Consider the following 140,472-nt stretch of genomic DNA (forward strand, 5'->3'; position numbering starts at 1 on the left):
TAGTATGTTAACATGTTTGCATGATTACATGTTTCTGGAGACCGTGGATGATTGTGTCACGGTTAATGGCAATCAATTCTTTAAACATTCGTCTGGAACAAAGCAACGGAACAATAAAGGCCGACAAAAAAAAAAGCCAAAGCAGGTTTCCATGGAGACAGCAGATCTAGTTACGTCTCACAAGGCAATAAACAATGACTAATAAATAATAAAGTCAGCTGTTGGTGTTTAAAACCTGAAGTTGTGATGTTTTTCATCTATATTCTGAATTTCTAGTGGTGTTACAAATGTGATATCGAAAGTTTGAATTCTTCTTCTTCCACCTCCTCCTCCTCTTCTTCCTCTTTTGGCTTGTCCCGTCAGCGGTCGCCACAGTAAATCAACCTTCTAGTAGATTGCATGCTTAATTCTGGCAAGGTTGTACCCCCCCCCCCATTTGATATTGCCTTTCCAAAGTCAATGCCTCACAAGAACGAGCTTAAATCAAAACGCCAGAACCTTAATGATGTAATAATATATTGTAATATGAGAAGAACACAACGGACAAATGGATAAGTACACTTAAGTGTGCCTGAATCAATCTGGAAATGTGTTTCAAGTTTGTGTCATCTTCGAGTTTTAAAGGAGAGAATAACTTATAATCACATTCTTGTATTAATTCCACATTCCCAATGAATACCTCTCTGCCAACCACTAAAGGTCACCTTAAGCAGCACTTAACACTGCATTTTTTAATTAGTCCAGGTTGGCAGCTAGCTCAAATCTTAATTTCCATTTTTAATTACTGACAGGAAGTTGAAGCTCTACTAACCAAACTGTACTTTATTGGTCAGGTGATGTCTAGGGGAATGTAGAACAACACAAACACGTTCTTACCTCTCCCTCTGACTATTCATCCGTCCTTACCTCACCGCGTGCCCCCCCCACCACCCACCGAGCGTCTCCTTAATAGCAGCACACATGCTTCAAATACTCATCTGCATAATGAGAAGAAGCCTCTACTTGACAGACGCTTTCTAGGAACGAGCGAACAGCAGAGAATTAAAATGTGATCTCTGATCGGGTTTAATTTAACCACATAGAAACCCGTCCGAGTGGAGGTGAGGACAGAGCCGGAGACAGGTAAGCCACTATTCCTTCACTGTCTGTACTTGTGTAGCTAATAATTGCATACAACCTGGAAAATGAGAATTTAAAACAATAGCTACAACAATAAACCACCACATTTCTTGGTTTTGGCTTCTTTGGTTATTTTTTGCATTCATCTTTTGTGCGTTGTAAATACATGATTGCACTGAGAGCTTCTCATTCTGAGGATTTAACTTGGGGGAATGAATGCAGCAACAGTCGTGTGAAAACAGGCTTTATGGCACCATGCATAATTACTACAGGGTTAAATCCAAATATAGCTTAGGAGCTGTCTGCCATCAGTGTTTTCCTGCACTTTTTAAGACTCCCACTAATTGACAATGGTGCTGTTGTTTGAACACAATAACCTATAATTGCTTAATTAGTAAAAAGCATCAGTTTGTAATATTATAAGAGCACGCGCATATTTTGTTTGTCCGATAAAGCAGGAATGGCAGTTTTAGGACGAATGTAATTCATGAAGGATGCATAAAATGTTATTTGATTATATAATAAAGGTAAAAATTTGAACGTTGCATGATCAATATGTCAATTCGAGTACATGTAAAAATGAAGGAAACGTCATGTAACAATGCTATGTGCAAAATATGACCAACAAATCCAACTCTTATCTAAAAAAAATAAATACTGAAAACCAAAAGCAACACAACAATAAGCATAATACATCAATGTTCTGTCTCACGGTTTGTGATCATTATTATGCTGATATCCGATTCTCAGTTCAGAAAACTCTCGCCAACATGTGGAAAAGGACGAAGACCACAGGTCCTTCTGCCAACAGAAAAAGTATTGTAATCCCTCCTTCCTATTCAAATTCCTGCTTGCATTCCTTTCCCCTGTTTCACTCTGAGCATGCTGTGGAGTCCATCTTTTGCAAAAAAGTGGTGCAACTTCAGGTTGAAGCTAACAGACGAAGTTCATATACAACTACTGCCACTACTTCGATTTTCCGATGTGCTTAATTAAGATCCAGTTGTCTGCAGGTATTGACTTTCAGGCTGAGATTGAGAGACAAACATCCCTGAATTATGAGCACCTGCCTGCTGTCCTTACTGTGACCCTGACATTGCTATTAGAGTCTATATCATCTTTCCTATTCCACATTATCCCAGACTGGTAATTCAGTTCCAGGCTCTCTATTTTGGTCTCTCTCTCTCTCTCTCTCAAGTCTTCTAAAAACTTACAGTACATGTGGATGCTCGTGCAGCTGTGTCTTAACATTCATAAATGAACAGGAAATCTAACCTTGTTGTTTCTTCTCGCCCAGGTTTCTCCATCGTCCATCGGTACATTCAGCATTTTAATGAAGTGTCTGGCAACAAGTCAGGTGAAGTAAATCATCTTTATTTTCCTGTAAACAAACACAGAACACTCTGAGAACTGCAACTTGAGAAAAAAAAAAAAATACTGAATAAAACATGATGCATTATTTCATTACAGATATATGTTTGTGTCTGCTTGCTTCAGAGCTCGATAGGAAAGTGTTCAGTAACGGGTAGGCAGAGTGTAGATTTCATATGCAGGTGTCTGAAATGCTTAAATGAATTAAAGTTTTACTGTCCTCCTTGCGATATTGAAAATAAAAATTTGACAGCAAGCCAAACTCCATTTATCGATGATACTTGAGCCAGGGCGCGGCAAAGTGGCTTAAATGAGTTAAAGTTTCTAATTCATTATGAAAATAATCAAGGCAATCGACTACAATTAAGCGAATAAACACACGCAGGCACAAACCTATTGAAAAACACTAATCAACAAGGTGTCTAAATCTCATATCAAGGATAGAACACCGTGTTAGCAAAGAGTAAGTCTTTACACTACTAAAAGAAACATTACTTACAGGCGGTGGTTTCTCCAGGCACAAGCATGGCTGCCAAGGCCTACCTGTTTTAAAACTTCCTATCAACCCACTTCCTGTCCTCTCACTTCCTAGTACTGTAGAGCTGGACTACCTGCAGCACATCAACAGATAGTTGATTCAAAGAAAACCCTGCAACTATACTGAAATTCAGTTCTCCATTTTAAGACGCAGTCGAACTGTAAAAGGAAATCACTATTAGAAAAACAAAAACAATCTGACAATGTCACCTTCAAATTAAATGACATATTTAAGACTTGTGTTTTAAAAGACTTGAAAGACACCTATTGGTTTTGTCATCATAACTCTTATTATTAATTAATAAATTCACCTTATGAACCGCTTTGTCTGTTACCGGCTCGTGGGTCGTGCTGGAGCCTATACCAGCAGGCAACGGGCGAGAGGCGGGTCATGTCATGTCATGCAATGTCACCATCCTATGAAGTCATTGTTGAGTGTATGGAATCCATCAGGTCACCACCTAACTGATAAATGGAAAATAACAGACAAATGGCACACACCACTGGGAATACTTTTCTGACTGCTGGAGGCAAAACAAAACAAAAAAAACAAAAGGTTTTAAGCACATTCCAGATTTGCATTTGTTATTATTTAAATATTTATTTTAAAACAATTTCTTTATGTTCATAATTATAATTTGCTGGCTTACTTCAGCTGTCATCCGGAGGAGAACTGGGAACCAGGGAGCAATAACCACGCGGTATGAAGTCAACATTCCAGAGGGGAAAAGCATCCCTGAATTCAAATGTAAACCAACCCCAATGACTGTTAAGGAAGGTGGGTTTCAGGATAGCAAAATATTAAAACTGACATATTATGTGCTGCATAGTTCATTTCTAGAATAAATGGCAGTAGCCAATCAAAGCAAAGGAAGGATATTTAATTGGTTGGCTCTCCAAGGATTGTGTACACATGACCTGTGACAAAAAGTCTCAACGTAGATTAAGAAGAGATTTTTCATGCATCCCTCAGGAAAATATGCTGTTTTCAAGGCCGTGGTGAAAGGCGACCCAAAACCAGAGGTGTCCTGGAGAAGAGCCAAAGGTCCCATTTCAAAAAAGGACAAATTTAAGAGTAAATATGATGAATCGACAGGAGAGCACATATTAGAGGTGAGAAGCCAAACGCTTCCAGAAACAGTTTAAAGTAGTTCATTCAGAGAAGTGAATTCCATCGGTGCATCGTCAGCCAATTCTCATGTAAATTGTATTTATAGATTTACAATGTGTGTGCTTCAGAAGAGGACACATACAAATGCTGCGCTGTGAATGAATACGGCAAAGCTTTCTGTACGGTCGCATTGACTGTGAGTGATGGTAAGTAGTTCATGCAAACCTCTTAAACTGTGATTGTGTTTTATTTGTTTACCTCAAGTGTTTTAGAAATGTAAAACTAGCAGTGAAATTTCCTTCAATACATTTTTCATTTAATTCCAAGCTCTTTTTTATGTGTGGTATTTAATCACTTATATCTGATCTACAGTACAGCTTTATAATAAAAACAAACTTTAATCATCTTTCGACATCCATCGATGCTTTCAGCTCAGACAAATGTAGCGGATTTCAGGAAAATGCTCAGGCAAAGGTAAGCGATCAGATATTACAAATGATTGAAAAACCCTTCCATAGAAACAGAATTTTGCAAATTTGACAATGAATTTTTGTGCGTTTGATGAATATTGTTAGGAAAGCGGAAGAAAGCCACACAGAAGAAGTGGAAGGGGAAGCTGATAAAAGATTTTGGGATGCCTTGTTGAATGCTGAAAGGAAAGACTACCAGCGCATCTGTGCAGCGTTTGGTGTTACAGACTTAGATATGATTTTCAAGAAGCTGGATGACAAGAGAAGGGAAAAAGCTCAAAATATGCACAAGGTATATGGAGACTGTCAGCTCCCAATGTCCAATCATTCAAACAGCATTACTGGTCCATGATGCATTTCCTGTTTACTAAAGACATCTGGCACTGCTTTTATATTCAGAATATTATATTTTGTGTCAAATGCAGTTACGAAAACAGACGGCTGTGAATTTCTCTGTCATCAGGGGGCTAAACTAAAGCAAAAGATTTTCCATGTCCTCCTGTGCCACCCTCTGTCCAACATAAGACATTGCAGGATAGTATTTAGGGAGGAAAAGACGATAGAGACAGGCATCATTAGTTCTGACCTCTGGTAAAGGAACCAGTGGTAATTATGTTTTGGTCGTGTATTTTTTTTTAAATCACAATCATCATAATTACAATCTCGTTTTAAGCCGGGCACTTATGTTGGAGAGGGGATAGAGCCATAGCTTTCTACTACAGTAATAGGCTTCCCCTGAAAGCTCCCAATTTGACCTCTGAAAGTTAGGATATCAAAGAAGAGTGAGTTGATCAGATTTCATTTAGCACGTCTCATCTCTTTCTATCGCTCTATAAACCAGACGATGCTCAACAGCCACATATTCTCCACATCTTTAATGATAAAAAAAAAAAAGAGGTTAGATTTAATCTCTGAACAAACCCGGCAGGATGGTGTTTCTTCCTTGGATGAAGATGGAACAGACAAAAACAGCCTTAACGTTTCTGGGAGGATGAACGATGTCAAAGAGATCGACCTCCTGAACCAGACGGATGAAGAGGCCGACCTCCTCTTTACAGAGTTTAAATGTAGGTTCAAGAAAACATTAGTGGTCGTCCATGTGGGCTATGTGCAGGTTTTATTTGTGTCTTTACTATAAATAGTTGCTATAAATTTAAAAAATGTCTTCCTGACAAGTGTAAACTTTGAAGGTAATCCTTCTGAATCCAGACGCCCACATACACCCTTATTTCGTCACGTTGTGTGTAACAAACTAATGAAACTTACTTATTCCCTGTGTTTCTTTCACAGTATCCAGTTTGGACTTTTTGATTAGAATTCAGGAAGTAAAAGCTCACGAAAGAGACGATGTCCTCTTTGAGTGCGTCCTGACACACCCTCTTCCCAGGATCACTTGGATGGGCAAGGGCAACGTCCTTGAGGATGGAAGAAAATACACCATAACGGTGTCACACCACAAACTCATCCACAGGCTGCTGATCAAAGAGTGCATGCCGTTGGACAAAGGCATCTACTCGGCCGTGGCTGGCATTATATCCTGCAGTGCCAGGCTCCTCGTGGAAAGTAATAATTCACAATAACCAGGTGGTCAAAAAAATTCCAGCATTTTAGTTATGTCTGGCATCATGAATGTTTTATTTCATCCTTTAAGCTGAGTATGGCCCCGGATCTGCCGTTAAGAAGACGGCTCGAAAAACTACGTTGGCTGTCGGATCAAGGGCCGACCTCGAGAAAGTGGCCAGAGAACAACAAATGAAAAATCGAGAGGAGATGGAAGAGATTTTAGCATCTGTAAAAGCAAAGAAGTCTCATGAAGGAAGGCAGGGTCAACTGAGAGACAAAGCTATGTTGAGCACGACAGAGACCGACGGCGAAAGAACTGCAACAGGTAATACGAGCTGCAAATAAACACGAGTGCGAGGAGCTCCGTCAGAGCCAACAGCGAGCAAGGACTCAAAAGGAGAACATCTAACAAGGTTAACCTTGTTCCAGGATGTGCAGGGAAAACACGACTGACAGTACGAGAACCGAGAGCAAGGAACACACCTGATCTAGTCAAATGAATTTTTGACAAGGTTAAAAGCATTTGTGGATTTTGATTTAAAAGCACAAAGTCAAAAGTTTATTGACAAGAAAGAGAACAAAGACGGTCAACTTGAGACAGCTTGACCGTCTGTTCGTTTTTTGTCTGTTTACAAGGTGTTTTTAACGACGCACCGGAAAGCGAGCGAGCAAATCGACAGTTTCTGCGGTCTCACCGACGATGTCTACCGAGAGGAAATTGTCTTCTTTCTACTCCTCATTTACAGAATCAAGAATAAAAGCAGCATAAAATACTTCCGTTAATTTAGCATGGGCCGACTTACAACCAAGTCTGCTTTACGATACAATCTCTCGGAAACCAATTGCGGTCGTAAGTCGCCGACTACCTGTATGAACAGATGTTGCACAAAATCTTCTGAAGCCAATATAAGGTTATGATGCTCGTTCAAAGGTGTGTGTGTGCACACCCATCTTGTCCTTGTTCATACAGGACAAGGACAAGCATGTACCCGCAGAATTTAAATAAATTGCTTTGCGATCATTGCATTATATTAATTAGCACCATATACATTTTTTGACTAGTATGTGTTGTTTTACCTGTGAACGGTGTCTGTTCAGAATCCCGAGGCGGACGTGTTGATGTAGAGTTAAACCAGACTGAAGTGCTTGAAACAAGTCAAGACGAAGGGAGTGATTCTACTGGAAATAAAGACTCGACTGGGTCCGTCAGACGCCACAAACGCACAAAAAAGGTGCAGTGGAAACAACAAGCATCTGGTAAGAAAAAAATAAACCTACTATTCTTTTGTCTGAATGATGTGTCTAGTCCTTGTTACCCTGCTTTAAGTTCATTTTTGGATGATGGAAAGCCTTCATTGCCTATTCTAAACCATTATCTACTGCATAAAGCTGAGTGTAGTGTGTCTGGAGTCTGCGGCTCGGATTCAGACGAACTAGTAAGTGATGAAGAAACGACTGAGAGTGATGAGAATGAAGACTCTACAGGAAATGTCAAGCAGTCAAGTCGAAGACGAAGTCAAAAGCTACAGAAAGCAGGCAAAGGTAAGAGACCCAGTAGCTATACTACTGCATTATGTGTCAACGCTAAGACAATTGCAACCACTATTAAATATTATGATTCATTTTTGGTGAAAGGTGAAAGCAAAGGCCCAAAAGACTGCAATGGGTGTGACGAGAGTAAAGATGCAACCAGCTCTGTCACACATTCGAGGCGTAAAAGACAAGGACCGCTGTTGGAAGATGTGGTGATTGGTAAGTAGCCATGCTGTTCTTGATTGGGTACCAATTTATTCACAATAACCCAGGCAGAACAATAAATAAATAAAAACCTAGAAAAGCACTCGGTGAGCGCGGACCTCCGCCAAGCACCTCAGTCCTCCTATATTGTGATTGACACCAAAAATAATGGTCCTGCATTTATTTTATCTATATTTTTAGATTATTTAACCATGAAAAAGAAAACTTAAAAAAAATTGGCATCACATTGAGGTAAATAAATAAGAACAGGAAGGCATGTTTTGTTACAAACGAAACTATTTTTTCTCAGCATTAGAGAGAGGCGTATTTCTGGATGCGAGTCAAATCCCTCATCGCGCCCATGACTGTTCTCTGTTGTGTGCATTAGATCCAGGGGTCCATTTTATCTGTGGTTTGTCTGATGTCAGCACTACTGTCAACGAGACTGCTGAGTTATCATGTAAGCTCAGCAGTGAAGACTGCGAGGGAACCTGGTTCAGAGACGGGAAAATGGTCAGTTGTAAAGGTGTCAGTCCTTATGAGTTCTGTGTGAGTGTCATGGCAACGCATTACAGTCATCTCTCGCTATGTCGCGGTTCATTTTCGGCTCTTGTGGAACATATGTATTCATGTATCGCGGCCTTTCTATCTCGCGGGATTCTGCGGTATGTATAAATGTTGGAATTTCTACTATTTTCATTAGTTTGTTGATAAAATAAGCATTTTCTAGCTTCAGAAAAAAAAAACAGCAAAAAGAATGAATGAATGAAATGAATAAATGCATGCAGGGCGAAGCTGCAGCTGAGGACTATGTGAACCGTAAACAACTCATCGATGATGGCGGTTATGTTCCAGAGCAAGTTTTAATGATAAATATGGAAGAGACGGGGTTATTCTGGAAGAGAATGGCATCTCACATTTTTCTGTTGAAGGAAGAAGCTAAAGCCTCTGGATTCAGAGAGCATGTTACGCTCGCCGTGTGGGAATGCTGAAGGCTTTGTGTTTAAGAGCAGAATAAATATATACTACTAATATCCCCCCCAAAAAAATGCACTGATACATTCTTGATGAGGAATCTATTACTGACTAATGGTGACTGGAAATTGTCACAGATTTCTCACGGGCCATATTCACGTGGCAGCAATTTTTGTTGGCATGAGCCAACAAAAATGTGCTGCGATGTCAGTGCTCAGGGTGGTGGATGAGCAGTCAGGAAGCGATTTGCCAGATTACCTCTGAACGCAGCATTACGGTGTTTTATGTTTTTATCATGGTAAATGTTTTTCTACTCTACTTCAGAACATTTTGGGCACAAAGGCCATGCATTTTTATGGATTTTAATAATTTATTAATTCATAATTGTGGTTGCCTGTTGGTGAATCTTCCCCTGTGCACTTCTTCCCGTCAGATTTCTTCAGATGACAATTTCACTATCACTAATGACGGAGCAATCCATAAATTAGTCATAAATAAATGCAAAGAAGAGTACTCTGGAAAATACCGTTTCGAGGCAGATGGTCGTAAAACAGAAGCGATGATCATCATCAAAGGTTTGACAATTTGCCACGATAACAAATACTATTATTATAGATACTCTTGTCGGAAAAGCAAAATTCACAGCTGCATAAAAATATCACAACTTATACTTATCCACACAAGCAATGAAATGACCCTGGTGAATTTTTTTTTAGATCCCCCGAGGTTTGACTCTGAAATCCTCCATGCTTTCACTGAGCCTGTGGCGGTCAAAGTGGGACATAATGCCATCTTCAAAGTGCATTTTGTTGGTTATGAACCCATAAAGATTCAATGGTACAAGGAGGGAGAAGAGCTCCAAGATGGGACTAATACAAAGATAGAGAAAAGTGGAAGTCATAGCCGCTTGCTCCTGATCAGGTGCCAGAGGAAGGATACAGGAGAGATCAAGATTAAGCTCAAGAATGAAGACGGTTTCGCTGAGGCAACATCACATTTAATTGTGCTGGGTGAGTGGCTGGAAAAGGTCAAGGACCCCAAAGCTGCTGACAGAAAAGAAATCCAGATTGTTTTGTGCCTAACATTTTGTTTTTGCTCAGCATGATTACTTCTATTTCCTTGTACAAATGTAGTCTTCACCCGCCCACTTGGGAGGAGTCTGGAAGGGTTTTCAAACTAGAAATAACACTTTCTCAACTTTTCAGATAAACCAACTTCACCCTTGGGTCCTGCAGAGGTGACACAGAGCTCAGCGATGTGCATTGAGTTTAGGTGGAGGCCTCCAAAAGACGATGGAGGCTCGCCAGTGATTAGTTACATGCTGGAAAGACGGCAAGTGGGACGGAACACGTGGAAAAAAATAGCGGAAACTCCCGGAGTGCCAAATTACATGGATTCAGATGTGGACCATGGCCGGAAATACTGTTACCGCATCAGGGCTGCGACTGCAGAGGGTTCAAGTGAAGTGATGGAGACGGATGAGATGCAAGCTGGCACGCTGGGTAAGCCAAACGGTTGCCGATATGATATTTGCCCCGTCTTCCCAAATTGAAATCTTCTTTTAGCTGTGGGATTAAATCCTACCACAGCAGAGTGCTTCTGCTACTTTGGTATAGCCGCAGAACAGTTGCTGTAAATAAAAAGAATGTCCATTTAGGACATGTGTGCTAATTAAAAAAATATTCAAAGAAACTAGTTGATATGGGTTTTTTTACATAGTTTGACAGTTCAAATGGGAAAGGTAGTGTGGTATTGTACTTGTGTACTTCTTGCACTGTTACATTTGATGCATAACACCAAAATTATTACATGGAGCTCTGGCATTAATCAAAAACGTATGTCTCCCTGACTTCCTCTTTCAAATTTAGAGGTTTGTTTCTATATCCTTCAGCTTTTCCTGGCCCCCCAGCACCTCCAGAAGTAGTCAGCGCCCATGACACCTGCATCAACCTCTCCTGGGATGCACCGGGCAATCGAGGAGGCTCACATATCCTGGGATATATTTTAGAGAAACGCAAGAAGGGGAGTAATCTCTGGACAGTTGTCAACAATATGAACGAACTCATAAAAGGTCAGCTTGTTTGTTGTTTTTTTGCCCTGCAGCTTAAGCTCAATGGCATTGAAGTCTACAAGGCTGATGTTTTGATGCGACTGCTTTTTCTGACTTTACTTTCAGAGAAGAATTATGCAGTGACAGATGTCGTGTCGGGTATGGAATACGAATTCAGAGTTACTGCCATAAATCTCTCAGGAGTTGGTGAATTCAGCAGCCCGTCAGAGTTTGTCTTTGCACGTGATCCAAAGAGTAAGTGTCGCAACTGCTTTTCATGTTAGACACTTAAAAATTAGACATGATTATTGCCATTTTGCATTGTCTGACCTTTTTGTGTACCGAAGCGCCTCCTGGTAAAGTCACAGGCCTGAAGGTGACAGAATCGTCTTACTCACACCTGGTCCTGATTTGGACCAAACCGGAGGATAAACCAGGAATACAGGATGAAGCAAAGGGATATTTTGTTGAGATCCGGCAGGCCGAGTGCATCGAATGGTCCCGGTGTAACACCACCCCCATCATCACGACGTCCTTCAGTGTGAAAGGCTTGAAGTCCATGGGCATGTACTGGGTGAGAGTGATTGCGACCAATGATGGAGGAGCGAGTTCTCCTGAGGAGCTGGCCAATTATGTCCATGCAATGCCGTCACCGGGTAAGTGAGCCGTTCAGAAATTTACCAAATTTTTTTCAATCAAATGCCATTTATCGCTTATTATCATTAATATTTTCTCATTGCTGCCACTCGAAAATGTATGATTCTAGTGAGGCCAAAGTTCACAGACAAGAAGATGAAGAGTTTCGTAGTGGTGAGGGCAGGAATCTCCGTCAGGATCACAGTGAACTTTGAGGTAAGGTTGACTTTTAAACTTTATTATTGATGCTGATGAGGTCAAATCTGGTTTCCTCGGAGATAGATTTACAATAATGAGGCCTTAAATACTCAAAATGTGAATCAAACCGCCCACAGGCATCCCCACGACCAGACATCACGTGGCTAAAGGACAACGTTCCAGTGGCGAAGCGTGTTACGATCAGTAACTCCGACGGCTCATCCCAGCTACTGATCCCTTCCTCCGAGCGCTCTGATTCTGGCATCTACTCCATTTTTGTGAAAAATCTTGCAGGACAGGAGACATTCAGCACAGAGGTTCGGGTGACAGGTAAAACTAAAGCCACACACACACAAAAAAAGCTTTGTTTTTTTTTGTTCCATCACAGCCCAGGCTGTGATCGGCCAGTAAAAGCCCATTGTGGTGACAGATGATCCGAAGCCTCCAGGGCCGGTAGAACTGGAAGGAAACGTGCCCGGCACAGTGACCGTTACCTGGGAGCCGTCTCCTGATGAGAAGCGTGACGACCGCCTCCACTACACGGTTTCCAAACTGGATTTTGCCAAACGCTCATGGAGCACGGTGGCTGACAGGCTCTTCAATAATAAGTTCACAGTCTGCAATATCATGCTCGGGAGGCAATACAGCTTCAGGGTGTACGCCAAAAATGACATGGGTATATCGGCACATTCAGAGTCTCCGACCTGGGGGACGGAGAAGAAGAAAGGTGGGTCTGTGCATTTCAAACCCACGTGAAAAGACAAACTGTACTTTGATATTTAAAGACGCATCCCAAATGATTCGCTGTCCTCTCTTGCAGAAAGGTTTGTGGTCAGCCAGCCGACCAGAAAGGACTGTGATTTGCGATGTGCTCCGGCCTTCATTGTACCTTTGAAGCGTCACACTGCACCCAAAGGCTACGGATGCTACATGAGCTGTGCGGTGAAGGGAAACCCCACGCCCCGTGTCACCTGGTATCGGAATCACATCAGTCTAAACACCAACACCAACTATTGCATCTCCAACACCTGTGGAGTTTGCTCCATGCTCATCGTCAACGTCGGCCCCAGAGATACGGGCGAGTATGCCGTCACTGCGGAGAACGCCTTGGGACGGGCTGAGTGTTCCACCAGCCTCAGCGTCAGAGGTGAGAGAAATCGATGCAAGCGTTCTGATTTAACTGAAGAAGAAGTACTGAAAAACTCTGGCTTCTTCCCTGCAGATTGAAGACATGAAGGCCAGCACAACAGAAGCAGCTGAAGATTTAAATGCATAATGCATGTGAAACTACTGTCAATAATTAAAAGATAATAAGACATAATATTGTTAGCCTCATATCATAATTGCTCATCATCAAGAGGCATTGCCTAAGACTTAGGCAACTATGCTGTTAGGCTAACGACATGTGCATCGATATTTTCAGTCGAGTGTATCAGTTAAGTGCAGAATGTAGGGATGAAATATCTGGAATAAAGTAATAAAAGAGTATCCATTCTTTATATCGTGGGTGGGTGTGATGATTTGACAGCTACTACTACTGGACTTCCGGATTGTCCCGTCAAGGGACGCCACATCAAATCAACCTTCTCCACTTCACCCTGTCCTTTGCATCGTCCTCCCCAACACCAGCCACTCTCATGTCCTCCCTCACGATGTCCATGTATCTTCTCCTGGGTCAACCTCTAGCCCTGTTCCATCAGTTGGCGGCTCCATCCTCAACATCCTTCTACCGATATAGTCCATGTCTCTCCTCAGGACATGTCCAAACCATCGAAGTCTGGTCTCTCTGAGGAAAGATTGGGAAACTAAATGCATAAAAGTATCAGGTCCAAGCACTCAAGGTGTGACCGTCCTGTAAAGCACTAGGTTAAAGTATTAATGAGGTCACTGCACGTTAACTTTGGGTTGTCTGTATTGCCACGTCATCGTAACCCACTGTGTCCAATAATGTAACTGCTGCGGCTCACATGCAGCTCTGGTTTCAGCAGCAGTAAAAATAGCGTCCAGCCTGCACACAGCAGCACACGTGGTGGTGGTGGAGATCCAGTGCCTGTCGATCCCCCCCCCCCCCCAACACCCTTCACTCTCCCTGGTGGGAGGAACACTCCACCTTACGGTCCACACACCCCGCCTCATCTGCAGTTTATCGGTTCAACATTGCGCGGTGATTTTAATTGGGTCACTTCGAAAGAGGTTGCCGCTTTGCGCTTCGGCTCGTGCGTCTCCGGTTCCTTCAGCTGTCTCCTCTCTCTGCGTCATCGGGACATTGTGTCCTCTTGTTGTGGAAAATGACTGCCAAGCATCGAAAAGGGAAAAGCAACCACAGAAATGAGGATAACTTTGTGACAAGCGAAGTCATGGACTCTGAAGTGAGCGCCGGAGCGACGAGTCGCACCGTCCACTTGGCTTTATTTCTCATGGTTGTCGTTGGCGGCGCGACCGGCGCGTGCTTCTGTTTCCAGCAGCACCAAACTTTGGAGTATTTAACGGACGATCTGACGGGCATGCGGATGAAAATGGTGAAACTCCAGGCCTCTCATGAAGCAACGCGACAGTTAAGTAGTAAGGTAAGTTACTAGAATAAAATAGCCTCTGGCTGGGAGGAGATGTTTGCAGCGCACGGCCGTTGCCTCTGTCTTATTTTAAACTTATACTAAAAATATTTCCTAGTGCGTATAATTTAGAAAAAAGGCCAGTCTGCATGTCAACAGCACAATCTGCAACTTAAAAGTAAAGAAAAGTTAAGACCTGGAAACCTTGAGCAGATTTCAAAATGTCAACAGCCTCATTGTACAAAATTCTGTGTCTGACATCCACACATGGCGCAGATGTTTTTGAGGAGTTCTCCTCTTCCCCAACAGTTACACTGTCTTCATTGCTGACTTTAAAGCAGTGCTTGATTTCAGGATCGATCTCTTCAGAAAACCATTCCAGAGCTGTGCAGAGAATCCTTCCACAAGGAGACTGTGTGCCAGGCTTAAATTTAGAGTTTGATATTTAGCACCAGCTCAGAAGTTGTTTACAGGCCTTCGGAAAGATCCGTATTCCCAGCAGAACTCAAAATACTCAATGAGTCTTTCCATATAATACGCAAAAGAAGATCCAAGATGGGGAGAGAGAAGTTAATTGTATATACTACAGGTGATGTGTTCTAATTAGTCTGTCAGACTTGGAACTCTTCGTAAAGACGAAGTTGAAGTCCTGTGTCGTAAGAAACATCAAGTTAAAATCACCCCAATTGAATCCGGACGCAAGTGGTGGTGGTGGTGGTGGTGGCGGCGGCTAATGACTCTGATGAGACTGTGGCTGAAATAAAAATGGTGACTCGGTCAAGACTGGAAGTCATGAATGAACTAAAGGTACAGAGGGAAATAAAAAAATTAAAAAAAAGGACAGCATTTGAATAGGCTAACAAGGAGGGTGTGTCACTGTGCTATTGGATGGATGGAATCAGATGATGTTGTCTACACTTTCCAGATGACGGCACGGAATGAACACAGCATGTGTGAGAGTTAGGGTGCGTGTGCGGAGGACTTTCATTAGTTTATATCCGTACAGTTTTAAGAATTGGCAGGAATGAACTTTCCCTTTTGTGTTCCTGCACGCTAAACTTCAGGGCTGTGTTGGGCCATAATTATCTGCCTTAAGTTGCTGCAGGCAAATGGGGCGTGATCTTTAGACACATATGCTAAATGCCCTCCTTTTCCTTTGCCCTGCAACTTCCACCTTTTGGTTCAGGAACGACTCTGCAAGAGCAAGTCTTGTTGCAGAATTGCTTCCTCTACCAGCAATAATTCCCACTTAGGGTGGGAATTATAGGTTATACTGGACTGTCCATGTATTATCAGATCTTTTCTGATTGGTTATTTAGGTTCTGGTAGCGGTATTATCCGTTTTTATGCGAAGTGTATTTGGTATCTCTAAAGTTAGCTTTAGCTTTGTAGTCCATTTAAAGGCTATGGGAACCTGCTTGTTCAGAATGAAAGTCATGTTCTGTCACTTTCATAGAAAGTGGCTATACCTCCACTTCACTGGTGTTTTTCTTTGCAGCAGCACATTTCAGAGAGCATGGAGGCCCGCCTGAATAGCCTGGAGGACTCTTACGCACTGGCGCAGGAACAAGTGGGCATGGCCCTGGCCACAGCTGAACAGCTCAGGACGTCTGACCTTCCGGCTCAGGTGCTTTCACTCCACACGGAGATGAAATCCCGTCTGGAAGAGATGCGGCAAGCCACCGTGTCCCTGGAACAGCTGGGCAACCTGCAGACCATGATAAAGGGGAAAAGTGAGGAGTTTGAGGGCGTCAGGATTCAGGTGAAGGGCCTCACGGTGCTCGGTGCCGACCTGTCACGGAAGATTGAGGTGTTGTCTGGGAGCTTGGGAGAAGCGGAATCAAAGTTGGACGAGAGCGTCGGACAGGTTGCCATGCTGACCACCACCGTGGATGGACAGGCCGCCGAGGTGCTCCGACTGAAGGAGCAGCTGGATGGCTACCAGGCTCGACTTGAGGCCAGCGCACAGGAGATTGCCGCTGTCAGGTAGGTTGAGGAAAAAGCCGCAGGTTATAGAGGTATGACTTTGTCAAAACCCTGTTTGCTGCATCTGCTCTGGCTGTGTCTGCGTTACTTCAGTCGAGGGTGTCGAGGCCTTATATGCACAATGTTTTTTTTTGAAGCATAAAGGCACTACTCTTTGAAGCTTATTCAGGCCTAAGTGAAATGTAGTTCACAAGATGAAGTTGCACATCGATTCAGAGAAAGGAACATAACAAATGCATTGGAGGCTTTACAGATAAAAAATGAAAATTAAAACCACAGAAACCCCCACCGCGCCTGTCTTGTCTTTCAGAGAACTGATTGAGGGTGAACAGTCTCAGCAGCAGCTGCAGCAGGACGGCGTGGAGGAGCGGTTAAATAAGGTACGTAGGCTGAGCTGGAGAACTCATCTAAAAATGATTTTAAAATGTTATTTTATTTTACTAATTTAATTGTTCTTTGACAGAACCCCTCTGCAATAACACACCTGCTCATGTTCTCTTTGCTATTTCTGGTTCTCCCTATAGACATTTGTAATAAAGGCTTTCATCTCATTAATTTGAAAGACTTAATTGCCTGACATTAAGTCTCTATAGTGTGTTCATGTCTTCACTCTGAAGCCCTGTGTTGTTACAAGCATATTACTAACAGTCCTGTGAACGATTTTTCTGTCCAGACACACTCGACTGTGTGAACTAATAAAAATGCTTTCCTCATTAGTTGGTGGGAGGAACTAAATTGCCTCCTGAGCGTGAAGAGACTTCAGAGGCAGAGATGGCCAGCGATGTTGAAGAGGCAGGTGCAGTGACTGACGATGAGGAGCTACCTCTTACTAATGTAAAAACGGAGGCTGAAGAGGCACGGGCAGATGCAGGAGAGGAAGATGAAGATGTAGAAGAGTCATCCATTCCAGAAGAAGAGGCAGAGGGAACTGAAGATGTAGAAGAAGAAGCAGAGGCCGCTGAAGTTGTAGAAGAAGAAGCAGAGGCCGCTGAAGTTGTAGAAGAAGAGGCAGAAGTGGCTGGAGTTTTAGAAGAAGCAGGTGATGGAGTTGTAGAAGAAGAAGAGGCAGCTGGAGTTGCGGAAGAAGAGGCAGAGGTGGCTGGAGTTGTAGAAGAAGAAGCAGAGGCCGCTGAAGTTGTAGAAGAAGAGGCAGAAGTGGCTGGAGTTTTAGAAGAAGCAGGTGATGGAGTTGTAGAAGAAGAAGAGGCAGCTGGAGTTGCAGAAGAAGAGGCAGAGGTGGCTGGAGTTGCAGAAGAAGAGAAAGAGGCGGCTGGAGTTGCAGAAGAAGAGGAAGAGGCGGCTGGAGTTGCAGAAGAAGAGAAAGAGGCGGCTGGAGTTGCAGAAGAAGAGGAAGAGGCGGCTGGAGTTGCAGAAGAAGAGGCAGATGCAGCTGGAGCTGCAGAAGAAGACGAAGAGGCGGCTGGAGTTGCAGAAGACGAGGCAGAGGTGGCTGGAGTTGCAGAAGAAGAAGCAGCGGCGGCTGGAGTTGCAGAAGAAGAAGCAGCGGCGGCTATTGTTGCCGAAGAAGAGGAAGAGGTGGCTGGAGTTGCAGAAGAAGCAGCGGCGGCTGGAGTTGCAGAAGAAGAGGCAGATGATGGCGTCGAGGAGGACTCATATGAAAGAGCTCCTGCAGAGGAGGTTGAGACCGTAAAGGAGGATCAGCAAGAGCCATTTGACCTATCAGAAATCGAAGAAGAGGATTGGATGCAGACAGCAGAGGGAGCACAAAGCGAAGAAGGCGACATGCCTGAAGAGGAGGAATCTGAAAGTCCTGCCGTTCAGGGAAAGTCTGTGATTGAGGAAGAAGTGCCAGAAGGGGACAAAGAGCAGCAGGATATTTCAGAGGAAGATTCTTTAATAGAGGATGAATGTAAGAGAAAGTATCAAGCAATTATTGATCAGTATTTATTCTCAGCGTTGCTGCAGTTGAAACAAATTGGAATCTAAAAATGTGTCTAATGTCTTATTTTATATTTTACAGAGTTCATGGATTTTTCTCGAGGTCGGACATGTCCTCCAAGGAGAACAAGAACTTTCTCAGCCTGCAATATGAAAAATACTATAGAGGGAGGGGTTATTGATTGCTGTTAAGGTGCAGTATTCATTATGTGGCTGTTTGAAAGGCAGACCTCGTCCAAAGAAGTCACAATCCTGGAAGCGGCGCTGAATCCTGAAACCTCAAAGTATCCGACGACTGTTTAGTCAGGAAACGAGCACCAGGGTCGAACCTCAAAAGCCTTAATCCAGCTAAATATTGAGTGTCTTTCTACAGAGTTAGAACGTAGTTTTTTTAAATCACGGTTTCTGTATTAAACTGGTGGTGCGAGAGGAATGCTGTTCATCAGTGCGTTTCAAGCCGGAAGCGATTACTGCGTAGGTGACATTTAAAATGCTCCTTTATGTCGCTGTGTGAGATCAATTATGAGACGAGATGTTGAAGGAAAGAAAAGGTTCTGCGGTAACTTCCTATTAATATTGTTTACATGTTGAGTTACAAACAGGAGAAATGGTGGGTAAAAAAAAAAAAGATAATTCCTTAGTTTATAAATATAAGACGGACTTTAGTTGATTGTTGTTACTTTTTGAAGAATGTTATTCAGCACTTAAACCAACTGGAGGTTCGTTAAAGTTAGTTTGGCTTAATGGGCTTTTTTTTTACTGATTGCAGCGACAGATTTTTTTAAATCAACAAAACTATGATGGTTAAAGTGAGGACCACCCATGTGGATATGAAGGACTGCTTCATGCTGCTCTTGCTTTAGACCCCACAGAGAGCACTTGTCCTGCAGGATGCTGGCTCTAACCGTGTGTTTGAAGTCATAGCATGTCTGTGAAACCTGAAATCTTAAATAATGCACAGTGATAAGAGTGCAATCTGTGATTAAAGCCAAAAAAACCAGCCCATTTTCTGTTATACAATTGCCTCTTTTGAGATGCGCCATTAATGCGGGTGAGATTTTAAGATATATCTTTTTACTAAACCTTTAAAAGAACAAAGTGCCAGGATCCTGCTGTCAATATGAAAATAAATAAATCCTTGTTATTTTTCCGTGTTTTGGTTCTGTGCTGCTGTTTTATACGATCCACATCGACCATGCTGGACTGCTTTGAACTTCATTTCCTCCCCAGCAGGACACGATTGATTGATTGCATGTGCAGATAAGCAGGAAGTCTCTCTCTCTCTCTCTCTCTCACTCTCTCTCACCCCTATCCTCTGTACTGAATCCCACTCATTGCTGCAGCGTCCCACCGCCTCCGTTACTAACCTTCCACAGGGACCATGCAAGCGTTTGTTCCCAGGTAAGTTTCAGGAAGTCTGATTCCTTCCTGAATTCTTGAATCTCATTTTCAGTCTGGAGCGTCGTCATGGTGTCAGTGCTCCAGTCCTCATATCCATCAGCTTGATGTAGAGTGTTGCAGCAGCGGCCGGCCTCGGGACTGATATAAATATGAGCTTGCAGTTTGTTTCTTCCGGGACTGAAAATAAATTCTTTGATGCACTCATTTAGCTGCTGTATGTATTAGTAATTCTTACCTTCGGGATATTTTCTCAGCAACTCGCTGATAAATTATTAAACATTTTATTATGCTGTGTAAAATAAGTATTTTGGTGTTTATGGGCTGCAGACTTTTTTATTTCAGCGTGGGTAGATAAAGTCTCAACTCCTGATTGCAGTTATCCCACTCTCAGGAAGTAGCCAGAGTGACTTCACAAATGAGAGATCAATACCATTAACATGGGCCACTCCACAGATGCTTGCTCAGCACTTTCAATGTGTCTGTTAAGCCACTCGCACAAACTCTGCTCACGTCATGGAATCATTCACTGTCCCAGGTTGTATTTGGCCCCCGTCAGGGATGATGAAGTAGAGTCTCGGAGAAAAGCAAAGTCTCGTCAGGCCAGACAGACCCGCAGGTCGACGCAGGTAACTCAACTCAACTTTATTTATGAAGCACTTTAAACAAGCAAGAGCTGGGTGGGTCGTCTACTCATTACCTTCAGCTGTTATTATTTTGATCCATTGAGCCATGATCAATTTGTTACCGGGCCGCACAGGAAGAATAACTTCTTCTTCTTCCTCTTTGGGCTTGTCCCTTCAGCGGTCGCCAAAGCAAGTCAACCTTCTAGTAGCAGGGAGTCGTCCTTAAAACACGGGCTTATCAACAGGTGACCAAGGCCTTCTAGTACACATGTGTCAAACTCAGGGCCCGGGGGCCAAATGTGGCCCTCCAAGTAATTTTTTGTGGCCCACGGGAACTGTGTGCAGACATTTGTTTTTGTAAAATGCTGCATCTGTCACACATGTTCCTAACAGCCCACATTTGTTGGTTGTACTGCAGTTCTGACAAAAGAGTTTTGAACAAAGTTAATGCCATAACTTGTGTCGGATGATATTTTTGCTGAGCGCCATATGTAGCCAGCTACATATGGTGCTCAGGATCAGCACTGACAGGTAGTCAGCTATATATGACGCTGTACAGTGCTGATCCTGAAAGTGACGTCTTTTCTGCGGCATTGACTCTTTATCTTGCCCACTTTGGTTGTTTTTTTTGGTTTGACAAGACAAGGTAATGGCATTTTGGTTTTGTTTTGATTTTGTATCGATTATCTTCCTGCATGATGATTGCATTTGAATGGAACTTACTTAATTTATTCCCATCACAAACTTTGGTTCATACTTATGATTTTTCTCATTTACAGGATAGCTTTGTCTCTAACAATTTTTAAGTTACAACCTTTTCAAAAAGGAATATTTTTATTGTAATTAAATAAAAAAAAATGTTATTTAACAGCATGTTAAGGAGTAGTTACATTTATTTTACCTTAAATTACATTACATTTAGTTACTTTTTTTGTGTGTTACGGTTTACATTTGGCCTTTGGAGGGCAAAAATAATGCTAATGTGGCCCTTGGAGAAAATTAGTTTAACACCCATGTTCTAGTAGTAGTGAGTCGTCCTTAGAACACGGGTTTATCAACAGGTCACCAAGCCCGCTCTGCAGAAGATGTGGAGGCAAGCTAGAAAAAGAAGACGAGGCAATGAAGCCTTCAGAACTGTTTTGACACATAGAGACCAAGAACAAGAACCCTGGTTTAAAGACAAGGACTTGGAATTTAATGAAAGAAAACAATACCTGAAAATGAACGACAGAAGCAACACCTTAGTAGAGTAGGTCGTCACTGGTCATATTGTTCCCCTCTGTTGCCGCTAGATGGCGCCATATGACTTTATGCTTTATTCAATCAAACTGAATATTTACAGACTTCAAATGACACTCAATTATATTCAGATCCCTTGAGAATATGTTTCTAAACTCTTGACATACTTGGTTATGATGAACAATGTGGAGATGATGTATGTCAATATATTGAGTAAAAACTAAATACTTTCACAGCTGAAAATATTCAGGCTGCCACCATCATCAGTAATCAGCATCATTGCTTCCCCCCGCACCCAATCTGAAAGCTAAGTAGGCTTCAAAGGCAGATAAGCCCCTGATGCAATATTTTTGAGATATGCCGCAACTGCAGATGTGAACCGTGTGTTCAGAGGTTCTTTTAAGTGGAAGAGCTGCTTCACGTCTCAGAAAAAGACAGTCCAGGACCTCCCCACCACCACCTCGCTCCCTGTAAGTCGCTTTGCTTCTCCACATCACATGGTTGAGTTGTCTCAGCATTCCATACCATATTGGGCAAAACTGAGATGCTGCTTTAGTCTTTGCCTTGAATGCAGAGAAAACTATTTCCTTTTGCTTTTACCCTCTAAACTCTTTTGCTCCCGCCAACCTTTTGCTCATGTAAACAACCCTGAATCACTGATTCCATCCACCGGGGGGGGGGGGGGGGGGGGCAATTCCCCCCTGAGTTACAAAGAGGATGTTAAAAAATGTTTTGTGTGTGTGTTTCTGGAAAGAAGATAAAAATAGAGGAGAGGAGAGGAGATAAGGCAGAAAAAAGGAGAGGGGGGGGGGGGGGGGCTTGTGCAAGATTATATAGTATCTATTGAAAGCGGCTTCCTCGTGAGCTGACTCCAGGTCAGAAGTTCAGCTGGTGGAATATGTAACAGAGATCTGTTGGTAAGATGAGAGTCTTTTTGCATTACCGAGAGGACTATATCTGTCTCTGATAATCGCACTGAGCAGCCAGGTTTCATCAGAAGCATGACAGGCGGCCCATCAGCAGAGCTGACCGCTGCGTGACTCCGTGATGATCCGGGCAGATTTTCCACATTGATTTTCAGAGAGAGAGAGAGACAGGTGTCAGCAGAGACATTCCCCTCCTTTTAGGATATTCCTCCCTTTCAATGTGTGCAGTTATGATCAATGGAACGAACGGAGACGGAGGAAGCAAGAGTACATTTGCAGATGCGTTATTTTCTCGAGCACCACTTAGTTATTAGATCCTAGCATATGCTGTTCACATTTACTCCGCTAGATCAAAAACATTCTAGCGGCTTCCCCGTACATCTGCGAGAAATGCATGAAAATAACATAAGAAAAGGTGGAAACTATTTCTATCCGTGTGAATGTACGTCTATCAGTTATGTCTCAATCCATCGTCGAGATAAGGTCGTTGGGGTATGAACTTCTGCTGCTATTTGCAGGCTGTGGGAATGAATAGTCATGGATGACATCATAACCTTGTCACCTGTTTCTGTTTATTTCTCTTTCTATTACTTTTTCCACCTTTCGTGCTTTTGCATAATTTTGTTCACTCACATGTCGTCGTCTTTCACCTTCAATAGAATAGTCTCTGACAAAAAGAAGGAATAGTTGAACTGGAGCTTTTCTTTTTCTTTTTTTTTTTTGCCTCCCTTGCCAAGATTGAGATTAAAATTCATTTCTAAATGTGAAACTGCAGCCGGTTTACAAAATGTGCACGAAGGAAAATAAGTGCATTCCCAAAAGCTAGTTGGTGAATAAGATGGTGACTTTGGGAAAAAAAAGATTTCAGGAAGCATTGCTGTATTAACAAACTTCTTGAGGCGACAGGGTGAGCCAATCAGAAAGCAGAGCCTGAGGAGAACGTATAACATGAAAACAAGACAATTCTGCAGGACATTGAGAAGAAATCACTCGTCTCCATCAGGCTGGGTGGGTTAACGAGTGACGTGACACCTCAAGGTTGCTGGTGTGACCTTCCACACATAGGGGCGGGGGGCGGGGGTGTCCCTGTGCCCTGCCTCGCCTTATTCCCGTTCACATCAGTGGACAATTTTAGCCCTCAGTCGCTGGTCCTGTCATAGCAGAGCCTGTGGCAGGCGGCCAAAGGGGTGAGATGGAGGTGGGGGGCTGGGGGCTGGGAGGACGACTAAGCAGTGAGAGAGAGAGTGCATAAAGGAGGGAGGGAGATGAAGAGAGTGTTTAACTTTTGGAAGCATCAGAAGAAGCAGCATTTGCGGACAAACCTTTCCCTCCCTCCGTTTTGGACTTTTTAACATTTCAGGAACACCGAGGAGACAAAGGGATGATCGTCCGTCGTGTCTTTAGTGGCATTCAAGACATTTAACCGTCCTTTCAATGTCTGAGCTTTGAAGAAAGGAGCATAAACGCATCTGCAATCCTTCCATACTTACTTGCAGCTCTTGTGAGCGTCGAAGCCGGACTGATTTACACAAATTATTCACACACACACCTGTTGTTGCTGCGGATTCCCCGCCATCGCCGTCATGGGCAGATGCGTCACCGCTGCTTGAGGCAGTCTGTGTAGCTGCTATATCTGGTTGCGGCCCTTGTGCGCGTTGTAGTAGAAGCTGAGGTGCCAGACCAAGGGAGACGAAAGGACATGTCATCTTACTACCCACGCACCAAGGACCTGACTCGCACCAGGAAGTCCGTGACGGATTCTCCGCCGTCCTCTCCATCTCCTACCGACAAAAACTACAGAGTAAGAGCAAAAGTTTTTGTTTCCTTTCCAAATGTTCTGATCATGTGTGATCTTAAAATCAGTAATAAAAGCAAACAATAAGTGATCAGCGGATTATTTGATGACCTGCAATAGGGAGGCGACAAGTCGCAGGCTACACTTTCTGGGAAATAACTTTGGATGGAATCATTCCTTCTGTAACTTCCTGTATATGTCTTGTCTAAGCGTTTTATTCTCCTGGGCGTTGTTGGACTGCTTTGTTTATGTCGGCGCGCCGTACCGAGCGGTGCCACATTTAAAGGGGCAGAAAGAAAAGCAGGGGACATGAATGGAAATCTTTCAGCAGTTTCTGGTACCAGCGGATGCTGCCGTCTTTCTGTTCTCTCCCCTGAAGAAGCACCAAACTCTTTCTGCTGTATCCGCGGTGATGAATCAGGTTGGGTCTTTCATTGCAGAGGGCGGTGGATTCAGGTTGATGCAGCATTTTTCGCTCTCGCCACCATTTTCTTTGGAGGATCTAGTCCTCATTATTGGATGCCGTTCATCATGACTGGTGTAATAAAGTGTATTTGCATCAGTGCAATTTCCAGTTTATTATTCCATTAACAGCAATTGAGATTCCAATTGTCTTATTTGCTCTTCTCATTAACATTTTTTTATGATGGAAAGTGCTTAATAATTATGAATACATTTTCAAAGTGTTAAAAAAGTCTCAATCACATCGGCCACAGCGTGATTAGTCAAATGAGGAATCTCTCGCAGGGGAGGATGGGAACGAGTGAGCGCTCCTGTTCACTCCATCCTTGGCCCTTTTCCATTTGAGGTCCGCGGAAGGTCTGCTGTTTTTGTTTTCTTTTTTTCCTGGATGGCTCCAGTGAAGCACATGACCACATAAGGACAGGCTGCACCGGCGAAGTTATGCAAACACTAACGGAGGTACAGCCTCCTTTCAGCTCGGTAAAATATTCCCGACCATCCACATGTGAGCAGAGGGATCACCAAGCTCTCTGTTCTTTTTGGAATAAAGCCGAGTTGTAAAGCACCTGCTGTCCAGCGTAGATACTGGTGCCTCACAGAGTTTGGATCCCCACATGAGGTGTTTATTACAAAGAATTCCTAAATAATGGTGCTTAAATCTCTTTCCCTGGTGAGTGAGCAGCTGTAAATCTTTGTGTTTATGACAAAAGTTTTGCAAGGCCACGTCGGATTATTGCAAACAGTCCTCTTTCTCCATCCTTTTCTCTTTTTCTGCAATAACTGTTCGTAAACAATGGCTGCTATCCTCCTCCTCCGCTCATGGCAGCGAGTTATCTATTTGTTCAGGTTGTTGCTGAAACGGGTCTGCAACTTCTTGATATGGGCGGCCGAGCATGCAAAGGGTGCGCCTCATACGGCAAGGAGGGAGGCAGCAGGTGCTTTAAACTACTCCAAACAATTCTATGACGGTTGTTAAAAGACAGACGTCTGAGGAGAGGAAGGGAGAAAAATCTGACAAATGCATTTCAGGATGTGATCACAAGAAGCATGGACTGTACTGCAGACCAGCCCGAGCAGAAAGTAACATGGTTTATTGTTTGTCTTTCAGCATGAAAGATTGTCCAGGTAAGGATTCAGCATCGCTTTTGAAGTCATCTAAGACAGAACTGTCAAAAAAAGCAAAACCCCCCAAAAAACAAATTCAACCTGATTTCAGTGGCTCTGCGTTGCTTTTAGATACGACTCCAGTGGAGAGAGCGCGACGGACAAACCGTTGGGTCGAACGAGCTCCTATACGAGAAGAGAGACGAGGCTCGCTGCTCTGGGAAGGCAGGAGCAGGACTCCACCGCCAAAGACTACAAAAAGGTGTCCATCTATCTAAACGGTCCCCGCCTGTCCTTCCCTCCTCCCTCCTGTCTTCCAGTGCTACTGTAGATGAAAGTATAGCCTTACTGTCTCACAACACGTGCCGCCGTGAATGACTTCGCTGTCGGTTTCTCCTTCTATCATTGAATTAAACCATTAAAGACTCGACACGTCGCCAAAGCAACACACAATCAATGAATGACCTTGAAGGCTTCTCTACGCCTCTGCACAGTTTAATAAGTGAAGCCCAAGGGGCGCTGCGGAGGTGCAGCAAAATGTCCGTGTGAGTCTTTAAATCAGATGCTCAGGTGGGCTGCAGACGGAAGATTTAGGCGTAGGCCTTGGATAAATGAGGTGACGGCAGAATTGAGGGCCGCATCCCTCCAACATTTTTTATATGTTTGCCGCCGCAGCAGAGTTTTGATTTATCTGGCTATAATTAGATCTGGAGTCCTTCTATGTGCACGAATGAAATATGCTAGCAGTTGTTGAGCCTTGATTGCTTAGGGCCAAGGAGGGGGGGGGTGAGATCATGCAATAAAAATACAGTTTTGGAGAAGCACATTTAAAATAATCCTAATCTAACCTCTGTATATATTATTTTTATTTCCACGTCCACATGATTTTTCTTGTTCTGCTTTTCCTCACAGTAAAATGTTTATACAATTTTGAATTATCAATAGGCTAGGATGCAAATCAGGAAAATAATCTCTGGTGTAAAACTTTTCCTTTATCTTCATTTCTTGATTATTATTGTTGTTTTTTTTCAGTTGTACACGGAAGCTTTGCGTGAAAACGAGAAGCTCAAGTCAAGATTGCAGGACAGCAAACAAGAACTGGCTAAAATACGTTCCCAGCTGGAGAAAGTCTCTCAGGTAAAGAAAATGCAATTCATCCCCCTCGCAGCCGCCTTCTGAACAAATGTCACCGATGCTTACGTCACATAATCACGTCCAAAAAATACAACAACAGCAACGTTCTGCCTTCCAGAGGCACGACAGAATGTCAGAGAGATCCACGGTGCTTGAATCGGAGAAAAGGGTAAGAGTCTTCAACTTTCCGGCCTTTTGGCATTTTATTTGATCTCCTGCACCATAAAGATGAATGTTCACATCTCGTCTTGGTCTTTGCTCCTCTAATTTTCCTGTCTGCTCCAAATGACAGGCTACTGGCTTTTCATTGTGTTATCAAGAGACCGAATGTTTTCCAGCTGGTTTTTTTTTCTCTCCCCCCCCCCCTTTTATTTACAGGAAAAACAAGCTCTGGAGAAAAGAGTGTCAAACATGGAGGATGATTTAAAGGTTAGTGCATGGAGGAAAAAAACCTCACCTAGAGATTCAATGGCACTTTGTTGTGGGTTATTTAGCTCAGTCTTACCGACACCGTTTGAGGGCATGCCCATGTATAACACACACACGCAGCACGCTAGCCAGGTGGGTTCGGAATCGAGGAGAGGGAAGGTTATTGCTTCTGGCTCATTACCCGGAGCGCTCCGCTGGGCCACTTCCTGCGCAGGCCAAGGAGGAGCCTGTGCTGCCGCGCCCCTGCTCCACTTATCACACTGTCGGGGTGAACATTGTGACCTAGATCCAGACGAACACCAAAAGACCTGCTGTTGTGAGACATCCGGCTTCACAAAGCAACACGAGGCAGAACGAATGTCGTCGGGGATTTTTGTTTGCAGTTTGTACAAGCAGTCACAAATTACACTTAGATTTAGAATCTCCATTTTTCACATGAATATTGAAACGTCCCTGAAATGCAAAAAAAAAAAAAAAAAAAAGCAGCTTTGTCGGCTGAACAGCTGGTGAACCGTTAAAATGAAAAGTGCAACGGAAACGACTTGGCAAATGAATCACAACTTTAAATTAAACGTCAGGTTCCATTACTGGATCAAACGTGCATTTGCATAATATTGTTTTGCATTGATTTTCAATGTGAGCTAATTTAAAGACGCCGTCTTCCTCTGAAATATTCCTCTTGCTCCCTTCAGCTGTTTATCTCAATGCTTCAATTACTAATAATCACATTAAAGACAAAGCTGCACTCATTTGCATTTATTTTCTGGGTTTAAATTCATGCTGTATTTGATAGAAAACATTCAAACCGGAGTGCGATGAGACAATTAGCTCGGACATACCGGCAGCGGATATTTGACCCCCGTGTTGTCCTGGTTCCCCCCCCAGCAGGACGCCCCACTGCGGTTTCGCTGTGGGTACCAGCCCTGAGAGGGGGCTGTCTCAGGGGGAGGGGGGGACGGTGAGTGATACAGAGAAGTGATTGACACCTGTCTGTCACCTCACGTTCTACTCTTATCAGAGACTCGGGCATGTTTACACGTGTGGATACTTTTCTGTAAATGCCACTGGGGGCTCAGGGAAACACGATCACGGTCGTCCCTCGCTATATCGCGGGATTCTGCGGTATGTAAAAATGTTTACATTTCCTTTATTTCCATTATTTTATTGATAAAATATGCATTTTCTAGCCTAAGAAAAATTAAACCGTAAAAGATAGTTTAAAAAAATGCATGTACAGTACTGCAACATATAAAATATATGTTAGTATATAATATGCAGTATGGGTTGATAACAGTGCAGGGACGGTTCATAAATAAATATGGAGTTGCTTGGTGGATTTTCACCTCTCGCCGAGGGTCCTGGAACATTAAACCCGCGATGAACGAGGGACGAATGTAGATGCAAGGCGCACCGTGAGGCTGCTTTTTGTCACTCTCTCACAAAGTCACTTGTTTCCATTTTGAAAATCAGAGATTGTCCAAAAGGAGAAAAATTGCAAAACCTATTGCACTCCTGGCCTCTAGATGGTGAGCATTAGCATTTTGGCTTCCTGGCATTCTTTTTTTTTTTTTCATTTCTCATGAAGCCATGATGGTCCAATCGAGACTCTCGGTCTCTCCTGTTGTGGTTTCACATCAATAAATACTGTCCTCGTCTTCTCTTTTGAAAGGCCGTATCAATTATAAAGTGTGATTACCTCATTTCTCACAGAGAAGATGAATTACCCACAACTGCCTCTGAAAATTAATTAATGCAGTCTGATCTAATTTAATATCAGAGCTCTGTATTAAGAGCATCTAATAAAAGACTAGTCTTTATGATTCGTCTTTTCCTCTCATCTGTCGCAGAGGGCTCTATTACCTGTTTTATATAATTATTAATATTATCAATATTATTATTAACCCTTTATGGGGCGAGTGATTATTTTTTATCATTTGAGTTTCTACGTGCATTTCAATGAGTGGCCCTATAAAGGGTTAAGAGATGCTACATGCATAAGGTGTGATGGACCAAACAGAGACTGGTTTAGAAGAAGTTTTTACCTCATCTGTGGCAACCCCCCCCCCCCCCCCCCCCAGAAAAAAACGAGAAACTTGAACTCTTTGAACTTGTGTTTGGATAGAATGAAACACTCCATGTGAGTGTGCGTCTGTGTGTAAAAGTGTGTTTGTATGTTATGCGGTTTACCCTCAGGAATTGCATCAAGCCACAGATGTTTCTGTCAAACCACACTGAAGTTTAAAAAGTCAGACTGAGGGGGAAAAAAAACAAAAAGGGCGAAACAAATCATTTCTTTTCCTTTGACTCGTTGACAGTTGGCAATTTAGGCAATGTGAATTCTCATGAATTTTGATTTCCTCTACTCTGCAATACTTTGTCCCCAAATGGTTTGACGGGGACAAACCCAAGGAGAACCGGCTTCAGAATGATTCTGCTCGTTGGAGCTTTTACCTTTTCCTCCTGTCCTTGTTCTGCCTCGTCTGAATGGATGGATATGTATGACTCTCTCTTTTGCACACGACCTGCCTCCCTGCATGCTCTCTCTCTCTGTCTTCCTGTCCCTCTTTCCGTCTGTCTCCTCCTCTGTGCAGGCTTTCTCTGCCCTGGCTCAGGTCCAGAGCTTGCGGAGGGTGAACGAGAGTCTCCTGGCAGAGAACAAAGCCATGCTGCGTGTCCTCGCCCGCCTCTCTGAGACAGTCTCCATGCCGGAGACTGAAGACCTCTGACCCTCTGATATCATATGCTCCCCTTTCTCCCCCCCTCTCCCCTTCTACACTCCTCTCTCCTCCCAGTGCCTCCACAGCCCCCCCTCATCCCTCATCCTCTTCTGTGTTCTTCGCAGGCAGGTCACGCACCCTCCCGATGCACCCCCCCCCCACCCTCCCGCACTGCATTTTAACTTCCTTTAAGAGTCCCCCCCCCCCAAACAAGATTTCCCATAAGCCTCCTTTGACCTGCCTTTATTATACATATATATTTATACAGTCATGTTGCATCATCAAACACGGTCACGCCTGTTATGTCTTTGTGTTGGGGTATATAAGACAGCATTTTAAATCAATACATTTATAGATATTATTGATCTGTAATCAATGGAATTTGATTTCCTAAGTAAATAAGGCAAGCCTTTTGTCATTGTTCGAGACACAAGCAGAGATGCGTGAACGTCTTACTTAGCATCATATTTTAGAAAGTTATGTTTTACTGAAGCTTGGCTGATTTTGTTAACTTTCGTCTTTTACATTTTACTATTTAGCATATAGATACGACATTGGTATCGATGGTCACATCAAGATACAGAACCTCAAGGAGTTTGCTCCCCGGTGCCATCATGGCGCCTCGCAGGTCCTCGGGGACGTGTCAAATGTAGAGAAAAAAAATCTGTATGCAATTAATAGTTATACAAAACATGAAAATAAAATAATTCCCAGCTTGTTCATTGTTTATCTCGAGTGAAGGAGAGACACTTTGGCAAAGGGGTTGACATTGGAATCCATTGGTCCTGGAAAATTGACCATCTCTACAATGGTTTTTTTATTTTTATTTCACACAGCCTTCTTCACGCTTCACAGACAGAACACGTTGCCAAAGTTACTCCGCACTTGCATGATGAAGAACCATAAAGCACGTCCTCGCAGATTGGGATTGAAGGCAGCTCGTAGTCCGCTCATTGAGGATTGTGTATCGTTACAGCGGCGTCTTGGTGAAATGCTTCATCATCAGAAACTTGATAAGACTTCACAATAGCCATCAACCATGTTGCGTGATAATTGGTGTATAAATGGGATGATAATGGAATTTTCTGTTGCTCCAGATCTTAGCAGAGCTCAAATCGGACAACCAGAGGCTAAAGGATGAGAACGGCGCCCTGATTCGAGTCATCAGCAAACTGTCCAAATGAGAAGATGTCTGGACTCCCTGCCCTGAGCCTGACGAGGCTGCAAACCTGATCCGACAGAAGATCATCCACCAGATCCCAAGTTGTGGCTCCACATTCAGTTATGGTGAAGATCCGAAAAGAAGTTTCAGTCATTTTGATTTTCGGAGACGGTTCCTGCTGCATTTTATAACAAACCAAAAGGGGCCAGTTGTTCCGTTCGAACGGCATTATAAATCCAGGGGTTTGCATGAAGGTGCGTTATATTGTTTAATCAGACCGAGACACGTTTGTTGCTATGATGTGCACTGCAAAAATCATATCTTAACTTTGCCTTAGTTGTGAAAGAAGAGAGTAGGCACTTCTGGAATATTAGACGGATCCAGGTCGCGATGAAATTGGATTTTAATCTGATTCTAATTGGATGTTTGTTCCAGATGAAAAGTGAAATATGGGAGGACTTCGGGCTTCTCTGCATGTCTTTATATAAAACCACCTATTATCAAACCCCTTTACCTCCTTAGATTTCAACTTCAGAAATCACAAGCTTTCAAGAGATCTTTGAACCAAGAAAAATTCACTCGCGTAATTGAATTAATGTCTCCTAACATTTCAGTGAATCGGTCAATTTGAATAATTGCTTTGGATAACGGTGCCGATCTTTTCCCACCAGATCAGATTATGAATGATGCCTTCTCCGTTTTTGGTTTTGCTTGTCCACCATAGAGGAGTTTTTGTTTTATTTTTATACACTGGCTTCAGAACAGCACAATGACTACACAAAGGAAAATGTGTGTGTTTGTGTGAAAAACCGCCCAGTGACGTGTTTCATAATTGAGTTATATTTATTTATTTATGTGTTTCTCAAGGAGTACACTGATCATTTTGGGAGACCGCTTTGCCTTAGGTAATGAAAAACATAAATATCAATATCACATAAAACCATACAGTACACACTATCCATTTCAACGAATGGGCTTTTGCTAGCACCTCATCATAAGTGGTGTAATTCCAGCCGTTTTAGCATCATGTTCCGCCACAATAAAGTATTAAATTGAATATTAATGCACCCTGAGTTCACCAGTTTTTTCAGATTCACATCTAATGTAATCAAAGTTCTAACTTCGAGAAGCTCATCAGCTTTTGTTTGTCAGTTTTGAATTCCATGTTTACCGGTGTTACTGCGCCTAGTTAAAATACCATGGGGATGAAATATCAACCAATTAGTCTGGCATAGCAAATAAAACCTCCAGAGAGCCTTGCAGTGATTTTCTTAAGGAGCTCATTTCGTCCTATCGCCTTCTCCGGAGGTGGAATCGGAGATAATGTGTTATTTATGCTCTTTATCTGATATTGAAACCTTTGCATTAAAATCCCTGCTGCAGGGATTTCTCTCCACCTGAAGGTCGAGTCGACTGTTTCTGCATTTCTGGCGTCAAGCTGCAGCAACAGCGTTTTGTTGTTGCATTAGAAAGGCTTTATACAAGACGCTGTATGAGCTACGGTATATTTCTACAGTACATGTGCTCTGCATGGATACCTGAATATACACACACACATTGGTTGGATTATTATGCATCAGAGGCACAGAGATTATTAAGAAGCAGCTGTTCTGATTATAAAACACAAGGCAGTCATGGTAATTAAAAGGCCTTTATTTCCTATTTGTTTTTTTTTACAGAACTGGTAACACATATGATAAATTTGTCATAAGTTATTTGCTTCCCTTGATGACCTTATAAGGACTCCCAACGTTTGTCCACATCAGGGTCGAGAGGAGTTTGTGAGCAACGTTTGTGTCCAGTCGAGGGCTAAAGCATGCGATCCACAGTAGGCACAAGTACTGACATGAACACGCGCACCACGACACTAGACACGAAGAAACACAGCTGGAGGACACGAACCTGACGTCCTCGACGCTTCAAAGGATGAAGAAGAGAAAAAACGGTTTAAAAAAATGAGTAGCGCTCAAGGGGCGGGGGGGGGAGTTTGATACGGTCCAGCATGTTTGGCAGAATACAGTCCATGTTGTAAACATGAAGGCCGGCGCTCTTTCCTCTCAGCTAAAAGCAGATTCAGAGCAGACACGAGCCAGCCTGCTTCCTACGCAGCCGATATGATGCTGATGGTGCACAGCTGGGGGCACGTAAGCAGAACAAAGACACGGACGGAAAGCAAATGTGGGCCTGTCGTCGATTAAAATACAGTCCTGCACTCTACGGTAGAAGCACACATCACGACAAAACAGAAAGGACAGGAGGAGTGATTACACGTGCACAGGAATACAAAGTAGAAGCACAGCGAGCGGCAGAGGAGACAAAATACAACATGGTTCAAAGTGTTTTCTGGACCCGCTGAGAGGCATCCCAACACATTCTGACAGGGGTGGAGAGTGATCTATCGAGCTTTGGATCGTTTCCCTTTTTAAATCCCAACCAAAAAAAAAAAAAAAAGCACACACACACAACTTTAATCGCATGAAAGACGCCCAGGAACTGCTGAAACGGCAAATATGTTCAGATGCGGATGTTCAGAAGAATAACCCCTAAAATAGATCTACGATTATTTGAGTATCACACAGAGATGTACATTTAAGGATGAGGAATGAAGACCCTCCCTGTAACATTGTTGTTATATCCTACAACGTCTGCAGCTTATGTCCACGCACACAAGCACACACACACACACACACAGCTCCCGGTTTCTGCCCTCCGTAGAACCTAGGTGGTCATGTGACCCAATCGGTAAGGAAAAGAATCCATCGGTGATGGTCTGTTCTGTTCGGATGCGGCAGTGTTTCTGCAACGCTCTGAAATAATGTGTCTCATTGATTCTCAGTGCATCATTTGGAGGGTCGGCAAATATAATATTGCATTAGATAGTTGGCAGTTTAAGGTTTAAGAAGTATATTCACCTTCCCGCCAAGCGTTAGAGGAGAGGACCATTCCTGCTCCGACCCGCCTATAAAGTATAAGCGGGAGCCACGAGGTGTTCGTTAAGCAAATCAAACATCTACCCAAACGTTTTCTCATCATATCTCTATACGTTTATTTGATCCTTCTCGGTAACTGAAAAAAAGACAAGGTGCTTGTCACCGTTGTGGAGCCTCGCCCAGAAACCAGAGCGAGAAGCTGGGCGTTGTCTAAAAACATTGGTCTCCACCCTCCATCCCGGCCTTGATGCTAAGTTTAGCTAACCCCTCCTAGCTCCCGCTTTATATTCAGTGCACAGAGATCAAAAGCGAATAAATAATACATTTCAGCAAATTCATGTCACGCTCGGGGCCAATGTATTTTCACATTTCCACGCGACTGTTAAAATCATAACTTAGATCGGCGAGGGATTCTGGATGCCGCCGCGTCACATTAATAAGAACTATCATGTTTTATCGATTAAGCAAGCTGCGAAATGAACCCACAAGTACCAACCAATCAGAGTGAGCTATAGATCACCAGCAGTGCATCATTGATTGTGGGCTACTAGTGCATTCTGCCGCCAGGCTGGAAGGAGAGGAACGTGAAGAGTGATCCAGTTCGGTTCATAAATTGCACTCAGCCCAAAAAGAGAGAAGACTCTGTTGTATATATATATATATATATATATATATATGTATATAATTCTAGCAGTATTATTGAGAACCCAATGTGATATTATATCTAGGATTATACAATACTAATCACAATATTGTAAAATCGGCTACTCTGAAAGTAGAAAAGGACGCACTCACTAAAATCACAACTGGTCTCAACGCTCATATACACAGTAAAATGGATTTTGTCCTCTTGATGAACAAAAGACCAAAAAGAAAAGGAGAAACAGCAGCTGAGGAAAAAGAAGATGACTTTTTTTTTTACTTCATAAATGAACTCGAGCTACTCAGCCGAGCTCTAAAGAGTTAGTGCTTGAGTTTTATGGCTTTAGTTGTATGGTATTAATTTGTCTCGTATACACATACACATACTGTTGAATAAACACAGTAAAAGAGACACAGCCATGAAGGGTTTTGTGTCATTTAAGTCCAAGTGGAAAATCAAAAAAAAACTTCCAAGTAAAGAGAAGAAGGGATTCCAAGCCGTTTGTGTCCGGGGGTGGGGAGGGATTCAGCCCCTGAAAATATTTTTTTTCGTACAAAGATGCGCTGAGACAGATTTGGTCTTCGTTCTGGCCTACAAATGGCAGAAACCATTGATCGAAATGGGTTAGTTCAGAGAACAATCTGCTATAAATAATGTATAGACTTGGAGTCCCCTCCATCCCAAATAAAAATAAAAAAAATTATATATATACAGTGTATTGAAAAAATAATAACAACACAATTCAGAAACCAATCAAACATTGACCTTCAGATAAGCGCTGACAACAAACATATGGCAGATAAAATGGCATCAAATGAAAACCCGGATTACGAGGAATTAGACAGCTAACATGCGGCTACATGAACGCACACACAGCACTGGACGACACACTTAAGTTCAGGCGTGGGAAGGATCTTATCCGTAACAGCTCTCTAATATTTGCATGACATTCGCTCCAGTGACCCTCGTGGAAAATAAATAGACATTTTGTTTCATTTAGAAAATATACAGTGCATCTTTTCTTCCCCTTCTTTGTGTTGTTAAAATGACAAATGACACCCATTTACATACACAAGATATTTTTGCTTTGTCTCTAAAACATGCTCTTATGTACAGTATTTTTGTATAAACATGCAGTGTCAGCGCGTATGAGCTATGTATATAGGCAAAACTACACACCGATGGGTTGCTTGATTGCTTCCACGTTGCCGTTTCTTTAGTGTTGCTTCGTCAACCGAAGGGAAAGATGATGAGATTATGAGATAAAGTAATGCGTACATGTGTGTATGTTGCTTTTTTAAAAAATAATAAGGAGAAACAGAGATAGAATACCCAACATTCATTAAAGTATGATCATTTTAGCCTTTTAAATTAAGTTGATTTTGCATCTTTTTGCACAGTCGACTGGTAGTTTTTTTGCTCAAAGCCAGCACAGATTGAATAAATAGACCTGCAATCAGGCGCCTCAGTGCATATTTTAAGAAACTATAACCAATCAATTAACGGTTCTTTGGAAGAACATTAATTTACACATAGAGAACCGAGTTTTGTATGGGTTTTTTTTTCGCAAAGGAGCCAGGAAGCAATGTCAGATTAGGTAGGAAGTCCATTTATAACTCCATGTAAGACCTTGTCTGCGCCACAGAAAAATTCATTCGACATTTTACCACTGAAGAAGACACAGATCATAGAACAGCAAAACAGAATAATATCCAGTAGTGCAATTAAATTCAACAGTTTGGTAAGCTGTGTATAAAATACACCTCGATCAGAGTCTGCCTCCGGACAGGATCCTTGTGATGAAGTGTGAAACGATCAAAATACACAAAACAGTTGAGTTGAAAAAAACAAACAAACAATAACAAAAAAAAGATTACATCATTTGCTATTTTTCTTTTTTTTCCTAACATAGATCATTAAAGCTGTGGTTTCTGAGGGTAATTTAATCGGAGCGTTTGGCTTTAAAGTGCTTGAGGAATAAAAGCTGAAGATAAATGAAATTATACAACTGGACAAATAAAATAAAAAAGACGTGAAGAAATGAAGAGAACAACACTGCTAACTGGAAGGCGTCCCTGGTAAGTTGAAAATTGCTTATTTTGTTTCTTTGAAGGCTTGTCTCCTTTATGACTGTAAGACGGTTATAGGGATCCCTTTGGGTCAAACCCTTTGTGTCAAGTCCATGACTAATGGCAGTAGCACTGAACAATTGAGATACGGAATCAGAGGCGGTGGCAGGGAAGGTGGCAGACTGCAGGCAGTAATCGATACCGTGTAAATATGTCGATGGTGGTTTGGTTCAGTCTCCGTGGTGCCTACTCCAACATTTCCTCACTTTGTGCCATTTGGATGACGGAAACAGCCTCTTTTTTTTGCACAGTTAAATAAAAGCACGTAAATAACTTTTGTACAGAAAATCCATCACCCGCCTGTTCCCTGACGTACCGTTTCATTTCATGGATCAAATACCAGCAGATGTGAGCCTTACATCACAAAAAAAGAGGGAAAAATAACTATTGAAGCTATTGAATTCAGCATTTCGTCCTCGTCATAATGTAATATGAGAATAATAACCCGTTTGGGGGTGGGAGGGGGGGGGGGGCATGGAATTTCAGTTTCCTCTCAGTTTTCCTGAGATGATGAGCGGAAGATTAACGAATGTAAAAAGGCAGTGTGTCTTTGGGTAACTGGATATGTGCTTACCCCTACTGGCTACCCGACTAGGAATGTACTTCAAACTAACAGAATCCTTTAGTATGACAACTGGCAGGTGTAGAACATGGTGCACGACACACCTAAGGAATGGACCTGCTTGTGTTATTTCTCTATTATATGGCAGTATAAAGCATTTTATTATTAAGCACTACTCTAAGCAAACCGTGTCACTAAAGGGACGGGGGTGAGAAGTACAACATGAGCGAGTGTGTGTTTCATGCCCTCTATCACCGGACTCCCGTATCACACGCTTACTGTCCTTCATGTCTACTCTGCATTCTTATTTATGGAACCACGACCCCAATACAAAAATAGATCTAAAGGAAATCAACGGAGTATCTGTCCATTCGGTTACTTGTCTTCTTTTTTCGGTGACATGAATTCATATAACATGATATTTGTTTGTTTTTTAACTATATTTCCCATCATGTCGGTCGCTATTTATGGATCTTTTGAACGGCGGTGGAAGAAGGGTGGTGGTGGTGGTGGGGGGGGGGGGATTGTATTTTTTAGAGTGTTTTTTTTTTTAAATATACAATGATATATGGGACCTGGAGGGATGATGGGAAATGCATGGGTAGGTAAGGGGCGGTAAGGTCGATGTGTTCTGGTGGCAGTTTACTTCTTGGCATTTATGGCTGCGACGGCAGCATCCACCTCCTCCTCTGGCTGCAGTGGATGCCACTGGGCGATGGGGCGACGGGGGTTGGCCAGCATGTCAGACCAGTGTTTCAGCCCGGCCGCCGTGGCCTTGCTTCCCACCAAGATCTTCCCAATGGCATCGTTCTTGCCAATCTTGTCGTAATCCAGCACTGTGATCACGGCTAGGATTTTCTGAGGAGAATGGAGGGAAAGTATTACAACAAGGTTCAGAATGATGTTTGCATGGAAACGAGGAGTGGGAAGTTGTTGAGTGCGTTCCAAAATCAGATCTTTTATTTTTTTTGCTAGCACTGAAGCGTTACCCGATGTTTGCAGCCGGTGTTAGCGCCCGCAGGCGGCGTGGGAGGTGGAAATTGCTACCATTTAGGCGGAATCCAAAAATGTTATTTTTATGAATATTAAACACTTGATTTGTTGGTGTTTCAAATTTCGAAGTGCACAATTGACCTTTTTTTGTTATACTTGATGCTGATAAAATATAATAATAATAAAATAAAATAGCAAAATAATCATAAAAGCATTTGTTATCTGCACTATACTTTGTGCATGGGCACGAGCAGCATCACCTATTGGATACTGTTACAGCTATTTGGGATGTTCGATAATGAACTTTTCTGGCTCGGTTTTGCTGATTGCTGAAGCTTTGCAGAAAACATTAAGCAAAAAATTATCATGACTAGTCTTACTGGGATGGACCCGATGCAGACATGTGACGCTTACAAATGTGCGCACATTCAATGAGTAAAATAACTAAAGCACCGTAATGATCTCTCATATCAGCAGGAATGTTTGTGACATGTCGCTCTCATCCCGGTCTGGCTGTCTTGTCTTTTTACGTGTAGACACAACAAGTAGTGGCTAATAGAGGGTTATGTGCTGGATTATTCATTCGCCAGTAGCAGTGACTTACTGGAGCCTCTGCTGGTTGCTTAGCAACCTTGCAGTGCAGTCAAGATTTAAAGACTTAATGGTAAGATGAGCTAACGTGCTGCTTGAGAAGTCCTTGTATTTATTTATTCATATGAGGCTGCAGCCACTGAAAGTTGAATTAAATGCGAGATGTTGACAGGAGTTTGGTATCGATCTTCTCAGCCGGCAACCAACGTGGGAACAAGTACTTCCAGAAGCATCGAACTTTTCCTTTAAGCACTGACTTACTAATCACGTTTTTCAACACATGTACTTCTTGCAGCACTTACACTTCTATAGGATGCGTCTCACCTGCATCTGCTCGAGAGGAATCTCAAAACTGAACGACTCATTGTAGTACGGATTCAAAGTGTTCTTCTTCACCGTCGTCTTCTTCTTCTTCAGCCTCTTCCCATTCTGCAGCAGGTTGATTTTCACGTAGGGATCTGAGAATGCAACGATAGCGGTCGGGATGAAGTTGATGCTTTAAAAAGAAAAAAGAAAATGCTGTGTGCATGCATGTTTGCAGTGTTATAACGGGCCGACAGATGGGGCCAATGCAGAGGCCAGGAGGGATTAAGGGCTGGTGCATTGGGGGCACTGCAGCGTCAGCACCTTGTGTTCTCGCAGTCCCACTGCAAGCATCCAGATTAGGCTGACCGACATAATTTTTTGGGGGGTCTAATTGTGAACATTGAAATGATAAATAATATACCTGACAGTCCACCCACGTCCATTTTCTTCAGGTTCTTGGCTTCCAGAATGCAAATGGTGAGTTTTCCAGCAGTGGGAACGTAACGCAGAGAGATGCAAATGTCGCCCAGCTTCTCCGGCTGAGAGGAAAAGAGCCGAAGAGGCAAAGTTAAAAGATGTCTGATGCATTGCTTCCATCTCCTCTCTGACGTGCAGCACACTACTGAAATATTCCCTGTTGGAATCACATCTCGCATATGCCATGTAAATGCAAATAACTGCTGCTGCTATTACGTTTAGCACCAGGGATGACGGATGATCTAAAGTGCATTAAGTCGGTCTTCTAAAAATGAATCAAATATCTGACACTCTAACCAACTGCTTCCTGAAAGGTGTTTTTCACATTCTGGTGCTGCATTTTAATGAAAACGTCACATCAGAGCCTGCAAGGCGATCAGGCAAGCAGGAGCTCAGCCTCTTTAATTCATCGGATTCATTTTTGAAGATGCATCAACGCACAGATAGAACAGAATCAGCACTAATGTATGTAGGTCTGCAAACACTCCTCAGAAGTAAGACGAAAACGATGCGCTGAAGGTCGTGCAGGGTTTCCATCCCATCGCTTGTTGGCTTGCGTCCCAACACATGCTGTATAATGGCCACAGTTAGCCGTTTGCTCATTTTAAGCCTGCAATAACTGCCTTGTTTGGCTGCTCGGGGCAGAAGAAGAAGCAGGTTGGGAACACAGCACTGGCACATCATCACCATTTTCAATTGCTACGCTGTTATTGAAACACCTGACGGTTACACAGCAACAGCGTCATGAATTTGGAGTCATATTTAACTTCAGCATTTAGTCTCTTTCATCTTTTTCTTTTGTGTCTACCGACTCCTGGAGGAAATATCTGGCTCTTCGGGTGCTAAACGTTTCAGCGTGTCCAACAGGGAGCGCCCGACTTTAGCTTGAGGGCTTTTCCGCAGAAATAAAAAATTAAATAAAAAAAGAACTCCCTGCCAGCTCCAGTGAGCGGTGAACCAGAACATTGAAGTCACCGTCAGACCGACTGAGCAGAATGAACAATGAGGTGAAAGTCGTTCTGAAGCTCGGTGAAGCCGAGGAGAGCGCCATAGATTTATTATAAAAATAGCCAATGCAGACTTTTTAGTCATTTTGCTCTAAAATGCACACAGATACTAAAAAAATGTCTTGCATCAGTCACGGCCATAAAGACTCCAGTACAACATACTCTTACCTCTTCTTGGTCTGCGCTGTCCAGGTCTCTCCACTCCTCTATCGGCTTCGCCAGGTCAAGGGTGTTGATTGGTATTTTAATCTCTCCGATGACATCATGCTTCGAGAAGCGATCAAAGTCGTAGACTGACATCACGAGAGTCTTCCCACCCATCTCCTGGAATGGAATCTAGGAAAGAAAGAACTTGCTTAATTTCAGGAGTTCTTTGACGGATCGCAGACTGGGAACGCGAATCTGATCGGAACTCGACAACGACATGCGTTGTGACTTTGGCCCGGAGCTCGATTTTGCCTCACTTAATAGAGTGTAGCCTCAGCAGAAACAGCCTGACTTTGACGAGGAAAAGCAGTTTGACTTGTTTTTAGAGCGCTGTGTCAGCAGGCGAGGCGCACCGGAGGTGGCCCTCCCTTTTAATTTGATTCTCTGCGACATTCTCCTTGTCAGACGCCTTTAATGCATCGACCGTTTCGCATTGCTGCTGGGCGGACACGTGTGGAAAAGAACACAGGCCCTGTCTGGCCGGTTAACATCTCCGTCTACATGTTGTGTTAATAAGTAATAAGTGACCAGTTACCTTGAAAGTAAAGGTCTCATTAAAGACCGGATTAAGCGTTTTCTTGTGGACCTTCGTGTCAAACTTCTTCTTCTTGTCGGGGAGGACGAAGACTTTGACGTAGGGGTCGGAGGTGCCGCCGCTGTCCATGGAGAGGAGATCAGCTGCTTGCAGGATTCCCACAGTCAGCTAAGATAAGAGGAAGGAAGTATGACCAACAGAACTACTGTGAGTCACAGAGAGAGCGGAAGGACTTCATTTCAACTAGAAACTGCCGAATTGGCTACATTTTCTTGCCTTGTTCTCCTGGAAGTCGTAGTCGATGGAATACTGCAGCTTTCCCAGCTTTTCTTTCTCCTTCACTTCCTCTTCTTTCTCGTCTCCAGTCAGCCCTGGTTCGACATCATCTTCTTCTTCATCGTCGTCGTCCTGTTGTTTCTGCAAAGACGGAAGGGGATGAGGAAGAGGGGGGGGGGGGGGGGCAAGTGGCAGAAAGAGGAGTAAGAAGCCAATTCTGAGGTGGCAGCTCTGTTGAACAAAATACCTCGGCCACCAGCAGTTGGGTTAGTCACAGCACCTACCTGCTGCCACTTACCCCCGCTCACCCCGGTGCTACTAGTGCAATCTGTTCATCGATGGCCACGGTTGCAACCTGACTTGATTTCACTATTTCTTGGGTGACACCATTTGCTGTTTTCTTTTTCTTTTCTTTTTTGTTCATGGGCATTACAGGTATGTTCATATCCGCTACGATCAAACCGCAGCGCGTTGTGGAAAAGCCGTTTCAACAGAAATGTAAGATACTGTGCAAAGAGTGGAGAGAGATAGAGATGAAGAAGAAGAAGAAGAGGAAGAGGGAAACAACAGCATAAAACAGTCAATATGCAGGGGTGGACAGAAGAACAGGATGGCCTCACGATAGAGTAGAATCTAGCATAACAGCAGGCACGCAGATGCAATGTTTCACGAATAAAAACGCCGACTGTTGTTCGTTTTTCAAACCAAATGATTAGCTGCCAGGTTTGTGAAAGGAGAGGCTGCAGATAAGATAGCAGAAACGGGACGTTAAATAGAACATCAAGCCTAAAGGGACTGAACTGCAGCTAAACAGGCAGCTAAGCAAATCCGAAAGATTACTCATCCCATGTGAGTCATCGGGATGGCATCGGCCACACAGAGGATAGCAGCATCAGCAAAAGATGAGGCGTAAAGTCACGACCACAATGAGGCATATTATGGGATGTTCCCCGAAAACTTTCCATCTTTCTGACACAAAACTACCTTTTATTGCAGCGCGGTTGCACTAAAGGTCCAGTGTTCTTGTTATTTTGTCCACCCTGCCTGCAGTATTTGAAATACAAGCTGTCACAAGAAACAGAGAACCCTCGGTGAGCGGAAACGAGGGTACAGAGCTATACGCCTTAGAGGTACGACTTGGCCAATCTCAGGACACCTCTCTTGAAAAGCTCCCAAACGTTCTAAAAGTGAAGGCGGATAGTTTCCTCCAGCGCCATCTGTTTGACACACAGGTTTATTTTAATGACAGATATAAATATATCCGAAGCCGGATTTGTGCGACTGTTAATGCTGATTGGATTTTGGCGCCGTTATTACGCCGGTCTGATTATTGTTAGATATATTACAAACAGAGTCCACATTTTCCAATTATTTTGATGCTATTATATGCTGGAATAAAATTATCTGACAGGTAACTGCTCTTGAGATGGTGGGGGGGCTTGATGAACAAGATGATTCATGTTATTCTTGCCTTTAAATCACACTCAGTGGCTCTAGGAGTGATAATAAAGTCCACTTTGACTACAGGTATTGAATGAAGGCAGATAATATGGCTGTCTTCTTGAAAAATGACTGATGTCTTCATAAGACTGGAGGATATCAGCTGCTCACTGATGAGCTGGAAGAGGCAAGCACACATATAATGCACACACTATCACGCCCACTGCAGTCCACACTACATCTGCATGTACACACACACACACACACACATATTTGCTTGCATGCAGCCCGGCGTGCATGCTTAAAAATTTCACATTTGCTCTCTCTTGCACACACACACGCACACATTCTGAAACAGCATCCCTACATGTGGCATTCTCTATCTTTATAATTGTAAATGCTTTTCATTCAAGCATGCCAGGCCACACAATGCAGGATCCGAGTTTCTTTCTGATGGCATGAGTTACCTTAGAGGTCGTGAAGACGGATTAAATCAATAAATAAATAAATCCTGTTTGAGTGTGTGGTCTTTTTTTTAAACCTTTGTGAAATGTAAAGATTTCAGTGCACGTGTTCTGAGCGACGTGTGCACACGCATGGAAGGATCGTGCTATATCCCAGATGTTCTCTAGCGGGTGTTCAGCGATGAAGACATGGTACGTCTGAATGGGTGCCCTTGGGTCAACTCCGTCGGGTGAACTGTGAGTTCAAGGCTAAGGAATAATACCAACTATGATTCACAGAGCGTCAGCTTTTTATCGGCAGAAAACAGCCTTCCACATTTGACCGCGACCATGGGCAAACATTCCGGCCCACCATTTCTCCTCAGCAAAACCCGAGGGCTTCAGGGAGAGACGGTGCGTCCCCTAGTAAATCAGCAGCATGGGTCATCCAGGAAAGTTACTCTCAAGTCAAGTTGTGGCCATTCAATGGTACCTACTGCAAGGGCGTATGCTGGGGTTTGTCAAGAGATACAAACAGCTTGATCTGCAGCGGAGCTCGGAGCGTGTTTGCACATGTAGGGCGCGGAGGGCAAATTTCAGACCCGAGTGACCGCGTCTCTGGAGATTGACTGTTTGGAGGGAGTCGGTTGTTTTGGTTGCGCCTCACAGTCGAGGTCAGTACGGTGGAAACACGCTCAAGGCTCACGGTTAGGCAAAAGATTCAGCTATTGTTTGACAAACGTCCGGCTTACCCCTTTGCACATGCATGTTAGTGATCTCTAGTGACTTGCTCAGTGCGCTCGTCATTCAAAGGCTCAACCCTAGGATGAGCTTCAGAGTCGCTGCAAACCAAAGACACTTAAACACATCTCTGTTCTGTCGATATTGCCAAAATATTTGCAAATGCTTAATATTCAAGACATAGCAGTCGGAGTGTCGTGTTCAGGCATGTCAGGTCAGTGGAGGTTTGCAAAGCAGCTTCATCGCTCCCATAGATTCCTCAAGCACCCGCAGCACCTAAGCTTGCAAAGAACTAAGGAAGCCATAGCACTCATTGTCATCACCACTGCAATCCAACCCTTTATAGCCCAGCCCATCCCCACAAACTCAACCCCCCCCAACCCCAGACCCTTTGCCCTGCCCTGGTCTGCGCTTACACAGAGCGGCCAGAGAGGGGCGCCGCGTGCTGTCAGACCTACCGTAGGCAGAGGAGTCCACCACAGTCAAGATACACGGAGCACACATGAGACACAAAGCAGGAAGGAGGAGAGCAGAGACAGAGGCAGAGATTGAACTCACAGCAGACACCAATGAAGGGTAATCACAGAACATGTTGTCGGCTACACCGTAGGAGCCAAGAAGATGACAGGGAGAAGCCTCCTTATTAGTAAAATCATATCCTGTGCAGCAGCACGCGAGAATAACTCGATTTCCAGATGATTCTTAGTGTATTAATCACCATCAAATGCTAGGGGAAAATAGCAATTATAAGGCCAAAAAAAAATAGCAGGATGGCACCGACAGCTATTTTCCATAATTAATCACAATCGTAATTAATGTCGGGTGGGGGAAACAGTGATTAGGCTGAAGAGGTAAGAATCCTGTCATTTTCCATGCTCGTATACCAAAGCACTAGTGAGAGAGAAGAGCAACGTTCATGACGAATGCGTTATGTAAAAGAAGAGAATAATGAAACATAACCACGGTGGATGTAAAATGTGATTAAAACCTGCGAAGAGCACACACTGACTGGGTTAGAAAGTCAAATCCAAAAACGAAATCAGACCAATGGTTTGTAATTTAATAGTTTCAAAGAGGCAGGCTTAATTAAAATGTCTTTAATAAGGGCTTCTGTTCTGAATTATTGCTTGTTATGTAATAAACTGGGTGAGTCTCATCACTACATGCATAATTTATCTCTATTTCAATGTAAAGACATTAAACTTCTTATGCAACACTGCATGTAAAGCAGCCGTGATGCGACCCCTCTGCGGTCGGACATACCTCTCCCCCTTTCAGGTTCTTCATCCCCATTTCACCCTTCCCCTTTTTGCCCTTCTTGTTCTTCTTTTTCTTGCAGCAGCATTTCTTGACAATGCAGAAGCAGCACGTCAGAATGAGTAGAGCGGCGACCACGGCAATGGCGATGATGGCCCAGGACGGCACTGCGAAGAACAGAAACAGACCCGCGTTCAGATGTCAAATCTGCATGCAGAGAGAGAAGGGCAATGTAAATACTTTGACATTTGATTAACCGATCATTCAGCCTACTCTGTGTCATGTCCTGGGCCAAATATATTTAGTGAGAGGTGCTAGGTTAGCAATTAGATTGGGTGAAAATTAGATTTCTCTTCCATTAGGAAGGGCAGCTATAGTGATCAATACTGAATAAAGACATTATGAGGCTGCCAACGCCTGTGGCAGGAAAAGAAAATCGAATACAAAACCGTATCTCAGAGTCACACCGAACAACAAGTTGGTTGTTCGGAACAGGTTTGAGGGTTTTGTTTCCAGTTGCTCACATGGGATCTTGTCGATTTCGTTCAAGAACTTGTTTTTGATCTCGTCAAAGGCATCGTTCTTGTTGACCGGCTCGGTGGAGTTGTCAGCTGAGACCAAGGCGACGGGGGCTGGGGTCACAGTCAAGGCACTGGCCCCCGTTGGCTTAGCAGCGACCATGGGCGTTGTCTGATGCCTGAACAAGTTCCACTTCGGCATTTAGGCTGCACACACGGTCCCTGTGAAACAGAGGTTGTTGTTGTTGTTTTAAAAGGAAGACATTTTGACAGCCAAAAGCTCAGATATTAATAAACGCTAATAGAAGTAGGATATAAATTAATAATGACCATTTATAATAGATAATAGAGAGGGTCATGTGTGACGAGTTCATTGGCTGGATCCCTGAGCCCTTTCTAAACGTGAAGTAACTGAGCTAAATTAAGGTGTGCAGACAAGGGGGGGGGGGGGGGGGGGGGGACACACACAGTCGATAAATTAGATATAATGCAATAAACAGACGATAACTGCTTCATGAAGCTGCTGATGAAAAAGACAAAGCAACATAAGCAGATGTTGGTTGATTTGGTTCAGGTTCCTCCACAGGAAGGAGTATCTTCAAGTTCAGTCCGCAGTCCGTCAAAGTAGGGGTGGCAGTAAAGGAAACAAGACGGCAATCAGAGCGCAAAAACATCCACCAAGGCAGCCCAGTTTACTTTGCCGTATATTTCAAGTAAAAAAAGAATTTATCGTGAAAATTCTCTTGAATAATTACACTACTAATGAAAGAGCATTTCATTTAATATTTCCAGACAAAGTCATGGAAATTAAAATGGAATTGAGTAGTTTTTAACTAAACTTTATCCACCACCCGATCCATAACCGTCAGCCACACAGACGTTTTGAAACCTAATCGGCTTTGAGCCCACATATACTGCTCGATAGTCTCCAGTAGAGCGTTGAGTTAGGTCTGATAAAATTGCAGAGAATATATCTGAGAAACAAATGCCAGACATTCAAACGGTTCTCTGTATGACTCAGCCGAGGTCTGAAAAGGGTTCCGATGGAAGCCCAGACCAGACTCCATCATTTCAAAGTGAGCCGGTCAGCTGCAATGAGTTGAAATCGCCTGCTGACCATGCATCTTTCTATCAATCCTCAGCCTTTAGTGCATTTGTTTTGGCCGCCCTCCACTCAAACCAGCGGTGCCTGACTGGAGAAAAATGTTTCACTGCGGAGAGAAACAACATGAACCAACTACAAGCTAGACAAATGTTCAATCAGAGCTCTTATCGGTTCCAGGAATCACAGTGTGACAAGTGTGAACAGCCTGCCAACAGAGTGACGAGTGATTGGATCTCGCTTCAGAAAGAAGCGAGGTGGCAAGCCTAGCAAGAGGAGACTTCTACTGTTGATTTCATTAAAGTCGTGGTGATATTGGAGGAAATAAATCCGTTTCTCAAGTGGCGATTCTCCGAGTTCGTACCAGAGATTCGTCCTCTGTTTACTGCTGCATGTGCATTAATCAAACTGAGGCAGGTGCAGCTATATTTACACCGATATTTGTCAAAGCGAATCGTTTTATTCAAAATTCAAAACTATATTGAGAATATAATTCAAAACAGCTCCAAAACAGCAACTTGACGCCCCGCTGCCTGGGATCGGTATATGAAGCATTGCTGCTACTATCACGGTTTCATCTAAGGTTTATAAGAATCTTATTTTATTTGTCCCTCAAGTCAGACCAAAGCAGACCAATTAACTTAACATTCATGGAAATGTGCCCATGCATTTTATCTCTTCCTCTCTCAGGGCGACGGTGAGGTCGGACAGAGAGGACACAGCCTCACAATGTTGTTTTATGGCAGCCGTTAGTCCTGCTTCACAGTCAACTTTCAGAACTCGCTACACATAAATCAACTGTATGTGTAGAAAGCACTTTTCTTTCCAGAGGAGAATGAAAAGTAGGACACAGGCGCTTGAGTCTGAATTTCTATATAGCAAATGCTTCCTAACAATATAATCAAATGTTGAATCTAACAGACTTCATTTACTTGGTACTGTTCAAACATTTTGCATGCAGATCAATGTAATTTGCAATGATAGATTAATCAAAATGAGTGCAAATGAACGTGGTGACCCAATATTTAGAGCAGATCTGGGCATTGTACGGCCCCAGGGCCACATACGGCCCTTTGGTTGACTCTGACCGGCCAGTGTAAGGTTAATTAGAAAGTACTATATAAACACATATTCAAATTTTACCTGATGCATGGACTAAAACTGCATTCAGTGACAATTCAATATGATGTAAAAAAAGAGAATAATAATTGCCCACCCCTGATTTAGAGTCTAAAACAACAACGGTAATAGATAGGAAGGCGGAGAAACCATGGCACTTTACATGCTTCAGGTTAACAACATGCTGGCCACAAAAGGTTTCCTCGCATATCTGTTTGCAAGGGGTAGATAAATGAGATTGGACGACAGGTACACAGCAATAACAAGATAGATCCAACAGTTTCACTCATATAAGGTTGTATTACACACTATTTGTTTGCCTAAAAAAAAAGATTGAAATTCTGAGAAGAAGGTCAGGGTTTCAATCTGTGAGGCAGCAGATTAAATATCGGCGAGGATGTTAGAGAGCTTTGCTTTCCTCTCAACACCACCCCTCATTACCGCCTGAGAGGCCCTCCAGCTAGACTCTTAACCTTCATCTGCTTCTAGAGGAGCCGATCAGCTTCCAGGTGTAAATATTTGCAACTGTACAAACTGAAACAAGGACTCACAGGACACACAGGAAAAAAGGTTTTAAAAAAAAGCCCCTTTAATACATAATACTCATTTACCAACGTGTGTGGGAGTCTTTGCTCCACCTCCCGATGCGCATCTCAGATCTTTAGCACGTTGGCCATCAGGATTTGCTGAAATAAAATGATTTGTCTCCACATTCCAGAGCAGTGAAGCTATGGGCCGGATGTGGCCCTTATCACTTAACACGCTGCTCTGAACTGGATGCGGATCAAACGCTTTAGCGCATAAATAAGAAGGGTGAAATCCGGGCAACAAACACAGCAATTTAAGAGAAAAATGTATCTTAAAAGTTTCTCAAAACGTGTTATACCAGCTGGGAGTGGGATACATGATGGTGAAGGCAGATGGCTTCAATACTTGTGTAGAACAAAGCTATTGAAGACATTGTGAATGAAACACTTGTGTTGAAACAAACACTTTCCTTTTAGTTTCTCCCTTGGAGAAAACCAACACATTACCAGAATCATCACCGGGAAATTTGTGGGTTGATTCTTGCAGTGCATTTAATGGGCTCGACTGAATTTGTTAATTATGTTGTGAACACGAGACAAAATAAAAGTCACTGAGAAATGTTCAGACATACAGGCTAAATATTCACAATGGCTTCCCACCTGTCAAACTCTGAGGCAGTAACGACATCTCTGTGCGCTCACATTATAAAACACTGCGTCTGTATTTTACATTTAGCATATGATGACCCAGTGTGGAACTCTCTCTCCCTGCAAACAGGACGTTTGGAGGATCTTGTGTGTTGGGAGGGCTCTTTAGCATCCAGCTCGGATGCAAGAGAAAGCAACCTTAGGAGGTTGAGCTAAAGTCACGCAGCTGTTTCATTACACAAAAACTACCCCGAAAAGCTTTTAATTAACAACGTACAGCCCGACGGCAAAGTCCTTTGTTTTCCCTCTGGCCGTAACAATTTGCCTCTTAATTTAAACAGCTGTCTGCCGGTGGCTAATCTATGTCTGAGCGTGTTCAATTGGGAGGTGGTGGTGGTGGTGGTGGATTTGTAGACGAGTTTGTGTGTGTGTGTTTAAGGTCTTACATTTTCATCCATACTAATTTAACGCAGCACGTACTTCAAAAGGAACAGACACGCTGTGCTCTTTTGGTGACGGGGTCAATGTGCTTGCGGCTCAGGGCAACAATTAGGAGCTGTGGGGCAGAAAATTAAGAATTGAATCTTAGGCATTGTAAAAAAAAAATGCCCGTTCCAAAGGGAAAAAGTGCTGCTCAGTTGTTAAAGGCCACCAGATGACCGGAGTCCAAAATACAGAGTAAATCATGAGGCTGCTGCCATCTGTGACTTCATGTGTGTGAGTGGGCGGAACGGTTCGCCTTTAGCTGAACTAGACTCAGTGGCTTGATTGGTGATTGACAGTGAGGTTGGCCCGACAATTTCAAAATGTAGAAGAAGTTAGTCATTTGGTCATTTTAGATTTTGTCCAATGCAAAATGATCTCTGATAAATTGCTGTGTGACCTGACGTGTGTGATCTTTTATACGCTCTGCGTTTCATCGGAATCTCACCAAGCTATTTTAGTTGTGAGACAAGTTGCATGAGACTTTGAGGATATCAATCAAAGCACAATTGTTCACATCTTAAATTCATGACTAAGGCTTGAAGACAGACAACCATTGATTCAGAGCTGACCCCTGATCTGTCCAGACTTGGCTTCAGTTTGAAAACTTGTACTGGAAACAGGAGGAAAAACAAGGGGAAGCGGAAGTTATCAGCTCCGTCAGACGGAGCATTGTGCTGTCAGAGAGCTGAGCTACGATGGTGGAATTCTTTCAATTAGAGATAATGTGCAGCTTTGTTCCTGAACCTTTGCTGCTCGGCGGTAATTCAACCCTGCTGAAATGCACTTGGGTTTCCTGCTGTCATAATGGTCTCATTTTGGCCAAGTTTTAATAAGATTACTGAAGCGACACTGGTGGCTGCCTTGCTTCTTATTTACCAGAGAAGAACGGGATTCTCCAAGGGAGTTGGCCTGAGCTGAGACAAAGGCTGTATTTAGTAGTATTCGGAGCAAAGTTCATTATGAAGGCTAATTTATGCATCTTATATATATGTAAATAGAATGCGTTCATCGATCAACAGTCTGTCCATCGACATCTTTACGGCAACATGGAAATGACTGCAAGACAATGAAAGTTTAAAAGTTTGGACAGCAGATAACTAAATAAAGATCTCTGAGATGTAACGAGTTTAATAGCATTTGTCTCTTTGTTATCATGACCTGATGATTCCCAGCTGGTCTCAGCTGATTCATGAAGTCCTGAGTTCAGCAGTGTGGTTAATGGGCTGAACCGCTTTTCTTTAACCGAACGACCACAAAGTATTGAAGAGAGAGAACGTACCAATGCACATCAAAAGATGTTTTCATCATCATTAGAGGAAAAAGTCACTCAGAAATGTCCAAATATTCTTGAAGGCAAAATGATCAATCTTAATTACCCCGCCTGTCTGAACATGAAGATGGCATTTTTAACCAGACTGCGTAGCTGTGCTTTGCCACTTGTCCACTTCATGCTAAGTCAGATAAGCACACAAGTGCATGACTGAGGTTCCTTCAAGGTAGCCTTCGCTCCTTTGTGTTTTCCTGGTAGCGAGCCAAGAGCGTGACGGAGGCTCTGGCAAATCCCAAAAACACAGCACATGGTGCAAAACATTCGCCGGAGCCAGATTCTGAAAGTCTCGACCAAGCCTTCAAGTTTGACTGCCAAATTAAGCGGCCATGTGCCAAGCATCTGTCACCATGCAGTAATATGCCTTAACAGTAATTAGGCAATTTAATTCAACCAGCGAGGCCCTGACTTTATGGATGAGCAGCATCACTGCTGACTATCTCTCTTCCTGTAGGTGTGTAAAACTATAATATATAGGATAAAATCGGTCCACTCCCAATGATGTCATGACTGTTGTCTTATTTCACCAGAAAACCACATTCTCATTCAAAAATGAACCAGCTAACATTAAACGGTTGATGATCCCCGAGCAAATAGCCAAGTGGATGGCATTTACACGTTCATTCGTCAGCTGATCAACCGCACAGACGGCGGTGGCGTTCTCTCGCAATCATCCGGGATATTTATCAGCCTCCTGTGTTCGCCCCCTCTGAGCTGCACAGATGCTTTGCAAACATATGCGATACAAGCATTCACGCGAAAAGATCTCGGCTGTCAATTTAGAGATATCAATTAAGCCGCTGTCAACAAAATACAAGGGCGTCAGGAAATCCTTCTTGTGCCACTGATGATGAGACCGGCGACTGAGATAAGGATGACAGAAACCCGTGCAATGCACATTATGTCACCAAAGAGAGGAGAGAAAGGGGCGGTCCGGCCCATTTACAGCCCTGCCAGTGCAGATAAAACAATGCCCGGTCTCACCTGCAGCTGAATGTGACTCAGCTATTATCAGGAGGAATCCTTGTAAAGGAGGTGGGAGGAGCCCGGGCTTTGACTGCTGAGTGAGGAGCTGCAGTCATCATTTACAGTCAGTTGCCATACATCCTCGCTCGCAGCGCGGCACATTTCCCCGTCCCGCGATAGGCCGATTAATCACTCTGTCACAGAGATGGTGACCCAATCTGAGCGTAAGAGGAGAGGGCCGCTGCAGGACTGCAGATAGGCCACATCAACTGGCGTTCCACGTTATGAGAAGGAGAATATGTAGAGATCACCACTGTGCAAAGTCTCTCTTCAAGTCAGGGAGCAGTTCGTTATTTGGGTTATTTTCTTAACTGCATGTCCGTATCATGAAACCTTGGCATGGCCATGGTGTTCTGCCACCCCCCCTAAACCGTGGTCTCCAGGATGTCTCCTTTGTTATGCATGATTAGCCTCAGCCGGGCAGCACTTAACTTAGTTCTGGAGGGGACAGCTCGCCTGACTTTGACCAAAGCTGAAAATAAAAAGAACATTATCGCCTCTAAAGCTAACTAATAAACACATTCCATCTAGTTTGTAGGACTCTGTGCAAAAACTGATGTACAAAATCAAAGATTCATCACGTTAGAGGGGGTTGTGCTCGAGGCAACTGGCAGAAGCTTGAGCCAGGAAGTTCATTTGCATGTAAAACATTATATATCGTCTATATATATATATATATATACCAGGCTGCTGGTTGAACAGATATGAAAGTGTTATTGATTTTCTCATCTAACTCTCAGCCAGAAAGCCGATGAGCGTATTTCTTGAAGATATCAAAGTCTATCTGTGTCATTTTCTACCCAGCAAATCTCAGAGTGGATTCAAGGTTTTCGCTGTCAGATTGGAAGCGTTCTGAAAAATCACTGCAAACCTGATGAAAGACACTAAAAATAATCCCGCTCCTTCTTCCATTCCTCTGCACCCTGCTCTCCGCAACCATCACGCATCCTGCCTTCTCCTCTTAGAGGCTTGTGTGTTGAGGGGGGGGGGGATGCTGTTTGCTTTCTCATCCCATGTTTTTCTCCCCAGGAAGATGAAAGAGCGGTAAAAACAAAAATGCCCCGTCACCGCAGTGGGATGTTTAACGGATATGATGCACACGTGGTATGAAATGGACCAGGAAGGCTCAGTGCTCACCTGGAGTTCTACGCTAATCGTGCCTGTGTATCCGGGGGGGGGGGGGGGGGGGGGGGTCACAAGTCCAAGGCTTTTTTTAAGATACTTCAATCAGAGATTCTTTGAGACACAAACAGAAAAGAAATATGATTCAATGAAGCTGCAAGAAGCAAGAAAGAAAGGGCGGTGTGGGTGCAGGAGGGCACACCCACTCACGCAACAAAACTCCAGGCAGCTTCGCTGTCAGAAAAAAGCCTTTTAATTCCTCCTCTTCTCCCTGTGAGCCGTTCCAGCTTACAGGCCCAGGCAGAAAGAAAGAGAAATGTGATTGGTGAACTTCAAAGCCATCCTCTCATTTTTCTAGTTATGTATGAGAGACTCAAAGAGTGTTTCTCAGTGTGAGAGCCAATGGGAGCGGCCGCCTGAGGTAAGGACTAAATGAGCCTGCCTGATGTTTCACAGTCTGAGAAGAAGCAAAGAAAAAATAATCATCAGAGTCTCCTGCGATCAGGTTAGCGTAAAAGCTAACGTGCATTTAGTTGCAGGCAGCTGTACATACATGTAACACGATGCCGCTCATTCTCAGTCGCGTCTGTTTGCTATTACTTCTGATATTGATCATGTGACCGCTTTCAATGTAAGCTGTTTGCTCTCAGAAACTCAGCGTAATCAATGAACGGAGACAAATTAAACAATTGTCTTTGTGGATGACGTGAAGATTTTGTCATATTTTAATTAGTTCTCAAGCACTCAAGCACTGCATGTTACAACCCCCCCCCCCCCCATTCAATCCTAGTCAGTCTGTTGGAAGATATTTGAACTGAAATGGATCTAATAGGAACTCTGTTGTGCTAATGATGAGCCCGATGAAGGGTCAGCATTGAGTAATAAGAGGAATTAGCCCATGATGCATTTTGTCCTTGGTGCTGCCACATCAGTGCTGTCTGTCCCATGAGAGACAGGAAAAAAAAAAAAAAAGAGCATCTTGCAGCACTTTATAAAATGTCCACCTCCAAATAGTCAGATCTGACAGGCTTCTCACCCTCTGGAGACAAAGAGCAATGTGGCACGTGTGCATCTTGTTACATTGCAGGCGGAACACAGAAGACTTGAGATGTTTTAGTGTATCGTGCAGCAATTATTTGACTCCACTTTGTCGTCGTTCAGGGGAGATTTGGGGAAATGACAGTAGAGGTTAAAAAAAATAAAAAGGAACTTCAATATCATCATTGAGTAAAGTTTTCCAGACCACATGCATCGGGATGCAACATGCACACAGCAGCAGCAGTAAGAAATAAATAAAAACGGAAACGAGACACAGCCTGTAAAATCCTGAAACTCCACATTACTCAAAGGATGTGTTCGAAGTGATGCTGAGAGGAGAGTGGAAATTCGCCCTTACCAGCACTACCGTAATTCCGTAATCCTGTTCTCCACAACAGGGTAACCCATTCACCAAAGAGGCACTTAGGGTTAATCTTACAATGCCTTAATGACGTCCCTCGACTGCTCTCCCATCAGCACCTGAAACTGCAGTCCTCTTCTCACTGTTTCCACTGCAGCACTACTTGTTCTCTCTCACTCTCACACACACACACACACACACAACACACACACACTCACTTGTTCTCTGTGGCTACCCCCACCTCTGTTACTCTCAATCCCCTCCTCCTCGCCCTCTTTCTCTCTCTGTCACTGAAAGGATCCCCCCCCCCTCCCCTTTGCCGTCTCCCTTCCCCTTTGTCGTCTCTCCATCTCCCATCTCTCCCATCCACGCCGGCTTTCGCTCGGCGGTCTGATTTGCGACGCTGCTCGCAATGTGCTGCATGCAGCAATATGTGCAATGGGAGCGACGCAAGAGGGAAATCCGAAAGCGTCCTTATCCTCTTATCCTCGACTGTCCTGCCTGGCATCCACACCCTCGTTTACACAGCACTGCTGGTGAAGGTCTCCAAGATCATAAGGCTGCACCCGCATGGAAAAAAAAGACAGGATGTGAATAAGTAAAGAGAAACAAATGGCATACTGTAGATGAGACCTCTAGATAAAAGGACGAAGCTCTGCAGAAGCTCTGCCGTCTCTTTGCATTTATCTGAGATGTGTCCTTGGATGAGCACCGCTCCCTCTCTAATGAAGGAAGATTTCACCCTGACAGAAGCACAAAGACTATCAGGGTATTGCATACGTGGGCATATACACTTATGCCCAAGCCATAATAATAGCAGGTTTTAGCATAAAAAACACTCAAAGGTCTTACTAAATATAAATAACTACTACGTCATCGGTAATGGCGCTCAGATCCTTGAACTCGCCGCGCCTTTTTCATTACATTCGGCACATTATAGCGTAAATCAGCTACTTTAATGACAAAATATGACACACTCTTTTGTTTAATACAAAAACCGAACCAGACAGCTTGGAGCCTTTTGGGTATTAGTGTGTGTCACAGGGAATTATGAATGTCCCCTAAGTGAATCACCCTCCTTATTGGCCAGCAATGAGCACTTGAACAAGAAATCAATAAAGTCTCAATAAGTGAAAATGGAAGGGATAGAGAGAGAGAGAGAGGAGAGAGAGAGAGAAAGAAATATGGCTTTTTGGAATCTCAAAATATACAGTTTCTCCCTGTCTGGGTGATCTCGTGTTACAGAGGAGGTGAAGATACTCCAATACAACCCGCATTAAGAAACAAACAGTTGTGTTCATTTAGTAAAAGCAGCACAAAGACATGAAGTACAGGCGATGCAGCAACTTCACACACTTCACAAAGAAACAAACCAATATTAGAAATATTAGGCAAAGCAAAACTTCCCCAAAAAAACACACACATATTTCTTTCAACTTTAGGGTGATTTGGACTTTTGTAAAGTTTTATGTCAGACATCAGGATATATAATGAGAGCGAGAGCGCTCGGGGGCTGCGCCGCCCAGACCTCGCTTTGGAATTCTCGTTAGGAGGACAACTTCACTGTGGATCATCTGATTGGATTTAAAAGCAGCGACTCCAAGAGGTCCAAATGAAACTAAAAGGCATTTGCTCGGCTCTGGGAGTCTCCACCTCGCGATACTATGTGTAAGGTGAAAGGAAAATGTCAGCCTTTCACCGTGATGCGGACAAAATGAGACCCGAAAGTTTTTATCCCCCCCCCCGTCATAGACGATGTGGTGTGACATTTACACCTTGCTATTGAGTCTGCAGTATGAAAGCCTGTCAGGCCTCTTCTCCAGAGCTATCTCTCCGCCCAGTGCCCTGAGATGCAGAAGGTCTGATTCTACGCCTGAGTGGGAATAGGATATTGATTCCAAACAAGATTCTTGGCCTGATGGGCTAACCCACGGTAACCGGAAACTGTCTCACGTGACGTGCACTGTACCACAGAATCAAGCATCGGATGACGAGTGTGAATGATCTCATCGTATAGCTACGTATAGGGATGTTACAGCAGACGACGCTGATAATCCAGTGATCACCTGCGTCAGTTCATTCAGCAGAAAGAAAAGAAAACTCCACCAGATCACCACCACGTGTTTCCACCATGTGTTTGAATGTAAGTCACATGTCTGTGTTTTAATCGGCTGATTCTGCATCGGAGATAGAAAGAGATGTTTGACGGAAGCAGAGCAGAAGAAGATGAGAAGTGCTGCAAAGATAAAGGCATGGACGTGTTTGTTTCTGCTGCAAAGACAGCAGAATAGAAAACATGGCATTTGCAAAAGATATAAAAGAAAGTTGCACATGGTTTATTTTTAACTTCTGTCATGAAAAGCTCTTTAAACCGGCAGAACTCGGCCAGAGCGTCAATGAGCTTCCGTGAGGCCGCTGAGCACAGAATATGTTGCAGTGGTCAAAAGGGGAAACATTTAGAGCCATTTCAAAGCCAGACACGGACGACCGGGGTAAAGATGTGGAAAATGAATTAGCTCAAAGTCGGGCACGCGAGTGTTCGCTGAGAATACAGAGGATCTTAGGAAAAGCCCTCTACTGCTGGGGGGGGAAATTAAAGGAGGGCATGGCTGCTATGTTTGGAACGCATCTTGATCTGAATCCCTCTTTTTAACATTGATGTATTTACACAGAATATCACAATGCATTTAATAAAGCTGCAACCTCCGCTGATGCTCCACATTCAAACAACTCTTTCTGCAACATCAGTCTGCAGGGGAACAAATTCTCCTTCAACAGAAGCTGAGCTGATCAATGTTAATAACGATGAGGCCGACGCAGGGCGTCGACAAGATGACTGATGGGTGTAGCAGCAGGGCTGATCTAAAGGCGGCGGCGGCGGCCGGTCGCCTTCCTTCCAGGCTTGGATATTGTCCGCTGGGGTTTATTAGCTTTCTGTATGTGCTGGGACTTCAATCACTCCTGGCAATGTCTCTGATTAATCAGCTGAGTGCTGGAGTAGGCACGGGTGTGATGGAGCCTTGACACATGCACAATGAGCCAATCCTACAGTAAATCCTGTTTGCTCTTCCTCCTCGCCACGCCTTTCCTGCTCGCCACACTGCAGTGGGCTCCCTCCTCCCTGGCACATGCAAAGCTTTTTTTAAGAACAGATGGGAGAGCGGGGACAACCCAATGAACAGCGCTTCATGGTGACATCTAGTGGAGCTTATTTACCTACACTGTGGTGATGCATCTTATTTTTGGTGTTTAGTTGGTAACAAAAAAAAACATCCGGAACAATTTGGCATGAAATATAAATGGCTCCTTTATTTACAAAGCAATAGGCAATTAATGACAAATTGAAAAACAACAACTTTCCTTTCAGGTCAGTGAGCGCTTCGCCCCACAGATTATCAGAGTGTTATATTACTGGAGAGTTTCAGAGGGGCATCCAGCCATATGGCCGGTGCCTTCACTAGACAGCGTGGGAGTGGAGCCAAGCTGGATCCTTCAACTTAAGAGAAACAGATGATGATACCACTGAGGAGAAGATGGAGGCGTCTACAAATGTGCAGCAATCTGCCTCTTTAAAAGGACAAAGGATTGCCCCGTTAGAGAGGAGCCTATACGCTTCTCTCTCTGCGGCATAAGCCTTAAGTCCACAAAACGGTCTCAGAGACATAACTCGTGCATTTTAAATCTTCTGCCGGTTGGATACTCACAGCCAAATCTTGAATCTTGAAAAGTGGCTGGAGGTTATCACTGTGAGAATCGTGTCGGAACCTGAGGGAGACAGAACATATATGAGAACTCCGGGAGGCACAGATATACCGTAGAATTTATGGATAGTCGGTTTGGACACTGCACAAGTCAGTTTTGATTCATAACCTGCACGGATGACTGAATAATCACGAGGCATTTATTTATTCTCTCCTTTAGGTCTCTTGGCTGTAAATTGATGTGCGATTTCTTACACAGTTTTCTAAGCCACCACACACATTTCACAGGGCAGATTCCTAAAATGTGATTTTAAACCTTTCTATTGCCAGCGGCAGCGTATCCCTGCAACGATCCTTCCAGTGTTGACCTCTGAGGATGAATACTTCAGCCAATCGTCCTCCCTATCCCACCGCCTCCTTCCCTGATCACCTACAAACCATCGACTTATCACCGGCTCCCCACAGGAGAAAAAAAACATGCACAGATACAGTAAGACTGAGAGACTGGAGATAAACTGTCAGCATGTAGCCTCGGCTTCCAATCTGAATTCTGCACACTAACCCCTTCAGGAATAGCTGCCTCTTTTATTTGAGAGTCAGTAGTGGAACTGGGGAAACCCACAACTGGGCACAAAAATAATGCCTTTAAATTTCACATAACTTTATAAATTCATAACCATTTCATCCAAGCAGTGATCATGTATAAACCTGGAAAAAAATATCTTGAATATTTAATTAACCATCCCAAGAACAGGCTACTCCAACAAAGACTTCAAGCCTTATCCCTATGCCCTCTCACATAATACAAGATCTGACATACTTCAGAATGCTCAACTAATATACATAAAAATTGTGATCACTTTTATTAAGTTAACAAAAAGACATTCAATTTAAGACATTTATTACGTGATGTATGTTATATATGTAAGAGAACATTAGCAGAGTTAGAACGTTCAGCAAAGGAATATTCCCACTGTTGATGTGTAAACCTTTCCAGCTCACATACAGGAACAAATAAACAGTTACAGTGTTACATTAAATATACTCGTTTGTTCTTGATCTAAGTGAAAAAAAGCCTCAACGTAAGCAGATCTCATCCTCTTCAAAGACAGTGAGCCCATTAAAACAGCAGTCAGCTGTCATGTTGCAACAGTGAAACTGTTTCCTGCATTTCCGTGTATGAAGCCTGAGCTGGATTTGCAAAAAACTTTTAAATCAAATTGCAGCACTGTTCAACACTGTCTTTTCCTCAGAGCCTCTGTCTCTAAGCCGTCCATCATGTCTGGCCTCACCGCTGTCTTGTAGACCTTTCCCTTCATCCTTGCTGACACTCTCCTATCACATAGCAATATGGAATCTGTGAACCATCTTTTGTGTGTGAGTGTGTGTGTGTGTTTTTTCCTAGCCTGGTTGTGAGGCAATGAGGAGATATTAACTTGTGATGTGCTTGCAGCTAGACTTTATTTCCCCTTTGGAGCAAGCCGGGCAACCTGATTTCCCCTGCTAAGCTAAGCTAAATCTCCCCTAGTGTATAGCTTCATAATGAGCGTACAGATATAAGCATCTCATTTTAAATCTCAAGCAGGAAAGTCAGTGAATCTTTTCGTCCTACACAGTGTCCAGGTCCAGTGACTTTCTTTGCAGGACAACATGACCACTGATGAGCTACGTTTCTTTGGCGGACCGTTGAGGATATTCTGTTTGTGGCCCAATTTACTTCTCCTATTTAAAGAAAAAAAAAAACAATCAATTTCATGACTCAGTGGACTTAATTGCTTTATTGTAATCGTAACATGAAAGACGTCCACGGGGAGAGATAACCAACTCCAATTTGTGAACTTCAGTGAAGAAGTTGCTCACACAATTGAAGCCTAGCCTGCCATCACCAGAACAGCTTTTCCTCATTGAGCTCTTGCATTATTGAATTCGCTTCTCTAAACATCTAAGCAGTTCATTCTCCCCATTCAGGTTGCTATTTAGGTAACACCCCATCACTTAAGACCTGCTGATAGAATGCTTGATTGTAGCGGTTTCCCATACCTTTTAATTCTAGCACATATGACTGGGAACATTTCTACCCAGTAAGATGACTGATAACAAATACAAGTAACTGAAAAATGTGTTCATGGTACATGCACAAGAACGGGCTGAGGACCATTTAGCTCCCTGCACGGTGAAATAGCTGCAGACCTGATAGAAACACAATGAAACTGTCAAGGAGCGTTTGTTTTCAGTCGGTTGAGGGGTTTCTGTCACAGGAAGGAGAAGAGCAGTGCTCCTGCTTCACACTGCAGACCTCCAACAATCCAAGCGTCATTTCCATCGAATTAAATAGAAGGGTCAACCCATAAGGAAGGAATCACTGAATGACAAGGATAACCTCATTTGAATGTCAAAACGTTATTGTTTTTTGTCTGTGATAGCCTTATAATACAATATTATTTTACAGCAGCAATAAACATTATCCTGTAAGGACAAGTCGAAGGGCACACAAGGTACCTACACTGTAACAGAAAGTATAATATACTTGCGGTAATTTAACATGGGCCGACTTGCGACCAAGTCGGATAACGACAAAACCCTCGGAGGCATGTGGCCGTAAATCGATGACCCCCCCCCCTGTACTGCCCACCAATATAATCCGATGCAATATAATCCCCGAGAGGGGAGAAGTTGGAACAGGCTCTATGCATGGTGTCGGTTAAGATAGCCTTTGCCTAAGGCTCGTTGTTTGTCCTTGTTTGCAGGTGTGACATTGATTCCCACACTTTGATGATTTTTAAACAAAATATTTGCTCTGAATGTTTGTCAGTTTGAGAAAATGGTGGCTGGAATGTTATCTTTATGCAGCCTTTAAGCAGTAAAAATGTATTTGCGGCGGATTTAAACTTAAAAGTGTGCCATCGGATTGAACACAGATTGCTGCTGCTTGATGTTTCCTGTGGTAACAACGTCTCGAACGCCGTCACACCGTCATTACCAGAATTTCTGTCCTCGCGGTTTCCTTTTTTTTTTTAACGTCAAGCAGCACAGTGTTTTAAAGTAAAGCTCCTGTAGCGTGTCTTTAACAGTCTGCGCTGGCTGTGGGCTTTTTTTATTGACCGTCTATGACTCCCAGCTTGTCTCATCGATTAAACAAGTCCACGGTAAGACACTTGGAATAAAGCTCCAAACTGCTAAAAAAAAAACCTTGCTGCTGTCCAGGAGAGAGAACATCCTCTGATTTATGTTGCCTCTTATTCCCCTGATTGATCTTTATTTGATGAAGAGGACAACGTGTAATCCACACAAGAGGAAAATGGGCTTCCCATTCTCTAACAAAATTACTGTGCAGACTCCAAGGCGGAGCACGAATCCCACGGGATTCCGCGTTTTCTCTTTTCTTGCCTCAGTCCGTTGTTCTCTCCGTCTGTGTCTGTCTCCAAGACACGTGGCTGGCTCTCCACGACTGTTGGTCCCACTCATACAGGGGAAGGGGGGAAGGGATAGGAAGCCTGTCCCGTGATCTCTGGAGCGTAGCGTACGGACACTGGAAGATGCGTGAGCGAGGAGCTTTCCACACGGGAGGGATTTGCCCCAAATTTCATCTCTCTTTTGTGAAGATGCAGGATTGAGAGAGAAAAAAAAAAAAAAAAGGCCAGCTCCTGCTAAAATCCCACTGACAGTGCTGCAATGCAGGGGTTTAACATAGAGCTGGTAGGCAGGCGAGCACATTAAAGCGCTGGAGACACGCAATACACACATTTTCACACAAGTGACATTAGCCTAACCAATTCATACATGCAGGCCCATGGAAGCCCGTTTGATTTGGGACGCTGCCATAAAAGGTGTATGACCGAGTCGTACAAATGCGACACCGGATTTTGATGACACGGCTCATCTTAAAGCGAGATCACGTGTTGTATCTCGATGACAGGACGGATTGTGCACCTATGATTGGTGCACGCCTGTTGAAGTACAAAAGCCATATTCATCTAGATGTAAATGCTAAATGTCCAACGTGCTTCCATTTTAAGAGGGCAACCCTGTTTAGTCTGCAAGCAGAGCTCCAAGACTAAACTCCTCATATTAGAAGATAATCTGGACTAAACTTCATTACAAGGTACAAAACCTAATCCAATTATATTATTTCTGATGGTAGTTCACAACCATAGTGACGAAGGACTGGGGTGTTTCTCAGAAAGCTTGCTTTCGGCGTTCTAGACACCTTGACGTTGCCATTATGCACGAACCTGCAGTTCGCGCCACGGCAGAGTAATCCTGACCTTTAAGTATCCTAAATACGTTCTGACAAAAGCAAGCAAAAGTGAAATCAGTGGCCCCATCACACACTGTTCACAAGACAACAGCACATTTGTCTTCGTCTCTCCTCAGCACCCTTTCTGGGGTAGGGAGCATGGACGTCCGATGAGTATTCCTCCTTTCTGAAATGTCAAAGAACTCCACGTCCAAGCAGTAGACAAAGCTCCTGTTTTAATACTTTGCACCATTTATTTGATGCATAAGGTGAATACCCCGGGACTACAGAGTCCCGGTGCATGAGAGGTAAAGAGTGTGTGATGGGTGGTTGCTCATGTGACAGATTGCTCACAGTGGGAGTTTTTTTTTCATATATACATACAGTCAGCAGAAAGAAGCCGTTGTTGGCACTTTGGCTTCTTCGTGCTCTGAAGCAGCCGGTATGGAGACGAGAGAGAAACAGCCTTGTCCATCAAAAATGTTTGACTGAAAATCGACACACTGGTTAATCTGTAAGACCTCCAGGATCACCTTCATCTTTATGTCGTCCAACAGGAGGTTGCCAGCGATTGGAAATCAGCATTCTGTTTCAGTCGGACACCGTGCGGTTGAAGAGGCATGGTTTTCCTATGGCGCTGTACTCGAGTCCAGCAAGGCGTTCTCTCAACTTTTCATTCCCAGCCATGGGAGTCGCAACATTTAAATGCAGGTTATGATTTTCTGGCCTCCTGCATCACTTTTTAAAACGTTCTTTTTGAAGAATTCGGTGGCAGAGTCGTGGCAGGAAATAAGAAATGAATGCTTTAGGCGTTTTTTTCAATGGTTGCTCCGCCTCTGCCAGCCAAAAAAACAGGAACTACAACGGGTAGAGTAAATCATTGTTTGGTCTTGGCCTCGGCGTATAAACAGGAAACCTCTCATATTGTCATTAACATAGAATCTCTGTTTTCTGTAGAGAGCAAATTATTGCATCATCATCATTTTCATTTCGTCTTCCTCCTACAATCTATTCCAGTGTCTTTATTCATTTCCTTTATTTTACGCACCTCATTCCTCTTCAGTCATCGTTATTATGCTACTATTATTGTTCTATTGTGCATTTTGCAGGACTGAATTACTCTGGCTTAACTTTTATTCTGGAGCCTAAATCACCGCTGATCTGTTATCATCATCAGCCCCTGAAATCGGTTCCATTATATTTCTTCACAGTTTAATTGTCTCTCACCTTCGCTGGAAGTTCAGCCGCTGCAAAGCTGTGCACAATGCGCACATTCAAAGCAGATTGTCCAAGAACTGATCATATCCTACTCTGTTTGGAAGCGCAAGTTAAAAGCAGCTATGTTTGGATACAGATCTATCGCAGCTAAATTTAAAATGGCTCCATCAAATCAACGCTCAGCGTTTACAACGTAATTGCTCCATCGGCTGCATGACACGGCATAAAGACAAAACAATAGAGGAAAGATTGTTGCATTGACTCCTTGTATTCCTACTTTTTCGGGCCGTTGCTGGTCATGGAATGATTATCTTACTTCATGTATTTGAAACCGGTCGCTATCTTTCAGGAAGCTACTGCCCATAAATCCCGCTGGAGAACGCCTACCTATACCTCCCCTTCGGCTGTCTGCTTTCACCGGGACGCAAGGAGTGTGCTTATGTGCAGAAATAAGGCCATTTGTCATCCAGTCACAGAAAAACGGTCAACAGCGGAGGACGATCCAGCACGCGCTTCTAGATCAATTGCTTCCCTTCTTACCTGCCAGTTGAATTAAACATAAGACTACAAACCATATTGGACAATGAGATATCAAATATTAAGAAAAAAACACATTAATCAGTTTGCTATTTGTTTTTTTTTCCCAACATTAACATGCGTGCATGTTGACAGGATGAATTACAGTAACATATTGTAATCTTAATGGAAATCATTGACTGCTATAAAAGAGGACCAAAGACGAACAGCAAAGACGAATGAGCCTCTGGGAAGCCTCCAGACTTCTACAAATAAATGGCAGAGCAGTGTGGCCCAACAAAAACAACGAACCCTCCTAAATGTCACGCGGGTTCAACTCATATGTTCTGCAAGCAGCCATTTCTACCCACATAATAAACTTTGTTACTTAGCAAGGTCTACCTCTAGCTCAAGGTGCAATCTGCTCCCCGTTCTCATCGAGGGCCACATTTCTGTTCAAACATAACCACTCATCCAGAAATTATGACTGCATTTTGTGATTTGAAGGTCTGAAATGGCTCCAAAGGAGGAGTGTAGAAATTATTAACTTGTCCAGAGGAGGGAGGATGTCCTCTTTTGCTCTGTGTTGTTTGGTCAAAGGTATTGTAGGACAAATGATAGACAAGCCGCGAGTCGGGGGGGATCGTTCACCTTCACGTTGACATTAAACTCTATTACAAGATGGGCCCAAATCTTTGAAACCGCCGTACCATTAGTCAAACACAGATTGAGTCTGACAGGGAATGTCTCTTTATGATCCCCGTGCACCACATCCAAACTGAACGCTGTTGCCGCATAACTATGTTGCACTGAAATCTTTGCAGGTTTACAGCCCACGGAACAATGCACGGACAGACAAAACCAGTTAACCATTGATTTGGTAAAAGAAATATGATAGATCCTTCCATATCTGATTGTAATAATAACAATATCTTTTGATAATTGCCTCCAAGCAACGAACAAGCTGGCAACCCTGTATTTTAATTTGTATTTCAATGTGTAATGGTTAGGAATCGAATCAGCATTAGTGCTCTGAAATGAAGACATGCATCCATTAACTAAATCTAATCGGCTGCACGGTGACAAATATTTATGTAAAACTACTTTTATTTAAGAACGAATGTGTTAGGTTATGAATCAGAAAGAAAAACTTTTGTAACCAACAAACAAGTGTTTGACTTTCAAACTAAACCAGGAAGATGTGGAAGTTCCTGCAGCCAGACAGTGGAGCGTTATCATCTGTCCTCACAAAGCCTTGTAATCTGAGCGTAGCATCAACAATCAATGAAAGGAGGCAAAGAGAAGACAAGACCAATCGATGCCTGTTAGAAACACCAAGGTAATTGTGCATTTATCAGTTTGGAGCACCATTATAAACTTTAAGGAGCCTGCGTCTGGTGATCATTACAGAGATACATTTTCATTTTCAGCTAAAGATTTCAGAGCATTTTTGTGCAATCACAATATTTTGTTCCATATGTTCTTATTTTGCGCCCTGCTGGGATGAATGTTAAGTGCAATTTGTAGTGAAGCTTTAAGATTGATGCATGTAGTCAACAGCTGTTCCTGCAAAAAAAGTTTTCTTTTCGCAAAGCATTGAGTTTTTGTGAGCAATTATCAGAATATGATCATCATAAGAGATTATTGAATCAATACCATTGAATCATATAAACCTCCTGAGCCTATACCGGTAATATTAGGAGCTGGCATCAATCAGTGGGCGCCATTGGAATGTAGAAACTTAAATGCATCGAGTTTCATTTTGGATAAAGTTGGACTGAATTTAAAAGGGATTAGGTGTGACTGTGTGACCCAGATTACATGCCATTCTAGTTTAATAGTTATTCAGTCTGTTAAATGAGGCAGTTATATTAGATGCAGAATAAACTTGATGCAGACTAATGCTGCATTAGTGTAGAATGTGGTACATTATACCCATACAGTATATTATAGTGGTGAAATAATGAAGAATTATCACTTTCTAATGATTTCTTAATGATGATACGGATAATATTACTCATTATGTTCGTTTAATGGAAGAGGTTTATTATGCGTCACTTATAGACCTACAAAAACATCAGGGACTAAACCAAACACGTTTATTTGCCTCACTGATGATAACAGAAGAATGTTTGCGCGTGTAATGATAATGTGACGGAATTAAGTTCCTCTTATTCACTAATATCACCCAGTTTCATTCAACCAAGTTAAATCTGGCCTTATTCCGGCTGTTTAATCAGCGCTAAAGAATTATTTCATAGGATTAGGTCAGATAGACAGATCAAATACCAACATCCCAACAGATGCAATTTAATGCCATGCAATTAAGGACCGGAGTGCTTTGAAGGATTTCTGTTTCTGTTCTTGGAGTGAAACTGTGGAATGAGTTAACTGATGATTTAAAGCAATGTATTTTGTTATCAAAATTCAAAACATGTTTCAAGTGTCAAATAATTAATGCATATGAAAAGTGTGCATAAATAATAATTTGATATGTAAAGCCGATCTAATAATTATATGTATTATAGGATATGCTACAATAAGCATTGCTTTTGCCTATTCCTTTTTTGGTTGTAATATATATTTTGTTTAAGTTGTATTTTATGTCAACCTGGCAACCAAAATAAAACTCATCATCATCAAGGGACGTATAACACGTGCCACATTGTTCCACTCAATTGGCTATATGTGAAATCCTACACAGCCATCTGACAGTATTTTATCAATTATTCAGGAGGAGCTTACAGAAAGTACTGCACCCCCGACTATGCAGCAGTAAATCACTGTATAGCACACCATCTGCTGCTTGTCAAAGCCCGTGCTGCATGCTTGATGCGTGCACGGGAGCGCAGAACAATACTTGTCCCGTAATCTGGGTGGATTCTCACTGTGAACCACAGACAAACCGGAGCAGGTAAAATAATGTCGATGCGTGAAACGCATTCGGTGATGTTTCTATCACATTTCCAAAGCGAGCATTTTCACTGCATGTGCACCGACGACTTTTCTGCATCAATCTTGTCCTGCTAGGATTGCTACTGTAAAAAAGTGATTTAAAAAAAATATTGAGGATTAAATATTGAGTTGTCCGCATGACAGGATGTGATGACGGCTCGTCTGCTCTTTGTTGAATCCTTCACACTCGTCGGCGCTTCAAAGCGTAAGCTACTCCAGAGACAAAATGTGCCATATTCTGGCTTCAATAATGCAACGCCTCCCTTCTCAGAGCTACGAACTGGTTGACATCCAAATAAGAGCTGAAGAAGGCACAGTTTGCAGACCTACCGGGACTAGTTCTGGGCAAATAAGCACCACATTCACCCCAAATATTCATTCATACAGTCACATCAATCAATCTTGGGAACCGTTTTACGACAGCAGAAGATAATAAAGTACCAACTGAATCTCGACGCAGCTTTGATTAATTATGAATTCTCACAGTACATTTAATAAAATTACTATCACATCCATTTGGTATCTGTCAGTGAACTAATGGCTTTGTCCAATCTTAATTCAGCAGTTCAATAAGTCTCTGGGTGTTCAAGAACATGCAGCAGTCACAACGCTAGTCAAGAGCTCCATTACTTCACAAAGTCACTGCGGGGTGTCTATGTTGACGCTGAATTATTCTGCGTGTCAAACCGAACGCTGTGTCCTGCCAATCATCCAGTCAAAGAGAAATCAAAACTTGTAATTTGCTGCGCTTGCATTTCTTGACGGCTCAGTGTGAGAAACTGGATTTCTCCCAGTCCATCGGAAGCATCTGATACATGCAACTCTGTAAGGGTGCTGCAAAGGCCTGGCAGGTAAATACCGCTCTGCTCGTTCCCAAACAGCGGAGTTTGATTATTATTCAACGCGTTGCATCATTCCGACTGGCGCCGTTGAGGTCTAATGTCATCCAATATTCTCATTAAAGAAATACTGACACATCCGTGAATGATTTCAGCTTGACCTTGCTGGGAAAGAAATCATTCCGACTCGCATTCGCTCTCATTTGTGGGCGATATTGCCCATTTTATGGAGCCCATTTTATAAGACTCAAGTCAAAGAATAGAAAAAGGTCATACTGAACTGCATCTGATTTTGTCATTCTGGAGAAATGATTCGCAATTTTGCACAATGCTTCCTGAATCAGCTCAGTTTTGCATGCAGTAAAATGCTCCAGCGTTACGCCGAAACTGCCCCATGAGGAGTGGCAGCTTAGCAGGAGATACAGGCTGTTTAAAACGAGCACCGACACATAATGCACAGCAAGTTTCATTTCTACTGCAGCTTAACTTTCCAATTCGGATTCATTTTCCTTGATTCTGTAATATGAAAATGGTGAGGCTGCACAAAAGAAAAGAACATAAAGGAGGTCTTAGACTTTTCAGCGCACATGCAGGGAAGTAGATAAGGAGAAAATGTTAATTTAAAGTGTACCCCGCCGCTCGCCCGCCCGCAAGCAAGCTGGGATAGGCGCCAGCAATACCTGCAACCCGCAGGTGAGCACTTCAACACCCAAACTAACTGTCAGTTTGCTTTGGCAGAAGAGCAAACTAAATTACTGCCCACCATGTCAAGGACATTTTAGTCAGGAATTTTTAGCAAAAAAAAAAAAAAAGCTCCATATCGAGCTCTCTTTGACAGACTCTTTTGACGTGTCTCAGTGAAAGTGGTGGTGGTGGGGGGGCACAAACCAGCATGACATGCTGGTTCCCGTGTGTCCTGTGTCAGCGGGCTAAAAGGAGAATCTGAGCTCGGTTCAGCCATGAAGGGAGGAAGGGAGGAAGGGAAGCAAACTGCAGCCGGGTGAGCAGTGGCAGCAGAGGAGGGTGAACCGTGGAGTGGCCTTTCACAGATGATGATGGACAAAGGAGTCTCGATTGACATAAAGGTTGCGTGCTCCCTGCTTGACGTTCATTGTATCAAGTCTATAACTAGAAAATGTGTGTTCAAGAACACCAACGGCCCCGGCCGCTGCAGAAAAACCCGATTTGCACTGGTGTGGATCGACTCTGCAGCAACTCAGATTCCATAGATCGGATTTCGAGGAGACGTGGATGGAAAACACGACCATTACACGTGAACAGACGGATAAGGGTGACCTATGCTCTCTTTTGGGGGTTTTAAGACCACACATAAGTAATTTGTTCACGGTGGGCGTGATAAAGCGTGGACAAAAATGCAACAGCCGCATTAGTTGGCTAACTAAAACAACACAGTTAAAATTAGATTCTACAAAATATGTTTTTCCAGTTGGAATTAGTGCACAACCCCGGGGGTTGGGGGGGGATTAACACGGAGCCATTTCAGTGTGTCTCCCTGTTTGTTTAGCAATTCTTCCTCCTGAACTGGCTGGCAGATCATTCTTATACAACCGCTCCCGGTGGTTAACGCAGCCGTGCAATTCAGAAAAGGCTTTTCGATCTGAACCTCCGGGCGCGCAGTTGGGAAGGCAAGATGGGTCTCTGTATCATAACACTTTGCGTAAGGAATCGGGAGAACGCTCTAGATGGGAATAAAACAGCACAAAATGTAGTTAGGAGTAGCTTTCCAGACAGCAGTGGCGTAAGTGGGTTGGTATAACTGGGCATCGGGATGCGATGGCAATTATTTTGATCAATAAGGCACAATGAAGGCCGTTCCAATTTTGTAAGGCAGGACTATTGCCAGCTTTATCACGGAAATAGATTCTGCAGCTCTCCATCACCCTCTCGGGAACAGCAGCTGATTTTCTGCAAAGTCAATAGTCTCTTTGAGGAAGATCGAGTCTGCTTGGCTGTCCCGCAAAGCTGAAAGCACACTTCATTATACAGATGCGCCTTGTTTCACAAAGAGAAGCTCGTTTACTAGACGGGTATTTCCGTCGCTCATTTGCAAAGGACGGTGGGAGGTTGGTATTCCGGTATAGTGACTGAATGGAGGATGAGTGGAGAGGATGGCTTGGTCAGTGGTGCATGCGCTCAGCTTCACAGAGCATCGCAAGGTTAACCCGCGACTCGCAGGAACCCGGGCTGGTCGTTCAGGGTCGCGAGATCCGATCGCAACTTTTGGAGCAATCCGACAAACAAACGGAGGGACAGAAACAAACAAGCAAGCACCAGCCTCCTTGATTACTTCTTTGAAAGAGGTTAAAAGCTGCAGAATGCTCTCGTGTGCTTTGTCACGCAAAGGCCGCATCCTTCGCCTGTGCACCGGCCACAAAGAGCATCGAACAGCCTTCATCCTGAGCACTTACTCACTCAGCTCCTCCTCCTCTTCTCCTTTGCTCCTTCTTACTTCTCTCTCTCTTTCTGATGTGACTTTTCAGAGTTTCTCTCATTTAAAGCTTACATCCTTTTAAGCTCTGATTTTTAAATAAAGAAAAGCCCCAATTACAGATGGAGATCGCACAAGAACAAAAAGCATCAAATTCTTCTCAACCAACAGTTCAACCCTTATTTTGTGACACTTAGTACGACGGGCACTCAACAATTCCAAAATCTGAGCTTTATAAATACGTTTTGTTTTTGTTTTTTTGCAATGTTTCTGTTGATGTTTGCACTGCTTTGAATGTCAGATGGGCAGATTCTCTCTTGGCAACTCTGCTCTCCCACTGCAACCCCCCCCCCATGGGACCGGGTAGAGAAGGAAAACAGACAACGCCGTCTTCCTTCCAAGATTTCAGAGGACAGAAAGAATACATTTAATGAGGCCCTCTGTTGTTTCTCCAAGCAGAAATAACCTTCAGATTCTTCTGCCTGATGCCTTTTTGGAATCGGCTCTCGAGAAGATAAAGGTAAAAGCACACAGAGACCCTGAAGGTATCTGACAACTGTTGGCAGGCTACCGTGAAGCAAACGGTTGCTATTTAGATAGATTCAATTGTTGCTCCTAAAGAAACTCAATCCTGCAGCTTTAGGATGCTCATTGCACCTTTCTGAGACTTCTGTCTCCAAAGTTCAATCGCATCTGTCTCCACCGGCACCAGATAATGCCTAGGTTGTACTTTGTGTGATTTTGTGGCTCTTGGGGGGGGGGGGGGGGGGGCACTGGAATGAAATTGCCTTCATTACCGGCTTCCTTTCGATGTGCAGAGCGGCTTGGAGCCGACACTGGGTGCATTTCAAATGCCTCTGTGGGATCTCACCGCCTTTTGACAAGGACGGATCTTCACAGCAGCCTTTGCCGGGTGCCTCTCACCAAAGAGTGGAGCTGCTTGGAGCTAAAAAAAAAAAGGAACAAAAGACATTCGACGCAAAGATATGGATGATGTATGGGTTGCATCTCGAAACATGCAAGGGCTTCGGAGGGGAGAGGTGATACAAGAAGCCTGGGTGTGTTGCAGCAGAATAGAACAGCCGCCTTGGTTGATGTCAAAACACTGAAGTACAACCTCAGATCCTCAAAGAAGAGGAGGAAGCCACGCCCCCCCCCCCCCCCCCCCTCATTTCAACCAATTGAGACAAACCGGATGAGAGTTACACCAGATGTGTCACATCGGAAGCTGGTTTGCCACAGATTGGGTGATTAGCAGAGCCGCAGCCAGCAGTGGGGTGTTTGGCTGTTGTCAGAGCTCAGCGGAGAGTAACTGCTTTGAAGGCCAAGGGAGCAGATGGGATGGGGGACATGAAGCTGGAGACAAAACCACTGACGGTGTCTCCCTGGACTTGCATAGAAATATCACAAGCAAAGACGTGGCCGTGTTTCACGTGGAATTGCAGCTATCGTTCTTCACAGTAAGTTATCCCCGCCTCTGGCTCCACCCTCTCAACATTAATTATGCAGCTCAATGCAGCACTGGAATCCTTGCTGCAGCTCACCCACACTCCTCTCTCTCTCTCTCTCTCTCTCTCACTCACTCACACACACACACACAGAGAGAGACACTGCTTCCTCTTCTCAGCATCTTCCTCCAAGCGTAACCTCGTTAGTTGTGTGTCGCTGGAATAATTGAAGAAGTGACTGAATAGCAATGCATCTTTAAAAGATTGTGCAAGGTTGGATTTTACTAAAAGCAGAAAATAACTGCAGCCGTCAAACGCAGGATAATGAAATATTACATTCAGATTCAACCCCAGCGTGGGAAAGATGCATTTAGATCGGCGACTCAGGTGGGAAATAAAGTATAAACAAGAACATGGAATTATAAATGCGCTTTATACCCTGCAAACACACACACGCACACACACAACAATTTCTCGTTCAGACATCTTACACACACATGAATGAACGCATTTGCATCCATTAGAAGTCGTTTTACTATCTTTAGAAGCAGTGACTCACCAGCAGCTCACTTTTTATTTCCTTTATCATTTTCAAAGCCTGCTGCTGATTTCACTGCAAATCAGAAGCAAACACGATCTGATGTGCTGCTAAAGCAAACACACTTAGCGGCACGCGCGCGCGCGCGCACACACACACGCGCACGGGAGTCCACGCTATACACAATGTGAATCGAGCTCCATCAGCACAAGCAGGGGGATACCATGCAGAGAACGCACGAAGGAGGGACGCCCTCACGCTTCAGCTGCCCCCCCCCCCCCCCCCCCCCCCCCCAGGCAGGCATGCAGCGGGACGGAAGCAGAGCAACTGTTTATGGAAGCAGAAACACGCGTCTGCCCCCGTTCTCCTTTTCACATGATTAAGATTCATCTCACACGTGCACGCATGTGCGCGAACTGGCGCTGCTGCCCCCCCCCCCCCCTGCCAAAAGCTGTCCAAGTCCAAGTCACCCGACAGGGCTGAAGTGCGAGGCCCCCCTCTGAGGCATTCGTGCGTGCCGCGCTATTCCAGACTTCAAACTGAAGAGGGGTTTCTTTCTTTTCTTTTCTTTTTTAAGGTGAGCCCCCACCAGATGAAAGATCACGGGATCATTATTTCTTACTCACAATCCAGGACATCATCAACAAAATGTCAACAACAGGCAGACAAACACCAGCTATTTAAGGGCACATGTTGTTTGCCCCCCCCCCCCCCTGCCCCTATTGTTGCCATTCCAGTAAGTTCGATAATGTGTTGTTGTTGTTGTTGTGTGTTTGCAAAGATGCCGCCTCTGGAACAAAAAGCAAACAGCGAGGCAGATGTTCCTAATGGGGGGGGGCGCTGTGATTCAGCTGGTATCGGTGCATTGAATGTGTTATAGGCTTACATAATCGGGGGGGGGGCTGACTACTCCCTCTCCCTACGCGACAATGCGCCGGCAGGGGAAGGTCGGCCGGTTTACCGTGTCTTTGCCCCATAAATATCTATGCGCCATCAGATGCCCAGGACGCACAAAGGGCGGCTCAGACGCTGCTCATCGTGGGGGGGGGGGGGCAGCCCTCCACGCTGCACGGGGTCTTTTCGGTGCATGAAACCGGATGGCGAACGGAGGACGCAGCAGGGGCTGGGCACCGCAATGTGCTGCAGTGCTCGTAGCTCCGTTACGCACACCCACTCTGTTCCAGTCTCTCTCTCTCTCTCTCTCTCTCTCTCTCTCGCTCGTATCGTTTGCCTGCTTTCTTTCTTTCTTTCTTTCTTTTTTTTAAACAGACTCTTAAAGCTGCCACACATCAACCGTCTCTTGTATTCTTTGCTCAAATAAATAATCCCCCCGCGCACACACGCACACGCGCGCATCCTGTAACATTTCCCTGGACGCTGATTAGGTTCCAACGCGTCCTTCTGAAACGCGCGTCATTCAAGTCTCCTCCACCAGGGTCTGCATGCAGGGTCGCAGCTGTGCTGTTGGATAAACTTTCTGTGGTTTTCTCTTTATCCTGACACGGAGAGGTTTGGAACTGTTACCGATGAATTCACCATCGTTATGAGAGACACGCTAAATTCCAGTGTCACATCTTCTGGGACAGAGAGCGTCCCAGCAAGCTGCTCCGTTCCTCCTTCAGTCTCACATTTTAGTATACATATATGCATGAGAAATACAAAGCGGTAACCTTTTCACTGACATAAATACCGATTTAAAAAAAAGAAAAGACAAAAGATCCGATGCAGTGGATTGTGCAGGTTTGTGTTCCCTCTAATGAGGAGTGTTTAGAATCTCCTCCTTCCCTGCTTCTGGTTTTTGAGAGGAATGCCGGCTAATTCACAGAAACAGCGAGGGGCCTCATTTCCGTTTGCCATTAAAAAGTGGGAGATTTCTCATCATTGCTGTCTGAATGAGTTTCTCAGCACGTCTGTTGCCCCCCCCCCGCAGAGGTCTCTCTCAGCCCTGACATGAAACAAAGCTTTGCGTGACAGCAGGTGTCTGAATGCCGACTGCAGCCGCATCATTTGCCCGTTGTTTTTGGTGTGCTTTACCTCCTCTTCAGCTCTTTTCACATTGATTTCTGGGAAACATAATCAGCCACTGACCGGAAACGACTCACTTTATGTATTGTTCACACTCTCATGATTGTGTCCCCCCCCCCCCTTTTTTTTTGTATTATCATAACCCAAACGGATCCATATAACAGTTTCCCGTTTCCGTTTCCGATTCCCTGCCGCTGTCCTTAATGTGTCCCAGTGAGTCCTGCACTAAAGAGGAAGGTAGAACAAAGCCGTACTCCAACCTGGAGAGCACGGTGAAAATACAGGTGGACGGGGAAGGAGCGCTTCTTTTTTTTAAAGGGCACCAGAAATGAGTTTGCAGCACCAGTTATCTTTGAATTGTACTGTGATCTAAAAAAAAACCCAGAGACATGCATGAATAATTAAACGTGTCTTCAACTGAAAAAGCCCAACCGCTATAGGGAAAATGACTTGGAAAAGGATGTGGACCACTCATCAGGTGATGAATAGATATGGAGGAATTAGATTTCCCTTTCGCTTCCATTCCACCTTCATTCCACCTTTTTGCTTCAGAGCATCTGAAGGGAGCATCCATCAAAAGGGTTTTCTCTGAGCTCTGTCCGTGGTGCTGAAATGAGTTCGATTTCCCTCCCGGCCCTCTCCTCGTCTCCGCATAGAAGTCGCTGTTAAATAATTGAACCTTTATTTAAAACCTGTCTCTGGGATCAGAGACTGTCGTAGCAGCTGTCTCGTATTTTAGATATAAAGGCTCGAGATATGTGCCGATTTTTGCGTCCGACTAATCTGTTTGTGGTCAAGTATACGTGTCACTCCTCGTACTTTCTGTCCGCGCTTTACTAATTCCATCCATGTGTCCTCCCATTCTGCAGCAGGCCAGAGAAAATGCACACAGTGCCCACTGCTGGATGGTATCACACCTTCATCCACAACTGATGAAGGTCAGACTTCCCAACTAGAGCGTAGGATGCAGGATGAAATCTGTATGAAGCAGCTCTGCTTGACTACATAGAAGGAGGGAAAACCTCATTTCCTTTTCTTGTTTGAGTTCATTCGAGCCGTATCTTCAGCACACGTGGGACAGTACTTATACGTCTTCTTATCGCAGGAGTTTACCCAATCAGAGAGGCTATTTTCGCTGCAGGCTGTGACAGGCTGAAGGAAGTCCCAGAATATATACAGAACCGAAAAATGTGCATAATCCGGATCAAACGCAATCAGACCCAATTCAATCTGTCGTCAAAGCAACCCCGGCGATACCCTGAATGCACAATGAGAGCGTGCAGGACAAGAACTACCGTGGGCTGCAGCACCGATCACACTGAGCTTATCGCCGGGCGTTGATGCCACAAACACAGGGGACGAAACTTTACTTTCATCCCAAACAGGGGTGATCATCATACTCACATTCATGACGTGAAGTTCAAACACACAGTTATTTTACAGAGCTGCTTCGATGGGCCCTGCATCGGACTGGCTGGATGCTGAGGCAGGTCCGCTCAGGGATGTAATGGGATACTGCAGCACTTGAGGACCGTGTGCACAGAAACTTGCCTAGAAGCATCAGGGAGTCCCGCACTAACCTCCCCCCCCCCCCCTCCCACCCTCGCCGCCTATCCCTCTGCTTTCCCCTCAAGTCTTTACACTGTAAAGAATCCTGCAAGCAGAAATCCGCTCACGCGCACGACGGCATCCAAAAGGCTAAAACAGGGCAGATAATCTCAATCTTACACTGGCAAGGATCATTTAAAAAAAGCAAAACTTCAGAAGTGTAACGCCAGCGTGGTTGTTTTAGGAGGAGGATTGAGCCGCTTACCTCCGGTGCAGGTCGCTCTCCTCTGGACGCCGAGCTCTGTCCGTTTCTCCACGGGCTCCGAGACACTTTGAGATGGAGAGAGAGAAAAGAATCAGTCTTCTTTTACTTTCTCTTGATTCCAGTTTCAGAATGAGTCAGGAGTCGGACACAGCCCATTAGACGCACCTTTAATCTGTCCTCCTGGAAACTCTGCCACATAAACACACACAGACGCCCATTCAAACGCACCCCGAGACTGGAGTACACAAATTGATAAAGATCTGCTCAGGGGAGGGATAGAAACTACACACTCGCACTCACTGCAGTTTTTTTTTTTTCTTCTTCTTGCCCACTCGCTCTGCTGCTTTTTTCCTGCGGTCGTTCCCTGCACCAGCTCCTGATTGGCTAAACCGCACTTCAATAACATAAGCGCTCTTCTTTAATTGGAAGGGGGCCATTTATGTGGTGCACCAGAGTCCTCCCTCCTAGCTCATCCTTCTCTCTTTTTTTTATTCTACCCCTAAGTGCCAGTGAGCAAGAATGCTGAGCTCTGCAATTTCATACGCAATGAGGGGGGGAAAAAAAGAGAATGGATGAGGGAACAGGGGGAATGAGGGAGAGCATCAGCGGGGAAACTGTGGACCGCAGTGGGACAAGCAGAAGCTGCACGGGGAACAAAGAGGCGAGGACTGTCAGGTGGTGGTGAGGGGGGGGGGGGGGGTAGAATCGGATGCAGCGTCCCGCCAGCTGCAGCTTGGCGAGGAGGAGACACGGCGGGTGAGATGGAGGGAGATTTCAATGCACTCACTGCAGCGTGGCTCGGTGGGTCTGCTGCAGTGTGGAGTATAATTGCCAGGCAGGAAGGGGGATGGGAAGAGAGGAGGAGGAGGAGGAGGAGGAGGAGGAGAGTGGGGGTTGGTTGCAGCGATGCTGAAGTACAGTCTTCCACTCAGCCTGCATGCACGGCGGGAAACGGGCAGGCAGCCATGGCGTACAGCGGCTGATGCCTTCTCATGAATGATTGAAGGCGTCCCAGAGGAGAGTGGGAGGGGTCACGGGCGGCAAACTCCAGCGCCCGTGCTCACAATCGCCCTGCTGCAGAGGGTTTACTTTAATTACAAACACCTGAAGTGCATTTAGCTTAAGTATTTAAAAGAAGCACCTTTCAGTTCGAGTATTTAATCCAACTAATGTAGCCTCGTGTAGCATTAGCGCTCTGCTGCCCACTCAACGAAAATGGACGTGAGGGATGGACTCCGCGGCGTCAGGTTTCCCAGCCCGCTTTGTTTTGACTCTTATTTGTTCATCACATTAACAACACAATAGTCCAGCAGCTCAATAATAGATCGCACAAAACCCTGAGCATCTGCAGAGGATACAATGAGCACTTTGAAAGTTGTCTGACGCTCAGAGAAATGTAAATATGCCGTGTGGCTCGATCAACAAATGTAATTGCCCCGAGGATGAATGCGAAAACAGACAGCCGATATTTCATGCTGTGTCGCGGTATAAACTGCAAACAGCTGCTCGGTCAGCATGATTTGGACGCGAGTACATGATGATTGCAGAACTTGCAGGTTCCCAGTCATCCGGGTCGAGGTAAATCACGGAGAACGAATCAAGCGGACTTGCTCAAGTTTGGCTGAAGAATGTTTCACGAACACAGTGAGAACGGAGGCGGAGGATCAAGACAAGCTTCAGGTTTATTTCAATGTCAGGATGCCAAGAAATTATTAAAATAATACAAATCAGTGCACAAGTTCAACAGGAAAAGCGCATTGTGTGTGTGCTTTCCGTCGTCGCTGTGGTCTCTGCTCTCTCGGGGAGGCTGTAGACGGTGATGGAGATGTCGGTGCATTTGAACACCCGTTCCAGTATCTCCGACACTCGGCCCCACTGCAGTCGGTCCAGGCCGCAACCGATGCTATAGGAAACAGGAAGTATAGCAATAACAGACCCATCACGGATAATTCATCAACTGACTGAGTATTTCTCTCTTGACCCGAGTTTAATTAAGTACTACAAAGCAAATGGAAATACTACTTACCGAGGCATTGATATTCTTGTCACCCCGTTCAGTACGCAGTGTGCCTTCATGCCTTCCAGGCTCCGTGTCAGACTGTCATAAGTCGGTTTATGACTGAACTTTTTTTTTGTGATCTGCAACAACAGGAAGGAACAATAGGACTTTTAACTACACCTTTTTTGTACTTCCCTTATAGAGGTCACTTGGAATAGATGCATTATGTTCACCAGATAGTAGACAAAACGTCTGCCTCTTTTCAGTACAGCGCACTCTCCCGTCAACTTTTCTGTTTAAATGTGAAAAGACAAAATATCAGGATCGGAATGCGACACGATGAAAGTAACTCTATTGTTTCAAAAACAGGTTAAAACTCTCTGATCCACTGTTTAACACAGCTGAAATCGGCAATCAAAGGTGCCTTGCTCAAGGGCTTCCCCGGCAGTGCTATGAGGGTAAAATTGGATGTCTTTTTGTGCATTTTTTCCACTTGGAATATAATATGTAGATGAATAAATAAGGAAAATAATCTATAGTTGCAGCAATGTTGAGCATGTTGTTTAAAAATTCATACTGTAAAGAAATATCACTTCCTATAGTTATACAACATAAATAAAGTATATATTAAAAACACTTCAACATGATATCTATAGTCAGATATTTCATTTCACATTCCTGCCAAAAAAAAAAATACAACCAGATGAAAATCAGTACCCTTGAAATAAGACATTTTCTCTCCAGATATATATATATATTGTTTTAATAGTAGCTCTGACTCACTCTGTTCCTTTAACTCCTCGAGCCCTTTGAACCTCTGTTTGAACATCACCGCTATGCCTGCCCCCATGCGGCAGTCCTCACTGATGCAGTGGGCCAAAGCCTCGTCCGCAGGGCAGGAGAACAGGCTCCCGTTTACATGATTCAGACTCCAGGTGTTATCTGTGGCCTGACCAGCAGGGGGCAGCATTATGCATAATGCATCACGAAGATCCAAACGATCGAGCAAGAAATACTAATAATAATACAGAACATAAGTCAACCTAGGACGGAATAAACACGTGAAACAAAGCTAGAAAAGGAATTGTATTGCTTAAGCTTTTACCTCGCTTTGTTCGGTGCTCACTGATGTCTCGACTTCCGACATTGACAAAGAGCAGCGCGCTCCGTGCGGTGATTTGATTACTAAATTGTGTACATCCGTGAACTCACGTTAACATTAACGCGGTATCAATTTGATACTTTAAGACGCTTTAGTTTGCATCCAATACGGAAATGCCTCTTATAACGTAATAACTGACCACAAGTGATCGTTTTAACGCCCGCGCAGCTCATTAGTGTCAGAGTTTGGTAGTTGTTTGTAATCACGTCAGGCTATTCTCACTTCTCGCGAGAAGATGCGTGGCAGAGGAAGCTCCTCCCAGCGTGTCATGAGTCAGTCAAATCATCATGAATAAGGGAAATAAAAAAACAAAGAAGATGGTTGTGAGGACTTTAATCTCATTTTATAATGCACAACCGAAAGGAAAATAAGACATTAACCATATTTCTACGGTGAATATAGTATATACATTATATATAGAATATAATATATAAAATACACACGTGTAAAGGCATCATGCATGGCAATAAAAAAGGCAAAAACTACCATTGCTCCGTATTCTGACTAGGTGTAGCACTTTATTAAAGAGAATCAACCTGCAGCCCCTTTGCAAGCTAGATACAGCCGTTCAATGCCACTGTGGTGTCGGCTACTTTTATATACAAATAAATTGCAGTAGATAAATAATAAATGATGTGGTTATTTGACAAGTTGACAGTTCGTGTTCCGGCCTTAGAAGTCAGCACTGCGCCTTTGATCATTCATCCAATCCCCAGGGTTGACGTCCATCTGCAGCATCTTCATCACCCACTTGTCCCTCCGTGCACCGTCAATGAACTCATCCAGTGAGAGTTCCCCTGGAAGAACGGGTTGGCGGTTGTCAATATGCACGAAATATCATCACACATGCCCCGCAAAAGTCATTTGAGGACCTTGACCCTGTTGGAAAACCGTTGCAAATACTCACCATCTCCATTTTCATCAACCAGCTCAAATATCCGGTCAACCACTTGGTCTGGGGAAAGCAGATTGCATTCTCCATCCAACTCCCCATGACAGGCTTTCTTCAGCCGATAAATAGACTGGAAAAAGTGACAGGAACCCATATGAGAGTGATCCATACTTCTAGCATGATGATTTAGCTTCGAGTTTTCTTTCAACTCTTTCTTCAGTTCTCGCAATTTGCGCCTGCAAATTACCTCTATAATTTCAAGAAGCTCCGTTTTATCGATGCATCCACTTCCATCTTTATCATACATTTTGAACGTCCATTTAAGCTTGTGTTCCAGTTTACCCCTCAGGACTAAGTTCAAGGCTGCCACATACTCCAGAAAATCAATGGTGTTGTCCTGGTTTGGACGAGGAGAGACAATGAATGCAAAATGTTGATTAAAAATAAAAATAAAATAAAAATCAAAGGAAGGTCTAAATTTAGGATTTTCAACTCCCAATATTCTCATCAATGGGCATCAACTGCAAATTTCACTAATTCTACTGATCAACACACCTGACTGTCACTGCGGGTCAAGCGAGACTCATTAGTAAGCAAGATGCTCATACTCACTCCGTTCTTGTCGAAGGCTCGAAACATGTGTTCTATGTAATCTGCGGCCTCTTTGTTTTCAGTGACGCCAAAGAAGCTCTTGAATTCGTGCTTGAAGAGCGTTCCACTCGGACATTCCACCACAAACTTTTTGTACCATTCCTGCAGCTCAGCCACATTGATTTCCTTGTCCGGGTCGCTATCTTCGCTCAGGCGCTGACCCATTGTGGAATCTGTCTCTGCAACTCGACGGAGACTACGATGATTTCTTGCACCTCATGAAATGGTCTCACCTCAACGGACCTCACAGATGTCAGAGATGCTAGCCGTCAAATGCCGAAAAGAAACTTCTCTCAAACCAAATATCAAAATAACATTACATTTCATACAAACTGAATCTATTGCTGCAGATCCCCTCTCAAAGTGAGGATGACACTCAGTCCATTGTGGGATCATGTGATGAAGGATTAGAAATGGACACTTGTCAAAATCAATCAGTCGGATCATTACAGGATTTGCTTGTAGTCCTTTATTATTATTAGCATTACTTTTGAGTCTTGTATAGTGATTGTTGCACACGACGAAGACATCCCTGTCTTGGGCTGTGCCCATTCCGCTCGGTAAAAAACAGACACTGCTGCTTAAAATCCATCCGTTCTTAATCTGTCTCTTCCCAGCCTCCAAATGTTGCAGGACGGGAATTCTAAATCACTGACCTACACCTTTAATTAATCTTTCTCTGTATTGCCAGGAGTTCCGTGTGATCCACACAAGACAAACGATCCTCTTAAGCGCTGACCTTCAGGTTATTTACGGGTACCCTGATTACTGTTTACATGCCCGCCTCAGACTCACTGGCGCCTGTATTAAATGTGCTGTAAGTAATTCCACTAATTGTAGACATTACATAATTACAAGAGGGCAATTATATTTGGGCAATGAGTGAAAGCACCTAGCATGGACATGTGGAAATAACTACAATAGAAAAACAGTGTCGGTGCCTGTGATAATCACAGCCGTTGTTTACAGGTGAAGCCAGGTCCAAAACCTTCCTAGTGCACGACATGTGCTGATGACAGCGATAGTGATAATCTTAGCTTAGAGGTATCAAGGTCATCTGAGGTGTCGCTGACTGGATGTTATCCTCACATGATTAAAATGATTAAAATCTCTTCTTCCACAAAAGATATTCCGTGTGGTTTTTTTTAGCTAATGCTAAACACATTCATGCCTTTAGCTCCTGTAATAGTTCTGATTGACAGACACAGCATCACTTGAGCTTCTGGCATGGATAAACAATAATCAAGCATGCTATCAAGCTAATACTTGGGACTGCAGTGACTGTTTTCATGTTAGTGTGCCAGTAAATAAATGTCTAAATAGAGAGCTTGCTAGATGCTCATCTAAAACCATTCCAACAACAACAAAGTTTCTTTTTTTCTGTAATGTTGCTAACAGACAGATAAACAGACAACCTATCATTGAAAAAAAACATTAACTCAGTGGGGGAAGTAATAATCTAACATGTTTGGCTAATGTTAGCATGCTAACACTTAAAATGTACAGTGAAAAAACAAGCATGTCAGAGTAAATAGATGGAGTCACATGTGAACCGGTCACCCCCCCCATTCTGCAGGTATGGAACATAACGTGACTGGATTTTAAGGAGCATACTACACTTTCAACGTGTCATTAGAGCATTTATTGCTTTCTATGAATACTATCATACAAGCTCAAGCATTCACTTTCCAGTGATCAGCAGCTCTACAAAGGCAGTGGACACATTTTACAAGTCTACAAAAAAAAAAGATTTACAGATACATACTGTAAAAATTGAAGCTATCAAAAAGGGACATTTGTACAGGTAAGGTATTGCAAACAAACCGTAAAAGTACCTTGTTCTTTTCGCAAATCCTGCCGTAGAAATGGCTTCCTTTTGAGCCAAATTAACATTCTATCTAAACGAAACGGCGTGTTTCTATTGGTTTCCTATGGTGACGAAGCAAAGCTGTGATATTTCCGACATCCTTCAAAGGGTCAATTTAAGCAAATTCAAAACCACGTTGATGAGACAGGTTTTATGTTATGTGCTTCGACAGAAAAAAGGAAAAGGTGTTTCTTCACATTCTTAACTGGAGAGACACACATTCATCTGCAAGCTAAACAAAACACAACTCATATTGTCAAATGCAGTCTTAGAAATTTAAGACAAATTAAATTTTTGAATGTCATTTAACAAGGTTAAATTATAATGCTTTGGATATAAAGTGGGGGAGACGATGAAGTCAAAAGATTTTTGTCAACACTGGAATAAAAAGCAGAATACCCATAATTTTCTCCACAATCAATCCTTTGCAGTTTAAAGATCAGGCCTCGTGTGTCCTTGAGTGGCTGAAACTGAAAAGGGCATAAAGATTCTTCTGAGGAATCTCAAAGTCAACATCGCTCCTGGTATTGAAGTCTACAGGTCCACAGTGCTACAGATACACCCTTGGGGTGGTATCATACAGTGTTTAAAAATACAACAACAATCAGTTGGCAGCGTGGGCTTCAAGGTTCTCCAGTCTCTGTTGCAGGTTCGGGGCTGTCTGGCTCATCAGTGTCGCCCTCTGTTGACAAGTCAGGTGAACTACTGGAAGAGGGAAGCTGCTTCTCGCAGGGTCGGGCTAATTCGTCGCTGCTGCTGTTCTCGCGTTCCTGGTCTGAGCTGGAACTTGTTTCTGACGGAGCAGGCTCCTCGGGTCGATCCACACCGCTCTCCGTCTCCAGACTGTGGCTGTCGCAGGTCTCAGATGAGTCTTTATCCCTTTCAGAAGGTTCTGTCCGTGTCCTGCTGGGCTCTGAGAACCAAGGTGCGCAACATTAGTGCTGCTGCGAACCCTTATTTTCTTTATCAGTTGGCCTGTTCTTTTATTTTTAAGTCAGAAAATAGTCCAAGAGTTAAAACCACAATATATATATATATATATATATATATATATATATTTAACTTGCGATCAAAGAACAAAGAAACCACAAAGATATCTGGGAGGATGGAACTCCCACCACCAGATAACCTGCACGGAATCAGGACCTGATCAAGGCTGCAGTTTTCTACAGCATTTGTCAGGAGGCGTGAATCTACAAAACTACATTCTCCCGTATTGCATGAATTGTGTAATTAGCTGCACTGTCAATAATCAAAGTGAACCTTTTTTTTTATGTGATCAATGAGCTTTAAGATAGATTCATCTATTTCAAATGTTGGAACGGTCAACGGTCAGATGCATTTATGTGTCCCCCAGGGGGCAGCGAAGAGTCAAAGGCTTCAACAACAGAAAGGTTGTGATAATTTACCGAGTAAAGAAAAAGCAGCAAACACAACAATGTACTCGGCCATGGGCTGGGAGGTTGATAAATACATCGCAATGTGTTGATAGCGAGAATTTAACTTTTTCAAAGTGTGTTTGTCATTCTTTGTTGTGTTCGTATATTTGAATTTTGGCAGACTTTCAGCAGTACTTGGAGGAGAGACTGGCTGAAAGTGCGCGTACTTGTGCCAAATTGTACGACTCAATCCATCGAGAGGGCGCAACCAAAAGGAAAGCATCTCAGAAGGAGATCAGGAGCAGGGTGCGATTCAGGCTTAAGCACACCGGACTCGCGACTCTAAAAGTCTGACCAACTTTGGACAGGTCAGAACCTGGACTCTGTTTTATTCAAATTGTCTTTTCTTCACAGAACACGATGCCCACATGACCTCATCTTCACTTTGTGATAACAGCAACAGCCAAATATTCATGGCTGCCTAGGAGAAGCCGGGTCAACGCCTACCTTGATCCTCGACAACTGTCGGCATGTCACAGGACGTTGCACTTCCGTACTCTTGGCTGCGGGAGTCCCTGGAGGTGTCCGGTGTCTCTGACAGTCTGTCTGTCCTTTCACACCACGATGAGTCTTTTCCTTCATTTTCTGTTTCTTCCACCTCCTCTTTGTCAAACTTGAGCCTCTTGACCTCACGCGCATCCCCGTCAGAGTCTCCCCTATCTTCCTCCTCCTCGGAGTGCTTGTTCTTTATACCGGTGTTCGGAGGAATTTGGCCTCCTGATGTCACGGAATCACTACGGTAACGACACAAACACAAGTCCATCACGATAAAATTATTTTAAATTGCGTAGCGATGGGAAAATCTGATGATCTTGGAAATGTCTAAGGTGTACCATCGTGATTCCAGTTACCTGTTATGGTGCTCTTCTACCACTTGCTCTTTACTGACAGGACAGTCAGGGAACCCGTTAGTCGAAAGCAAATGACAGCTTGACAGTTTTGGTCTGTTGAGTTGTTTCGGTAAGACTGGGCCATTTACATTTCGACTGCAAAGTAAGAAAAATTACAATTTCTTATGCAAGTCAGCTGACAAGATGTCAAATCAGCCAGACATAACTGCTCATACCAGGACCTTATTGGCTAAATGTAAGTCCCCCCCCCCCCCCAACTCGGTGGTTTATGGGATGTCTTTATAGTTGTGGAATTCAATCACTGACAATAATGAGGCTGCCACCTGTCTGCATATAGAGAGGAGGTGCCAGGAAACATCACTCCATTCATTCTGTTGACACCGGATGCACCGTTTTTCCTTTAAAAACGAAGTGGGAAAAGCACAAAACAGCTCACGGTAAATCATTAAAAGTGGTGCTTCAGCCAGCAAAGCAAGGAGTACGGTAGCAAAGCCTAACAGCTAGTTCTTACTCCGATGTCGGGCGCACAGAGCTGACCACCATTACGTTCTGCAATACAAAAACAGAAATGCACTTTATATTAGAAACCATCTCAGATCTGAGGAAAGAATGCAGAAAACTAGCTTCTACAATGTCGCTTTTCGGACATTTTTTTTCCCATATGAATGTCGTCCTCACCTTTTCTAACCCCATTAGAAACTTGTCTGTTCCTGTGTAGTTGCGTTTGGGGTCCAGGAGGAGTTCACATAGACGCTGGATGGTGAATGGGATTCTGTGCGATACATATAGCATTGACTATCGATCTGCATTCAGTGAAACAGCTGTATGCTACATGAAGCATGAAGGAAAGTCTGTTCACACTTTACGCGGTATTTTATCAGCACCTTTCCTCACCCATTATAAGCATCCACAATATTTAAGATCCTCTCCTTCATCTGTTCGAAGGGAACATAATCCACGTTAGGATTATGTTGTCTTTTCTGTTCCGGTGTTGACGCGTGGAAATCGTCCATGACTTTCTCCAACTTAAACATGAAGTACCCTTTGAACTGTGGCCAAGGGATCCTTAAAATATTAGAAAAACACGACAAAGGCTTTTCAACATAGTTTCACCAACATAAAAACAAAACGAATCAAGAGAGACAATCAAGTTGAACAAACAAATTATTATTTTTGCAGCAAAACAGATTTGGCTATTGTCGTGTGCATGTCGACTACTCACACTGTCTGGCCTGTCTTTGCAACATGACACAGGAATTGCTCCAGAACAGAGCAGGCCTCCTTCTTGTCTTTCTTCTCAAAGTCTGTGAATACAAACATTTAAAATAAATAGAAGTCCAAACAGCAGATACATTCTGAAATTTAAAGCCACATCAAACCTCCTGAAATTTTGCATTTTCAAGATAATCCTTGAATAACTGCACGAATCTCAAATCCAGCCTCCTCCCAAAAAGTTCTTGTAAAAGTTAGTAACATGAAGTTAGCATGTTAGTTAAACCAGGACCTAGCTAGATGTTTACATGACGTTTCATAGTTGATTGGCACTCAAGAGAACATATGGATTGCTAGCCTATAAAAAAAGATGAACACTTATAGTATTGACAACACTATTAAAGCCATTCGAACAAAGCCCAGGGCCGAGCAGATTAATAATCTACGTCTACGCGGTATAATAACATTAGTCATTATCAGGCTAAGTTGCGGGAAGGTTCGCAAGGTCGCAGGCGCTGCACATTTCGCTGGAAGAAGCAGACGGAGTGCGGAAGTTCTTCCCTTATCGCGCAGCGCACCTTTAGATAAGCGCTCCCTCTTACCTTGAACCGCTTCCAGTAAGGCGTCGATCTCCATGTCTGCGTCCAGCAGCCCCAGACAGGAAATGCTAGCTGCGTTAGCAAGTAGCAACCAAACAAAGCTGCCAGCGAATGCTGCGCATGCGTCCGGGCGTGACGTCACGTCTCGTCTGCGGAAGACGTGTTCCAGTTTAACCTGTCGGAGACAAAAGCGTTCGAATTTACCCTCTATATTGTAATCACAATTTATTTATTTTTTTGTTCTAAGCGCAGACACATTTAAATGAGATCTGCGCGCAAACTTTATTGACAGGAAACTTGTTTTTCCTTCGTTTGCGGCGCGTAACGTCAGATGCGGCAGGCGGGCGTCATAGGTTTTGTTGTTGTTGTGGCGGTGACGGCGCAAACCGGCCAAGTGTCCAGTGAGTCAGCAGCTGGTCAGAGCTAATTTTACCAAACGAGCCTAGAACGACAACAAAGCGGTGAAAGCCACAGTTTCTTTACGAAGGCGTTCATTTTCCGAGGCAGCAATGGCAGTTCCAGTAGCTGCGCTCCAGCTGAGCGCGTCATCCAAGCCGGCTCTTTTGGAGCACAGCGTTCACATCAGAGACCGAGATTTGGAAAGCGTTTCAAGTCATGAAGAAAACGAAACGCTGCCTTTGCATTCCTCGTGGACGTTCTGGCTCGATAGGTAAGACGTTGAGGCATTGTGTTGTTTTCTGTCTTTATCCAGTGTCAAGTTGGCCTAGATGTGGGTGACCTTTTAAACAGAACAAAGAATGGAGATGGGGGGGGGGTTACCAGGCCTGTAATAACCCAGGTAACGTTGTGAATCTGTGCCAAAGCAACACAGATAACATTTATTTTAATAAATCAACTAAATTATATGACAACAAACGGCCTCTTAATGGTGCCGGTGCAGCTTTAGTAATTGTTTTCTCTCTGGCCTACATACGCAAATCCTCTACTTAGAAAGATCTTGAACAAATGACGTAATTATGACTCACGCGCCAAGTTATTGGTTTTAATTTGAGTTAATCTGTCGTCTTTAATTGATTTGTTGCGTTATTGTTCGTGTATCTGTTACCATTGATCAAGGACGTAGTGATTTGGATTAAAATCTAAGCGTTTTAAAATTAATGTCAAGCAATCACAGCCCGGTTGAACTCGAGAGGTTGAGTAACACAAGCCTCATCGGACAGTGTTTACGGGCAGAGGGTGCTCTGTTGAAACGGGGTCAACGTTGTTTACTGTTTATCTGGTTTATTTGCCATCCGAGGGCAGCTCACTGAAACTTGTCTGAGTGACTTAAAGCAATGCAGTTAGATCACATTAGAAGACCTTAAGTCTCCATGAGTTTGTCATTTATTTATTTATTTTTTAAAGGGGAATAAAAAGTAATGCAACTGAATTAAATTTCTGTTTTTTTTTTTTTTTTTTTTTTTTTTTAGATCTCTTCCCGGAACAACAGCAGCAGAATGTGAGTCAAATCTGAAGAAAATCTACACAGTGGAGACTGTCCAGGTGAGATGCCAAACAGTCCGGGCTCAGTGTTGGTTCATTCTACAGGTTTTTTGAGCTGTTGCACTTTAACCAGGCACACTAGCCCTGGTGCCAAACTGCTGCACTGCAGCCCCACACTAGAGTTCACCTTGCAAAGTGCATTCCATTTAACCCAGCCTGGTATCTGTTACACCACAACATTGTCACCTCAAAGAGCTTCTGTTACGGCTTTGTTCACGGGTAGTCTGCTAACTGGTAATGGCGTGTCTCTTTGTATAACTATCCCTAATCCTAAAGCACAAAACAAAGAAATACATATTTTTATTTTATTTTTTTACACACACAATACATAAAAATGGACCTCAGGTCGTCTTTGGTAAAGCCGACAGACAGAACCATTAACACAGTCCCACTTACAAGGAGCCTTTATAATTCTGCTTAAAGCATTGGCGACCTTCCAATTTCAAAGTCTTTGGATTGTTAAGACATGAGGGGTGATGATTGGTTACGGTGAGGGTAAAGAATGTCAGCGTAAGCCAATCTGAAGCAGAGTAGTTTTGGGGGGAATTCTGGTCACATTTAACTGAATGTAAATCGTCGTGCCTGACACAAAGCAGGATTTTGTAAGCACAAACTCAATTAGCATCCTTACGCAACATTATACAGCAAACCGTATCATTAGGTTTTAATGATATTACACACGTTAAGATCTTTTTGGGATTAAATCACCTGCTCCTCTGTTCTGCTCCTCCTCACTGGAATAGAACTTTTGGAGAGTTTACAACAACATACCCGGCGTCTCCAGTTTGCCCCTGAGATGTAGCTACCATTTGATGAGGGGAGAGAGGAAACCGCTCTGGTAGGACTACATTTACGATGAACGCATGCTGGGATTCGTAGTGTTCAGAGCGCTTTAAAAATGCGTTTGCATGCCGGTTTGCACCCAGGGAAGAAGAAAGCAATGCCAAAGGTGGTGTTTGGAAAATGAAAGTACCAAAAGATTACACCGTAAGTGGCATAATCATCAAAGGAAGTCATCAATATGTGTTATTTGCTTATCTGTCATTTACAATTGAACAAATCTGTCTTTATATTTACAGTCTGTTGTGTGGAAGGAGTTCCTCTTGGCCACTATTGGAGAACAGTTCAGTGATTATTGTGCTGCAGGTAAAAAAAAATAAAAATGATTTTATTCATTTTAAAAGCCGCATTTAGTCTAAAAGCAGAATGAAGAGCATGAGTCTCATTCTCCTGTTGCTCTCCTTGCAGAGGATGAAGTCGTCGGGGTGAGCGTCAGCATGAGAGACAGAGAGGACGTCTTTCAGGTGTGGAATGGAAACGCCTCTTGTGCTAACGACTCAAATATCTTGGGAAAGATCCAGGAGCTGCTTCCACAAATTCCCTTCAAAGCGGTGTTTTACAAACGTAAGTGTTTCCTTGGAATAATTCCTGCGGTTCAGTGAGGGATTTCAAAGCCAAATGACGAGAAAAAACTTGGAACATAACTCTTCTCGCTTGTGTGTTTCAGCTCACGAGGAGCACCACGCCTTCGAAGGAGGCCGATCACGACATTAGAGCATCTCGAGACATGCATTCATTTGCCTGTGAATCCGTTTTGAATTACATTTAGGCACATTTTGAGGCAGTTGAGTTCATACTTGCTTAACATGTCATCTTAATTTTTCCAAAATATGGCCCGGGTATTATGATCCTCGACTGATGGGAGTACGACTCATTCATTACGAAACCCTAATTACTTTCAATTTAGTCAAAATCGAGAAACACTTTGGTTTTATATATGGGCCGTGTTTGTATGTTTTTTTTATAGCAAAATCAGATCCGATCATGTACAGTCAGATTTTCTAATGTATTTTATCATATTTTGTGCAATTTCCTTTGTACAGACGAGGCTAAGTCTTTGAATTAAATATCATTGTGGATAGAAGAGCCGTTATCAGTCACAAAAATGAATCATTAGACTTTTTCTAGTCTACTGTTTTTTTGCTTTGTTTTATATGTTCCAGCCAAATTTTGCTGCTTATACTGGAGAACCTAAATGTTTGTGGACGGCGTCATGCTAAAATACAAGCAGAAAATTGCACTTACTTTTAATTTCCTTCTTTAGGATACGAGTAGTTTTTGCAAAAGTAGTATTTTCTTGTTACAATAAAATGACCTCACTGAGTAGATGCTGAGAAATATACATGTGAAATCAATTCTACTCGATAGCATTTGCAGTAAATTTGCAGTGTTTTGATTTTCACTTTGTTAAAGCATCTGTCCTAAAACAAGCACTTTGTTTCTGTTTGTGTCGCCAGACAGACCGTATAGGATTAGACCTATATGAGTTGTGATAACCGAGACACTGAGGATTCGTATCCTTTTCTGGATAATTGTGAAGCTGCTTCTGCTCATTTAGTCATGAATTTCTTTTTCCTGCTCTCGTAGGAGAGCAGAAATTAAAATGGCACATTTTAGTGTATTCATATGTCCTTAATTAAAATTTAATTTATTCTTCGCCTTTAAAGGTATAAAATTATGAGCTATAAACACGCGAGACGGAAATGTATCACCAGGAAGGAGTCAAAGAGGATGCTGTGAATCTAGCATTCCCAGAGGCACTGCCTTGGGTCTGTCCCAGTACACCTACTGTACTTGCACATGGAGCTGTGCTGGAGCCGTTCAGCGGCTGCTGCGGGGTTGAATCTGTATGAAATCAATCGGAGATGATTTACTAAAATGTCACCACAATAATATCTGTCTCAAACCCATATTTTTCAATGTGGATGTTGACAATTAGAAAGTTAAACTCCAGTATTCACTTATTATCTCGGGTGTGATGGAGAGATGAGATTTACTGTTCTCTAGAGCAGAAGCGATTTATTTTTAGGACCTCCACATTAGACATTTGCGGTAGTTTAGGCATGAAAGTGTTTAGTGGAGTGCATAGAAAGGCTGCTGCTATGATTTCTCAAGTCAAATCCTTCTAAATGATACTGACAGGAGGAGATATTGTTTCAGACCATCGGCATGACCAAACTGTCATTATTTACCCTTCATTCTCCTGTTGTTTGTGAACTGATGTCATGAGCACATAGTGTAGGATGAGATAATAAATAAAACACAGTTGACCATGCGCTTCACTTCCTGGACTCTGATTGGATGGTGCCTTGTGTTTACCAGCAGAATGTCATTTGTATTCAACTTGTTAGACTTGTATACAGTCATTTTTGTGTATTAGATTTATATGCGTTTGGGAAATAAAGTTGCTCTTTGGAAAACGTCTTCTATGTGTCATGAGAATGTAAATATATACTGCATATATTGCCACAACATTTTGTGTTAGACCATTTATCATTTACCACTTATTTACTTTTAGGCTGTTGGCTTTAGACTCCAAGATGTGTATAGGAATTTCTTTTTTCCCACAAGTGCATTTTTTGCAATCAATCACATCCTGGACTCTCGAGATTTAGGTCATTTGGGTTTACGGTTGTAATAGAATAGGGGCGCAATGGCATCATGACAATTTCATGTGTTTTTCAGACTAAAAATATCGCAGAAAAATAAAAAAGAAGCAGCACATATTGGTATATATATAGACCAAATCTTTTTAAAATGGAAGCATTCCTCAAAATCAGTCAAAAAATTAGTGGTGTCATTTCGAAATGCTTGAGTGTATATAGACTGTATAAAGCAATATAATAGTCATTTAAAATGTTAATCTCTCATGAGGTTAATAGGCCAGTGTACTTTTTCGTGGCCATGGCAACGACCTTTGATTTTAAACTGCCATTAATTAATGGAAGGCAGACTTTCATTGGCGGCCTGATTGAAATGTCTCCCCTTGGTGGCGCTGTCAAAGCACTACATGAAAATAGTTGCAAGGAAGGCTGGATTTCGAGTCACATAAATCTCATTATAATATTATTATAATTGCTTGAATTAAAAAATGTTGCTGTGCGTGTGAGCAACATGCCTCTTCTAATCAGGTTCACAAGCAATCAGAGAGCTGCTTGTAATTCTCTACATGTGCACTGAACAAACTATGTATGAAATAATTGCTTTTTTTAATGACCGACATTGATCCCAGGAGATTTTGTTTGTGTTCATCTGCCTTAGTAATTAACTCACATCTTCCAGCATACATTGAGTTACGGTATTACAATTATTATTCTTGTGGAGAATGTCGGCATAAGTGATAAATCACATCTTCTAGGACAATTATAACCAAAAAAAAGAAGATTTCCAGAGGATATGCCTTTCCTCGTAAAATGAAAGTCAGCGATTCAAATTCTGTGACATAAATGTTTCATATATCTTTTTCAGAAGTGTTGTAATATAAACTGAGCTGACGCCTCATGAAATTCACACGACGATGAATTTTGCAAATAGCTGTTTTCTTTATTCTTTTCTTTGTTGTCTCCCTGCTCAAATCCATCGTTTTTAATCCAAGTGGAGGCGCTTGCAGGATTCCTGTAAGAAATCACGAGTTTTAATTTGGTCGTCATCCGGTTTTATGCGTTATTCTTCAAACAGTTGCTAAAAAATATGGTATATTTCATGTTTGTGATGCCTTTTCAATTGTCTAATGTTTTAAAATGTATAAAGGATTCTGACGTTCCCCCTTGGAGAGCAATGCGCCATAATTCAAGCGGATTTGAAAGTCTCGCGTGTTAACGTGACGTAACCATTGTTTACTTTTACCGAAGCCACGCCTTCTGTTAGCAACTTGTGGCTAGCTCGCTGCTCAGGCACCGCTCCGAGGTTCATTCCTTAGACACCACCCTGCGTCCAAAGACAGTCTGCTCCGTCCGTCTTTCGGTGAGTAAGCGCTTATTTTAAGACGTACTGGTATTCCTGGAATAAATATCGAAGTGAACGGTAAATTGATTCCGGTTTTAGCGGTGGCAAAGCGCTGGAGAGGACCTTTTCTTACAAGCTAGCGTCAGCTAGCTTTTGTTATTGGTAACGTAAACGCCATCCGTAAAGGTGGTCGGGAATTATTTTATATTATGGCTAACATAAGTCACCAAGAGCAGTGTTTATATCGTACTTAATTCCATATATAATAGACTTATTAACGCATGATAAGTCCACGTAGACGTCCACTAAAAGGCTGCATGTCCTCATTGGAAGCCTCGGACCGCAATGGTCGGTGAAAACGGATATAGATTTCTTTCGCATTGATTTGAGATAACAGGATCATTAAACGCAATGGTACAATCAATAGAGCTAACTTCCTATTAGACGGCGTCCATTTAGAATTTAAACTTATGCTGGTTAGGTGTTAATTGCGGAACGGTCGGTGGAGCGAAGTGTCGCTAAATGAACTTCCTCAAAGCATCTCGGCGACATTACCGAGAAGAGAAGGGATTCAAACCCGAAACCTGGAGCCGAGTCGAGTCCAACATGTGCAGCTACGCATCGGAGATGATCGCAATTTGGAGACTCGAACCAACAACCATGGCGCGTTCAGGATCCGCCGGCCGCGGAAGCGTTTCATTGAGGAAACGTCGTTACAAATAAGCCTTTTTAGAATTCTCTCTTTTAGTTTCAATTCTTGTTAATTGAATACACGAAGAAGTTCATATTGGAATATGAAAACAATGCCTGCCCGTAATTCACGTAGATGTCACAAAAGCACGTGACATCTACGTGACGTGGACCTAAAGTTTCAGCTGCTTTTGACAAACCTCACTCACAAATCTTTCATCCAAATTGTAATTTAGATAAGCTTCACTCTTTGCAGCACGGCTGGATAATGGAGACGTGGGTGTCGGTGGGGAAACAGCAAAAGGCCGGTCGGTGTTCTAATGTACCGGCATCGTTCTCAAATTGAATGTTCTGCATGATTTGGCGATGCTTGCCAAATCATTAAGTTTAATCTGGTCATTGTCCATTGCCAAAATATTATATCCCATCCAGTTAAGTGTGCATAATTAAGTATCACTGATTTAGATGCAGTATTTATCTCTTTCTTGTGTGTGTTTTTGTGATTTAAACTTCTTCTTTTTTTTTTTTGCCCATCACCTTTTTGATTTATACAGATTAATGGGTCATGTGTGAAACCAGTTTCAGCTGGGGGGGGGGGGGGTGTACATTGTTTGCTCTTTCTTGAGGAAAGACCTATTTGCAGTATTTCCTTTTACACCCTTTGCATAGAGGTAAGCCCCACTGCTGGACTGCAGGAGAGCTGCCTCTGTGGCGAGAACGCTTTTTTTTAGAGCCCTTTACACGCTTTGGCTTGTTGTGCACGGCTTCGGTCGTCATAATCCTGCAGTTTGCACATAAAACAATGCATGACGGAACTGATTTGGAGAGAACCTGTGAGTCAGCCTGGTTCTTCTGACATCTTTTTTACGTGTCTACAGGAAACGCTGCCCTTTGTCTGTAGAGCCAGCCCTGACCCCGACGGTAAAGTCAACAGAGTGGAAACCCACCACCGGCTCTCCCTCTTTTGATTATGTACCTTTTGGTTCTGGAATTACAGACGTACACGAGTTTGAGTAACGCATTGCTGCGTCTAGATTAAAAAAAAAACAATCAGTGGTTGTTTACTGGTCGTTTTCAAATGCAACTAAAAAGAACATAATGTTCCTTTCAGTTTTCCTTTTTTTGCTGGCACTGTTTTTGGTCACGTTCTGAGTCTGATCATGTAATCTGAGAGGATTTCTCCTTAATGTTGGCTCTCATTGGTATCGGCTGACTGATTAAGAGATTCAGTACGAGAATTCAATAGTTGAATGCTTCTTTTTCTTAAGCCTTTGTGTCCCGCTTTGTTTTGTGGCTCTGCAGGTTTTCATCTGCTTGCATTATTCGTTTGCCGACTTTATTTACCTTTTTCTTTATGGCGTTTATCGTTGTCTCAAACACTCCCAAGCTGTATACATAAGACCCAACTTGTGCATTGTACTACCTGCCTGGTCGTTTATCGCACCACCTGGTTAATGGTAAATCGTTCCAGAAGGAAGATATGTTTGCACATAAACACAGAGCCTGGGCGCCTGTGTTTACAGTAGCCATGGCAGCACTCGGATAGACCTAGCTGTTTGTCTTGCCGGGTAGAGCTTTTACTTCGTAGCTCTTAACCTTCGGAGTTGTCGCTCAGCAGTTCATGTTAATTTCCTGGACTGAGACAGTGGTAGCAAAAAGCTGGAGCCGACACATGACACGCACAATAGAACTGCCTTTGGGTGAATGAAAACAATTAAATGAGCCTTTATTGTTTGCCAACCTGAGGGCAGAGGCAGAAAAGGAAAAACAGGTATAGATTCTGATAATAAAAGTGAGGCTACCATCAGCAGGCTTTGTCACATGATATGAAAGCTAAAAATAAAATATGCAATAAAACCTTTTTTTTTTTTTTTTTTTTTTGCCCACGGGGTTGCATGCCATGGACGCTACTGAAATAGAATTCTGTTTTCTCAAAGTAAAAAAAAATATAGAAACTTGTTTAAAACGGAAGGCCAGCAACTAAAATAGATTTCAGAACAAAGTTATTTAAAGTACAGATAGTTTGTGTTATTTTATTTTTGTCATACATTTGATTGAATTATATATGTCTATAAAAAGGCAGTGATCCATAACTCAAAGATGCACAAGCAAACCTTAACCCCCCCCCCCCCCCCTCTTTAGTGGTAAAATTGATTCAGTAGCCTCTAGATGTAGTCAAGTATAATGTAACAAGATGGAAACACTATAAAGTGCAGTACCTGAATTCATTTAGTTACTTTGTTTCCACCGTAGCGAAGATCAAAGGGCTCCATGATTCTCCTGCAACATTGTTTCCTCTCATTGTTCCTTTACTTCCTCCTCCAATCATGAAGACGGATCTTCCTCTCTTCCATACCCAGCGTGTCTCCATCTGCTCCAGCAGGCAGGCTTCGTAGGGTCATGAGTCAGTCCCAGCTTTGTTGGTGTTCATCGGCGTGTTCAGTTATTTTGGTCGATGTTCAGTGGCGCCATGACAGCTTCTAAAGTCACTGACTAGAAAATAAACTTAACCCTAAAAAAGCCACGTGTATCATATTTTATACGCTTGTCCGCTCAGAATTATGAGATTTCTCCATCATAAGATGAATTAATTATATAATAATGAACTAATTCAAAGGTTTGGCCTGATGGTGGCGCTAGAGGGCGGGTCAAGCTTCCATTACCAAGGGATTTATTTATTCAACAAATAATTAAAGTCCCTGACACAAAAATTTGGCCAATCATTTTCTGTAATGCATTTTTTTAGAGGTAAATATATAAATAAAAATGTGTTTGTAATATTTGAAGATAGTAGGAGAGTTAAATGAAGTCACTTAGTTTTAGAATCGGGTCATTTCAGAGTCTGTGTTTTTAATGCGACGTCAAACGCCTCCAGAAAGTCTCGTTACTTCCTGCGCTATCCATTCGTCTGCATTTATATTTGTTTCCCTTCTCAGGTCAGTGAAGTCCAGATGCATGAGTCTGGGTCAGAACCATCAAGCCGCACCTTTCCAGCAAATCAGACAGAGAACGGGATTTATTCCGAGAATGAAAGTCGCCAGAGAAGCAACCAGATTTCTCCGGAGTCGCTCCTGGTCAGTAATTCGCCGTCGCATTCCTACAACACATCAGACGTGGTTATTATTTAACAAAAACTACATGTCTGTTTAGAAATGTTTTATTGCACGCGTGGCGGTTTTTGCATGTTCCATAAAAGAATAGGACATAATGGTGATAATGCACAGATTGAGAGCTGGAATGTTTTCCCCTTTAACTCATTCAGTGGCAGCAGTTTTTGCTTATGACGATGCAAACACCGAACGTACCGAATGAAAGATTCCAAGTCTCCTCTTTCATCAGGAAGGAATCTGGAGTTGCTGGCCGTCGACGAGAGGCAGAATTCCATTTCAAACCTAATTAACGTCTTCAGACATCAATTAGGCAGAAATTGAGATTTCTGTCTTTAGACGTCGATGGCATTTAATGAGTTGATTGGTAGTTAATAAAAAATTGGGCTACTGTTAAGATGATTCCATATTTAAAAGTGCGTTGCTTTCAAATGTCAATGGAAAACAGGACGTTTGCGCTTCGGACTGAGTGGGAAGGTGCGATCCTTTTTTTCAGTCTCTGACATTTTATTAGCAAAATGAATAAGTTGGGGAAAATATTCTTCTTTCACCGTTAAGGAATTTGTGCCGTCGTGGGAGAATGTTGCTGATCTCATTTGTCGGGAGTGTTTGCTGAAGACCTGCACTCGGTTTCCGTTCAGCTTGATGTCCGTGAACTTTGGCTGTGATTCTCCAAATTGCAGTGTTTTCTGTTGATGCTGAAGAGGAGTGTGGTGAATGGGGGGAGGAGGTCTAGAGGAGGAGGGAGAGCCCAGTCCCGCTGGGGGTGGGGTGGGGGGAGGGATCAGTGTTATATTGTTAGCTTTGTTTACGCTGGGATCATTTAGGGTGGGAGGCTCATCCAGATTCAGAGCCGTTGCCGAGCAGCGTTTCTTTTTGGGATCAGACGTACTTTTGAATGGAGGCTGTCAGGTTTGTCTTCCTTTTCTTGTGTGTGTGTGTGTGTGCGTGTGTTTTATTTTGTGCGATTGTAACAGGTTATTGTTAATCCAGTTTGAGCAGTTACGATGCGTGTCTGTCAATTAAAGACGCTATTAATCTGCGGTTGTGCCGTTTTAATATTTCAGACGTGGTTCTTTCCTTTTGTTTTTTTTCTTCCGGGTCACGCCCCACGGTGCGTTTCAGTAAATATGAAATGCTGATGATGTCGTACATCTTGTTTGTTCCTCTGAAAGTTTTCTCTGTTTCTATTTGCCGTCAGTCATCCCAAAGTTCACAGGACCCGTCTAGCGGGAACAGAGAGCTTGTGTTTACGCTCAGTCGCTCACTGCTATGACTTTCTACAATAACAACAACACAAGATGTTTGGACTTGCTGGCTGCCATGGCGACGGGGATTAGGCGAAGGCTGTTGTTGTGTTGATGGTGTCCACAGGAAAATAGAGGGAGGCCAAGCGACTGTGGGACAGACCTGTTTTCTTTGCTCTGGCCGCCACCTCTGCAGCATTGAATTTCACGAGGAAGGACAAAGAAGGAGGCTGTTGCTGTTGTTGTTGTTGTTGTTGTTGTTGTTCTGTGTGAAATTCACCCTCGGTTTGTTTACCCGCTTCAGAACCGACTCTGCTGTGGAGGGGAAATGTTTGTTTGCGCCTCAGACCTTAATTAAAATGCGAATCTCAAGTTCTGCTTTCATAAACATTCACTGTATACTTCTTATTTATTTTTTTTCTTTATATCTCTGAGCAATTTAGATTATTCTGTTTGTGTTTACTGTAAAGAGCCCTTGAGCTGCGAGGCTTAGCGGCGAGGGAGGCGCTGCGGTAATTGCTGCGTGCCTGGCAGAGGAGGGTGTTGTTGTTTTTCTGATCCGGCTTGTTGTTGTTGTTGTTGTTGTTTTTTTGATGGAGCTCTTAATTCCCCCAAGCCATCTGATGTTGTTTGTTTGTTTGGTTTATTTTTAGCTGGTGTGGAGGTTCAGAGCTAGACGGTACCAGCAAGAATAATAAATGAGAGGAGGGACGAGTTATAAGAGTCGATTTGCTGATCAATGACAAAATTCAAACACACAGACTCAGGAGTTAGCATGCCCCCCCCCCCCCCCCCCCCCCAGCTTTTTATTAAGCATTAACACACTGTTCATATGTGGAAACGTGTTTAGACGTGTTTATTTCAGTTTCCCTTTTAGCCGCGTCTCACTCTTCTCCTATTGAAAATCCCCGTTGGAGAACTTCTTGCAGAAACACGCGACCTGAAAATCCGTCGGTTCTGTGAAATGCAGAGGTGGCGTGCGATCTCATCGCCGCCTCCTTTACGGCACTGGAACGCCGTTTAAAACCGACGGGATGAAGGAAGAGCTTTTCCTTTTCTTAAATGACTTTTAACCCGTCGTTGCCTGCAGGTTCCCATCTCTGCACCGATGATGACCCCGCCGACCGAGGCCCCCCAGACGCTGCAGCAGATGCCGCAGCAGCCCATTCTCAGCACTCAGCAGGTCCAGACGTTATTCCATCAGAATGCAATCCTCTTGCAACAGGTGAGCTGTCTCGTCACGTTTGTGTCCGTGTACTTGCGCGTGTATTTGTACCTTCTTCACTCGGTTCTGGCGCTTCTCTCAAAGCAGTTTGGAGAGGTCTTCAAGAATCAACAGGAGCAGATGAGCATGCAGCGGCTGCAGCAGAACAACGCCGGCGTTGTTAATCAAGAGGTAGCTCGTACTCCTGATATTTCCTGAATATTAAACCGTTATATCAATATTTATGATCATCAATGTTTTAACTGGGTCTGATACACTTCATTAGTACGGAACACAAGACATTAGAATGCCAGTTAGAACCAGTTCACAGATGCTGACGATGAGTAATCGTTTTAGAGCAGTAGAAAAAAAGGTGTGTGTTTTTAAAAAAGCATGACAAAGAAATAAACGGAATGGAGTCCATTGGTTGATTCTCCAGCCAATCAATGCGTCTGCCCTCTTGTCTATTTATTCTGATGTGTGTGTTTGTGTGTACGGGGCATGTCTTTGTCCTTCCCAGTCAGCCAGAGCCCTTAATCCCCGTCCCGCTGCAGTGCTGCTGTGTTTATATCAAGCAGCCCAAGCTGCACGAATAACACGGCAATTCAAATCCCTCTCATTTCAATGGCGACTCACACACACACACACACACACACACACACACCAGCCGGGTGTGAAGAGGACCGGCACGCCTGGTCTCTAGACGTGTAGCAGGACAGGAAGGAGCACGCATGTTGCTGTTTAATGTCATGTTAGTGTCATGTTTAAGAAATGCAAAGCACGGTTCAGGTATTTGTATGCAATTTGCGTAACCGCGTGATATTTGAGTTTTTACCTGTCTATTTAAAAAAAAAAATAAGCAGCGTCAGACTCGGAGCTAACGACATTAGCCGTTTTCATTCCCCGGCTCTGAGCGCGTGTCACGTTCATGGACGCTTGTGTTCTGTGTCCAGCAGCTGAAGGCGCAGGTGCAGCTCCTGCAGATGCAGCAGCAGCACGTCTTCAGCATGCAGCGACAGGGCCTCCTGTCTGTCCTCCCCACCAGCCCCATCGCAGCCCCAGGTAAGAGTAAACGTCGCGTCGCTGCACGAGTAGCTAGCTCGCAGCATATAATGACACGGCTCTCCGCGTCGTTCCAGGCTGTGAGAACGGTAGCAACATGTCCGCCACCGCCGTCGATGCCAGGGAGTCTTCCAGCCATCAGTCCGTCACCAACGGCCATCACGCCCTTCTGAGGAGAAGAGAAAGGTAACTTGGAAGAATCAATGATGCCGCTGTCGGCATCTGTGCATCCTGTTTTATCCGGAGTGCGACGCCGGCTCAGAGACGTGTCACTGACGGTTCCCGTTTGGGCCTGTTGCAGCGGGTCGCTTGATGAAAGCGCGCAGAACGGCCACGCCCTGTACGGAAACGGCATGTGTAAATGGCCCGGCTGCGAGACCGTCTTCGGCGACTTTCAGGCGTTTCTCAAGTGAGTGGCGGCGCTTTGCTTTCCCTCTCGATGTGAAACCGGCGCCTTACCGGGTTCTGAGATTTGAACTTGCTTCTCTGCAGACATTTGAACAGCGAGCACACGCTGGACGACAAGAGCACGGCGCAGTGTCGCGTTCAGATGCAAGTGGTTCAGCAGCTGGAGTTGCAGGTACGGGGCGCATCTTTCTCTTAAAACTTTAGCGAGCGGTCGCTGGAACGTACATTTAGACGGAAGCTTCGCCGGTGTCGTCACACCCGTCCTGGAAATAGAGGTGATGTCTGTAGCTGATTACACTTTCCAGGATGCTACCAAATAAACGATTCCCTTCCTGAGCTGTGAAATCACAAAAATCTCAACATCTATTCCCGTCTCCTCGTCTGATGCAGCTGAAGAAGGACAGAGAGCGGCTGCAGGCTATGATGGCTCACCTCAAGTCGTCTGAGCCCAAACCCGCCGCTCAGCTGGTAAGAACCCTCCAATTAAAATAAATATTGTTGTGCTGCTGTTTGCCTGACTTAAGTGTCTTGTTTTTGTTTTTAGGTCAAGATTTCCAACGCATCCTTCTCCCAGACTCTGCTGCCCAAAGCCCCTCTCACCATGAGCGTGTCTCAGAGCGCCACGGCGCCGTCCACCCCTCTGACGCCGCTCGCAGATTCCCCGTCAGTCCTCACCCCCAATAGCGTGTTCACTGGAACCCCCGTACGGAGGCGATACAGCCGCTCCGTGAGCCAAGGTGGGGGGTGTCACCGCCTGTTTCCAAGCGAAATGTTTTCCTTCATTTGTTTCTGACTGGAAGCGTCTTTTCACAGATATAGTCGACAACAAAGAATTCTACCTGAGCACAGAAGTCAGGCCTCCGTTTACGTACGCCTCTCTCATACGACAGGTAGCGAGCATTTCTCCACATTTGCATGGGAGTCGTGACTTTTTAAACCCGAATGAAGCGGATCGGTAACTTCATCCTTTCCCGTCCTTCGTCTGTTGCAGGCGATATTTGAATCACTTCGCAATCAGCTGACATTAAACGAAATCTACAACTGGTTCACGAGAAACTTTGCATATTTCCGGCGTAACGCAGCTACGTGGAAGGTAAGAGCTCTCATCAAGAACACGCCAGTCCAGACTTTTACCTGCTGCTGTTTGAGGGTTAAAAATAATAAAAATAATAATTTGAAATTCCTGTTGCGTTTCAGAACGCTGTCAGACATAACCTCAGCCTCCATAAATGCTTTGTGCGTTTGGAGAATGTAAAAGGGGCCGTGTGGACCGTAGATGAGATCGAGTTCCACAGGAGGAGGCCCCAGAAGACTGCCGGTTCCGGGTACGTGTTCCTCGGACGTGAAGCCGGAACCCTCAAGCCCAAACCTGGCTCCTCTGAATCGATAATTTTATTTACTGGAAGGACGTTTTAATAGTTTCTAAGTTGGAAGAAAATCGGCTTTTCGTGTAGTTCCAGCACGTTTTTTTTATTCTACCACGCAGTTTAAAATGATGATGGTGGCAGTGTGTTTGAAGGCTCCTGGAATGAGGATGAACCAATTTGTTTTGCAAATGCAACACTATCTCTTCCAACGACTCCGGCTCGGGTTGCTCCAGGCATGGAAATGTTTGCCGCTAACATTAGAGCGGTTTGATTCGTGGAGACGCTCCTAAAACACACCACCCTCCAAAATCGAATGGACTGTTGTTCTCCGGCCTCGGAACAATTCGGGCCGTCTGAACTTTTTCAATCTCTCTCCTCCAACAGATCCGGACTGAAGAACTCTCAGAGCTTTCTGAGCTTGGCTGGATCTGCTGCTCAGGTAAAGCCGCGTTTGGGATTTTTTTTTGTTATCGGTAAAGACGATTCACGAAGAGTGACCTTACAAAGCGGCGTCCGCTTTTTCAGAGTGGCCTCCTCGACGGCAACGGCCTTTGCTTCAACCCGGCGTCTCTGGGCAGCATCCCGTTGCACTCCCTGCCTCATGTTCTCCAGGAGCAGATGAACGGAGCCTTCGCTAATGGGTCTGGATACCAAAGTGACAGCAGCGCGACACAGTCCCCCCTGTAAGCGCCGACGTATCCTTGACCGCACCCCGTAGCACGTCTTACACAAAATAATATGCATTGGAATTTTCGTCATCGCGCATCCCCCTTTTTTTTTTGGTTTCAGCATCAAAGAAGAGCAGGAGGACGAGGAGATACGCGAGAATTATCCGTACGAGTCTCCGGAGAGCACGGATGAGCACGGCCACAGCACAGAGATGATCCAGCACGAGGACGCCGGCAGCCCGGAGAGGCTCGGCCTTCACCTGGATTGCGTGCCTTCCCTCTGACTGTGAGGTCACGCCCTCCGCCGCATGGCCGCCTCGCTCGGAGCCGACCGGACTTTGTATTCCAGAAGTTTCCACACACAAAAAATGAAAAAAAAAAAAAAACAACTGCTTCATCTTCACAACCAAACATTTTCAAATGGGGAAATTATTTTCTTTTGTATTTATCAGCATTTTGTTTGTTAATTCTTTCTGTACAGTCGCGTGAGATCACGAAATGTGTGAAATTGTGTGTTCATGATTTTTTTTTTTTTTTGCCTTCCAGATTTTATATAGCTGTACACAAAAAAGGACCATGATGAGCAGAGAAGCCAAAGGAAAGGGAACACTGATAGTTAGCACTTCATAATGGAACGTTCCATTTGTATGTATAACTACTTTATGCTAATTTGGAGCCACGCTACCTAATTATGATTTTAATAATCATGATATATATATATATAAAAATAAAACCTTTTGTAGGAGAAACAAGAATGTTGCTTTAGAAATGTTCTCTGCCAACATGATCTTATATATTTGTATTTAAAATATAATCAATGGATCAGAAGAGTAGGTAGCTTCTTTATAATTCTCCGTGTTTCCGCCCCACAAACATAGTCCGATTTGCTCTAACTGATCTTGTAAGAATTGATAATATAGATTTACCGTTACTGTAATCCAATGTATCTCTATGGACAATAAATTTCTCATTATAAAAAGCCATACTGTGTCCGTGTGATCCGTGGAGTTTTGCGGTGCCGCGTGGTTCGGCCGCCCGTTGAGAAGATCCATAAATTGTGGTTCTTATACTCGTTGTATTCCGGTGTTGGGTTAAGTGGCCGAGCTGGACTTTCTATTGACACGGTTGCCATAATTGAATAGATTTTCCGTGCATTATGCCATTATAGCAGGTTTGCAGTCGTGCTTCCTGGGTGTCGGGTTTCAAAAGATGTGGGTGTGTACGTCACGATGGGCGGGGCTTTAAGCCTGAGCTCAGAGGGGTTTGCAGATGCGACGGATTACACTGTTGGATGTATAACAAGTACAGACAGGTAATATAAAAAAAGTTGATAATGTGGCAGTTTGTAGGAAGTTTCATTCACTTTTTTTTTTTATAATCTGCACGGATGGGTTTTTTGCAGTCATGATTTTATTGCTGTAGCCTTCAGTCAAGTTATTTAGATCACAACAGCGTCATTCAAACTGACGTGTGTCTCACTCCATCTGTATTCTGCACCTTTTGCATAAGATGACAACTCCCTTTCAGCTTCCTGTGAATGATGAGGATTATGCTGAGCTTCAGACAATGGGGGACCTCGCAGCTGAAGATGGTATGTTATTGTTCACTGCGTGATTGATTTTGGCTAAATATACTGCTTGGGTGAAGTTATTGTTAGTTACAGCTAGACTAAAAGAGAGGAGGTTAAAACGGTGACGGTTCCTGGACTCGATCCAGGAAAGTGGATCCGAATAAAAGCCTTGGAATCATTGATCTCTCTCGTTTCATTGGGCAGTCCTACTCACTTTTACTTTAGGTCTCACGTGTCCATCAAACTGTGTCAATGTTGCTCTGAATAATTCAAACCACCCCACAGGGGATCTGAGTAACTTTTCCTGACAGAAAGTGGACACGCTGTGCTGTCATTCCCCCCTTGCCTGTATCGCCTTTCCCAGGAGGCATCCCTCCTATCCCAGTGATGAGCGGTCCGTCCAAGACGGTGTCAGGCAGCAGGTCGGCCGGTGGGATGCGCAAGCTGAGCACCATCGCAGAGCAAGAATCAGACAAGCTGGACAACAACCCCGGCTCCGAAGATTCCCAGGGAAGCAGTGAGTCGGGTGGATCCAGTTTCTCCGTGTGTTCTGACAAGTTTAGGAACGGCAGCAGTCATTTTCCCTCTGATGATTCATACCAGCCGGACTCTGGAGGTATTGTTTAACTTGCATCAGTTGTCATGATAAACATGAGACACCCTGAAATCACGTGCTCTTTTCTTGGTCTCTTGCCCACCAGATGACTGCGCAGGTCTCCTTCTCGCCTGCTTGCATTGCCGTTTCCACGATTTAATGGTTCTGCTACCGGATACGTGCGAGAGGGCTGTGAGCCGCTGCTTTCCCTCGTACAGATACATCAGGGCGTCCTTTGAGAGGGAGCAGCAGGGACAGGATTGCTGTGATTACAAGCTGGAGCTGGACTGTAGCTGCTGCGGCTCCTGCGAGGACGCAGGAGAGCTCGTAGAGCTGGCCATGGAGATATCGGAAGTGTGCTATCGCTGAGGATCGGCTGCTCGGCCTCTGACCTCCGACCTCGATGCGGCCCTTTCAAACAGAATCGCAGACTTGAATCCTGAATGTTCAAAAATCAGCATGACTTTCTCATCTCATTCGCGTGTAATAAACTGCCTGCGTGAACGTTTGCCTGCATTTATATTGACTTTCGCGCGTATCTGTGGTTTAAAGATTCAATCATCTACAATGCAAGGTGAAGTTGGTTGCGGCGGCGTGTTGAGCTTGACCTTCCACACCCTGAGATTTCTTCCTGTTTGTTTTAATGAATCTTGGTTTGGAGTTATCCGGCTCGAGCGGAGCATTGTAGGATCAGGATACCAGTGTGAATCCAAACAGGTTTAATAGATCAAGAAGTTGCACTAATTCTATTCTATTGCTGTATTTTGCTGTACCGTACTGCTCACAACCCAATAAAAATAAGGTTTTGGTGTTGGACTCTCCTGTACACCGACATAGACAGCTGTGATTGGCTCCAGTCACGCACAACCCTGAACTGGAGTGGTAGAAAATGGAGAGATTGATTGCATAAGAATGCTTTATATTTTTAATGTTATTTTTTCAAGATTGATCTGCGAGCCAGATGCAGTCATCGAAAGACCTTTATCTGGCTCGCAAGCAATAGGTTGCTGACTCCTGCTATAAAGGTAATGAGTCATGCGATGAAGTTATGGGAGAAAAGTGGAGGAGGAAGTGGAAGATACACAAACTGAAAATTACTCAAGTAAAACTTTTATTTATGACAAGATAGTTTCCACATTGAGTACCGATAGGTTTGACTTCACCATGTGTACAGTAACTATTACATCTCATATAAACTGTAACAATAAAGAGAGTAGAGAAACCTTTTCTGTTCGGGAGCAGAAGAGGTGCTTCTTCACGAGTGGTTTACCCATATCGTGCCATAAAAACAGTCGGAGGATTGTTTGTCTGAAATCAGTCACATCAACGGCTTTAAATAACGAGCAATACGGATGTCAGTTCTAATCAGACACATTTTCGGGTTCGAACGATTCGGCCCTACCAATAAAAGGGCAGTTTGACAGGCCTGCGTTTTGTTGTGTTACTGAGGTGTGTCTCAGCCATTCTGAAGGCAGTCTTAACTTATGGTTCACTCTCTGGCTTATTCTGGGATGTCAACCACATCTCACAGCTACAACAAGTTGCATGCTACATCCGCTTTGAGTGATGACAGCTCAGCTTTCACCATCTGCTGTTGAACTGTGAAATGCAAGCTGAGCGCTACATACAAGCTATTATTAGGAGGTTTTTTTTTTTTTACCGTTTCTGAGGACTGAATGAATTTTCATGTCTTACAGTTGTTGTTTTAATCGATGACCTGATTGCCATTTCAGTTATTGCCATTAACGACAAAGGAGAAGTATGCGTTGGCTAAGCTAATGACACATTGCTATCTGTATAACTTATACTGTATGCATTATTGTACACAATCATTTTGGCAACATGATTTGGCAGCATTCATGCTAATAATTGTTTTCAGAAGTTAAAAACAATCGCTGAACATTCAATACGATTTTGGCCTTGACAGTAGAATTTCACCTTAATAATCGATAACACATCAGCCATCCCAGTGTTCACTATTTAAATAGACACGCCATGAAATTATCATCTGAATAAACAAGTAAAATAAAACAGACCACATGCACAAGCTTGTCAAGCTAGTACGGAGGATAGATGAAAAAAGGCCACTGATGCAAGTCAACATTAAATACAGCAGTTGCATGAAAATTAAGATGCTGAATTAATAATCCAATTATTTAAGTGGCATTATTTCTATACATTTCCACTTTATTTTAATTTTGCAATGCCTTATTTATTATTTTAATACTGAACACTTTGTTTTTTCCCCCAATAACCAGCTCAGTCGTAGTTTTAAAGTTATTTTCTTTACGTAATCCTGCATTCTAATGTACATTAGCACTTTTCAGTCAATCCACGAAGCCCAATCACCTACAGACAGTCACAACATGTTCCATTAATGTATATAATTCTCCTACATTAACAAGGATCAACTGTAAGGCACTTAAAAAGATCATTTGATACTTTTTTTTACGTATATAAATTCAGAACAAGACTATCAAGACATGACGCTGCTCTGCACGCACACCTAAAACATTGCATAGCTCGACAAAACGGAGGCTTTCAGTGTATGGCAGGTAGGTACAAGAAACTGTTGAACTAGACCACAACAGTATTGCCATAAAGAATCTACAATAGTTAGTCTATGCTTATATAAAAAAGAAAAGTAAGGTTCACAGAGGTCATTCCAGTGTTTCCACAAGGTCATGTGTGTCATACAAAAATTCCAAAGCAGTCTCCTTGGCAATAAAAATATTCACAATGAAAAAAAAGTGAATGTGAAATGTCCACACAATGAAAAAAAACTCCCAGTATTTCTGAAGGAAATGGTTGGACAACCATAACAACAGTGTGTGGGCTGTGATCGTAGCTGTTCTCTTGGATTGCTAAGTAATCATTCATCTTTCTTGTGCTAATAAGCCGCTGATATTTATACAATTAGGTTTATTTCTGACTTGAGCAACAATCTGAATTCTGCTGGTTTGTAGTGTTTGCCTCTAGTTTAGCCTGTGTTATAAAGTGAAGCATTAAATTGAGTGATTTTGGCACGGAGGGAATGTATGAATGTCGGCATTGTGTCTGAGTTGAGACTGGAAGCTGAAACGACCTCTCTTGTTTTCTTTTTTTACCGCTTCTTACTCATTGTGGTGCTGAATAAAACACCATGAGCTATCAAAATCAGATTTCCTTTGATTTAAAATTCTTCAAAGATATATTTTACTCCATACTTTACTGTGCTTTCATCCCAGTTTCTATTAAAAATTGTCTTTATAACCCTTGTTATAATTGTTTTTTTCGGGGGGGGGGGGGGTATGCATGAAGTGCTGCATAAATAACATCAAATCATCAAATTATTAATATTTGTCAAGGAAGAAATCTCAACTGGAAGACTGACAAGCTAAGAGCCAAAACATGTGCACAGCAACACGACATCGATGTACTGCACACACATCTCAATAAGGCATCGGCACGTTCAAGTTCAATCGAAGACACAAGGAGTTTAAAGCACTACAGTAATAAATATATATATATATTTACTTCTATTATTGCTAATGATTTTAAAAGCAAAAAATATCTACATTTCTGACTGATTTATAACGTCCCTCGATTCTCTGGAACCAACGGAAAATAAAAGTAAGCTAGCCTCTATCCAAAGATGAATAAAAAAAAAAAACTTTATATATAAAAACTTCTATTGTTGCAACTCATTGTCATCGAAATGTTGATTAATAAAGCAAATATAATTTATGACCAGTCCTTGAAATCGAGATCGAGGGCTTGAAAAGACAAAGAAACGTCAACAAACAGAAATAAACGCACAAATGTAAAAGATTCAACACATGTAAACGCGGGTGGGGAAAAGAAAAAAGGCCAGTAGTATTATAAAGCCTCTCCAGTGGGGGGGGGGGGCTGGAGCTGGAGCTGCTGTCAGGGTGGAGGGTGGTAGGAGATGATGCCTTCACGTCCTCCAGTAGGGGGTGCTAACAGCCCTGCTCATTCTCATCCATGCTTAAGCTGCTCTCGTGACTGCTGTCCTTGGAGGCGTCTGGGGAGACAGACGAGAGCAAAGGGTCCCCCCCCCCTCTCACGGGCGACAAGTTGTCTTCCATGAGGATGTCGTTGAGTTTGGAGCCCGGCTTGCTGTGAGCGCCGTAGCGGCCCTCGGGGATGTTGGAGTGGCCTTCGTTTGGCTCCAGGCTGCTGGGGGTTTCCGGAGAGCAGGCGGGGTGGTGCTGGTGGTGGGGGGGCAGGAGGGAGTACAGGTCCTGGTGACAGTCATCCAAAGCGCTCTCCTTCTTTACGGCCCTGGCCCCGAGTTCAGCGGAGCAGAGCGCCGAAGATGCAATGACCAGACCGTGAGCTCGCGCATGCATCTCCAACTCCTGCAAACCGCAGACACATCGATTGGGGGGCGGGGGGGGGGGGGGGGGGGGTTAGGGTCGGTCTCTGCCACTACCACACCATCAGTCTTCATCTAAAGGAGCCGTTTCTGTGTTTCTTTACCTGTATCCTCAGCATCAGGTGTCGATTGGCGTGCTCCAGCTTCTTCTGCCGGTTCTCCAGCTCCTTGGACCTCTGCTGCTCCCGCTGCAGCTTCCTGATGTAATCCACGGATGCTTTCAGGATGGTGCCTTTGTTCCAGCGCATGTCGCTGAAAATCAGAGCGGCAATACTGATTGAGGGATACTGAACACTTTGTTTGAGATTAAAAAGGAAGTAGGAACAATATATGCTCCTAAACCACAAAAGGTGATACTTTAATACTTGAAATATATTGATTATTATCTAACGGAAACAAACCTCCAGAACGAGTCCAGTTCATAACCATGGAAACGGACTAAAATAGCATAAGGGACTACTTCCTGTTACTGCTACTGTGTGAACATGGAAGGAAAAAACAAATCTCAAACATATTTTTGTTTATCGGATATACAAGACAAATTCCTCTGAAAAAACGAAGGTTGGTTGCCATGGATCCAATCATTCGTTTCATTAAATGCAATAAAAGAAAATAAAACGTTCTGCCCCTGCCTCTTTTTCTCTTTCAGTCAACTCGTTCCACTTTAGATTGATGACTAAAACGACCAGCCCAAAGCCTCATAGCCAGTAAATATAGAACAACATGGTTTTTCTTTCCTCAATTCTTTTTCAAGCTGCGGTTCCATTTTTCCTGGGAATAAAATAAGTAACTCACGGGTCATTAGATTTAGGAATTAGAGTTCCCAATTCCTTGATACGATCGTTGATGTTAAACCGTCGTCTTCTCTCAACTACAGAAACAGAAGAGAGAGAGAGAAAAAATCTACGATGAACTAATAAGACAAGAAAAAGCCAGAATTGCTTCAATAATCACATCTATTTCCAGACTTTATACAAATAAGAGCAATTAAAGCATCGTTTAAACTCACTCAAGTTATGGTTATCCTTCTTCTGCCTTTCTTTCGCCATAGCCCGGACCTCAGCTTATGAAAGAAATGGCAAGATTCATCAAAAAAGAAGAAAGTCCAACAAATGGGCCGCACGTGTCCGGAATGTGCAGCGGCGAACTTTGAAGCATTTCAGGGCTTATTAACCACACATACCCACAGGAAACACTTCAGGCCTTTGATAGTTGCCACAGGACCCAGACTTATCCAGCATATGCAGGATGGCCGGAGATTGAGAAACTATGTGATGAAAAATGTGCAGGAATGAATCCAAATAGATTCAGAAACATGCCAAAGGCCTGGAGAGTGAAGCTTCACTTTTGATCCTGACAGCGTTCAGTTCTGGAAACATTCAAACTGTATATTGACTGTCTAAAAAACGGATCTTTAGGTGTTACTCACCAGAGTATTCCCTTTTGATGTTGGCAGGGCAGGAGTTGCTGATGGGCAGAGCTTGCTGGGGCACCCCCTGATTACCATACATGTCCATGAGGTTAGGGGGAACGGGCATCTGAAGACACAGAACTCAGACATTAAGCTCCGGGAAACGGGAACATACAGCTAGCTTAGCTGAACCAAAAAGGCTAAAAAATGTGTACAAAAATACACAGAGTGCACTGTTTTACTGCTGCAATTTGATTGGGCAGTTCTCAAAGTTGTCTTTCTTGTTCTGAGGCAGCCTTAATGTAACTGCAGATGCATGACCATCTTTCCTGCACAGTACTCTAGTACTTTGATGATGACGACTTAAATTGTGTCAGCGAATGCAACTTTGCGATATTAGATTGTTTTAGGGTCTTCTTGCAGACACAGTGGATCTTTAATGAGAAACATCCTCTCACCCACTGTGCAGACAGCTAAATACAGAACTTTTTTTCTGAACATTTTTTGGCTCATCATTCTATCTTGGGGCATTGGAACATTAATATCAGTGTTTAGTGAGGAATTTACAGAGTTTGGGGAATTTCCAGAGGAAAATTCTACAAAGGACTTATTAAAACTGACTTTTATTTTGTGCACAACAGCTCGGGGGGGGGGGGGGGGCGCAGCAGGTTTTCCTCTTGGTTAACAGCAGAGCTAACTTTAGCATTGAAATAATCAAATAGCAATTTAGCTTCACTCACAGGGTTGCTAGGTTTTCAGTACTATCGTGAAATGACAGGGGACACATTTCTACGCTTTTTAAACAAAATCCAACACATAGAAACATTTTTATGTGTTGAATCTGATGAACCTGAAACACCTTGATCTGACATAAGCGCTCCCATACCGTGTTACCCATCTGAAGTCCTGGATCCATCAGACCAAGGATGTCGTCACTGTAACTGGACTCCAGACTAATAATGTCATCAATGACATCATCCATCTATCCCACGACAACATAAAGAAGAAAAAAAGAGCAAAAGACATACAAATAAGTTAAACTGCATCGGATTAAGGGAATCGGCAGTAGAGGTTATTTTTGGGATCATTTCTGACGGTGTGCTTATATTTCCTTCGTTAAAAAAAAGATGTTAAACACTTGCTGGAGCAAATTCTGAGAATTCCGCTTGCATTTCATGGAACTGTAAAGTATTAAACAGCATATGAAATTGAGAGAACATGCCCCAAAGGGTTCCCCTTAAAGCTCCAATCAGGGACTGTTACGGAACAGCCATGGAACGCAAAATAATGCTAGAGAAGCTTGTTGCCAGGTAACACAAATTAATCAGTAGACTAAATACTGGGAATGAAACCTAAATACACCTGTAGCACAGGAGAAGGTCACCACCCCACATTATTCCTTCAACTCATGCAAAGTTCATCACAGGCTTAGAGGCATAATGCGTCTGTAACTGCGCTGCCCCAGTTTAGCCAGCAAGAGAATCAAGCCTGATACCTCACCTCTTTCTCGCAGTTAGTGTTCAAGGTCAGTAAGGCCATAGGGCTGTTGGGGGCGCTGTTGCCCGGTCCTGGCGGCATGCCCCCGTGGTCGGATGACTGGTTGGGGCAGGGCAAGCTCAACACGTGCGAGCCGAGCTTCCCCAGGTACCGCTTGACCTGCTGCTGCTGGGAGCGCTGGATGTGGTATTTGGTTGGGTTCTCCAGGTGAGTCTGCACCTGTTAGTGGACAATGGAAAGCGACAGCGGGTGCTTGTTGAGCAATTAATCATATAAATACTATAGTAATACTAGCAAATTAGCACCCTCTGAGAAGAAATAATCCCACATTAAACTGCAACTACAATATTGTTGTAGCTGCAATTCCTGGTCGCGCAGTCTGAGATGAAATAGACTCCAAATATACCTCAAAGTCCCGCCTGGCCCTCGTTTTACACAGCAGCGACTATAATATTAAAATAAACTTGACAGAGATTTAAAAACCTTTCGATGTGTCAAGCATTTTCCTTTTGAGGTGCTGTCAAGGTTTTTTTCCCCCTGAAATGTGTCCGAGTGCGCGCGCACACACACACACACACACACACACACACATGTCTGTTTTAATTGGAGCAGTGATGCTGCATTCATGCACACATTGGGATATTTAAAGCTTCCTGTCTGAACTATCTGATGCAGTGGTGAACAGTCGTTCGGTGATTTGCATAATAATATCACAGAACATTCGTAAATGTAGTTACGTCTTAAAAGACAACATTTAAACATACCTCGTAAGGGTGGCATCCAAGCATCTGAAGCATATTATGTAGTAAGATGATCAGTCCAAATAACGAAAAAAGAAATCATCAAATCAATCGAAACTTGTGTTTAACTGGTCTGTAAACTGCAGCTGCTTCTCTCTGGGCTGCACCAGGAGACTGAGGGACAGATACATCCAGCTCATCTATTTAAAAGGCTTGAAAAGTAATTAGTTATGCATCTCAGGGAATGTTAGTTAAGCACAATGAGCCGTTTCTATTTTGTGTTGTTTTATGTCAAATCTGAATTTATTTCATTTGATGTCAGGCCGTGGTTCTAACAGTCAGCGATTTCTTTTTTCTACGGGACCACCCCTTTTACCAAAAGTCGCCCGTGGCGACTACTTGATTGCTTCCATTCCTCCCCCCCTTACGGATGCGGCGAATTAACATCATTAAGTTCCATCCTTGTTCCATCTCTAAAATACGTTTTAATCAGCCGCAGCAGACATGGAGCATCTGAAAATTGATGAATTACAGTCTCAGCAACTTTTTAAAGTGACGCATTTGTCTGAAGCTCATAGCAGCTGAAAAAGGTCAGACATCTGTTACGGTGATAACATCACATATTTTCACTGAACAATCAAGGCTTCTGCAGTTCGTAAAGTTATCTTTACCTCGATACAATTTCCGAATGTAAAGTTTCATACTTCAGTAGGGGGTCCCACAAGGCTGTGTGCTCAGTCCCCTGCTCTTCACCCTGCTGACCCATGACTGCACACCAACATACCGCAACAACCACATGGCGAAGTTTGCGGGCGACACTACTCTGATGGGTCTCATCACCAACGACGACGAGACCCACCACAGGAAAGAGGTCAACCTTCTGACCAATTGGTGTAGAGACAACAACCTCCTGATGAGGTTGTGGTTGCATTCAGGAAAAGCCACCCTGAACGCCCTCCTCTGAGCAACGATGGTGCTGCTGTGGAGCGAGTGAGCGGCACCAAATTCCTGGGGGTGAGGACCTTTTCCTGGACCACCAACTCTGCATCACTGGTGAGGAGGTCACAGCAGCGGCTCTACCTCCTCCGCAAGCTGAAGCGTGCTAAAGCACCAACAACCACCCTGACAACTTTCTACCGAGGTACCATTGAAAGCATCCTGTCCAGCAGCATCACTGGCACAGATCATTGGTGCCTCACTCCCCTCCATGCTGGACTTTTACATCTCCCGCCTCACCCGTAAAGCTGTCTCGAGCGCCAGCGCCACCAGCCACCCCGCACACAGCCTGTCCAGCCTCCTGCCTTCTGGGAGAAGGTATAGGAGCCTCCTCCTGTGTGTTTTTGACATGTGAAGGAATTGACAAACAAAGCTATTTTGACAAGTAAAACCTTTCCACCTATTTTCATGACGCAAAAGTCAAGTACGTTATTTCCAGTCGCTGACAATTTTGGAAAAACCATCATTCTCGTGATGTTAGAGAAAGTGAAAGAAAAATTCCTGAATGAAAACATTTCAAGCTTAAATGGGTTTGTCTCCGTTACCATTTCTATAAAATCGGTCAGACAGAATTTGTGTCATGCTGACCGACAAACAAACCAGCCAAGCAGACATCAGTAAAAACAAAAGCCATATTCACGCAGAAATGCGGACCTGCGATGGTTCGACCACACAGTTGATCAAACCAATAGATTTAGCAGCTGAAAGAAGTGAAACAAGCAAAACTGGGGAGACAGCGCAACAACTCTTGACAAAGCGCCGCTTGTTGGATATGTTGGAGGTCACACTGGACCCAAAACCCAACAAGATGATAGAGATCAGACAGTCACGCTGCTTTTGAACATTATCTGCGTATTCTTTGGAGACTGAACACTAATTTAATGCTTCTCATGCCAGATGGCACCGCCCTTCTCTTTCTTCCCAATCTGAAAACCAATCTGCTAACATCAGGTCATACGCTAGAACAGAAACTCTTTCATTCGCTTTGCCAATCTCAGATACAGCATCATTTGTTCTGCAGGAGATACTCATTAGAGAGGGCGGCATTAAGCTATTGAGCGTCTTTGAGTTTTCAGAAAAGCGCTATATAAATAAAATGTATTATTATTATCATAAGCCATCATCCTGATAATAGCTTAATGCTATCCTTCAGTTATCAGCCCTTACAGGTGAGGCTGAGAACACCTGGAGCAGTAAATCATCGTGACGGGTTTAATCCAATGAGTGGATTCTAGAGAGATCTGAACTCCAGGAGGAACTGAACGTTGATTTACCCAGATCTTTAGCGGCTTTGACAGCAGCTACTTTTCCCAAAAATACACTGTTTGGGATTGTGGCATCAACTGTCGATTTACAGCATCGGCAAACCACAGAAAACAAGCCGGCCTGTTGTTTATCAGCTTGTTATGTAGCCAAAAACAGCCCAGAAGGCATCAGCAGCACAGCTCCCAAAATGTCCAACACGCTCTGCAGACTCAAAGACAAAGTCCTCTGCTGTGCTGAGAGAGGACACTGATTTGAGGTTTTTTCCTTTACTTGCGTACTTTGGGCATGATGATCCTAGGAGGATACATTAACGCAGGCTAAAAGAATCGGCCACTTTGTGTCAGAGTTAAGCGACTAACCTGCTCTGTGAAACTATGACGGGGATGGTAGGAGACGCATCGAGATCATCCTGCAGTCGTCTTCGTCTCTGACGTATTGTCACGCCGTTACGCAAAAGCTTGGCAAATTACCGACAAAACGCAAACCACGTGTCCCTCACTGAAAAATGTCGTGCTAAAATTAGCATGAGATGTTAGAGATTGTGATATGATCGTTTGGTTTGCAGCTGCATGTATTGCTTTTACAAAATGTCCAGAAATGACATTTGAACCTATTACGGAAGTTATGCTGCAGGAATATCAAAAGCGGCGTTTTGTGTCTCTTAAATATGCAGTGGAATGAAAGCAGTGGGGCTAATGACTAGCATTCTTCACTGAATTAGCGTTCGGTGTGTGGCAAGGCTGTGCTCGCTTTTGTCTTGATCCCTAAACTGATCCTGTACTTATTCCACAGAAGGTCAGAGGTCACTTGGTTAATTAAAGGCCCAATCAGTCTTTAGATAAACTCATCTGGGCTTAATGTTTGCACTTTTTGAGGTCCTGCAGCGCTGCCTGGTACCCCTGATCTGTGTGTGGACTCTGTTAATCTGCCCACAGACAGGGGAGCAGGTTAACCCAGATCAACAGCGCCAAGCTGGAAAGGCCTTTAGATTTGAAGACTTCAGTCAATGAAGAATGTCTGTAAGCTCTCGCCAAAAGCAGAGAAATGACTCTAATTTGATGTACTGTACACAGCGCCAGGGTTTGAGGCGGGGGCGTCCTAAACCTCTCAAAGAGCTGCAGATTATGGAGTAAGTAATGTTTATGCTGTGTGAGGAGGGCAATGTTTTCAATGGGTGTACTGTAATAGCCCACGCTGCACACATCTACCAAGTACCCAAGCTGATAAACAACGAATTTAGTAAAGCAAAACTCAAACATAATATCTACGAGCTACTTTATATTACAGAAAGGGAACTGCACAAACAGAATTAAACATCGCTACCTAATCTTTTAGAAAAAACAAGAAATAAAACAAAGCTCTGCATAGACAAAGCAAGACTCTAAAATACAGATGTCAAGCAATTATTTTGATTCCAGTACCTAAAAATCACAAGATATTTTTTCATTAGTTAAAAAAAAATCTGAATGGTTTCCTCTGATTACTCATGTTTATCAGAGATCAGTCGCTGACCACATTAAAATGCTATGAGGCAACTTTGCCGCTGTAGCAACTGATTTGAGTTGATCAAACCAGCAATGATCGATGCATTCGATTGCAGGTGTTTGATCACCTGCAGATTTTAGGTTATTCAACTCTTCCTCATACTGAGAAATTGGTCTTTAGGCTTCTTGAGATAATGTGACTAACCTGTTACAGAGGAGAAAAAAAGTTCTGTCAACTTGAAACAACGAAACATTATGTGGGAAACAATCGCAAACATGACTATTCTGAAGTCCCGCGCGTGTGTACTCATGGTAAGTCCAACAAGCACGTCGACCATTTGCGCAATGATGTAAAAACCAAAACGTTACAAAAGTGTGAATACAAAGTTTCCACAATATCTAAAAGTGGAATTCAACATCTTCAAAATTAAGTTTTTCTACACTCAAAGGAAAAACAGTAAAAAGAAGTAAACGTGATGATTAAACAGCAGCTATAGCGTCAAACACACATTTTAGATAACAGACACACATACACTTTTGACAAAAATTACCAGCTTTCTTCAAAGGCATGCAGGAGACAAACAGGAAAACTCACCAAAGTGCTTTGCTAAAACGCACCTTCAAGCACAACGGTCTCTGCTCATACAGAAAATCCTAACAGTCTCCCGTCCCTTGAACTGCCAGGGAATCAAAGCTATGAAAAGATGTGAATCGAGCTGAGCAAATAGGATTAAAGATGGCTAAATCCAAATGGCTGGAAGCACAGCATGCATTAAAGAGGAATTCTCTCAGGAAAGATAATCCCCATATACGCATTTTAACACACTTCACTCGCTCTTGTGTGTTTTTAACACACATTTGTAGTAAAACCACATTTGACTGACCATCCCCACACACACACACGAGAGCTACCCACGTACCCGCTCGTCGATAAACTAAAAATACGAAGCCTGCAAGTCGTTCAGACTACGCCGATGATGCATGACTGTTTCCAGGAGTGGAAAATGTACATCATATATGCAACAACTTTGACAACTCACTCACTCCCACTTCCTCCCTGCCGCCACAAACTGGAAACGCACCCCTTACCTTGAGCACCTCCACCGGTACATGGGCAGCAGGAGGCAAGCTTGCAGGGACGCTGACATTGATGGCAGGGGTCTGTGCTGCTGTAGTTTGTGGGTACTGGGAGGCCTGTTGTCTCTGCTGCTCCCGCCGCTCCTGCTCCTGAAGCTGCTCGCGCATCAGCTGTTGCCGCAACAGGATGCGTGATGTCATGGCCGAGGAGCTCAGCGGGGGCTTGGAGGCGCTGCGCTGGTCCGACGGGCTGCTGCGGAGACGGGAGGGATGCCAGATGAGCGAGCAGAGATGGTGGGGATGTGAAGATTTTGAGGCAAAGCAAAGGTGAAAAGAGGCAAAAAGGTGAGGGAGGTTCGAGAGAGGTCAGATCAGGAAGGGGAGGTCAAGCAAAGGAAGACAAAAGAAAGATTAAAACAAGTGGAGAGTAAAAAAAAGGGAGGGGAGAGAGGGCAAGGCAGAGGGAATAAAATCTGAATATGACAATGAGTGCTGAGGCAGATATCGAAAAGAAAATCTGAACTGGGCAGGTGCAAAGAGAAATCAATTAAAACATTCAAAGAGAAGACAAACTCAATTTTATGGAAAAAGGTGCAAAGAGCCGGAATGATTTATTGATTTTCTTTGTGATCCTGAATGAAAGGCAGCTCTGGGATCATTGCGCTTTGCTTGTTTGTCCTATTATTTTTTAATGTGACTGGCTTTTGGTGGCAAGTTTAAAAAATAAAGTAACGCATTAGAACGTGATGATTTTGGAGAACAAAAAGCTTCCAGTTGTTTTTGTCTTAAATTAGAAAGCGCTAAACACGGAGGAGCAGTTTTCACAAACAGCTTGCGTCAGTTTTCCCACTTTTAAATTTAGATGTCTGCTCCCCAGACAGAGTCCCAAAAAAAAGAGAGAGGCTCTGCCGAAGCAGAAGTCGTTGGTACGAAGCCTCCGCGGAGCGAGTCATCCCTCTGACATCCCTCTGGCCAATCCAGCTGTGCAGTAATCGCACTAATTAGCCGGTGGAGTCAAACACAGCTTTGGCCCACAGTGTTTTCAGTTTGTGTTGAGCCCTCAACGTTCCCTAAACCCAGCACCGCATATAATCTCATTGTCTCACACCACACCCTCTGAATCCTGCACAAAAGCAAAATACACTAAGATGTGAGATAAAAATCGGTCTTTCTGAGGAAGACTCTTTTTAAGTCCGACATCAATGCTGACGACTATACACTCGTTATTGTTCCTGAGAAAAATCGATTATCAAGCAGATTTAATGGGTGAATTACAAACAGAACAAATACTGCAGCTTGTTCTCTGAAAGTACCGTAGCTTATTTTTTTCCAATCGTTGCATTCCTTCGTACTTCACCCAAAACATAGAACTAGCTTTCGTTTACATAATTCCCTTGTCCGTGCAGCTTTAGACAATTTTATCCTGTAAATTTCAAACAAAAGTCACCAGATCTAATTTGTCGCGCTGTCTTTTTTTCAACTAACAGACCCGAATACTTTGTTTTTTTCCTAATCGGCTTCAGTGGTTTTATTCCATGACAGAATAAACACGGGAAGTTAATTTATTTAAATGTATTATACACATATACTACCTCTACTCCTCGAAAACACGATGAGGTATTATTATTGAAAATACATTTATAGTATACAGTATATAAATGCATGAGTCAAACATGCCTGCATTTATTTTTAAATAATTTAATGGTGTTGAATGAGTACTCACAATCTAAACACATGTTGTCAACAAAAAATAATGTAAATAAAATTTATTAACATAAATTACTTCTCTCAGGTCCTCTGGATTTGACAAATTCTTCCCCTTTTCTGTCTAATTTATTTTGAATCGTAATTATCTGTTGACGTTCATCTTCTGTGAGCTCAAACCACAAAATCTCGGTGATGACACTTCAGATGAAAACATCTTCACACCTCGGCAGGCAATATGATCAAAAACACATTCTCCATCACCTCAGGCGCATCGACAAGATGACGGTGTAGCAGAATTCTCAGACACCAGATGAGGAGAAATCCAGCTTCTGTCTCTACCGCACGGACGCAAGAGTTTCCGAGCAAAACTTAAAGAAGTCACGGATTATATGATTTTTGCCATCAATACCATGTTTTAACGCTTGGACACTTTAGGCAGAATCAGAATCTATACGGAGTTTCATGGCAATCCATCATGAAGTTGTTGGGACTTTGTAGACTGAATTAAATGACCAAACGCTACCGACATGGCTCAAAAACATTTGTAAGGGAAGAAAAATCTGAATTTGTGGACTCCATCATCCTGCCGATGGACCGACGAAGAAATGGACACAGTCAAAGCTTGGCAGTGCTCTCTGGTTGACAACATATCGTCAGCCTCCTAGTATACTTTCCCATCATCAATAAGCATTGCCCAAGACTTCGGCAAAATATGCTATTATGCTAACAATATGTAAGCGCTGCTTCAAATGACCTCATTAAAAAGCTTTGCATGGTCTAAATAGGCTGATAACAACGCTCCACTTCTCTCTTGTATCTTCCTTTAGAAATTTTGCTGTATTTTTTTAAACCAGAAACTCATAAAGTTATATTTGGTAACATTCCACTGTTATATGTGTGTGTTTGTGTGTACACCTCTCATGTTTGTGTGTATCTTAAAGGGGGGGGGGGGGGGGGGGACAATGGCGGCACAGTGTCGAAAGAGCCCAGACTCATGATTCCTCTGTCAGACAGACAGACACACAGATAGACAGACAGGCGGCAGACAGAGAGACGGGCAGCTCAATTAAAGAGGGAATGCATGCAACAGTTCAAAAAAACATTGAGCAGTTAAATAATAATGATGCGAACAATTATAAACTTGTACTGCATTATATTAAAAGTTTTATTCTATTCTGCTACAGACCTCCTCAAACTCATTCATGCCACTTCAGGCCATGATTACTGTTTGCCAGTATATTAAAAAGTTCTTTACTGTACTAAGCTATTGAATAAAAGCAAATGTTTGAGGAAGATAATGAGATTTGTGATTATCCAGAGACAGCCTGAACTATTGAACATGAAACACACTCCCAAGGAGAAAATGCCACAGCTATTATGGTGCATGCTTCCCAAACACAGCTCTGTGCACACCGTCCTTCATGTTCCACACACACACACACACCAGTAGGTTATAAAATCATGCTTTAAGGCATGACGACAATATCACCGATGCTGAAGCGCTGTACTTACAGACAGCCAAATGAGCGGGGGGTGTACACTTGCACTCCGGTGGCCTCCATGTTTGTTTGGAGTTTTTTTTTCTTCCTGAAGGTGCACCACCCGCCCTTGGAGAGCAATGAAAGTCACGCTAGAGGCGCGGCGCTGAAAGTGTGTCACAGGGGGGAGGCTCCGGGGCCCAGCCTGGAATCTCCAATCGCCACACAGGGTGCGGGACAGAGGACCAGCCCCGTACAGCGGGACAGCAGATCAGAGGAGAGGACAAGCGGCCACTGGAAACTCATCGTCCATCAACACGCCGCTTTAAAACCGCATGGATACGTTTTCACTTCCAGACATGTGTCGCCAGTAACTAGTCTTTAGCCCTGTTTGTTTTTTTAACTAGGTGCATTTCAGATGATCCAATAGGCTTTAAAGTGGACCATCTTAAAGTTAATCTGCACTCAAGTCTGTCTCGCTTGGCGTTTAAACGTCTCTCAGCGGAGTGAAAAAAGTCTTTAAGAAAAAAAATCTATCTTTGTTTTGATGCAATTCTACAACGGTTTGCATGATATCCCAGCAGCCGAACAAGATGCTCTCATTTTAATCATCGAGAACCACGAGAAACTGATTTGATGGACAAATATCTATGAAGCAGCCAGAACTGAATAAGGGTTTGAGACTAGACTAGCCGCAGTAACACATGAAGACATGATGTACAATCATTCTGTTATAAAGAAACGTACACACACGCTTGAGTCACATCAAGTTTATATACCTTGAAAATTAGCTCAACGGCACCAAAGACGTAAAAAAAAACCCGATCGTTCTCCGACCAGGGGCTGTCTGACCTCCGGGAACTTTCTCTGACATAATTCCATCAGCACTTATTGTAGAAAATGAAGGAAATAAATTGTGGATACCACAGATACTACAGAAATAACTCAGTGTAAGGTGACGATGGACGGGGTGGAGGCGTCTCAGTCACAGCTCTGCATTCGGATCATCCTAAATGACAACGGGCAATCTGGTATGTTCCCACGTATTCAGTCTCGTCTATCAGTTGCATCGGCGAGAGGAAAACAAGTTTAAGACAACGACGAGTTCAATCAATAGTAGAATCAAGTAACCTTCTCGGGGTAGACGCACTCTATTTACATTGGTGCGACAGCTTAAATACACAGCTTATGTACATAGCTTAAGCTGAATGTTAAAGGATATGAGCATCCTGCAGCTGACGGGCAAAACTTCAGTGAAACTAGGACAAAACGCCCTCAGCTGATTCACTGATGAGGCATATTTAGGTTGATCAAGCTTGGCGGGACAGAATGTGAAGACATCATTTTGAGCTTTGGAAGGTTGTAAAATCTGTCTTTTCTCAACCCAAAAAAGTCACAAATACGTCCAACCTACCATCAGTTTTAGAAAAACTGCAATACCGATGAACTGCGGGCCATGCATGTGTTGCAGTCCTTATTGGTCACCAGCAGATGCCGACAAAGTTCACAAAACTCCATTACTAACACTCGTGAAGTAAAAGTAAAAAGATCAATTCAATATTTAAGAGTTTTCCACATACATGAAGCATGTACAGGCTTCCTGCACCAAAGATTCCACAGATGAGGTTAAAAGGCGGCAAAGCAATTGTGGCGTTATTTGCTTCGGTCACAGCACCTGTCTGTGTCGTTCAGCTCCTCGGTCCTTCTTAGATCAATGATCAAACTCCTCGGCCTCTCTGGCATCCCTGTCCGGTAACCTTCCTCCTCCCCCCCAGGGGACAAGCTGTTCCCCACACCAACTTTAAGAACCCTTAACCTCTGACTCGGCTTTCTGTCACAAACAGATCCTCTGACATTTAAAAAGACAACAACACAAATCTTCAAGATTATATCAAATATGAAACAAGACTGTAATAACCACGTATCCGATACTTAATCACATTTGGTACTTTTTAATAACCAATGGACTTCCAAATTCTAGGAGTAGGTTTTCACAGTATTGTAATCATTTTACATGGACTTTTGGTTTTTATGACATTATAGGTAACCGGGTTGACTTGAGGGAAGATCGTGTTCTTCAAGCTGGATTGTGGTTTTTTTTTCATCAAATATTTGAGCTCATTCTTAATTTTCTTTTATTTAATCTATGACTTTGCTGTATTCATTGAAAACTCAACACGGTCTCTGCATTTATACGTCATTAGTTCTCAAACTTTACAAGCTGGTATTGCGTGAAATGAAAAAAACATGATAGAAATACGTTTATATTCATCAAAATAAAAAGTCTGTTTTAGATATTGATAGGAAGCAAAACTTGACTCTTGCATCAATATTTGGGGACGATTTACCCCCAGCCCTCGGTTTCAGATATAACACATCCTTTGCTAAATTTATACATCTTATTTACACTGCATAGAAGACTAGCTTCCCTGCTTGTCTCGCATCTTTATTAGGCACAAACCGTCTGGAACATCGCCGTTGGCCGTTAGAGTGTTTTGGCAAAGTGACATGGAGACAGAAAAAACAAATGTCTTTGAAAGTTAAAATGGCATTTAGACACACTTTGGATTTAACATTTAGAAAGATTGGGGGTTCGCCATGATAAGATTAATTCATCAAATAGACCAATTTTGCCAAACAGGGTCTTGCAACACAGTTGGCGTGACAACTGTTGTGCTTGGTCATCCTCATGTGATGGCCAGAGGAAGTTGGAAATTTTCAATCGAAACAACTGTTCAGACAACTTTGCATATTCCAACAATCAGCAGCAGCATTTCCCCCCATGAAGCAAGACTAACGCTCCCCGAGCAACCACCTAACATAGCTCAGCCCCCCCCCCACACCCCATCTACATGTGTAATAGTGTAATGACATTTCAATAATGGGGTAATTGAAGAAATTAGCTTCAATGCAGAACTGGGTTAAAGGTTAAGGCTTTACAGGCTGACATTTTATTTTCCCTGAACTTTATGTCTAAACTGAAGATAAACTAGAAATCTAAAAGAAAATGTCAAGAGCCCGGGGGGAAGTGGACCACATGTCTGCAATAAGAGCTCCGTCTTAACACAGTGGCGCACTGTCCTCTGAATATCTTCCTGAACAACGAAGCATGTCTTACTAAAAGGATACGACTTAGACGCGTGGACACAAAATACAGAAGCTAGACAACAATCTGTTGATAAATGTATCGGCCGTCTTCGTTGCCGTCTTCGTTGCCGTCATCGTTGCCGTCATCGCCATCGACAGAGGCAAAATTATGGGTTGTGCATGTTCATACTTTGCACGACAGCTGCAAATCCTTTTAGCCAATTAAAATCACCAGGAGAAGATAAAAAATAAAGGGGGGTGTTCAAGCGGTTTCAGTGTAGCTAAAAAATAAAACCGCCGATAATACAGAGCTGTTTGAGGCCGTTAGTCCCAAGGTGGTCCGTACATGTTTTAGTCTTTTCGGAAATTTGTCCACTACAGAGGACGCTTGTCCAACGGGCTGGGTCTCAGGAGGATATGGCCCCCTGGCCTAAAGTTAAGCAGACAACCGGGGGCAAGAAGCAATACGTCATACAGGACTACTCTTGGCTGGACATCCAAGCTGGGCTACCAGGGGCATGAAAGTCACCCGCAAATTTCTGCAAATGATGGACACTGTTTTATGATGTCCAAAATCATTTCAGTGGAAAAATTCTATTTCGCGCTTTGGTTTTTCATTTCTGTCTTCTGGTGATTTATTTTCTTATTCGAAACAGAAAATGAAATTGATTTTGAAATGCCCTCCCTTTTTAGCCAAGAAACAGAAAACGCCTCAATTTTAAGTTTTGGTTTCAAGTCAAATAGCCACTCAATTTTTTTCTTTAAAGAATTTTAAACTTTTCGACATAGAAAAATAAGAGACTCAAGTGGTCGCATTTAATGATATTTACCAATTTATTATTTTAGTTTCCATTGTGACAATTTTCTCTTTATAAAGTTCAAACTATAGATAGTTTACAATATTTAATAATTAATACAAAATTATAGCTAATCATGGTGACTAGATTTGTTTATAGAACTGTGTGGAACAGCAGTTTAAATACATTTTCAAAATACTTTCAACACAAAAAACACACTGAATGTCATGTCTTTTGCTGTTTATGATTTTTTAAATAATTTCTATTTGTTTCATCTCCATGCTTACCATTTGATCTTAGGGTTATACTGTGAGTGCGATTTCTTTATATACATAATTAAATACACACTGTGGGGAGTTATCTTTTGAGGATTTGGAATTTTAAGCATCTTATTTATTTCTTTTTCAAATTTGAAAATGTAACTTTCAGATATGCAATTAAAAATGTCTGTAAGTAACCAGGACATCTCAAGCACATGAATTGGTTTTTATTTAAAGATGATTGCAGCGTTTCACAAGGGTGCCTGCTCTCACGTCATTAAAGGAACAGTTCAACACTTTGGGACACAATTTGCAGGAAGATGAATACTTCAGAAGATACCACTTACATACCTGTCTAAATACAAAACCTCAGCCAGCAGCTGTTTAGTTTAGCAATAAGACTGCAAATATGGAGATAAAATCATCATTTGTAAAGCTCACTAACAAGCTTCTAAGGTTTTCATTTCTTTCATTTGTACTAAAACTGGTTTTTAAGGGAGTCTGTTTCCCCATTTCCAGCCTTTTAATGTTAAGCTAATTGCCAACTGGCGCCAGCTTTCCACAGCTGTGAGACTGTTATCAATCTTTATTCTCAAAGAAAGCAAATAAACATATTTCCCCAAAGTATTTATTTAATGCGACCGCACTTGTAGATTATGAATATGACATCGTACACATGCAAACTGGAAAAAAGGGTGACGGGTCACATCAGACCTGACTCAGTTCAATCTTAATTGTTTGGAGAGGCCACAAGTGCCAAGGCCGAAAATAGCATTCTGATAAGTCACAACTGCAGAGTGTCAGTGTTTATACACGAGACAAAAACCATAGAAACTATTCATTTTCTGCAACATGAGGGACATTGTGAATCCTATTCCACCGACTACGGGCAAGGGAGGGAACAGGAATGATAATTAAAGAGAATTAAAATATATATATATATAGTATTTATGCATAGCAGAATAAACCCATGCAGACAGAACGTGCAAATTAAGAGATCGTGACAGAATAACTCGCCTCCGTCTGGAAATAAAAGGAGCCGACGTGACTCTGATAAAGCAATTTAATTTTGGAGAAGCACATTTATTGTTGCATGAGATCAATTAGTAGAAAAAGCTGACTTGATTTCATTTGACTCTAGTTTAACTCGAACAACTTCAGACGACTCAAGATATTCTGCAGCGTATTCAGAAAAGCGGAACAACAACAACAACAACAACAACAAGAGTCTGCATTATTTGAAATGACATCCTACGTGCGGGGTCTGTTTTTACTGCACGCTGCACATCTGCAGCATTCTTTTTCCACGAGCACTGCCTCGAAATTCCTCTCAGAAGAGTTTAAATAGAGAAACTACACAAAAACAAACCCACTAATCATCAACGAACCAGTCCCGTCCTCTGCCACGAGCTTCCATTTGAAGTTGATGTTGACAAGACAACACCCAAATGTTGCATAACGACGTGCCAACAGGGTAACCATAAGGAACGAGACGCGCGTTGAATGAGCCCGGCACCGGGTCCTTGCACCGGGGGGACTTGCCCCTGCAAGGTTGCCCTTCAGTGGCTTAGAAGCCTCGCTCATGGTACAACCCTCATAAAAGTCAGCAACCCCCCCCCAAATTGTCACTTAAAAGCCAGAGATCCGCTGCAGCGTGGGAAATAACAGTCCCACGCAAACAGAGAACTGACCTGTTTTTCAAGGGTTGACTCTTCAGCTCGTAATACGTTTTAGGTTCCTCTTGAAACTCCTCTCCGACGTCGAAGTCTGGAACTATTCCCGATTCGGACTGCATAATTGCAGGCGTTAAAGTTTTACGACCTTTAAAAGCCTTAAACAAGAAACCGAGGGGCGATATTTGTGCCGCCGTACTTCGCTCAGTACCGACCGAGCCGCCTGGTCCAGGACACGGAGGTTCTGTAGTTCCGTCACCGCCGGGAGCGCGGCGACGCGGACGGGCTGCGGGTGACGAGTAAACGACAGCTACCGTGATGCAACGCGGCTGTCAAAGTCAGCAAGGTTTTCATTGGCCACGGCATCCGAGGTGTTTTTGACGCGGCCTTGTTTGCGCTCACATCAATAAGTTTCATTTCCTTAAGTTAAAAAATAAAACTGTTGATGAAATAAAAAGTATTTATTAATTTAAAAGAATGCATTCATAGGTATGTACATAGTCATCATTATCATGACGTGGTTAGTTTTTTTTATAAATAAGAAAGATCAAATAACAACTTTTGATTACTATTAGACAAGATCAACAACAAAATAGCAACAATTGTTTTATGGTATTTGTGATTGGTTTCATCTAAAATGGTTGTTCTGCAAATTGTTGCAATTATTCCGATAATGCACGTGCATTTGGTTATAGCAATCCTGGTGGCGTCTCATGATTCTATTTCTCCCCGCGTCCGGTGGACCCTTATCCGCCACTAGGAGGCAGTATAAAGCAAGCAAAGCCATAATTGTGGACCGAGGGGGAGGGACATGGGTGCCTTCTATTACAAGATGGAAATTAAACTTCAATATTTGCATTCACCTCATCCGGCTGAACTGGTTTATGTCTGCATTTTGCCAATGAAAACATCATGCAAATGTCCTTCTGCCAGAAAATAAACAACAATATGAAAATGACAGAATGAGAGCATGAAGCAAAACATAAAACACAATCTGAATCCTTCAGGATTCCTACACAACAGATGCTTAACAGAGCAGAGGGACGTTTCAGCAGCAATCTCAGGGACTGTAAGGATAAGAGACATTATGCAAGAGAGGACAAACCCAGACGAACAATGGACTAGACAACTCATATTGTTACTGTGGGGGTGAATGGGGGTTTTAAACTGAGGGAGGCCCCCAGAGTTTGCAGACTACAATGCCCTTTGTAAGTGTGGGAATAATACATATTGATTTAATATCCAGATTTTGACAAAATAATTATTTTACAAAACTAAATGAAAATAACAATCATTTATGTGGATGCATGCAATTTTCCTGGAGTCAGTATAGCAGCATTATACTATTCAAATGCGGTGCCATTAAGGGGACTGCTCAAACTCAAGACAATAGGTCGTTTTGCTGGGTCTAATTAAGACCAACTAAATCTGTGAGAATAATCATTGAGTTATGATTTCACATTCACTGTGCTTAGCTGGTGTCCAAAAGGCTTTGACTGTGGCACCTAAGCCTTGTAATGATAGGGGGGTGGGACTCCTGGCGCAGTCTATTATCATCTTCTCTGTCTCATTTTCAGCTTACGTGTGACCATTCACAGTTCTAAATGTCAAACCAGTAAGGCAAGATTTCTTTTTTGCCTTATACGCTGGGTCAAATTTACCGCGTTGTTGTTACAACAAGAAAACTGGATCAAAATCCAATTTCTTTTTTTCAATAGGGGAACTCATAATTATAAAGGTTGACCTGTATGACCTATACGCACGCTGTAGATTGCACCACCGGCTGTCAAAAATTACATTAAAGACAATTTAAAAGCCCAGAAATTCAACAGGTTATAGAGTATGTGTCAGTTTATCAATCTTCATATGTGCACACAGCCAATAATTCCCACCCACCCAGACTTCCGTCACTTTGCCATGACAATACGGGACTGATCACAAATAAATGTGTGCCATGCCATAACAGTTTAGGGTAATTCCAAAGACGAATACGACACTACACGGATTCGATAAGCAGCCACAGCCAGCTGATGCCTCACAAGCGCCTGAACTGAAATGTGGGTCAACAAAGCAGCAAAACGTTTCGGCTCAGGTGAGAACAAACAGCCCTCTACCGTCTCTACAACGCCTCCATGCCAGAGAGCCGTCGGGCCAATCGTGAGCGACTCGCAGCCGTTTGCCGCAGAGGGCACATCCTGCATGCTGGGGCTCATAACAAGATCCTGAAACATGAGCCAGAGTCGGCCTGGTGTTCCTTTACAGTACTGGAATTTCATATCAAGTTACATCTACTGGTCAAAGCAACACAGAAGCGTGAACCAATGACAGACACATTTAAGACCTTAGTAGAAAAATACACATTGGGAAACTAAATACTGAAACGGTTCGGATCTTCATTTGGGTATCAATTTAACTTGAATTAGATAAATGTAATTTGAACAATGGAAGTTAAACGGATTGACCTTTCGTGCATCATTAGAGGAATGCTAAACCAGATATTCCTGTAGATGCTCTCAATAAAACTGCCTTTTGTATTTACTTTTCTTCTATTTGCCATTGCACAAAGCTATTTCTCTGTCAAGCCTTCAAAATATTAGTCTCTGTCCGGCCTAGTTGAATCAGTAGGAGACCGTTAATAAAGCTTTTTCCTCATCTCTGTTCTGTTGTTGTTTTCCTGTGAGGCGATGCTTCACATAAGTTTAAATGGTTTGTGGAAAACAAAGAGCGCTCATAGGTAATTATGCACAAAAAGAATTATACTGCACACCTTAAACCAGTGAGGAAGAAGATATTCTGTATTTGTTTTCTTTTGTTTCTGTGCAAGATGATGAAGCCTGTTCATCTGAGAGTCGTTTCTGCATCTCATTAAGCTGATCGGCGTTATGAATTTGTTGGCAGTTACACAAACGCCTGCCTCATAAATACAACATTTTCTCACTGGATTTCTAAATGAAATGTACAAAAAAAAATGCTGGATCTGGTAATAGTTTCATAAGCCAAGTAATAATTCTCAAAAATAACCTCATTATATCATTCCTGCATGATTATATGATTAAAAAATACAGATTGACACTAATGATAGAATCAAAATCCAAATTAGGGTAATGGTGGTAATGGGGGAATCCTCCTCTTTTGTTTACAAGAGCATCTTTCTGAGGAGACGAACTGGACAGATGGTTTTGGGTATTTCTTAATGAGATATTTATTCATGTCTGATGCCAGAAATTCAAAAGGAAGGGGGTTGGGGGGGTCCTGACTCCACTCTGCTGACAGGCTGTAGATTTATCTCTAATGACATGCAGCAGTTACAATTCACTTAATTAATCAGTTGTCCTCGTACGTGATATTGAAATGTTTGTTTCTCTTTCTGTTTTGAGGGCATTGACCAAGCTGCCTTGCATGTTTCTTTTGGAAACCTATACCAGCTGAATAGGAGCAACAACAGTGTGGAATATTTTAGGGGCAACGTCATTAGCGTCACATGTGAGACAGCGTTCTTCTGATTTTCCAGAAGTTTTCGATAATGTGGTAACGTGAACTAAACATCAACGTTGGCTCAGTAGAATAATAAAAATCACCACAATGGGATTTGAATTCGGTTGGCAGGATTAGTACACAAAATGTCCATGTGGAGCGATTTAGCTGAGCCAGTAGAGCAATTTATTCAATATCGGAGGCAATCATCATTCTGAATGCAGAGTTTTTTTAAGTTTAAAAAAGGTATTCTTTGCTATTATAATAGGGGAAATTACAAGACATGTGCCCGTGATGCTTTGACAAAACTTGTATGATCTGTGTAAGAAGTAATATTCAGGGACTAACAGACAATTCACTATAACACGTCATGATGCTAAAGACATCACATTCAGTTAGCCATCAATAAAATATGCATTTCAAGAATAACTATCATCCTACTAGTGACACTAATGTGATTCTAAACTCTAGGAGATGTTATCTTACTATGAAGGACTATTTCTTTGAGGTGCGGTGAACTAATATGAAAACTGGAGATCATTAAAGTTACTTAAAATATACCTCTGAGTCGAAGATTCATTCTAATAATGCAGTCACATGTACAGTACGCACAGTACAGTAATACATACAATATGCAGTAATACATACAGTAGTACGTAATTCATTCAGTAAACTGTCCAATTTAGCTCTAGTTGGATCCTGTTTATTGCTATAAGACACCTGAGAAACTGTGTCTATGTAAATACAAGAGCATCCAAACATGTTGAACACACACAGAAAGTCATTACAGCGATACAATACAATATAAAATTATAGGACAGTTACTGTTTGATGTTCTTTAATTTGTGGATCTGCAAATAATTGACATTTAAGGGGCAACTCTTCATTTTACAGCCTGAGAGTGTGAATAGTTTGCAGCCCAAACAAGGTGTGAAAGTTTTGTTTAAGTATAAGATTATGCTAAGATCAACCTAAAAAAAAATGTAAGGTTTGCCGACCCTAACCCATTTCCAAATTGACATAAATCCATTCAGGGGCTTTTGGAGACTCTTCATGACGACCCAACAAGGTCCCGTTCTAGAACCTAGAACCCATCTCTTCTTCTTTATGTCTTATTTTAATAGATCTTTATGATGAGACCAGGATAATACAATTTTTTGTAAAAAAAGAAAAAGAAAAGCGTTGACATGAACGCATAAAAGCCCTCGAGGTCACATTTAAAGGCTTGTAGCGCACTTCATTATTATGGGGACCGAGTGTGAACCAGGCCGGCCGGCAGCTGCTGGATGAGGGGGGGGGGGGGGGGGGGGGGGATGCTCACATAATAGCCGGTGGGTGAAGGCGTGGTGAGTGTGTGCGTGTGTGTGTGTGTGTGGCTCAATCCGAGGCGAGGGCGCTGCGCTACAGTAGAGCCGGAGGATGAACGCGGAGAGCGGCTGCACGGCGGCTCCCCTCCCCGCTCACAGCAGCCGGATAGACGGATGAAAGGGGATGATCAGCGCGCGAGAGAAGCTTTTCCTTATCAAGAGACACAAGACGCGCAAAGGTAAGCCCGATTTAAACCGGTTTGGTGCATGGATCCGATTCAACCGGCTCCCGTGGGCTGCCTGAGAGGAGACAAAAGTCAGGGCGCGTGTGATGCGGGGCGCGCATCAATGAAATCAATTACAAGAGCACGTCTGGCGCGCGCCCCCCCCCCCCCCCCCCCAAAACGACGAGGTGTTTGACTCATCTGTCTAGTCATAGGAGGGGGGGGGGGGGGCAGGTGGGCACCACCCATGTACAGTACGGTGGCCCATTCATTGTTCTCCCTGCACGGTGGGAACCGGCCCTGGGATGGGCTTGTTTTCATCACCGGAGACTGCTGCCGGTTGTAGCGGACACGGGGCGCGATTGTGTGCGTGTGAGTTTAAAATGTAGTTGATCAGATATTTAACTCAGGCAGGGTGAATTAGGGAACATCTAAAATGCTGGGTGGGCGGTTCCATTGACTTTATAATATTGGAGGTCTTTGTGTGTGTAGGTGTGCGTGTGTGTGTGTGTGTGCGCGCGTGTGTTTCTATTGGTGACCTATAGGCCATGTATTTTAAATCACTATAGCTGTCATTCGTTTAGTTGTTTATTTATTTATGTATTTTATTGCAGAATCTAATTTCTCATTTTTGCTCAACTGACATTTATCCACCAACTTATTAAGGATTTTTCTGAATCCCAAAGCGTGAAAAAAAAAAAGGTTCATTTCACACATTTAAACGCAGTTTTAGATTCTCCTCTTTCTTCTTGATCACGCTCAGTCGGCGACTTCCCATCTCGGAATCAAAGCCTCCCTAGAGTTTCTGAGAAATGTTCCAAAAACAGAGAAGCGAGCAGGGATATCTATTTTTAGTAATCTTGTGTTCATAAACTCACCACATGAAATGTGATTCGTGTAATATGGTCAACGCTGGGACGTCAAACGGTTTGATGCCTGACGATTTGCAGTCAAAAGTGTCTCACATGTGGCCCAGAAGTCAAGCGATAGATTGACAGCTCGACTCCCAAAACGTCAGCTGATCCTTGACTCATGCTTTCACTTCAGATGAATCAATATATTATAACATATCTGTCAATATCGCTCCAACGTGATGTTTTTTTTTTTTTTTTTTTACCAGGCGGCAGTTCATAGACTCCAATTCTTGGTATACAAATCGCACAATTTGATCCTGGTCCATTTTGTCCACACATACACATTTGTCTTGGAGCTTCGTCCCAGTGCTCTGCAGAAAGGCACTGCAGTTTTATGCACTGAAACTCTGCAGCTTGTGATATCAGGGACTGCAGAAGAACAGGTCTGGCTGAGTGCAACTGCCCCCCCTCCTCAGTAATTGCTTCATCTTTGTCTTTTGAGTCAGTTTTAAGTCCTGCTGTGCATTCTTATGGTTTTAATTTTGCACTGAGATGCTGCATCTATGACTTTCCTTTATTGGTCTGTAAGAAGTTTGACCCAGAACGACACCGGGGGTTATTTATAATGTTTTTAAATGAGCCTCATGGTCTTTATTTACTTCACTGATCGATTGATTTGCGTATGGAATATCGAATTATAATGGGTGTGTCTTCAAGGACGTTCCCCAGATGAAGAAACCAATCTGAAGCATTTTTGGGAACTTCATAACCCTAAGCGAAAAACCACTTTCTCGTCGAACTGCCGCCTCGTCTCACTCATTCCGGCAGAAGCTGAACGATTTCCACGCAATGATACGAAGGGTTTTTTCCCGCATTTAAAGGATTATATTCAATAAACTCATCTGATTAAAGCTGCAATAATACTAATAATAGTTGCTGGCAATTCTGCCGGTACTGCTGCTTTTATTTTATAGCTTCTCTTTCTCTATAGGGCTCAGGGTCAGTCAGCCGGGACCGAGTTGAAAAGAAGCTCATTTTTTGCGATATGAAAAATCACTGAAGTTTGCTTGAATATTGTTTTTACAATACAGAGTCTGACGGCGGCAGATGTTTGACGACTGCTGTCACAAAGGCTTATACCCAATGGGCTTTGCTGTAAACGTCCTTTCCAGGGTGGGAATAAGAACTCGTACTGCATGATGACATCATTTCCGTGAATCATTCTTCTGTGATGCAGCCTGCCCTTCGCAGAGTCGCTGTGGAATAAAGACAAAAATGAATCTTTATTCTAGTGTTTCCATTTTTCTTTAATATCCTGAACCTCGTTCGTTTGTTCGTTTTTCGGACGGCCTGACCGGTTCTCGTTAGGAGACGCCGCTAACGCGTGGCCCCTCGGTGGCTGACCGGATGAGTCACGGCGAGACAGCGGATGAGGCCTGAGATAATCCTGTGTTTCCGCCCACAGCCTGTGCAACCAGGGTGTCACAACCGTGAGCTCAGAGCAGCCACGCTTTAATTTGTCATTTCACGCCACCACCATACACAGAACTACTTATTAAGCAACCTGCCAGAAGAGTTTCTTGAAGAGGAGCCTTTTTTTAGGACCAAAAACAAATCAGTATACAAGATAAGCTATTTAACAATAGACGACCTCAACTCCTCTGACGTCATGGAGCAGAATCGCCATTAATCATGCAGGTGCCTGAGTCATCACCGCTGAGGGTCAGGTGTCAGAGGTCATTTGCATCAGCTACAGCTATAGAGCGTTGTTTGCTCATTGTACTCGGTCACAAGACGTACAGCGGGGGCTTTAAAATGTTAAGGACGCGAAATAAAGACTTTCATTACTTAAAGACGGAGTTACGTTCCAAAGACCCGGTCGCTATATATATATATATTAAACCAATGTTTATATTTGCATTTATACTGTACATACGTACGTACTCACAACTCCGCTGCCAGTGCATTCCGCTCGTCGTAACAGCGATTTCTTGTCGCGAAACACATGCGGTACTTTGAAATTTCGGAAAGCCTGTCGTAACTCTGAGTCGGCGTTAAACGAGCACGTCGGTAAGTGAGGACCGTCTGTAGTTTCCCTTTGCGGCCACTCGGTCTTCTGTGGCCTAATTCATTGTTCGGGAAGATCTTATTTACTCTTGGATCAACCGGTCATTTCTGGACTTTTTTGGTTGCCATTTGCAGGATCTCGTAAGCCGAGAGCAGGCGGTGCCTTTCTGTGTGATACCAGCCTTCATCAATAATGCACAAAAACGGGAAACTGAGATAAGACGAGCTGCAACCTGGACATGACATTTAATCAGCGTGACGTATTAAACACTGACGTCCAGTTTACTGAGGGAGGAGGCAGGGAAATTCTCCTTTTAATAGTATCTCATTGTTCACCTGTAAATCTCAGAATGCAAAGAATAGAAATGGATAAATATGAATAATAACCCTTTTATACTGTATGTGAGGTATATGCAACGTCTACTCTTCATCTCACCATCTTATCAGTCTTCACAACACACCGATTCTTTGCTTCTTTGAGAAGGATGCCACATCTGGACCTTTTTCAAGCTGCATGTAGAATAAGAGCTGGATCTGCACCCTGCAGCACGATGCTCAATCAGAACCCCATCCAGTCTCCGGAGAGGCAAAGACAAAGAAGGACCGTCTTCTCAGCTCCTCGCTCTGTGTCTTTTTTTGTTTTTTTTGTTTTTACATGAAGGCACTGTGATGTGGCAGACACGATTTTAAAGATCTGACCATTATAAGATCTAGAAGGCCGCTTCTCAAACACAAATACCAACGATTTAGCTCCCCCCCCCCCCCCCCCCCCCCAATCTGAGGATGCGTAGGATCTCTTTTTATCATCTAGTGTGAGTGTAAAGTAGATCTTTTGCACACTTCAGCTTACAGATAAGTTGGGTCAGCATCCCGGGCTGTGCTGATCTGTTCAGGAAGCATCTTTGTGAAAGACTGAGTTATTAGGCTATGTAGTTATTAAGCTAAAAGTGTAGATTCCTAAAAATACCTTCATTTCATCTACTTTGCATGAGTACACAGTCTTCTGAGCTGAATTTGACTCTCATCTACTTAAGTAGCAAAATGCTTCAGGGAACTCCTCAGTGCTACACGCTTCTTCTCGAGTTCATGCGAGGGAATAAAAACCCATAACGATCCTTGCACCATCTAGTGGCCAGTCTATTTTACTGCACGTGCCGGCAGGAAGTCTGATACATCAGTATGACGTCACCAAGGCAGTCATAACTAAATCACATTCACATCAGTGTAATAATATTCCTGCTGACTGTCACAAGCAGCCACTCCTAATTAATTGGATTTATTGGCTACGCCTTCATGGTCGAGGTCTTGAGAGGAAATCTATTAAACAAAATTCAATGCAATTTGCTTAATTAATTACAAGTGTGATGACAGAAATTAATTAACGAGGAGCAGGGTGTGTGCGCGCGCGCGTGCGCGTAAAGTAACGCCTCTGTCAGGTGTTTCAGTTCCATTTGTTGGTTGTACTGCAGTTCTGCCCCTCTCAACTGTGACAAAAGAGTTTTGAACAAAGTTAATGCCATAACTTGTGTTGGATGATATTTCTCTTTATGTATCATTTAAAATTATTTACTTGAATAAGTTTTAATTATTGATCAATGGAGTAGTGTGGTTTTCTTAAACTGATCAATTGAAATGATTTATGTTATAATAACAGCAATAATTTATCCATATATTTTTACAACGATACAATTGAATATGCAATATTTGTAACTTAAGTAGTGAACTGATCAAACAGAACAATTCAGCAACATATCAATAACAATAGCAACACGCTGCAGTCAGGAAATGAATAACCTGTTGGCGGTGACCATTGAAAGTTATTTGAACCTTTTTGTTTTTTTCAGCATGTGCTGACATGTTGACATATGGTGCTCAGGATCAGCACCGGACAGCTCCATAGGTAGTCGGCTATATCTGTCTGTTAGCAAGATAACTCAAACATTTACGGGCACCTGTTCGCTCCAAATGTTGGAAGATGTGATCAGCCTCATTCTGTCAGATGGAGGCGGCTGACTCCGTCTGATTTTTTTTTCCTATTTTATATTTTTCAAGACGCGTTTGTTGTGGAGCTGCCGAACCTCAATCTCGAGTTTGCAGCGCTTTCACCACTAAATGGGTCAACACGGTTCCGTCAGCAACAGCATTGTTTGAAAAGCATTGTGAAGACAATCGTGATTTAATATGAATATATATCAGAGATCCAGAATTGATGGATGGCTTGTTTATACAGATATTTATTGCATTACTGATGTTAGTCTGCCTCATACATAACTTTAGCTATACAACATAAATGTAGTTACTATCAAGTACAAGTATAAACTAGAACAGAGTATTTCCTGACTCCAGTGGTAGAAAGGGAGCGACTGAACATGTAAAAGTTGAATGTCCTTTGGTTGATATGGCAACAAACCCTTGCGACGGGTACCGTCATTAATGACGTCATGGTTGGTTTTCCCACCGAGGCATTTCCCTAATAGGAAATATGAAAACTGTTTCCAAAAAGGATCTTCTACGTACACTGCATGAAAAACAACAACAACAACAACACATTGTTGTTCATTGTGATATGAAATAACTTGCAATTTGTGTCATGAGTCTTGACCTTAATATTTTATTGCCTGCAGATGACTGAGGGCAGATTGTGCCAAGTGCAGATGCTGGATGACAGGAAGCTGGAGCTGCTGGTTCAGGTAGAAATGCCTCAGATGTATACCCTGCAATGAGCAGCTCATCCCAGTATCATGTCACATATTTCTCTCCTTGCTGCTGGTGCTGTTTTTTATGGAAGCGGATCAGGATGAACTGGTTTTCCAACTGAACCTTCTCCTTCCACAGCCGAAGCTGCTGTCGTACGAACTCCTCGACTTGGTTTCCTCCCACTTCAACCTGAAAGAGAAGGAATTCTTTGGACTGGCCTATTTTGATGAAAAGTGTGTAAAATTGTCAATTGCATTTTTTACTTAAGATGTTTATTCATGTGTGTGTGTGTGTGTTTGAAATACAGTCTGTCATTTGCCTGTCTGTTTTTTTTTTTTTTTTTTTTGAAGCGGCCAGCGAAAGTGGCTACAGATGGACCGCAGAGTTCTCGAACATGACTTTTCTAAAAAGGCCGGACCCATTGCCCTCGACTTCCTGGTTAGGTAATATATGTTTTCTTTATTTCAAATCACAAGGTCTCCAGCAGGGGGCGCTACTTTATGGCGCGGCTAAAAACAAAAATATGTCTGGAGTCGTTTCTGATCAGTCAGTGTGTCTTCATCTCACACTGATTACAAAAGCAAAGCATATTTATTCTACATGCAAAAATAGGGACGCCAGTTTAACCTTTAAATTGTGTCATATTTGTCTGTTTTTATCGTTCATAGATTCTATGTAGAAAACATAACGCAGCTTAAGGACATCATAACGGTGGAGCTATTCTTCTTGAATGCAAAATCTGCTGTCTACAATGTAAGTTTTTCTGTGGTTTGAAGCGATGACAAATTGTTCTCCTATAGTCCGCCGCCCCCCCCCCCCCCCCCCCCCCCCCTCTCTCTCTTGATGATTCACTGTCTCTGAACCTTTGCTTCGCCTCAGTTCTGCAGACTAGAGCTGCAGGGCACATTTATCTCACCCTGCCTGTTGGAATGTAAAGAAGACATGACAGTATATGGAGAGTTTATTGGAGAGCATCACATAAAATATTCTGTGTTTGTCCCTGGAAATCCTTCATTGGGACTGCATTTTCTGACTGACCTCCCCCCACCTTTTGTTTCCCAGGAAATTATAGAAGTGGAAAGCGAGAACGTCTTCAGATTAGCTGCGAGTGCTTTGCAGGTCAGCGCTTCTTCTAATAGTCTCGTAGACTTGCATTAATTGCTGCATCTAAAATCCTTTTTGAAGCGTGTAATGTGATTGAGCGTATTCTCTGTCACCAGGAGGCGAGTGGAGACTACACAAGGTAAGTGCACATTATCAGCTGGGCGAGAAGTATTTAACGGCAGCAGGATAAGTTAATACTGAGCTTTTAGCAAAGACATTCAATAGGTCACATGCTTGTGCAGACATATAAAAGAAAACCAATAGCAGTATTATGCCAGACTTACTATTGACTGTTGAGATGCTTACACCAGGCAACTAATGAATCTCGCGGTGCTGACAGGAGACGAGCATTGAAGAAGAGAAACTCTGTTACGCTGGAGAGAGGGACTATTATGTGTTCAGGAGAACTGGCCTTTGTCAGCGCACATGTAGTCTTCAGAGGCCATACAGCAGGTCTTGGTGCAGACGGCCATCTGGCTTGGACCAGCTGATGAACGAAAATACAATCCAGCCTTCATGAAGAGCAAAAAAAAAAGAAGAATCAACTGGACTTGTTCAAGTCGGATTGAAGACATTTCACGTCTCATCCAAGAGGCTTCTTCTGTTCGGAGAGACTGAGTTCAGACACTTGTCCTCCTGTTGGAGCAGAAAACAAAGAAACAAAGAAGGGACTGAAACCACCAAGGCAATCAGACTCCCGAGGAGTATTAGCATTTCCTTTATGAATGCTAATTTACTTGTACTGTGCAAAAATAAAATACAATTATAAGTTAAATGTCAAAAGTGAATGTGGAATGAAATCAACTTTTATTAATGTATGAATAATATTTTTATTGTTGCAGCTGACTCAAGCAAAAACTCTCCCTTTCTGTTTCAGCGATGAAAACACAAGAACCGACTTAAAGAAACTACCAACTCTTCCCACTAAAGTACTCAAGGAACACCCATCACTGGCATACTGGTACGGTCATGGGAAATGTAGTCCTTAGGGGGTCATTATTGCGTTTTAGCGTAAAGACCTTATCTGGGACTCTGCATAATGCTTAAGAGTAAAACGGGTTCTGCTTTATTCTTCTTCACTGCAGCGAGGATCGAGTGATTGGACATTATAAGCCACTGAAAGGAGTCTCCAGAGGACAGGCCATTGTGCGGTAAGTGATGAAAAAATGTACAGGCCAATTTCCTGCGACAGTTTTTAACTCTCATCAATCTTCCTCTCACCTCTGGCAGCCCCTTTGTTATCATCTGGTTAATAAAAAAATAAAAAAAT

At 43.2% G+C, this 140,472-nt stretch overlaps 12 protein-coding genes across 16 annotated transcripts in view; 7 read left to right on the top strand and 5 right to left on the bottom strand.

Moving 5' to 3' along the window:
- Positions 1–1,889: 1,889 nt before the first annotated feature.
- Positions 1,890–12,994, top strand: LOC137909238 (immunoglobulin-like and fibronectin type III domain-containing protein 1). Its single transcript, XM_068753678.1, has 23 exons — positions 1,890–1,935; positions 2,417–2,476; positions 3,683–3,805; positions 4,001–4,140; positions 4,245–4,344; positions 4,570–4,612; positions 4,729–4,900; positions 5,537–5,675; positions 5,899–6,171; positions 6,260–6,496; positions 7,561–7,725; positions 7,819–7,923; positions 8,297–8,421; positions 9,317–9,458; positions 9,600–9,893; positions 10,089–10,385; positions 10,775–10,954; positions 11,060–11,188; positions 11,281–11,589; positions 11,700–11,785; positions 11,905–12,097; positions 12,198–12,494; positions 12,588–12,994. Exons 1-23 carry the CDS (start codon positions 1,890–1,892, stop codon positions 12,992–12,994), a joined length of 4,062 nt encoding a protein of 1,353 aa, XP_068609779.1.
- A 1,043-nt stretch (positions 12,995–14,037) lies between these two features.
- zgc:66479 (uncharacterized protein LOC327541 homolog) lies at positions 14,038–19,358 on the top strand. The gene is made up of 5 exons (XM_068746132.1): positions 14,038–14,334; positions 15,818–16,305; positions 16,616–16,685; positions 17,023–18,175; positions 18,287–19,358. Coding segments are annotated over exons 1-5 (1,992 nt in total). The 5' UTR covers positions 14,038–14,055; the 3' UTR covers positions 18,289–19,358.
- Positions 19,359–24,075: 4,717 nt separating this feature from the next.
- On the top strand, positions 24,076–32,609 carry LOC137899527 (protein phosphatase 1 regulatory subunit 12B-like). The gene is made up of 7 exons (XM_068743567.1): positions 24,076–24,194; positions 25,759–25,775; positions 25,887–26,016; positions 26,787–26,891; positions 26,989–27,057; positions 27,267–27,317; positions 31,132–32,609. The coding sequence occupies exons 1-7, from the start codon at positions 24,093–24,095 to the stop codon at positions 31,216–31,218; spliced, it is 561 nt and encodes a 186-aa protein (XP_068599668.1). The 5' UTR covers positions 24,076–24,092; the 3' UTR covers positions 31,219–32,609.
- Positions 32,610–38,102: 5,493 nt separating this feature from the next.
- Positions 38,103–46,453, bottom strand: LOC137899517 (synaptotagmin-2-like). The gene is made up of 8 exons (XM_068743556.1): positions 46,258–46,453; positions 45,740–45,900; positions 41,853–41,993; positions 41,577–41,744; positions 41,003–41,170; positions 39,772–39,889; positions 39,369–39,502; positions 38,103–38,318 (listed from the first exon to the last, which is right to left on the bottom strand). The coding sequence occupies exons 1-8, from the start codon at positions 46,451–46,453 to the stop codon at positions 38,103–38,105; spliced, it is 1,302 nt and encodes a 433-aa protein (XP_068599657.1).
- Positions 46,454–78,409: 31,956 nt separating this feature from the next.
- oard1 (O-acyl-ADP-ribose deacylase 1) lies at positions 78,410–80,101 on the bottom strand. Of its 2 annotated transcripts, none has more exons than XM_068749855.1 (5): positions 79,851–80,101; positions 79,529–79,694; positions 78,979–79,037; positions 78,773–78,885; positions 78,410–78,649 (listed from the first exon to the last, which is right to left on the bottom strand). In XM_068749855.1, the coding sequence occupies exons 1-5, from the start codon at positions 79,890–79,892 to the stop codon at positions 78,487–78,489; spliced, it is 543 nt and encodes a 180-aa protein (XP_068605956.1). In that variant the 5' UTR covers positions 79,893–80,101; the 3' UTR covers positions 78,410–78,486. The 2 variants fall into 2 exon arrangements, with proteins under 2 accessions (XP_068605956.1, XP_068605949.1); XM_068749848.1 differs by having other exon boundaries at positions 79,529–79,760.
- A 478-nt stretch (positions 80,102–80,579) lies between these two features.
- Positions 80,580–81,615, bottom strand: guca1b (guanylate cyclase activator 1B). Its single transcript, XM_068743785.1, has 4 exons — positions 81,412–81,615; positions 81,047–81,196; positions 80,815–80,929; positions 80,580–80,704 (listed from the first exon to the last, which is right to left on the bottom strand). The coding sequence occupies exons 1-4, from the start codon at positions 81,613–81,615 to the stop codon at positions 80,580–80,582; spliced, it is 594 nt and encodes a 197-aa protein (XP_068599886.1).
- Positions 81,616–83,848: 2,233 nt separating this feature from the next.
- LOC137899722 (serine/threonine-protein phosphatase 4 regulatory subunit 2-A-like) lies at positions 83,849–87,538 on the bottom strand. The gene is made up of 9 exons (XM_068743762.1): positions 87,422–87,538; positions 86,830–86,911; positions 86,502–86,672; positions 86,286–86,379; positions 86,119–86,156; positions 85,931–86,005; positions 85,608–85,742; positions 85,204–85,490; positions 83,849–84,230 (listed from the first exon to the last, which is right to left on the bottom strand). Exons 1-9 carry the CDS (start codon positions 87,453–87,455, stop codon positions 83,941–83,943), a joined length of 1,206 nt encoding a protein of 401 aa, XP_068599863.1. The 5' UTR covers positions 87,456–87,538; the 3' UTR covers positions 83,849–83,940.
- A 253-nt stretch (positions 87,539–87,791) lies between these two features.
- On the top strand, positions 87,792–92,185 carry LOC137899733 (eukaryotic translation initiation factor 4E type 3-like). The gene is made up of 7 exons (XM_068743774.1): positions 87,792–88,088; positions 88,849–88,921; positions 89,665–89,759; positions 89,848–89,908; positions 90,001–90,067; positions 90,170–90,325; positions 90,429–92,185. The coding sequence occupies exons 1-7, from the start codon at positions 87,928–87,930 to the stop codon at positions 90,473–90,475; spliced, it is 660 nt and encodes a 219-aa protein (XP_068599875.1). The 5' UTR covers positions 87,792–87,927; the 3' UTR covers positions 90,476–92,185.
- A 6,151-nt stretch (positions 92,186–98,336) lies between these two features.
- On the top strand, positions 98,337–104,436 carry LOC137902298 (forkhead box protein P1-B-like). Its single transcript, XM_068746384.1, has 16 exons — positions 98,337–98,415; positions 99,841–99,975; positions 100,060–100,146; positions 100,911–101,016; positions 101,094–101,202; positions 101,318–101,425; positions 101,509–101,596; positions 101,815–101,892; positions 101,969–102,161; positions 102,238–102,314; positions 102,416–102,517; positions 102,622–102,749; positions 103,176–103,230; positions 103,317–103,474; positions 103,581–103,745; positions 104,006–104,436. The coding sequence occupies exons 2-15, from the start codon at positions 99,859–99,861 to the stop codon at positions 103,741–103,743; spliced, it is 1,569 nt and encodes a 522-aa protein (XP_068602485.1). The 5' UTR covers positions 98,337–98,415; positions 99,841–99,858; the 3' UTR covers positions 103,744–103,745; positions 104,006–104,436.
- A 532-nt stretch (positions 104,437–104,968) lies between these two features.
- LOC137909248 (myoD family inhibitor domain-containing protein 2-like) lies at positions 104,969–106,440 on the top strand. Its single transcript, XM_068753690.1, has 3 exons — positions 104,969–105,050; positions 105,394–105,645; positions 105,731–106,440. The coding sequence occupies exons 1-3, from the start codon at positions 104,969–104,971 to the stop codon at positions 105,991–105,993; spliced, it is 597 nt and encodes a 198-aa protein (XP_068609791.1). The 3' UTR covers positions 105,994–106,440.
- Positions 106,441–109,583: 3,143 nt separating this feature from the next.
- Positions 109,584–127,597, bottom strand: mitfb (melanocyte inducing transcription factor b). Of its 4 annotated transcripts, none has more exons than XM_068749092.1 (10): positions 127,494–127,597; positions 118,486–118,723; positions 112,914–113,129; positions 112,300–112,395; positions 111,432–111,540; positions 111,186–111,269; positions 111,012–111,065; positions 110,798–110,873; positions 110,107–110,254; positions 109,584–109,985 (listed from the first exon to the last, which is right to left on the bottom strand). In XM_068749092.1, exons 1-10 carry the CDS (start codon positions 127,595–127,597, stop codon positions 109,584–109,586), a joined length of 1,527 nt encoding a protein of 508 aa, XP_068605193.1. The 4 variants fall into 4 exon arrangements, with proteins under 4 accessions (XP_068605193.1, XP_068605186.1, XP_068605201.1 ...); XM_068749085.1 differs by having other exon boundaries at positions 118,486–118,726; XM_068749100.1 differs by lacking the exon at positions 127,494–127,597 and adding an exon at positions 121,693–121,742.
- A 10,428-nt stretch (positions 127,598–138,025) lies between these two features.
- The window catches only part of frmd4bb (FERM domain containing 4Bb), a 10,995-nt gene continuing 8,548 nt past the window's right edge, over positions 138,026–140,472 (top strand). Inside the window, exons 1-8 of the mRNA XM_068744811.1 lie at positions 138,026–138,091; positions 138,237–138,331; positions 138,449–138,541; positions 138,767–138,851; positions 139,161–139,217; positions 139,319–139,341; positions 140,080–140,163; positions 140,288–140,353. Coding sequence (XP_068600912.1) covers positions 138,026–138,091; positions 138,237–138,331; positions 138,449–138,541; positions 138,767–138,851; positions 139,161–139,217; positions 139,319–139,341; positions 140,080–140,163; positions 140,288–140,353 — 569 coding nt within the window. The remainder of the gene's footprint in view (positions 138,092–138,236; positions 138,332–138,448; positions 138,542–138,766; positions 138,852–139,160; positions 139,218–139,318; positions 139,342–140,079; positions 140,164–140,287; positions 140,354–140,472) is intronic.

This window comes from Brachionichthys hirsutus, chromosome 2, assembly GCF_040956055.1.
Source record: "Brachionichthys hirsutus isolate HB-005 chromosome 2, CSIRO-AGI_Bhir_v1, whole genome shotgun sequence".
Classification (NCBI taxonomy): Eukaryota; Metazoa; Chordata; class Actinopteri; order Lophiiformes; family Brachionichthyidae; genus Brachionichthys; species Brachionichthys hirsutus.

Bases quoted from the DNA above. Each gene is read 5' to 3' on its own strand.
- guca1b (XM_068743785.1), bottom strand. From the start codon at position 81,615: ATGGGTCAGCGCCTGAGCGAAGATAGCGACCCGGACAAGGAAATCAAT. The intron at 81,197-81,411 runs GTGAGTATGAGC...CGTCCAAACCAG, and splicing joins GAGCCTTCGACAAGAACGGA to GACAACACCATTGATTTTCT. The intron at 80,930-81,046 runs GTAATTTGCAGG...CACTTTTTCCAG, and splicing joins AGCTTCTTGAAATTATAGAG to TCTATTTATCGGCTGAAGAA.
- LOC137902298 (XM_068746384.1), top strand. From the start codon at position 99,859: ATGATGACCCCGCCGACCGAGGCCCCCCAGACGCTGCAGCAGATGCCG. The intron at 101,597-101,814 runs GTACGGGGCGCA...CGTCTGATGCAG, and splicing joins TTCAGCAGCTGGAGTTGCAG to CTGAAGAAGGACAGAGAGCG. The intron at 102,315-102,415 runs GTAGCGAGCATT...CGTCTGTTGCAG, and splicing joins ACGCCTCTCTCATACGACAG to GCGATATTTGAATCACTTCG.
- LOC137899527 (XM_068743567.1), top strand. From the start codon at position 24,093: ATGTCATCTTACTACCCACGCACCAAGGACCTGACTCGCACCAGGAAG. The intron at 26,892-26,988 runs GTAAAGAAAATG...ATACAACAACAG, and splicing joins AGCTGGAGAAAGTCTCTCAG to CAACGTTCTGCCTTCCAGAG. The intron at 27,318-31,131 runs GTTAGTGCATGG...CTGTTGCTCCAG, and splicing joins ACATGGAGGATGATTTAAAG to ATCTTAGCAGAGCTCAAATC.
- LOC137899733 (XM_068743774.1), top strand. From the start codon at position 87,928: ATGGCAGTTCCAGTAGCTGCGCTCCAGCTGAGCGCGTCATCCAAGCCG. The intron at 89,909-90,000 runs GTAAGTGGCATA...TTATATTTACAG, and splicing joins AAGTACCAAAAGATTACACC to TCTGTTGTGTGGAAGGAGTT. The intron at 90,326-90,428 runs GTAAGTGTTTCC...TGTGTGTTTCAG, and splicing joins CAAAGCGGTGTTTTACAAAC to CTCACGAGGAGCACCACGCC.
- LOC137899722 (XM_068743762.1), bottom strand. From the start codon at position 87,455: ATGGAGATCGACGCCTTACTGGAAGCGGTTCAAG. The intron at 86,157-86,285 runs GTGAGGACGACA...TTTGTATTGCAG, and splicing joins TTCTAATGGGGTTAGAAAAG to AACGTAATGGTGGTCAGCTC. The intron at 85,491-85,607 runs GTAACTGGAATC...TCGTTACCGTAG, and splicing joins GTAGAAGAGCACCATAACAG to TGATTCCGTGACATCAGGAG.
- LOC137909238 (XM_068753678.1), top strand. From the start codon at position 1,890: ATGTGGAAAAGGACGAAGACCACAGGTCCTTCTGCCAACAGAAAAA. The intron at 10,386-10,774 runs GTAAGCCAAACG...TATATCCTTCAG, and splicing joins GATGCAAGCTGGCACGCTGG to CTTTTCCTGGCCCCCCAGCA. The intron at 12,098-12,197 runs GTAAAACTAAAG...TTGTGGTGACAG, and splicing joins CACAGAGGTTCGGGTGACAG to ATGATCCGAAGCCTCCAGGG.
- LOC137899517 (XM_068743556.1), bottom strand. From the start codon at position 46,453: ATGCCGAAGTGGAACTTGTTCAGGCATCAGACAACGCCCATGGTCGCT. The intron at 45,901-46,257 runs GTGAGCAACTGG...TGTTCTTCGCAG, and splicing joins CGAAATCGACAAGATCCCAT to TGCCGTCCTGGGCCATCATC. The intron at 41,171-41,576 runs GTAACTGGTCAC...TTTCTTTCCTAG, and splicing joins ATGAGACCTTTACTTTCAAG to ATTCCATTCCAGGAGATGGG.
- mitfb (XM_068749085.1), bottom strand. From the start codon at position 127,597: ATGCAGTCCGAATCGGGAATAGTTCCAGACTTCGACGTCGGAGAGGAG. The intron at 111,541-112,299 runs GTATGGGAGCGC...CTGTGTCTTCAG, and splicing joins GACTTCAGATGGGTAACACG to ATGCCCGTTCCCCCTAACCT. The intron at 110,874-111,011 runs GTGAGTTTAAAC...CTGTTTCTGTAG, and splicing joins GAAGGATAACCATAACTTGA to TTGAGAGAAGACGACGGTTT.
- LOC137909248 (XM_068753690.1), top strand. From the start codon at position 104,969: ATGACAACTCCCTTTCAGCTTCCTGTGAATGATGAGGATTATGCTGAG. The intron at 105,051-105,393 runs GTATGTTATTGT...CGCCTTTCCCAG, and splicing joins GGACCTCGCAGCTGAAGATG to GAGGCATCCCTCCTATCCCA. The intron at 105,646-105,730 runs GTATTGTTTAAC...CTTGCCCACCAG, and splicing joins ATACCAGCCGGACTCTGGAG to ATGACTGCGCAGGTCTCCTT.
- oard1 (XM_068749848.1), bottom strand. From the start codon at position 79,892: ATGTCGGAAGTCGAGACATCAGTGAGCACCGAACAAAGCGAG. The intron at 79,038-79,528 runs GTGAGTCAGAGC...ACATTTAAACAG, and splicing joins CGAGGAGTTAAAGGAACAGA to AAAAGTTGACGGGAGAGTGC. The intron at 78,886-78,978 runs GTGAACATAATG...CTGTTGTTGCAG, and splicing joins GACGTTTTGTCTACTATCTG to ATCACAAAAAAAAAGTTCAG.
- zgc:66479 (XM_068746132.1), top strand. From the start codon at position 14,056: ATGACTGCCAAGCATCGAAAAGGGAAAAGCAACCACAGAAATGAGGAT. The intron at 16,306-16,615 runs GTAGGTTGAGGA...CTTGTCTTTCAG, and splicing joins CAGGAGATTGCCGCTGTCAG to AGAACTGATTGAGGGTGAAC. The intron at 16,686-17,022 runs GTACGTAGGCTG...TTTCCTCATTAG, and splicing joins TGGAGGAGCGGTTAAATAAG to TTGGTGGGAGGAACTAAATT.